This window comes from Mastigoproctus giganteus, chromosome 3 (assembly GCF_048544385.1).
Source record: "Mastigoproctus giganteus isolate SK-2022 chromosome 3, ASM4854438v1, whole genome shotgun sequence".
Lineage (NCBI taxonomy): Eukaryota > Metazoa > Arthropoda > Arachnida > Uropygi > Thelyphonidae > Mastigoproctus > Mastigoproctus giganteus.
In genome coordinates this window covers 94,014,562-94,158,740 of record NC_143577.1, presented here as the reverse complement: position 1 = coordinate 94,158,740, position 144,179 = coordinate 94,014,562, and the positions used below count along the sequence as shown (strand labels likewise).

Genomic DNA, 144,179 nt, shown 5'->3' with positions numbered 1-144,179 from the left:
CGCTATTGGAGCATATCGCACATCTCCTGTCCAGAGCTTATACGTCGAAGCAAACGAACCGCCGTTATTGCTTCGACGTAAGCAGTTGTCTCTAAACTACGCTCTAAAACTGAAATCCCTGCCAGACCACCCTACGTGGCTAACCGTTTTTGCGCCACGATGGGAAAATTTGAACAACACCCGTAAGACTGCCAATCGTCCTTTTGGTATTCGTGTCCAAGAGCTACTCAAAGAACTTAATATAAAGGTAGACAAGGTTGCCCAAACACCAAAGCAACCCCTTCCACCCTGGCATGCTCGTGTCCCGGCATGTGACTTGTCCCTTAGAAATTGGGGAAAGTCGGACACTCCATCGTCTGTCTACCTGCAGCTTTTTTCAGCACACCGAGCTGAAAATTCTGACTTCGCGCCAGTCTACACAGACGGCTCGAAGGCGGAATCATATGTGGGATCTGCTGCTGTCTTTAGAGACAGCACTACATCGGAGCAGATTCCCTCTGAATGCAGCATATTTACTGCAGAGCTGCACGCTATAAAGTTAGCCTTGGATCACATTAGTGAATGCCAATACCATCGGTTCATTTTATATTCCGATTCTCTCAGCGTGTTACAGGCTTTAATAACCGTGAGATATAATCCTCATCCAGTTCTGTCTAGCATTCAGCAGAAGATTCGCGTTCTCCATGAACGTGAATATGATATCCGCTTCTGCTGGATTCCCAGCCACATTGGGATTAGGGGAAATGATTTGGCTGACGCCGCAGCCAAATCAGCAACTCCCAATAAGAACCACTGCCTGTTAGTCCCCTATACAGACTACAGGCAAATAATACACCAAAAGATACATTCCCAATGGCAGGATTCGTGGAATAGACAGACTGCGAATAAATTATATCGTATAAAGCCTGTAATTGAACCGTGGCAGTCTAGTCTGCGCAGGAATCGTAAGGAGGAAGTTGTTCTTTCCCGGACCCGCATAGGACACAGTAATTTAACTCATTCGTTTTTGCTGAGGGCTGATGACCCTCCTATGTGTGAGTCCTGTGGCACAATCTTAACAATCGGACACATTTTAGTTGACTGTACCAGTTTTAGAAATGCTCGTTTTACCGCTTTTAACCATCTGACTGAGCCGTATACACTCAATCAGATTTTATCCGACAATGACCATGTGTCTGCTATTTTTAATTTCCTAAAATCTTAAACCTTTTTAATCATATTTAAAAAAATCTTATTATTTTAAGATTTTCTATTGTTACTTGTTTACTGATATTTGTCTGTTACAGTTTATACTTGTTTTTATAACCTGACGTAGTGACCTAATTCAGTAGATCACTGAAACTTTTTTTACTTTTTATGACAAGGTTTTGGCGCATTATAGCCATAATTGCTGATGCGCCAATAAAACTCAACCAAACAAACAAACCTTAGCTGCTTTGAAATTAGCAAATGCTGGTGGCTGTTCTTTATAGGGGTTTTCTTTAAATTCGTGCCCCTTTTGGGCACAGTGCCCACAGGTGGATTCGCGCCGGTTACATGTGTGGGACGTATGCCCAAAGCGGAGACACCGGTAGCACTTCGGAACAGAGATAAACTCCCTGAACCTGTGGCTGCTCTAGCCCACAAAAATCCTATTTTGAGATGCTATTATTTGTTATGCTCTAGGTGATAACTCCACCACCCAATTGCCATTGGTTGGCGATTTTGCCCTGGTTTTATATTTGGGAATGACATCCTCTGTCCATAGTTCTGGTAGCATACTCAAGTTCTTAAGATATCTGTCTTTTTTAAGCTCTTCTGGGTTATACTCTGGTCAAAATCAAACAAGACGATCGATGGCCCTTTCCGTTTTAGGGCTTCTGCTTTTAACCCGTAGCTGTTTATATCTGGGTTCTTAAGGATTGTTATTGCCTCATCCTTGGTATCGGTTTCTATTATTATACCAGGATTCTTGGTCTTCTTTATGCTTCTTTTCTAATTGCTCCTTCATGTTTTTGATGAGCCTTAACAGCTTCACTCGTTTCGAGCTGGGCATCCTCCGTTGGCTTCACCAGTATTACGTGAGACTCCAGATTTTTCTTTGTTGCCTTGTTTGTAAGGCTTTACTTGGCTGGTCAATGAAGGGCTGCCCCGCGCGACTTCTCAACGCCTCCGCAAAGGAACGGGGGCGTTGTGGCATTTGATTTTCCCATTTCTCAGAAAGGACGTCAAGCTTTGCTTGCATTCTTTCATTTTCAATATGGAGGTGCAGCACCACTGACTCCATTTTGTTAAATAGGGCAATGACATCGGCACACGTGGCTGCAGTGATCCGATTTGACTTCTTAGCCATAAACTTCTCAAGGGAACCTCGTATAGTTAGAATTTTTTCGATGGGATTCCCCGACAAAGGGGGATCCTGACTTTTGGCATCCTCACATTCAAAATCACTAGAGGATTCATTGGCTTCTTTGAGGGCAGAGGAGTCAGTACGTGACCAATATCTCCTCCTTTCCTTGCATTTCATATTGGTCTTTGTGGGCAATTCTTTACTCACAGAATCCACGTTTTCAGTATGGCTCCGGAAAATTGGCTAAATCCGCACTGATTTCCTCAGGAGCCATTGTTAAATCCAAAGGCATAGAAGGTTCAGTTGTGTTATGTTCCTCTTCCGTCCTACTATTCTGTGACGGGTTAAGTTCTTCGTTTGGACATTGAGTGTCAGGCTGTCCTAGAGGATCCTTTATGTTCCTTGGGGAGACAATTTTTGTTTGAGTTCTTGGTCATGATGATGTCAGTTCTCAGTGTAAAACGCAATGTAATATGTCTTCAGCATAGGAATTCACAACAGTTCCACTGAGGTTTACGTTCTTTTCCTGCAATAATATTATCTACATGGTAAGTTTTACCAAGTAGAACAGCCGGATAAAAATACCTGGATGAAATCCCAGTTGCATGAAAGTTTTGAAATGAAATGGTTAGAAGTGGTATAATGGTATAGGGGCATTCGAAAAATATCCTAAAAATAAGTAATTTCTTTGTGGTCGTGTAGATACCTGTACTTACTTCAGCGAGCCAATATAAGGCTCGCTGAAGTAAGTATCGGGTAAGTACAAGTATCGGGCTGCTATAAGCTTCTAAAGTTAAGCCCAAATATAGCCCAAACTTGCAATTTTTTTCGATTTCATGTAATGTAATTCAAACCCAAATAGCTGTATCCACTTGAATAGCTACCCCAGTGAGGGGGTAGCTATTCAAGTGGAATACAGCTATTTGAATACTATTCAAGTGGTATACAGGCCGAATATTACCCATTTCGATCACAATAGCAAGGTTTATGATAATCAAACACTACGTGGAGGTGTATCCATCTTTCGCGTTTTCCGTCAAAATTTGGCGCCAATTTTACTTAAGGGAAGAAGGAGCAATGGCCTCAATGTTATTTTCCTATAGAGTTATAAGCACAAGCATGAAAACAGTAGAGCGGGGCAGCCATATTGAAACCATTATACACAATTTGACAATAGTCAGAATAAAGATTTCTTTACAACAGCGCAACCCCCTCACTATTCTAAACAATAGTGAGGCCTCCAGACTTGAGTACTGCGTACAGGTCTGGAGGCCTCATTTTAGGAAGGATGTAGATTTACTTGAGCGAGTACAGAGAAGGGCAACAAGATTGGTGAGGGGAATGAAGGGATCCTCTTATCAAGAGAGGCTTAAGTTCTGCAAATTGCAGTGGCTGGAGACTAGGCACCTGCGCGGTGATCTGATTGAGGTGTATAAGGCCTTGAATGGGTTCAGCACGCTGAATTCTGATGGGATCCTTCCACATGTTCAGATTACGAACCTAAGGGGGCATAAATTCAAATTAAGAAAGGACAGATGTAGAATAGATGTGTGGAAATTTGCGTTTAGCCAGCGGGTGGTCAATTTCTGGAAAAAACTTCCATCTGTCGTTGTGGAAGTTGATAGGTTGAATAAATTTAAGGAGGAACTGGACAGGCATTTGGAGGGAATGGTGTGATTTTTTTTTTTTTTTTTTTTGGCTGATGCTGCATAAGCTCATACATTTGCTTTCTTGCATCACATGCCACTACTACTACAATATTACTACCAAAACACTCACCAATTATTCATAATTCCGTGGAAATATTTTTCAATGAAGAGGATGGCCGAAAGACAACTAAAAATAGCACACATTCGGGAACACATAACCAAAGGCAGAGTATAAAGCAATCGAACGCCACCTATCATAAACTATCAACAGCTGCATGCTGCTGATAAGGCAAAATTTTCGGATCATTGCTTTCTATATACAGATGGATCCAAAACTGAATCCCATGTGGGAACGCCAGTTTACTTTTCTGACATCACATTGGCCAAAAAAGTCCCAAAATACTGCAGAACTGCAAGCCATTATGTTAGCATTAAAGCAAATCGACCGTTCAAGTTCCCAAAACAGCATAATTTTCACTGATTTCCTTAGTTCCATGATGGCAATATAAGATACCAGTTTTCTAACAAACATCCAGTACAGTAGCGAATTCATACAGAGTATCAAAATTCCTTGAACAACATCGTAACATTAGGTTTTCCTGGATTCCATGTCATGTTGGAATACATGGTAATGAGCAAGCAGACAGAGCTGCTAAAGAAGCCAGCGACAACATTTCTATATCAGAATATATCCCTTTCTCAGGCTACAAACAAGCTATTCATCACAGTGGGATACAGCAATGGCAAGTACTAACCAATAACAAATTGCATCAGATTAAAAGTTTACTCCAACCATGGAAATCCAGTATACAGCAAAATAGACATGATGAAGTGATACTTGCAAAGTTAAGAATATGACCCAGGCATTTCAGCCATTCTCATCTTTTAGGAGAGGATCTCCCTCTATGTCCTATTTGTCACACACAACAAACAATAGAACATGTACCGATTTCTTGTCCAGCTTTTGCAGATGAGCACCGAAACTCCTTCAAAGAGCTAAACAACTATCACTCCCTCACTCTCAAAACCATGCTGGAAAATAGAAAAAATATAGCAGATGTTTTCAGTTTCTCAAGAAAATAAATTAAACACAATCAAATATGAAACTAAATATTATCTCTGAAGCAAGCTATAGTCACTTCGTGACTCTTGGAAACTATTCGCAGCAAAATAGGAATATGAACAAAACTGTTGTATAAAACCCTCCAGGCGCATTTTAGCGCATTTTAGCATTTTAGCTCTTGCGCCAAGAATTCTTAAATCAATCAAATCAACTAAATTTGAGTTAGATTGTGCAAGTGCCAAGGCAACTCGCATCTTGAGGTCTGAAATAAGATTTCACCTAAAAGGTGTGTGTCGGGGGAGGTTATAATATTTTTCTACTGGATTAATCAATTATAATTATAATCCGCACATTTCCAGATATATAAATTCATGTTCTTCCCTCCCCGTCTTTATCCCACCCTTTTTTTTAGGATAACATAATTTAAAATCACATTGAGAACTTAAATATACGTATATAACTTATTAATTTAAATTTAATAAACAAGTAGCATTAATTATTATATATTAAGAAGAGATTAATATTTAGTATTTTGTTTAATTTTAGTAATAAACATTTTCGTTTATGTCGACGTCGTTATTTGAAACCACTTTCCTTCTAGATATGCATATACTGTACATCATTTTTGATACAACTGTATACCTAGAAGAGACAGTGTTCTCTTCTGGACTGACCGGATCTTTCAAAGAACACTTTCTGGATGTGTTACTGTTTTTGAATGCGACGAACACACAGAAACAACTGCCATAGGGGAGGGGATAAAAAAAAGGTATCACCCTTCGATGTATTTTGTCGTATGGAATATAAATTATTTGATAATTTCATTCAGTTCATTTTATTAACAACTTAAAATAAAAATACATATAAATAATTAATTTAAATTTACTAAACAAGTAGCTTTAATTATTACATATTAATTCAATATTCTGCTTCAAATGTTAACTTTTCGAGCCCTAACAAATATTTCGAATCATTTCATTCATTTAAACCCTTGGATGTCAGTAAGTTCAATTGATAAGGTTGCCAACCGACTTTGTCTCATCGTGAAACAGAGGCAGGTTTTGATTCAATTTGAAATCGTTTTCATTATTTTTGAAAAAACACCCTTCAGCCTTGCAACGTTACATGATTTGCCAATGATTCCGTCAAATTGTTTGAGAACATTAGCTGAGAGATTTTCGGTGAAAATAACTCCCTTCGAAATGATTTCGTTATTATTTTAATTCTTCGTACAAATTGATGAAGGAGATGATTTCTGATCACCATCAGTATCCAAAATTTCTAAATTCATATTAGAATTGATTGTTATACTTTACAATCAAATCAGGCATGTCTTTCAATGACTATTGCATTGTCTAATGGTTGGAAACGTGGATCGTAAAACTTTCGTTCTAACTTCGTCGCGATGTTCATTATCAGACATTCTTTTTCGCCGAGAATTCTTGTTAGCTCAAATTCAGGTTCAATTTCCAGTCTAATTACGAACTTTTTTGCATCATCTGGTACGTATTTACGAGTATATTTATCGTCAGTTTTGGAATCTTTAGGGCATTCGATTGGAGGGAAACAGCTTGTGGCATATAGGATTTGACCTCTTAGAGCGTTTTGTGATGTTTATTTGTCTTGAAATATCGTACCAAACAATTAGACAGTATATAAATTTGCTTTAATATGTTATTTCAACTGTTAAAAATTGGGACTCTAATTTCCTATAGAGAATTCCTTTCTCACTTGTTCCTTATTGATTGAGAGTGATTTCTCTTGCGCCTTTGATTTTTTTTTGGCAATCCCCCAAATTTCGATACCCTGTGACAGGGAGCCATGTTGGTACATCCCTTAAGCTGACCGAGCTTATTAAGTGATTACCATCCAACGCCTGGAAATTCGTTTATTTAATGTATTTCTTCTTTTCCACACGAACTGGAGAAGGCGAAATACATGAAACAAACGAAATCAGATTCAACTGCGAAAAACGTGTTTTTTTTTTTAAAGGCTTATTAATTTTATTTTATACAGACAGGTGAAATAAAAGCGCGAAAAAAATCATGTAAAACTGATTTTTACACTTGCAATTAAAACAGAAACAAAATACGGTAATCGGAAGATGATGTAGAAAAACATTATGAAAAAATACTTCTGAAACTTTCCGCCAGATGGTACGACACGCGGGTTTGGTTTTAACTGCTACTTGGTTTTTTATACTTGACACGAAATTATTGCAGAATGCGCGTTGCAGAATACTAGCAGGTAATCCCACCTACAGCACGATGCTTGCATATTAAATTTGGTAGTGTCTACACAATATGAGTTCTTCAGGCATAGTTGTGAGGGTTCTCCGCGCCAAGACGAAACACACTTTCAGATTAAATGTTCCTTGGTGGTCATTTGGCAATGATCGAAGGATAACTGAGAAGCGATGCGCACATCCAGATTTGTTCATTGTGAGTATTCTTTCAGAAAATGGTGCTTTTCCAACGCTTTTGATGCCTCTGTTAAGTCTGTCACTCGTAAGTGTGTAGCTGCGTGTACTCAAGGATGCTGGTTTCGAGGAGGCGAGGAGGCAAAAACAATTGAATTACCCATGTAGGAAATCTTGCATCTCCGTTTCGGATCTGATAACTCAAGTCCAATGAAAAAGTCCATTATAAATTCCTCTAATCTATGGGTACACCGAGAACAGGCCGCCTGCTTTCCGGGAAACACCAGTTTAAATGATTCCAGTACCGGTAAGTTAATAAGGGTGCACACAGTAATAACAGCGTGTCAGAACTGTCCATCGCTGGTCATGATGATCTGCCTACTCACTGGAATGAATTTCAGTTTAAGCTTACTGGTTGTCAGCTGCTGAATTAGTGAATATTGTGTTTTTGTTGTGCGCTGATTAGAGGAATGACTAGGCAATATGGACGTTGCACAGAAACGAAATGTTCTCGCGCAAGTCTTTTCTTTTTGCTGTTTACGTCAGTGTTTTTATTAATCAATGTTCGGCCTTTATTAAAATATAAATAAAAGGCACAAACATCGATTGGCAACCCTGCTTATATGTGTACGTACTACTCACTTTACACTACAGACTGTACAAGCCAAATGAAAATAAACCAGTAGGACTGCGCCTCAGACACTGGGCTCGAGTATGGGAGATACATCATATCTTATCTTATCTTCCTTCTCGGATTAGGCGATCCACCTGCTCTGATCTTGAAGAGGTCTGTCCATCTTTTCTTCGGTCTTCCTCTGTCTCTTTTTCCTTTTGCTCTATACATTTCCAGCACATATCTGCAGTAGATATATACCCAGAACCTCCTTGGATGCCTACTGCGTCTTTGTCCATCACATCTTACAAACAGGAATAAAAAAGAGATCTTTCCAATACAATACAGAAGCTCCACGCACTGCACAGTTTTGAAAATAGAAACAGTCATCAGATTTACACGGATGGATCGAAATCGAATAACACAGTAGGTGCCGCAGCAGTTTTACCGGAATATACTATATCTGTCTCCTTTCTTCATGTTTGCAGTATTTTCACAGAGAATTATATGCTATTAAACTAGCACTGGATGATGTTATTGAGTACCAACACTTCTACCTGATCTAATCTATACTGACTCCTTTAGTGCAGTAGCAGCTGTACAGAATAGCAAATATTCCTCAAATTCCTTGATTCAGCATCTTAAAAAACAACTCAGAGTTTTGCAGGAAGCAAGAAAACAAGTGTCTGTCTGTTGGATTCCCAGGAAATAATCAGGCAGACCAAGCCGCAAAAAATCCAGATCTTAATATACAAGATAATTTTCAGTTTGTACCATTTAAAAATTATAGGGATGTATTTCGTACCAAATATACAGTACTTCCATTTGGAAACAACTTTGGAGCGACCAACCGTGCAATAAACTCCTCAGAATAAAAATTTAAAAAAAAAAGCTCTATGTTCATAGCGTTCTAGCTCACGTACAAATAGACAGGAAGAAGTTATATTGACAAGACTGGGCATTGGGCATACCTTCCTCACTCACAAACATTTACTTCTAAGAGAAGATCCCCCGTTTTGCTCTGTGTACCAGATACATCCTATTCAGCCATTCGAACCACTTCCTTCCAATCATTAGCAAACTTGCAAGCTCCCTAACCCTCTTTCATATACTTGGTGACAAAGCAAACCTAAGTGAGTTCTTTATACGTATATATTAAACATCTTGGAATAATAAATAAATCATTAAAATGAACGTAGTGACTCTGACAGACACATATTGGCCATATTTGCCCTTGTGTCGTGAAATTTGCATAACAACAACAACATAGAGACTGACATGCGTGACGGCTTCGAGTGACACAAGTTCAGAAACGCTGGCCAACCTTCATTCTGTGTCCATAATCAGGAAGTAGATTAACGCAGCTTCCCCGGGGTCGGCTGTATGCGCTAATCCTGCTTTCTATGTGTACGTACTCTATGACAAGACAGGAATCCAGCTTGCTAAGTGGGACCAACTTCGTGTGGTTATTCTAATGGTCGCATCCTGTTGTAGAACAGCTCCTATGCTGCTATCACGATTTCTTCAATAATGGCTTATGCAGTTTTCTTTCGATTACAATCAATGCGTCATTAAATACTAAATGACCAGCCAGCTTAATCATATTTTCAAACTCATCAGTTGAGCCAGCGTTTTTTAACAAGTGAAGAGAAAAGGCTAATTGTCTAAGATGTCGCGTGTCGTTATAATCATCGTCCTCCCCACCGGCTGAAAAAGGTCGGCGTTAGAATCCTATCAACGATGCTAGGAACTTTTATAGGCCTTTTATAATGCGTGGCTGAATTAGTTAGATGATTTTAGGAGAAGATCCCATATCCTTGCTCTCGTGGGTAGCACATTTGGTAGAATCGTCATCAGTGCTGTACCTAGACTTTTGTTGGCCCGGGCGAAATATCCATCTGAAGCCCCCTCACAAAAATTTAAGGTACAATTCGTAAAATTGAAAAATAAAGGAAACTCAAAAATTATTCAAATCATAATTACAGGCATACCTCGATTAACGAATAGGATGCGTTCCACGAAATTACTTCGTTAAGCGAAACTTCGTTTTCAGAGGTAAAAATACTATGGCCAGAATAGGGATACGTTCCTACGTAAAGAAAATGAAAAGCTTTTTTTCGAACAAAGAAAAGTTTTATTAAATAAACAGTCAACTTACATACAAAGTGAAATCACATTTTAAAATATGAGGTTAAAGTTGATTGTTTATGCTTTTTTTCTCTTTCATTTAACAATTGCCTATACGGAGTTATTGCATTTAACACTGATCGCTTAACTATAACACTTCTTCCTAAATCGGGATCATTTTCACTAAAAAAATTTAAAACGTTTTCAATGTCATTTAAGCACCTTTTTAAATCTTTGGTTGTTAACACTTTTTCGGCAGGAACTTCTTTAACTTCGCCTTCATTATCTTTGTCTTCGTTGCTAACAAGGTTTTCTAAATCTTCCACTGAAAAACCATCATCTTCTGCATTCAATAAATTTCTAACATCCTCTTCATCGACATTTTCGAAACCTATTGATTGAGCCATCTGGATAACTTCATTTCTAATTTCTTGGATGTTATTTTCTTCTTCTAGTACAACTTCTGGCCATATTTTGCGCCAAACTCCATTTAAGCATTTCTTAGTGACTTCTTTCCAAGAACTATCAATGTTTTCAATTGCGTTTTTAATGGTGTAGTTTTTCCAAAAAGTTTTAACTGTCATTTCCACTTTATCCTCTAGTTCAGTTAAATTGCTTAAAGTTCGACGCAGATAATAAGCTTTAAATGATGCTATTACTCCCTGATCCAATGGTTGAATCAGGGAAGTTGTGTTTGCTGGAAGAAACACAACTTTGACAGGAATGCATGTGTCCAACGTGTTAAGATCAGTAGGATGTCCCGGAGCATTGTCTAACAACAAAAGAGCTTTTTCTTCAAAGTTGTTTTTTTTGACAATACCGTTTTACTCCAGGACAAAAGTGGTTAACAAACCAATCAGTAAATAACTCCTTGGTAACCCACGCTTTTCTATTTGCTTTCCATATTACAGGTAAATTCATTTTTATGTTACCTTTTAACGCCCTCGGATTTTCTGAATGGTAAACTAATAACAATTTTAATTTATAATCACCAGAGGCATTTGATCCAAAGAGTAACGTTAAACGGTCTTTGGCTGCTTTAAATCCAGCAGCTGATTTTTCTTCAATAGAAATGAAGCTTTTTGTTGGTAGCCGTTTCCATGCTGCAAATAAGTTTTTCTGGAAACTTATTTGCAGCTTCAACATCTGCACTTGCAGCTTCTCCTGTTAATTTTACACTATGAATCCTGGCCCGTTTTTTAAATTTCTCGAACCAACCACGAGAAGCCCCAAAGGTTTCCGTAATTTCTTCAGTTTGTTTAGATTTCAGGTGATTAAACAAAAATAATGCTTTTTCTTGAATCACCATTTGACTTAAAGGCATATGACGTTGTGACATATCATCTATCCACAAACTTAACATTTTCTCCATTTTTTCTAAAATTGGATTCCTTAAGCGAGTTAATTTTGCCGCTGTAACATCTGTACAATTCTGAGCAGACTGTTTTATTTTTTCTGATTGACTTAGTATGGTTGTTAAAGTTGATTGCGCTAATCCTAAAGAATGTGCCACATCGGATTTTCTTTCGCCGCTTTTAACACGTCGTACGATATTTAGTTTAGTTTCCAAAGAAATTGCTTTTCTTTTCTTTGATTCTGACATTTTAATTAACTAAAACAAAAATATTTCTATTAAAATTTACAAAATCTACGTTATGTAATGCTATAAAGAACCTACGTCGATTATTGCAATGCGCCACACTGAAACAACGTCAATCATGTAAACAACAACTAAATTACGCGATTGACACGCAAAACTGTTATAACAGACATGCCCGCAGCTCGGGAGCACTCGGGAATACGTAACGAGTCGCCGTCAGTCACCAATCGGATGATTGTCGGGCGTTGGCCTTAAATTGGAATATTTTTTTATGTTAAATGGGGCTTGAAATTGCGGACTTCGTTATATCGAGGCTTCGTTATCAGAGGTAACGTTAACCGAGGTATGCCTGTATTTATTTAACACTCACCACTTTAAACTTTAAAGCCTATTCGATTTCTTGACGTAACTCTTTGGCATCGATGTTGTTGTTCCTGTGTTCGCCATTAAAATTCCTTCAAGGTGTTGACATTTCGTTTCTGTTGCACTTTCAAATAAATTCATGAAGTGTTCTGATTTTAGAATAAGATGAAAAGCCGAGAATAATTCATTCATCTGATCAAATCTTTCTTGTAAACTAACAATAACTACATCGATCATTATATTAAAAAAATTCTGATTTAAACCTTTTGGTTGGATCAACAGAGCATTTATCTTATGAAATTACACAGGTAAACTCGCTCTTTTTCTGGAAACTCGTATTTCTGGTACCATTGAGGTAATTGGTAAATCCAACTCAGTTGCAATGTCTATAAGTTTATCCACACATTATTTAAATCCTGATGTTCTAAATTCATTTAGTTGACTAAGAGCACCTTCTATTAGTATAATTTCAGTGTTCATATCAATTTTACTATTTTGCATGGCTTTATTTATAATATTCAATATTTCATACGAAACTACTATAATTTATTTATTTATTTATTTTTAACACATAATATACACAACAGGCATTCGCCCAGTTAAAGTGTATAACAGAGCAAAGGTTGTACAAAACATAAAAATAAATGGTAGACTAATATACTTTGTACAATGAAAGTTAATTCAAACGGGAAAAGTCCAATTCACAAAAATAAAAAAGATATTCATGACGTCAAATCCAGCGCTATGTAAACTCGCAGAAAGCAGTTTGCTGCAGGAGACATCATCACACACACGAATTAATGAGGACATTTTTAGCCCAGAACTCATCCGTCAATCGGTCAACCTACTCCAATAAATTTAAAAGAAGTAATTTCTGTTAACAAACCTTGTATTTGCAGATTTTTCTTATTTTCCTTTGGCCTGTTCCTTGATTTCATTTAATGCAGTTGTAATTTTTACGTGCCTTTTTAAAATATCCACCTATTTGGCAAATTGCGTATAATCTTTGTAATGTTCCAAAAATAATTAATTCTGCTGCTGTTGAAGAACATGCTGCATCTGATAACTAAATTTAAGTCCCCACAGGTTCATATTTAAATCACATCAAAATTTGTCCGACGGTTTAGGCTCTAGAAATAGTTATTTCAGCGTAAAATCCCACACAGCGCTTTATAAATGCAATTTTATCTGAATCAACCGCGATCGCTCCAACCTTTATTTTAGGTCCTAGCTACCGAAATCCCAGGAAAGTAAGTGGCAGGACCTGCCAGAATATAATTAGTCTCTTGGTACGCCCGGTCGGCGTCTCCGTCTCTAGGTATGGTAACGCGAGGTCCCACTAGGGGCCCGGCGGCAAAAAGACCGGATGAACAATGGGCACAACAAACTACATATCACATGACCCCCCCTCGACGTGGGGGCACCTGTATGCGGTGAGGGGACCTCCTAGTGACGCTGCTGGTTTTTCAGATTAGCATCACTGGGATCTAGCGCCCATACCTTGCTTCCAGGTATGGAACGGACCCGGCGTGTGCAGCCGTGCGCTGCGACCCTGTGGAATTCGAAAAAGGGGATTCTGGTGGTTGAGGGGCCCAGCCCTAATACACCACTTTGGCCCCTGCTTCGACAAGACGGGTGGTCCCGGACCGGCCCAACTGGGATCAATCGGCGGGTGGTTCTTACTGCTAGGGTTAACTGCGTTCCAATAAGTCTCCCTCCCTTTGATCCTGGGACGGGATCAAGGCTCAATGGAAACGTGGATATGGTGCTCCTAACCGAACTTGGCGTCCCATTCGTGTACGCAGTACATGCTAGTTCACGAGTGGGCGTCCCCTCGTAGGGCTCCGTGGTGGGTGAGGTACTTAGGGCATCGGAAATTTTTATTTTACTCCTATGAGTATTATAAATTCAAATTCTTCTGGGGCCCTAACAAGGCCCCTACCTAATCGAGATGATAACTCAGAAAACACCTCTGTAAAAAGAGCCAGAACTGAGGATACACCACCATCAGTGACACCGCTCTTCTTCAATCTCTATTCCACTGGAGAACAGTCATTTGGAAATATGTCACTCTTCTTAATCCAGAAAGGATTAGAAGGGTTGGCAGGGTCACCCAAATCTGTAAAAAGACCGCATTCTGGCGACCTTTTCTGGCGCCAAAATTCATAAACTCTAAATCCATAGGGGGGAATACCTATCACCGTAACCCCCCACAAAACTCTGAATTCCTCACGAGGTGTTATATCAGAGTGGGACATTCTTCATGTCTCCGAAGAAGAAATCTGCTCTGAATTGAAAGACCAAGGAGTGAGAGCTGCACAAAAATACGGCCACTCACAAACATCTTGTAGTGGTAACCCTGCCTGTGCTCGATGTGGTTTTAAAGACCACGAGAGAGCAAGGAATGTTCAGCTTCAAAACTGATCTGTGTCAATTGTCAAGTAAAACACCCCGACTACTCTAGAGCATGCCAGCGGTGGAAGGATGAAAAAGAAATTCAAACACTGAAAACAGTGCTGAATATCTCCTACCCAGAGGCCAGAAAACGTATCCAATGAATAAACAGTGGGAAACCTTCATATGCCCAGAAGGTTTCTGCTAAGTGCACTTTCGGTACACAAACTGAGATGACTATACCACCAAGAGACTCATTCACTCCGATTGCACGCTATTTATTGAGTTCACAAAAGCCCACCAAGAAAACACAATCAGCTGCCACTCCTATATCCGTACCTCCTAGTGCTCTACCACTACCATAACCAAGTGGTAAAGAAAGGCTAAAAAGTTCAGCTTCCATTCTTTCCCAAAAAAGATAAATTCAAGATTGACAAAAGTAAGCCCTCAGCACCTCGGAAGCCGCCTGATGGACCCACTAAGCCAAAATAATGGCTAAATTCTTACAATGGAATTGTCGTGGATTCCGGCGAAATACTGATGACATCAAGGCCCTCCTGCAAAAGCACGAGCCAGTTTGCTTTTGCTTGCAGAAGACTTATCTAAAGGCAAATGGTGATCCCACCATGCATTACATCACAATTTTTCGTAAGGATAGAATTGCGGATGGTCCTGCTCATGGAGGAGTGGTTATCCATGTAGGCAACCAGACCCCAGTTCAGGCCTTGCCACTTACAACCAGCATAGAGGCTGTTGCAATTCGCCTTACAGAGGGATTTTTATTAACCGTCTGTTCAATTTATTTGCCACCTGGGACTGAAATCTCCCAGGAAGACCTTGATGATCTTGTAACGCAGTTGCCTCCCACCTTCTTATTTCTATGAGATTTTAATGGACTTAACCCCCTGTGGGGGTAGGGCTAGCAATAATGCAAGGGAACGGGTCATAGAGCATATGCTAAATGACAATGATCTCTCCCTTCTAAATGTGGGAACCAACACATTCTTCCACATGCCTACTCATACGTTTTCTGCCATTGATCTTTCTATCTGCTCCCCCTCTCTACTCCCTTCACTGACTTGGGAAGTGGAGGAGAACCCATATGGAAGTGATCTCTTCCCTGTGATAACCTGCTTATTCCGTGTCTTCCCTTTAGATTACCACGGTGGAAGACTGGTCAGGCTGACTGGAATGCCTTCCAACATCAGGCAAATTTTTACTTTAATGCAATCAGTCAGGAGCCTATCAATGATGCAGTCACGTACATCACAGAAAATATCGTCCATGCAGCTGCCAATATCATACCGAAAACATCTGCCCGGTTTCCACCTTTTCCCAAGCCATGGTGGAATTCACAATGTACAACAGCAAAAAAGGCTCAAAACGAAGCATGGGGGATATTCTGCCGATATCCTACCACAACCAACCTTATAGCCTTCAAACGTGCGCGAGCCAAAGCACGCTACATTCGCCGCCAGAGTCAAAATGAATCCTGGATCCATTTTACATCATCTATTAACCAATCTACCAACACTAAGGTAATCTGGGATAAAATCCGAAAAATGAAGGGAAAATATACATTCCACACCTCATCGATCCTAGACTATAAGGGGTGCACCATTGCAGAGCCCACTACAATAGCCAGTGCTCTTGGGGAAACATTTTCATACATCTCTGGGATATCATCCTATTCCCCAGAGTTTCTGGTCCTGAAACATAAAAGAGGCACTAAATTTCACACAGGATGGTCTTTTTCTCTACAATGTGCCTTTCACTCTGCAGGAACTAAAAAGAGCTCTCTATCATTCCAAAGCAAGTGCTGTTGTACCAGATGGCATCCATTATAAAATGCTTAAACATCTCTCACCAACATCTATGGATCGCCTGCTTATTCTGTATAACAGAATCTATATAAAAGAACAATTTGTGTATTCCTGGCGCATATCATTTGTGCTTGCCTTTGCGAAGTCAGGAAAGGATCCTCAACTCCCTACTAATTACCGTCATATTGCTCTGACGAGCTGTCTGTGCAAAATCCTGGACAGAATGGTTAATTTTCGGTTAATGTGGTATTTAGAATCGAATGATCTTCTCACCAGCATCCAGTGCGGCTTCCGAAAAAACAGATCAACACTTGATCACTTAATTAGACTGGAAGCATCCATCCGGGATGCTTTCCTAAAACGAACATTTGGTGTCTGTGTTCTTTGACATGGAGAAAGCGTATGACACAACTTGGAGATTTGGCATCTTAAAAGATTTGCATAGCCTTAGTCTTAAATGGCATCTCCCCATTTTTATTAAAAACTTTTAGCCAATCGATCTTTCCAAATTCGTGTGGGATCCTCACTCTCTCGTCCCTTCTGCCAAGAGGAGCGAGTACCACAAGGATCAGTATTAAGTGTCACGCTTTTCGCCATCAAAGTAAATTCTATCACAGAACAACTTCCTCCAACTGTAAACAGCGCCCTGTATGTTGATGTCTTTAGAATATTTTGTCAGTCATGCAACATGAGGGTTTTTGAAAGACAACTGCAACAAACCATCAACCACCTTAATTCCTGGGCACTTCCAAATGGCTTCAGGTTCTCGCCGGAGAAGACTGTTTGCGTAAACGTTTGTCGTAAGCGTAATCTTCATCCTGAACCTGAATTAAGGCTCGGACAAAATGCTATTCTAGTAATGTCAGACACAAAATTCTTGAGACTTCTGTTTGATAAAAAGTTGACGTTTTTAGAATATATTCGTCAACTTCGTACAAAATGCACGAGAGGACTAAATATTCTTCGCTATCCCTCCTCTACGCGTTGGGGAGCAGACAGGTGTACCCTACTACGTATTTATCGTGCACTTGTACGATCCAAATTAGACTACTGGGCTCAGGTATACTCCTCAGCCAAGAGACAGTGTACTTCGATGGCTGGACCCTGTCCACCATCAGGCTATCCGTATCGCTACTGGAGCATTTCGAACATCTCCTATCCAGATCTTATACATCGAAGCAAACGAACCCCGTTATCCATTCGACATAAGCAGTTGTCTTTAAAATATGCATTAAAGTTGAAATCCCTGCCAGACCATCCTACATGAACATCCGTTTTTGAGCCACGTTGGGAAAACTTGTTCAATACACGTCAAACTGCCAACCGACCTTTTGGTATTCGTGTCCAAGAGCTACTCAGAGAGTTTAACATCGTGGTAGACAAGGTTGCACAAACACCAAAAGAAACTCTTCCATCCTGGCATGCTCATACCCCATCATGCGACTTTTCCCTTAAGAAATGGGTAAAGCCTGAGACTCCATCATCTGTTTACCAGCATCTCTATTCTGTACACCGAGCTGAGCACTCCGACTTCCTGCCAGTTTACACAGACGGCTCGAAGTCTGAATCGTGCGTAGGATCTGCTGTTGTCTTTCCGGACACTATAATATCTCAGCAGATTCTTCCTGAATCCAGCATATACACTGCAGAGCTGCATGCTATAGAGTTAGTCTTGGATCACATTCGAACTTGTCAATGCCAAAGGTCAATAATATATTCTGATTCTTTGAGTGTATTACAGGCTTCATTATCTTTGAGACACAACTCTCATCCAGTTTTCTGTCGGGTTCAGCAGAAGATACATTCTCTTCACGAATACAAGTTTAATATCCGCTTCTGCTGGATTCCTAGCCACATTGGGATAAGGGAAAATGATTTGGTTGACACTGCAGCCAAATCAGCAGCTCCCAATAATAATCGTTGCTTGTGAGTCCCCTATACAGACTACAAGCAAATTATACGCAACAAGATATATTCCCAATAGCAAGCACTATGGCATAGATTGAGAAAAAATAAATTATACCAGATAAAGCCTGTAATAGAAACATGGCAGTCCAGTCTGGGCAGGAATCGGAGCGAGGAAGTTGTTCTTGCTCGACTCCGCAGAGGACACAGTCATCTGACACATTCGTTTCTGCAGAGGGCAGATGACCCTCCTACGTGCGAGTCTTGCGACACCATTTTATCAATAAAGCATATTTTAACAGATTGCGTTAATTTTACCCATGTTCACAATATATATTTTACCGCTTTTACTCATCCGACTGGGCCTTATACACTCATTCAGATTTTATCAGACAACGACCACGTGTCAGCAGTTTAAGTGTTTACAAGCTATTAATATATACACACATATCTAAATTGGATAATTTACTTTCAAACTTATACTGCCTTATATATACAAATATATATAACAATTTGATGAGGTAACCTATTAAAGGTTACCAGAATTTATCTTTGTTGATATTTTAATCTTTTCTTGGTGCAGTATAACCGCAGTCGTTTTTGCGCCAATAAAATCGAAATCAAACTCAAACCACATGACCCATACATTATTTTTTAAACCTCTGGCATAGACAAGGTACTGTCACTCGATATATAGAACATAGGCAGAGATGACAGAAATGCACTGAGTATTCTGACCCTCAACATACTGCTACCTAAATTTGAGTTATGTACGATACAGGGAATATAAAAAAGCTCTTCTATTTTCTAGTACAGTTCTTGCTTGCTTGTTCCAAAAAATTTCGAATATTTCATTCAAATAATTTTTCATTGCTTCCTCTCAGTGCCAAATTTTGTGCAGCTAAAAATTTAATTATCTCAATTACTTGTTCCAAAAATGGTTTTTCACTTTTTTTTATTATTATTTTTTATTTCCATATTGTTTATCCATGTTATTTCCATAATACAAATTTGTATTTTATTATTTTTTCTTTTTTCTTTCCATAATGTTTTTTCATGTTATTTCCATAATATGGATAAACGGAACCCAGTAGCTTTCAAGAGAATATATGCATGACAAAATAATTTGCAGAAAAAGCAGGATCACTAGTCATTACGACTCCAACCATCATAGTGGTTGATGCCATTTTAATTCATTTCTGCAGAAATTAATTTTGCCTATTATTGTAATTAAGAGAAGAAGTTCACAATTTTATATTTTACATTGTATAAAAATATAATATAAATACTGGAAAGCAATAAAAAAAACACTGGCTCGATTTGGTAAAATCTATAACCATCATTGTCTATATTTTTTACTAGTGTGGCAATGTGAATTAAGATTTATTAGAAAATAGTAAACATGTAATCTGTTTTTATTTAATTAAACAATTGTTTTATGTGTGGAACCGTGCTGGCACTTTAAATTCTTTTATTTCTAAATGGTGGAGAAATGTGTGGAAATAATTAGGCTAAAGAAGATTTTACTTAAATCAGTATTTTCCATGCAACTAAAAAATAATGATAATAAATTATTTCGTTTTCAAATGGGTACTCATTATTAATAACATAAGTAGCAGTGATTCTTTATCCAGTTTTAGAATCCGTTTATACTCTGGGGAATTTTTGCAAGCCTGCAAATTTCTTTTCCTGGTAAGTAATAGCATTTTCATAACCACATTTAGCCGGAGACTAGATGTGGCTATGGAATTTAAGCCGATAAGTAGCCAATAAGTAACAGGATTTCCATAGGAACACATAGCCTGAGGCGAGGTGGTGACTAACCATTACAAGGTTAACTCACAAAGGGCAAACACTGGGTTCCAGATTAATATTAAACTGGTTTTTAATCATGGAACGAGATTAAATCTACTGATTTGCTATATATTTGAACTAGAATTTCAAATTTGTTTTTTGTGCTTGAAGTGAACTTGAGTATACCGGTGTCCAGTCGTTTTGCCGATTTATTGACAGTAATAAGCATTAAATTATCAGTGCGGAATAACATCTTCAGAAATGTTTGGTTCGTTTGAAAGTGTTCTGGGAAAATACACAGAGGACGTGGTGAACTGTTTGCAGAAAGAACATGGATTCAAAATACTTGAAGGCCTGGGAGAAGGAGCAAATGCCGTAGTGGTTAGAGTTCTGGACAAAAACGCCAACGAACGAGCTCTTAAAATTGCCAAAAGTTACAGCAGTGGAGAACTGACCTACTGGAGAAACCTGGTACACAAAAACTTGATTCCTCTTTTAGGTATGGTGGATATCTTGAGCTTCCACAATCTGATGGGATTTGTGATGCCTTGCATTAGGAATGACATTAGTAACCATATGCAAACACCGGAATTTCAACTGAATAAAAACCGTTTCCAGCTCATCAAGAAATGGACTGTAGAAATGGGAAGGGGGCTTGCTTATTTACATGAACGTGAACTGTGCCACTTGGATCTGAACACAACTAACGTGTTTCTTACCGATGACCTCACGGCCCAACTTGCTGATTTTACATACCTGAACAAAGTGGAAAATATCAGAAAAGCTGAACAAGTGGGCCTGGCTTGGATTTACAGGCCGAGTGAAGTTTTTAACCTTAAAGCCACTTGTTTTGATGTGAAAGCGGTGGACATGTATGCTTACGGAATGATTGTGCTCGAGATGGTAACAGATCACGCTGTCATCCGTGCTGGGGTGCGCCTACGTGCTAGGAGGAACTTTCTTATCAGAGAAATGACAAAAGTAGCAAGACTTTCGCAAATCTTGAGAAGCAATCACCCTACATTTTCCGTTTCGAAAGAATACATCGTTTCTTGCTCTGATTTTATTCGAAATCTGTTGGCTGAGGAACCGGGAAAACGCCTTAAGATTCAAGATGCGCAGAGACACGTGTTCGTAATTGAAAAAAGGAAGGCTCGCCAACCAGCAGTGATTAAAAATTTGCAAACCGAGGAGAAAGTGTTGTCTGAGTGTTTCTCAGAAGCCATGGAAGGTTAGTTTCAACTTTCGGAATGAATCAAGATATTCTTAAGGTAATATTTACTGATAGTTTCCTTTTAGATATAAACTTCTTTATTTGTGGTATTTTAACTATTATAATAATATAACGGTATTATGGCAGAAAAATTGTAATTAGTACAAATGCAAACACATTAATGTGGTCCTCTTGAGATGTCTTAGCACTGAATTCTGTCTTTTATGATAAGCAGAAGTAGACAAACTTTGGAACTCAAGTCACCGCGACCTAATTAATAAATTCTTATTAATTTATTTATAAGAATTTAATTAATATATATATTAATTAATATATATATATATATATATATAGCTTTATCAACATCTTCGTATATAAACAACTTAATTCGCTTTTTGTCTGCTCCTCCTTCAATTGCATTTAAAATTGATTCTCGATTTTTTAAAAAAATCGAGAATCAATTTTTTTTCTAGATTTTTAATATATTTTTTTATATTTTTATAAAATGTAAAATGAAATATTAGAGATTAAGTTGATAAATTCATTCGGTTTGATTATTTGAATCACTAACGACTTAACTTGTTTCATATAATTTTATGGGGGAGAAAATTTCTGCACCAACAGCTTCCCATTAATATATTTCTAAACTATTTCTATAAATATATTTCCATTAATATATTTAATTTATTTACTCTGTGTATGAAATTGTTTTAGTGTATTATAATTTAACAGGAAAAAGGTTGTGTCATAACAACTCTTATCCTGTGGCACACTAAATTTGCTCAAAAAAGGTATTTTGAATCATAAACCCTGACTACGCGGAGGGGGCTGGGTAGTCCCGTCTCTCTCTATACAAAAATTATTATTATGTATGTACTGAATAAGGGGGTTAAATTCAGTTGTGATAACCTTATATAAGAGAAAAAAACTGTAATGATTTTTATATATATTTAAACATACGTAAAGTTTATATACAATATATGTACAAATTGGTTCTATCATGTTAAGTACACGGCGCTGTGTACCAATGACAGACCTGCTTTTGAGATAAAGATTAAACCCTAGTAACAAATATTAAAGTTTAATAATAGTGCGAGAAATCTGAAATATTGACAATATTCTTAATACAACCGAATTAACCCCAGGAGCCCACATCTAGTACAAATTTGTAAGTATGGGCTTGGCACATCCAGGATCCTGAGCTGGATATCACCATTCTTCTGTTTCTTGGTGATTCCCTTCTACTTTCAACATAACCCTCAGGCTTCCTTGCACTATATGGCTAGTAATAATAATAATACAAAGATGTACTTTCAAAAACATTCTATGGCAGAATATTTAAAATATTATTTTATATTAATCTAAATAAAAAGATTAATCTAATCCTGAGTTTGGTGAATCTGTTGATTAAATCGAGTTATTTGCGTGTTTTATGTAAGGCTGCTTTTAAACGTTTGGACAAACGCCATTGAACATTGTGATGATACATAACTCTATCACATGGGTGTACTGCTATGCTTGTTTTTCCTTTGTTTCTGGCTACTGGATGGATACTGGGAAGCAGCCTTCCTGGTAGCTACCAGGAAGACTGCTTCCCAGTATCCATCCACTCCACGGGGATACGAGCACAACTATATATACCAAAATTTTATTTATTTATATACACCAAAAGTTGATAAGTTAAAGATAACCATGTATTCTTTATATCATTAAAATGCAAGAAGAAAATTCGATGCACAGGTTGAAGTATATTAAGAGCAAAGGGTTTTGCTTAGAACGTGTAACAGATTAGTGACGTTTCTGCTTCTGCTGTTTTGCGAACATCATGAAGTGGTGTATGCAAATTAGATTGTTGCACAAAATATTACGTAGTTTGTCCTACTGCTTTTTTTTTTTTTTTTATAAAACGCCTGATGAAAATGTAAGGCTGCAATGAACGGATTGTGCTGTGGTACATAACTTCATTACGTGTATGGCGAGTAGAAGAGCATTAACGTTAGCAGAATATGCTGACATTCACTGTGTGTATGGTGTACGAGAAGTAAATGCTATAGCTGCAGGCCTACAATCACAGAATCAATTCGGCTTTAGAAGAGGCTGCTCCACTCTGGATGCCCTGGAAAACATTACCAGAGCTGCTGAAACAACAAACCATAAATATTTACTTGTAATCGCAATAGATTTTGTTGGGTTTGACACCCTATGGTGGCCCAGCGTCCTCGGCAGACTCCGCAAATCCAACATCCCAGCCAAAACTTATTTTGGCAACAGAATGGTTGCTGTAGAAACTCCATATCTTCCTAATTCCAGACAGATCTTCAGAGGCTGCCCACAGGGCTCAGTCTTGGATCCGCTTTTCTGGAACATGGTTCTCGACGGTTTCCTAAACCTAGACCTAGGTCGTGTGGCAACTCAGGCATACGCGGACGACCTGACCCTGGTACTGCGAGGGACAGCAGAGCCATAGAAGTGGACTGATGAAAACAATCTCCGCATATCCTCAACCAAGACCAACTCAATACTGTTAAAAAGTACCCCGGACATCAGGAGACCACCCCAAATCCTCATCCAAGGCACTACAATCAAACTCACAAAGGAACTAAAACACCTCGGGGTTGTCCTAGATAATAACCCCTCATTCACCCCTCATCTGACTTACATACAGAAAAAGATCAGAAGATACTCTGCTCTGTTCATGAGGGTCTCCCGCAAGGATTAGGGCCTGCGGAGGAGAGCCCTCAAGCTATTCTATAAAACGGTATTCCTGCCTGCCATAACGTATACCGCTGGCGTGTGGTACCGGAAGGCTACCCCGGCCGCCAACAGAAGAAAACTGGAAACCACGCAGTGGTACATATTACTTACATTAACAAGAGCTTGCAATACTGTAAGCACGCATGTTCTCCAGGCCCTGACAGGGACTTTTCCCCTAGACCTGGAAATAGTCTTCCGCGGCCTAACATATCAACTCTCCAAGGGACGGGAGGCTAACCACCTGAACTTCACTGTAGATCCTGAAACTGACCACAAAGTGGAACGCAAACGTCTCCTCGCACATCTCAACCCGAGCTGGCAAAACCGCTGGCAGACATCAACCAAAGGTGAAATCACTGAAAAATTTATTCCTGATGGCGCCATAAGAGGAAAACTCCATGGATTCGGATTCAGTGACACTCTCCTATGCCACTGCGGTCTACGCGAGACATGGGGGCACTTGATGTACGATTGCCCACTGTACGAGGATCTCCGCTTCCGATTTATAACCACAACCCAAAAAATGCTACGAGACCAGGAATATCTGATACTAACTGAAAAGGATACCTATAGTGCCTTCACTCAATATGCGCAAGAAGTCGGACTCTCCCGCATCCACCACCACAACAGCAACAACCATGAAATGAATCTTATGACAGCAAAAAAATAAATAAATAATAAAAATAAACCCATGATAAGAGGATCACACGAACCGGATCTGACCCACCAGATATGGACCTCCTCCGGACGGGTCACAGCCTCACGAGTGACTTTCTACTCAGCTGAATTCCAACCAGCCCAATCAGACGGCAGAGCTTTCTGCATATGCCAGCCATAATGGCAATCGGTGCCGGCGCTCTTGCTGGACCCATCTTTCTTTCCCCCTCCCTCGGCGGTAGGGGAGGAGGCAGGAGACTGCCCCTCCTGCCTCCTCCCCTACTCGCCGACCCTGATTTTCTCCTGTGCCCCACTGACTTTTAATGGGGTCGTCTTGTCTATTGACCCCATTTCTTCTGTCTTTCTCCCCCCAGTCTTCAGTCTCCTCTCCCTCTCTATCTGCTCGTCAGCGTATATCCCACAAGTCAAAATTTAATAGTTCCAAATTAAGTTCGCTCATATTTCGGTCTTTCAATCTAGGGATCAACCCGGCAAACGTTTTTTTTTTTTTTTTTTTTTTTTAGGTCCTAGCCACTGAAATCTCAGGAAACTAGGTGGGCAGGACCTGCCAGAGTAAACTACAACTACTGGGTGCCTGGTAGCGTAGTTTTCCAACAAGGCGACACCATAATTGGCCGTTTGTTAACGTCCACCGAAATTTAAGGGGAATGTGGTACAGTAAAAGGACATCGCGACTCTGGTTGGTGAACACGAGCAGTATACAAGCCATATGCAGAGTTCAGGCAGTGGCAGCAAGAAACACTTGCGCGTGAGCTTTTTTTTTTGTTTATGGATACTTAATCGTATCAACAGTAGCCCTGGCTTTCTTGTCAATATCCTGTGGACCGACGAGGAAACCTTTACACGAGATGGGATATTTAACATGGTCTGTGGAAAATCCTCACACAATTCGTCGATCCCGTTCCCAAGTGGAGTTTGCGTCAATATGGGAGAGAGAGAAAATCTTTATTGTAGACTATAGATACAATAATGTGCCCGCCACAGCTAGGAGGCCAGGGGCTTGACAAAGATATAGGGTAATATAAAAATATCTACAGTATAACAAAAAAATAACATAACATTAAATTAACTTAAAAACGTAGCATTAACCATTCAATAGATATGAGTATATTCAAAAGATATGAGTATCATTTTGGGTGACAAATAAGAACATTATTAAATGATAGTTACCCAGTATCACTGGATTGATCGCGGTAGTATAATATGTACATGGCAACTCATTGAAAGGAGGTGCACAATATGAAATACAGATAAAATGAAGCCCTTTTTACACTACTATCGTAGTTGTTTCGTTTAAGAGTTATTTATGGTGTATTTACACCGATAATATATAGATATTTTATTGTCTTGAACATATGATGCTTTGCTGCATTTAGTTTGACTTAAAAAGTACAAGTAACATAATGATAACTTTTCATAAATTTACTATTATTCGCTTGAAGCCGAAATGACATCATAATTTGTGTAACACTGTAACTCAAAACCTGTTGCTCCTACTTTAAGCTGCCTTTTCTTGCATTTCAATGAAAAACAAAATACAAATACTAATAACAAAAAAAAATCTAAATAATCTTTTCTTTAATAAACTTATTTATTTATTTTAGAACCAAATGCGGATGATCCACTCATTTTATGGTCAAAATTGCTTCGAAGAGTCCAGAGACTGTTCTGCAGATGGAGAGAAAACCGAAGCGCAGTTTAGAAGAAAAAAATATAGGGGGTAATTGTAGTAATTCTGTTTTATTCGGAATGTAAAAAATAACCGAATGTACTTTTTTTTTGCAATAAATTTCTTTTCCACTCATAAGGTGTCTCTGCTATAGTTTTTGGATGACTACATATTATTGAATAGGCTTAGTTTCTTATTTAATCCATACTAAAGTTAAGTTAAATTGTACAAGTGTTTGGCCCCTGCTTCGACAAAACGGGTGGTCCAGGACCGACCCGACTGGGATCAATCGGCGGATGGTTCTTACTGCTAGCCCCTCGACGTTGACACCTGTACCTTGGTTTCAGGATTACATCTTTGGAATCCGGCGTGTGCAGCCGTGCGCCGCGACCCGTGGAATTCGGAAAGGGGGGATCCTGGTGGTTGAGGGACCCAGCCTTAAAACACCACTTTGGCCCCTGCTTCGACAAGACGGGTGGTCCCGGACCGACCCGACTAGGATCAATCGGCGGGTGGTTCTTACTGCTAGGGTCAACCGCGTTCCAATAAGTCTCCCTCCCTTTGGTCCTGGGACGGGATCAAGGCTTATTGGAAACATGGGTACGCATACATGCACACAGAAGGAATCTACCTGTGGCCACTGCTCGGGAAAAGGGCACGAATTTAAAAACTGCCCGAATAAAGCTAGCGAACCAAACTGCGCCAACTGCAGAAGCTTAAAATTAGATCATGCACACTCAATCAGAGATCCAAACTGCCCAACATACATCCACACAAAGAGTTTATACCAGGCCAGGATCGATTATGGGGACACTCTCTAAACGATCATACAACACCGGGATCCTAAAGATACAGCAACTAAACGCACAGCGAGCCCGAGCAGTGGTAGAGCAGATCCGAAAGAAAGCAGACGAGGAAAACACTGATATTGTAATAGTCCAGGAGCCATACACACATCAGAAGCGGGTGAGGGGATACCCTATATCGTACAAAATCGTGCACTGTACAGAAGATACGCCTTGGGCGGCAATTATAGTAAGGAATCCAGACATAACTGTCACTAAAATCCAACAGCTCTGCACACCCTGGGCAGCCTGTGCCCAGCTGATCACATCTGTTGGAACCATTTATATAATCGCTCTATATTGTAGACCCGGCGTAGAAATTGACTTTGCTACAGCATATCTAGAAAACGTCCAGTCAATCCTAGCTGGAAACAAGATAATTATTGGTGCGGACGTAAATTGCCGGTCCCCACAGTGGCATAGCTATACCCCTGATCGACGAGCAACAGCAAATGGACAGAAGTTAGAAGACTTTCTATCAAATTCCATCTTTACTGTTATGAATCAACCTCATTGCCTTCCCACATTCTCAAACACACTGTGGGAATCGACCATAGATGTTACCCTGGTGACAAGGAATATTGAAAATTATATCTCCGACTGGACAGTGCAAAGTGATTGGACGACTTCAGACCACAGGACAATCACATACTCCATAAACAAAAACTTGGAAAGGATACCTATTTTAAGACAGATGCAGAACAGATTCAACATCCACAAAGCTGACTGGGACAAATTCAAAAGGACACTAAGTAGCCAAGAACAGGCCTACATGGAAGCCCATAGAAATATACAATCAGAGATGGAAAATCCGGAAATCCTTCAAAGAGTCATGACTAAAATGATCACCACGGCGGCGGAAGCAAGCATGAAAAGGAGAACTCCGATCTCAAGGCCAATGCCTTGGTGGACCCCTGAGCTGCAAAGGCTAAGGAAAATGGTACAGGGAAAACGAAGAGAATTTCAAAGGGCAAGAAGAAGCTGGCCACAGGAAGAAGTCACGGAAATGAGAAACAGGTACCGCCAGCTTAGAAATCACTACACGGAGCAAATCAAAAAGAGCAAAAGGGAAAGCTGGCAGAGATTCGTCCAAACAACAGGAAACACCGATCCCTGGGGAGTGGTGTTCAAAATCATAACTAGCAAGCTCCCCAGAGGAGAAGTTATGGTGGCAACAAAAACCCCACAGGGCTCACTGACTACAACGTGGAGAAACTCAGTTGCAAATATTCTTGCAGCAATATTCGTGGAACCGCCAACAGAACTGACACTGGAGCAGGAGGAGATATGTCACGCAAATGAAAGTTACATAAACACCCACAAAGAACCGCCGTTTACTCTTGAGGAGCTCCAAGAAGCGTCGGGCAGAACAAAAAACAAAAAATGCCCAGGTTTAGATCTAATTGAACCAGAGATGATTAAAAAGACTGCTGAATGTGTCCCACAACTCCTACTACGACTGTACAATAGTTGCCTGGAGCAAGGTCACTTTCCAACACAATGGAAAAAAGCCATCTTAAAATTAATACCAAAAAGCCCTACAAAACTGCCGGAACTGCCAACATCCTATAGACCAATTGCCTTGCTATCGACGGTGAGCAAAATCCTGGAAAGACTACTACACAAGAGAATTGAACAGCACTATATGGAAGCAAAGCTTAGCAACTCAAAACAATATGGGTTCAAATCTGGAACCTCTACTATTGATGCGATCCGAGATCTCCTTAACAGAGCTGCACAATGTACCAGCAAGTACTTCCTGGTGATCGCGGTGGACTTCGCTGGGGCGTTCGACACCCTTTGGTGGCCGAGCGTCCTGGCGAGGCTTCGTGCTGCAGCCCTTCCAAAAAATCTATTTGACTGTGTAAAGTCGTATCTCACTGACAGGGAAGTGCAGATCCTTGCGCCCTATTCCAGCCTATCACGTGCAGTTCGCAGGGGCTGCCCCCAGGGTTCTGTTCTGGGGCCACTCCTGTGGAACTTGGTCCTCGATGACTTTCTCTGCAAGGACCTGGGGGAGGTTGAGGCGCAGGCCTTTGCCGATGATTTACTTTTAATCACAGCAGCTGATTCAAGAGCCAACCTTGAAAAACAAGCAAATGGAGCGCTGCAAATCCTACAGGATTGGGTTAAACTAAATAACCTAAAACTAGCACCGGAAAAAACCAACTCGGTCCTCTTGAAAGGAAAACTAAACTTAAACAGGCCACCACAAATCAAAGTAGAAGGAATAACAGTTAAATTATCAAACGAGATAAAATACTTAGGAATTATCATTGACAGCAATCTCTCATTTAAACCGCACTTAAACTACCTCAGGAAGAAGATACGCATATACACAGCACTTATATCAAGAATCACACGTAAGGACTGGGGGCTAAATAAAAAGATCCTCTCCCTATATTACAAAACCCTCTTCATCCCGGTAATTATGTACGGATCGCCAGTATGGATGACAAAAACCAGCACAGTAACAAACAGGAAAATTCTTGAAACAATTCAGAGGAACATACTACTTACAATCACTAGAGCGAGTAGCACAGTTAGTACGGCGGCGCTCCAGGTCATTGCAGGTGCACTACCCCTTGACCTGGAAGTTGCTCGCGCGGGACTAGTGTATTATCACAAAAAAGCGATTCCAATTACAACCTGTGGCATAACCCTTGACACGACTAGTGGCTGGAAGAGGGAACAAAAAAGGATAGATGAATTCCTAACAGAAACCTGGCAAAGAAGGTGGAATGAAACCACCAAAGGAGCAATAACCCATAAATTTCTTCCACTGGTGACAAAAATGCACCCGAAAGCCCCACTGTGGTTTTTCCCGGGCCTTAACGCTACGTATCTACTAACGGGTCATGGTCCGTTTAAGGAAAAGCTAAACATGCTAGGCATAACAGAAGATAGAAATTGTACTTGCGGAGAACCCGAATCATGGACTCATATCATGCATGAATGTGAAAATTATGACGACATAAGAGCGAGCCTCATTAGAAACATCCAGTACAATCCAATTAACCAAGAATCCCGACTCCTGAATTCACAAGAGGAGTTTGTAGCTTTTACCAACTTTGCAACTCAACTATTTACAAGAAGGAAAACAATTATTGCAATACAAACTGTCCAACAGGAAGACAACAACACTCAATAGAAAAGCCTAAACTTAGAAGGAATGGATGAACCAGAACAACGGAGAAATTCAAACAAACCAGAAACAAAGAAGAAAATCCAACAGTTCAAAAAATGCACCATTAGTGCCAATCAAAGCTGCTCACAGGAAAAGGAGAAAACAACTATCTTGAGGAAAACTACCACAGACAAGACAAATTCTGTCACACTGATGAAATTCCTGAAAGAGACCAACACTGAAGCGTCCCAGAGCTAGAGTAGAGCGCCATCTGGCTCTCAGATCCAGCACCTGCAGGATTCTCTTTAAACCCCATTTCCTCGCAAGGGAAGAACCCTCTTCTCCCCTTGCCACCCTTCTTTCCCTCTGGTGGAGCATGGGCATGCTCCACTGAAAAACGGGGGGTCATCTTCTCTATCGACCCCTTTGCTTCCTATTTCCACCCCCAGTCTTCTGCCTCCCCACCCAAAACTGTCATCTTACATAGCGATCAGCCCAACATCAAAATTTAAGACACACCAAAATTTATGCCCGACCTTTTAGGCCTTACAGACTTTCAGTGTAAACCCCAAACGATGTTTAAAAGAACCTTAACTTACTAAACTATGCTCGCGACTTCTCCAATGTATTTTATTTTTATATACATATATATATATTTTTTTTTTTTTTTTTTTTTTTTTTAGGTCCTTGCCACTGAAATCTCAGGAAAGTAAGTGGCAGGACCCGCCAGAGTAAAATAGCTTCATTGGGTACACCCGGCCAGCCTCCTCGTGGCAGGGTGTGGAAACGTCAGGTCCCACTAGGGGCCTGGCGGCTAATAGGCCGGATGAACAAAGGGCACAACACGCCACATAGCTCATGAACCATATATATTTAAAAAAAAAAAAAAAATCTCAGGCTTGCCCGAAACATAGAAAATACGCGGAGATGGGAGAAACCCCAGGAGCCGTTAGACCCCCAACACACCTTACACCTTACACCTTACATGGGTATGGTGCCTCTAAGCTAACTTGGCGTTCCATTCGTGTACAGAGTACCTGCTGGTTCATGAGTGGGCGTCCCCCCTCGTAGGGCTCCGTGGTGGGTGAGGTACTTAGGGCATCGGAAATTTTTATTTTACTCCTATGAGTATTATAAATTCAAATTCTTCCGCGGCCCCAACAAGGACCCTACCTAATCGTGATGATGACGCGGAAAACACCTCTGCAAAAAGAGCCAGGACTGAGGATACACCACCACCATCAGTGACACCGCTTTTCCTAATTTTCCATTCCACCGGAGAGCAGTCAATTGGAAAGATGTCACCCTTCTTTATCAAGAAAGTATTAGAAGGGTTGACAGGGTCACCTAAATCTGTAAAAGGACTGCGTTCTGGCGACCTTTTGGTCGAAGCTTCTATCACAAAACAAGCGGCAAAAACCATAAACTCTACATCCATAGGGATACCTATCACCGTAACCTCCCACAAAACTCTGAATTCTTCACGAGGTGTTATATCAGAGTGGGACCTTCTTCATGTCTCCGGAGAAGAAATCTGCTCTGAATTGAAAGACCAAGGAGTGACAGCTGTCAAGTGAATATCGATACGAAAGGATGAGAATCTCGTCCTTATTAGAATTCTTATCCTCACATTCAAATACACCACTCACAAACGTCTTGTCGTGGTAACCCTGCCTGTGCTCGATGTGGTGTTAAAGACCACGAGAGCAAGGAATGTTCAGCTTCAAAACCGATCTGTGTCAATTGCCAAGGAGAGCATCCCGACTACCCTAGAGCATTCCATGGTGGAAGGATGAATAAAAAAAATCCAAAAACTGGAAACAGAGCTGAATATCTCCTACCACAGGTCAGAAAACTTATCCAACCAATAAATAGCGGGAAACCTTCATATGCCCAGAAGGTTTCTGCTAAGTGCACTATCGGTACACAAACTGATATGACTATACCACCAAGAGAGTCGATCACTCCGATTGCACGCTATTTATTGAGTTCACAAAAGCCCCCCCCCCCCCCAAAAAAAAAAACAACAAAATCAGCTGCCACTCCTATATCCGTATTTATTTGCCACCTGGGACTGACACCTCCCAGAAAGACCTTGATGACCTTGTAACGCAGTTGTCTCACCCTTTCTTACTTCTCGGGGATTTTAATGGACATAACACCCTGTGGGGTAGTGCTAGCATCAATAGAAGGGGACGAGTCATAGAGCATATGCTAAATGACAATGACCTCTCCCTTCTGAATGTGGGAACCAACACATTCTTCCACATGCCTACCCGTACGTTTTCAGCCATTGATCTTTCTATCTACTTCCCCTCTCTATTCCCTTCACTGACTTGGGAAGTCGAGGAGAACCCATATGGAATTGATCACTTCCCTGTGATAACCTGCTTATACAGTGGGAGACAGTGTCTTCCCTTCAGGTTACCACGGTGGAAGACTGGGATGCCTTCCAACAACAGGCAAATTTTGACCTTAATGCAGTCAGTCAGGAGCCTATCAATGATGCAGTCACGTACATCACAGAAAGTATCATCCATGCAGCTGCCAATACCATACCGAATTCACAATGCACAACAGCAAAAAAGGCTCAAAACAAAGCTTGGGGGTTATTCCGCCGATATCCTACCGCTGGTAATCTAATAGCATTTAAACGTGCGCGAGCCAAAGCACGCTACATTCGCCGTCAGAGTCAAAAGGATTCAGTTTAAAAGGCTTAAGGCAAAAGCACGGCAAATAAGAAGACAAGCCAAAAAAGAATCATGGATACAGTTTGCCTCTTCTATCACAAAAGACACTAGCAGTAAAATTATTTGGAAAAAAATTCAACAACTAAATTGAAAATTTTTACCGGTTTCTGCTCCAATTATTAGCAAGAACGGACAAGAAATATCTTCACCACAAGAAATAGCCAACGAGCTTGCAGAGACTTTCTCCACAACTTCTGCCACTACAGCTTATGATACTTCCTTTCTACAAACTAAAGCCATAGCAGAAAAATATAAGATAAATTTCCAAACTACCCAGTCTCTAGCCTACAATCAACCTTTTCGTCTTTTTGAACTCCAAACAGCACTAAACAGATCACCAAATAGCGCTGCCAGAGCTGATGGAATCTATTATGTAATGGTGAAACATCTAAACAATATAGCTCTGAAATTGCTAATAACATTCTTTAATCGGATCTTCCTTGAAGGTACCTATCCCTCCACCTGGCATCACTCCGTTATTCTAGCCTTTCCCAAACCAGGAAAGGATCAATCACTCACACAAAACTATCGACCAATTTCCCTCACCAGTTGTCTAGGTAAAACTCTAGAAAAGATGATACACAGGCGACTTACCTGGGTTCTTGAAACTCAAAACTTGCTAAACAACAATCAGTTTGGATTCCGACAAAACAGATCCACTTTAGACCTCACGGTGAAAGCAGAGACTAACATCCGTAATGCTTATGTGAAAAATGAACACCTTGTAATGGTAAGTTTGGACATTGAAAAGGCTTTTGACACAACCTGGAGGTATGGCATATTGCGAGAACTTCATTCCCTAGGATTGCGGGGACATTTACTGAAATTTATTCAAAACTTCCTCCAAAACAGAACTTTTCAGGTTCGTTATCAAACAGTACTTTCTCGTATTTATACCCAAGAAGAAGGTGTCCCACAAGGGTCAATATTTAGTGCTACTCTTTTTTCACTTAGGCTGAACACTATAACCCACAACATTCCCAATACTGTCGAATTATACATGTACGCTGATGATCTCACTCTATCTTGCAGTTCAAAAAATATTCATACTATTGAAAGACAGCTGCAACTCTCCATAAATAAGCTAGAAATATGGACAGAGCAGAATGGATATCGTATGTCAGAACAAAAAACTGTTGCAACTCACTTCTGCAAAAAACGCAAGCTGCATCCGGAACCGGAACTACGGCTAAAGAACCACTTGATACCACTCACCAGTAATCTTCGTTTCCTAGGTTTAATGTTGGACACCAAACTTAACTTTGTTTCTCACATAACATATCTCCGAACTGTATGCTTAAAGAAACTAAATATTCTTCGGTCCATTTCTGCCATGAAATGGGGTGCTAATAGATACTCTCTCCTACATCTGTATCGTGCTCTTATCAGGTCCCGATTAGATTATGGAGCTGTTGTCTATGACTCTGCTAGGAATAGTGCACTAACCAGACTGAACACCATCCAACACAGTACCCTTCGTACTTCGCTTGGAGTCTTTAGAACATCCCCTGTCCAGAGTCTGTATGTAGAGGCGTATGAACCTCCACTTCACCTTAGAAGGAAAATGCTGCTCCTTAATTATGCAGCCAAAATTCAAAGCCTTCCAGCCCATCCTGTTCGACCATTGCTTCTCAACCCTGATTGGATCACGATCAACAACAGCAAAGTTACAGAAAATAGACCCACTGGTATTCGATTAAAAGAATTCATACATGCTTGGGACATAAACTTTGACAATATGCTTCAAGAGAATGATGTACCTGATCCACCCTGGTCTGTAACTCTCCCTCACTGTGATAACTATTTTCAGCAATGGGGAAAAAAATCCCTGCCATATGAAAGTATTAAACAGCTACATAAAGGCCATGCCCTCAACAATGCTCAACGCTGTATAATATATGCAGACGGTTCGAAAACAGACTCTTCTGTTGGTGCTGCATCTGTCTTTTCCTCTTTTACGCTTTCAATATCATTTCCAGTTGAGTGTAGCAGTTACACTGCAGAATTATATGCAATAAAATTAGCCCTAGAAAATATAAGCACTTCCCACAATACTAGCAGTATAATATACACAGATTCCATGAGTGCAGTATCCGCTTTGGACAAAAAACTTTCAATATCGCATCCCATCATAAAACAAATTTTTTCCTGCTTAAACCACCTACGAAGTAAGAATCATGCAGTGCTATTTTGCTGGATCCCTGGGCACTCTGGTATCACAGGTAACGAGAGAGCAGATCAGGCAACCAATCAATGCAATACCATCACATTACCAAGTACCATACGTAGATTATTTGAAGCACATTAAAAAAATCAATACAATCCAGTGGTCTGAAATCTGAAGGTCACAAACGAACAACAAATTGCTTGAAATCAAAGAGAAACCAGCACTATGGAAATCTAGCTTAAGAAAAAACAGACAAGAAGAGGTTGTGCTAGCAAGATTACGCATAGGGCATACACATCCAACCCATATATATATACTCAAGCAGGAGGTCCCACCTCAATGCACTCATTGTGCTTTACCACTTACCGTCAAGCATATACTCTTAGATTGTAAGCAGTATTCCTATTTCCGAAAAAATAGTTTCCCTTCACTGTCACAACTGAAAGAGCCTCTATCACATGCCCATATTATTGGAAACAATGCGGATTTAAAAGAACTATTTACCTTTCTTAAGCAGATACAAATATATGATTTTCTATTATTACAAACTGGAACCAAATTTTATATAAAAACATGTCATAAGAACAGGCACATTTTGGCCCTAGTTGCCCTTGTGCCCAAAAATACCAATACTAAAGAGTCAAAAGGAATCAGGGTTTTACATAATCTATTAACACTAAGGTAGTCTAGGATAAAATCCGAAAAATGAATGGAAAATATACATCCCAACCCTTATCGATCCTAGACTATAATGGATGCACTATTGCAGAGTCCACTGCAATAGCCAATGCTCTTGGGGAAACATTTTCAAACATCTCTGGGATATCATCCTATTCCCCAGAGTTTCTGGTCCTGAAACATAAAAGAGAAAAAGAGGCACTAAATTTCACACAGAAAGGCCTTTTTCTCTACAACGTGCCTTTCACTTTGCAGGAACTAAAAAGAGCTCTCTATCATTCCAAAGCAAGTGCTGTTGGACCAGATGTCATCCATTATTAAATGCTTAAACATCTCTCACCAAAATCTATGGATCGCCTGCTTGTTCTGTATAACAGAATCTATATAAAAGAGCAATTTACGGATTCCTTTCGCATGGCATTTGTTCTTGCCTTTGCGAAGTCAGGAAAGGATCCTAAACTCCTTACTAATTACCGTCCTATAGCTCTGACGAGTTGTCTGTGCAAAATCCTGGACAGAATGGTTAATTTTCGGTTAATGTGTTATTTAGAACCGAATGATCTTCTCTCCAGCATCCAGTGCGGCTTCCGAAAAAATAGATCAACTCTTGATCACTTAATTAGACTGGAAGCATCCATTCGAGATGCTTTCCAAAAACGCGAACATTTGGTGTCTGTGTTCTTTGACATGGAGAAAGCGTATGACACAACTTGGAGATTTGGCATCTTAAAAGATTTGCATAGCCTTAGTCTTAAAGGGCATCTCCCCATTTTTATTAAAAACTTTTAGCCAATCGATCTTTCCAAATTCGTGTGGGATCCTCACTCTCTCGTCCCTTCTGCCAAGAGGAGCGAGTACCACAAGGATCAGTATTAAGTGTCACGCTTTTCGCCATCAAAGTAAATTCTATCACAGAACAACTTCCTCCAACTGTAAACAGCGCCCTGTATGTTGATGTCTTTAGAATATTTTGTCAGTCATGCAACATGAGGGTTTTTGAAAGACAACTGCAAAAAACCATCAACCACCTTAATTCCTGGGCACTTCCAAATGGCTTCAGGTTCTCGCCGGAGAAGACTGTTTGCGTAAACGTTTGTCGTAAGCGTAATCTTCATCCTGAACCTGAATTAAGGCTCGGACAAAATGCTATTCTAATAGTGTCAGACACAAATTTCTTGAGACTTGTATTTGATAAAAAGTTGACCTTTTTAGAACATATTCGTCAACTTCGTACAAAGTGCACGAGGGGACTAAATATTCTTCGCTCTCTCTTCTCTACGCATTGGGGAGCAGACAGGTGCACCCTACTACGTATTTATCGTGCTCTCGTACGATCCAAATTAGACTAAAGGGCCCAGGTATACTCCTCAGCTAGAGACAGTGTACTTCGATGGCTGGACCCTGTCCACCATCAAGCTATCCGTATCGTTTACTTGAGCATTTCGAACATCTCCTGTCCAGAGTTTATACGTCGAAGCAAACGAACCACCGTTATCCCTTCGACGTAAGCAGTTCTCTTTAAACTATGCATTAAAGTTGAAATCCCTACGTGAACATCCAGTTTTGAGCCATGTTGGGAAAACTTCTACAATAACCGTCAGACTGCCAACCGACCATTTGGTATTCGTGTCCAAGAGCTACTCAGAGAGTTTAACGTCGTGGTCGACAAGGTTGCACAAACAACAAAAGAAACTCTTCCACCTTGGCATGCTCATACCCCATAATGCGACTTTTCCCTTAATAAATGGGTAAAGCCTGAGACTCCATCATCTGTTTACCAGCATCTCTATTCTGCACACCGAGCTGAGCACTCCGACTGCCTGCTAGTTTACACAGACGGCTCGAAGTCTGAATCGTGCGTAGGATCTGCTGTTGTCTTCCTAGACACTATAATATCTCAGCAGATTCTTCCTGAATCCAGCATATACACTGCAGAGCTGCATGCTATAGAGTTAGCCTTGGATCACATTCGAACTTGACAATGCCAAAGGTCAATAATATTTTCTGATTCTTTGAGTGTATTATTATCTTTGAGACACAACTCTCATCCAGTTCTCTGTCGGCCCCGAGTGCCAAGCGATAGTGTCCAAGCGATTTTCCAAAGCGATATATAGTGCTCTTTCCCAGTGATTTTGTTATATTTTCTTTCCAGTGCTTTTCTCATACTCATTTCTCTGTAAGTGGTTCTGTACTTAACAGATCCTAAGTAAGAACCCAGAAAGGAAAATTACCTTTCTTTTCCTAGTATATTTATTATTTTTTTGCACTAACAAACTAACCTCTCCAACCGCTTGGCCACTAGGTGGCACCGCTCCTGCCTCCACGTGGCGGGGCCGGAAATCTGGGAGGAAAAGCGCTCACTCCCAGGGCTAAAAGGAGCAACAATGGACTGTGATACATGTCCACCACTAGAGCCGACAGGCTCTCAACATACTGAGACTCGAAGAATGGAAGACGATCCCAATCTGGCAAAAAGAATGAAAAAAGACTGTAACAAATCAGAACCACCAGCTTTTCTGATTGTACATTCTTTATCGACTCAGCCGCTAAGCAGACTCTCTCTCTCTCCCTTTGTCATCCAGAGATGTCTGGAGAATGCAGCAGGTACACCGAAAATGGTGAAAAGGCTCCAATCAGGAGATCTTTTAATTGAGACCACTCAAGCAAGGCACTCAGAATTTTTATTAAAAATGACATCTATAAGCGGAATCCCAATCAAAGTCTCACCACATAACACCCTGAACTCCTCAAAAGGAGTAATAAGTGAGTGGGATTTGTTGAACGTAACAGAAGAGGAGATAGTCATGGAATTACTAGAACAGAAAGTAACTCAAGCAAGAAGAATTATGATAAAGAAGGATGACAAACTTGTTCCCACACGTAATATTATACTGACCTTTAGTACACCGAATTTGCCGACCTCAGTTAAAGCAGGCTACCTAAACTGTCTTATACGCCCATACATTCCAAACCCTCTAAGATGTTTCAAGTGCCGAAAGTTTGGTCACTCCCAGACAACATGCAGAGGCGAAACTACTTGTCCTAACTGCGGTTCAAAAAACCATTCACAAACAGAGTGTACTGCAAAGGCTCCGGAATGTCCAAATTTCAAGAATGACCATCCAGCATACTCAAATTCATGCGAACTCTGGAAAATTGAAAAAAGAATACAAAAGTACAAGATAGAGAATAAGGTCACTTATCAAGAAGCAAGAAAGAAAATAAAGTCAACTATCCCAAAAACCACGTACGCTTCTGTTACACTAAAGTGCCAAGCTGTTTCAACCCAAACTGAGGTATCAATTCCGCCCAATACATCCATTGCAGAATGGGCACGATCTGTGCTATCAACATCTCAACCTACCACCAAACCCGTTCTAGTTGATGAAGTAAGTAATACCCCTATCACAGTTCCGCCTAAAATAAAATCATGTGATAAAATTACAAATAAATCACGAAAGCAACAAGCCACTGAATTACAAAAGACAAACTCAAATAGAATGGACTCCGAAAATATAGCTACACACGATGAAACAGTCCTTGATCTTCATGCAGAAGATGATATGGAGACTGGATTTTCATCAGGTCAAACTGATGACGTAGAAGAGAGTACAGATCCCGGACGTCCCAATTTTCCTAAAAAAGATAAAATGAAATATGAACGTCAAAAGCAAACCACTCACAAGAAACAGACAGACTCGCCTTCCCTCCTCAAACCCCGATAATGCAGAACATTGTTCAATGGAATTGTAGAGGTTTACGCAGCAATACCGATGACATCTATGATTTAATCTCCCGATATGGTCCTATAGCCGTTTGTATTCAAGAGACTAATCTAACTCCACAAGTAACTCCATCAATCAGAAATTTTACATTTTATAGAAAAGATAGAAACTCCTCATTATCTGCACGTGGAGGCGTCGCTATTCTAGTTGACTGTAAAATTCCTTCTAGAAACGTTCCGCTTCAAACCAACTTAGAAGCCATTGCTGTACGTGTATCAGTTGGGCAAATTCTAACTCTAGTATCTCTGTACCTTCCACCTAACAAGATGTGCACATTTAAAGAACTAGAAGACCTCATAAGACAAATACCACCACCTTTTTTTATCCTTGGTGATTTCAATGCTCATCATCCATTGTGGGGATCAGACCACATGGACAATAGAGGACACTTGATCGAGATGATACTAGACCAACTGAATCTAACATTACTGAACACTGGTGAAAATACCTTCCCTCTGGATCTATGTCAGCAATTGATTTAACTCTCTGTTCCCCCATATTATATCCCAATATAGAATGGACAGTATTAAACGACCCACATAATAGTGATCACTTTCCAATCATATGCAGAATCCAAACGCTTCAAACATCATACCCTGGTAATCGCTCAAAATGGAAATTCTCCAGAGCAGATTGGGAAAGGTTTTCAACCCGTGTTTCTTTTGATAGCCAATTGATCAGACTACAACCCATTGATGATGTCACAGAACATATTACCAGGCAAATACTGACCGTTGCCTCCGAAGCAATACCTCAAGCCTCCACATGTAAACACAACAACCTTAAACACTGGTGGAATGAAGCTTGTACCAATGCCAAAAAGGAAAAAAATAAAGCTTGGAACCTGTTCCGGAAGTTCCCAACTACCAACAACCTAATTCAATATAAAAGGCTAAAGTCAAAAGCTAGACAAATTAGAAGAAAAGCCAAAAAGGAATCATGGATACAGTTTGCCTCCACTATTACAAAGGATACTAGCAGTCGTCTCATCTGGAAAAAGATTCGGCAATTAAATGGGAAATATCCATATCTTCCTTCTCCCATCTTAATCAAAAATGGACAGGAAACTTCTTCTGAAGAAGAAATAGCTAACGCCCTTGCAGAGAATTTCTACCAAACATCTGCCACGTCAGCATATGACAACTCCTTCCTTACAATCAAAGCTTCGGCTGAAAGGTACAAAATAAAATTCCATACTACCCAATATATTGCCTATAATCAACCGTTTAACCTATTTGAACTGCAAACAGCATTAAATAGATCACCCAACAGTGCAGCTGGACCTGATAGTATATACTATGTAATGCTGAAACATATAAACAGTACGGCATTGAATTTACTACTAATTTTCTATAATCGGATTTTTCTTGAAGGTACATATCCATCTTCCTGGCATCATTCCATCATTTTAGCCTTTCCTAAACCAGGAAAAGATCACACACTTCCAGAAAATTACCGACCTATTTCTCTAACCAGCTGCCTAAGTAAGATCCTAGAAAGAATGATACACAGACGGCTTACCTGGGTTCTTGAAACTAAAGCACTGATGAACAACAATCAGTTTGGTTTCCGACAGGACAGATGCACTTTGGATCTAATGGTGAAAGCCGAGACTAACATCCGCAATGCTTACGTCAAAAATGAACATCTTGTAATGGTAAGTCTCGATATAGAAAAGGCTTTCGACACTACCTGGAGGTATGGCATATTGAGAGAACTTCATTCCATAGGACTGCGAGGGCACTTACCAGAATTCATTAGAAATTTTCTTCAACACAGAACCTTTCAGGTCCGCTATCAATCTGTACTTTCTCGGTCCTACACTCAGGAGGAGGGTGTCCCGCAGGGATCAGTACTAAGCTCTACCCTTTTTTCACTTAGACTGAACACCATAACACACAACATCCCAAATACTGTAGAACTATATATGTATGCTGATGATCTAACTATATCTTGCCGTTCACAAAATATTCATACCATTGAAAGACAGCTGCAACTATCCATAAATAAGTTGGAGGCATGGGCAATGCAGAATGGATATCGTTTATCAGATCAAAAAACAATTGCAGTTCACTTTTGCAAAAAACGTAAGCTACACCCAGAACCAGAACTCAGATTAAAAAACCGTTTGATCCCTCTCATCAGTAATCTTCGTTTCCTCGGCTTAATATTGGACACCAAACTGAACTTTGTTTCACATATCACGTACCTCCGAACTGTTTGCCCAAAGAAACTCAATATACTCAGATCCATTTCTGCTATGACATGGGGAGCTGATAGATACACTCTATTACATTTGTATCGTGCTATTATCAGATCTCGTTTAGACTACGGTGCTATTGTATATGATTCAGCTAGAAAAAGTGCATTAATCAGACTTAATACCATCCAACACAGTGCCCTTCGCACTGCTCTTGGCGCTTTTAGAACATCCCCTGTTCAGAGTCTGTATGTAGAGGCACACGAACCTCCACTTCACCTTCGAAGGAAAATGTTGCTCCTAAATTATGCAGCTAAAATTCAAAGCCTTCCGGACCATCCCGTTCAACCGTTACTTTCCAATCCTGAGTGGACAGCTTTTTATAACAGTAAACCGACTGAAAATAGACCAACTGGCATTAGATTAAAAGATTTGCTTCACACCTGGAATATTGATTTTGATAACCTACTTCAAGAGAACGATATTTCTGACCCACCCTGGTCTGTAAATCTCGCTCACTGTGATACCCACTTTCAGCAGTGGGGAAAGAACTCCCTGACAGATGAAAATATCAAACAACTACATAAAGAACATGCCCTCAACAATATACAAAGCTACCAAATATATATGGATGGCTCAAAAACAGATTCTGCCGTTGGTGCCGCAGCTGTCTTTCCGTCCTTTACAGTCTCCATATCACTTCCAGTTGAATGCAGCAGTTATACTGCTGAGTTATATGCAATCAAACTAGCCTTACAGAATATTAACACTCTCCACAATGCTAGCAGTATAATATACACTGATTCATTGAGTGCAGTGTCTGCTTTGGGCAATCAATTTTCAATTATCACAACCAATCAAAGAACAAATCATTTGCTGTTTAAACCATCTACGAAGTAGGAATCATTCAGTGAAATTCTGCTGGATTCCAGGTCATGCTGGTATCTTAGGCAATGAGAGAGCAGATCAGGCAGCCAAAAAACCAAACAGTACAACACCAGCAAATTACCAAGTACCATATAGAGATTATTTGAAGCATATTAAAAAAGTCTGTTTATTTCAGTGGACAGAAATATGGAAGGCTCAAAGTAATAACAAGTTGCTCCAAATCAAAGAAGAACCAGCCTTATGGATTTCTAGCTTCAGAAAAAATAGACAGGAAGAAGTTGTACTAGCAAGACTAAGAATTGGACATACGCACCTAACCCATATGTTTCTACTCATGGGGGATAACCCACCTCGATGCACACATTGTACACTACCGCTTTCAGTCAAGCATATACTTTTAGATTGTCCTCACTTTTCCCATTTCAGAAGTATTTTCCACTCTCAATCACAACTGCAAGAACCGCTATCCCTAAACCACATGATTGGCAATAGCGCTAACTAGCTACACTCTATACCTTTCTGAAGCAAATACATATATATGAATTCCTCTGATGCCAAAATAGAACACGTTATATTACTTTAGGATAATAATATAGGACCTGGCACATTTTGGCCTTAGCTGCCCTTGTGCCCTTAAACATCAATACCAATACCAAGTTCTCTGTCCGGTTCAGCAGAAGATACATTCTCTTCACAAATACAAGTTTGATATCCGCTTCTGCTGGATTCCTAGCCACATTGGGATAAGGGGAAATGATTTGGCTGACACTGCAGCCAAATCAGGAGCCCCCAATAATAATCGTTGCCTGTCAGTTCCCTATACAGACTACAGGCAAATGATGCGCAACAAGATATATTTCCAATGGCAAGAACTATGGCATAGAGAGAGAAGAAATACATTATACCAGATAAAGCCTGTAATAGAAACATGGCAGTCCAGTCTGCGCAGGAATCGGAGCGAAGAAGTTGTTCTTGCTCGACTCCGCCTAAGACACAGTCATCTGACATTATTTTCTGCTGAGGGCAGATGATCCTCCTACGTGCGAGTCTTGCGACACCATTTTATCAATAAAGCATATTTTAACAGATCGCGTTAATTTTACCCATGTTCACAATATATATTTTACCGCTTTTACTCATCCGACTGGGCCTTATACACTCAGTCAGATTTTATCAGACAACGACAACATGTCAGCAGTTTAAGTTTTTACAAGCTATTAATATATACACACACATATATAAATTGGATAATTTCCTTTTAAACTTATACTGTGTATATATATATACACAGTATAAGTTTTTTCCTTGTTTTTCCTTATTTTTCCTGTTTTTCCACATCCTTGTTTTCATATTCCACGTATATATATATATATATATATATATATATATATATATATATATATATAACAATTTGATGAGGTAACCTTTTTAAAGGTTACCTCGTCCAATTATTATTTATAAATTGTTATTTATAACCTTTTAAAAGATTACCAGAATTTATCTATGTTGATATTTTAATCTTTTCTTGGTGCTTATATAACCGCAGTCGTTTTTGCGCCAATAAAATCAAAATCAAACTCAAATCACATGACCCATACATTAATTTTTAAACTTCTGGCATAGACAAGGTACTGTCACTCGATACATAGAACATACCCAAAGATGGGAGAAATGCACGGAGCATTCTGACCCTCAACATACTGCTACCTAAATTTAAGTTATGTACGATGCACGGAACATAAAAAAAAGCTCTTCTATTTTCTAGTACAGTTCTTGCTTGCTTGTCCCAAAAAAATTCCAATATTTGATTCAAATAATTTTTTATTGCTTCCTGTCAGTGCCAAATTTTGTGCAGCTAAAAATTTAATTATCTCAATTACTCGTTCCAAAAATATTTTTCACTTTTTTTTTTATTTTTATTCTTTTTTATTTCCATAATATGGATAAACGGAACCCAGTAGCTTTCAAGAGAATATATGCATGACAAAATAATTTGCAGAAAAAGCAGGATCACTAGTCATTACGACTCCAACCATCATAATGGTTGATGCCGTTTTAATTAATTTCTGCAGAAATTAATTTTGCCTATTATTGTAACTAAGAGAAGAAGTTCCCAATTTTATATTTTACATTGTATAAAAATATAATATAAATACTGGAAAGCAATAAAAAACAACAGTGGCTCGATTTGGGAAAATCTATAACCATCATTGTCTATATTTTTTCCTAGTTTGGAAATGCGAATTAAGATTTATTAGAAAATAGTAAACATGTAATCTGTTTTTAATTTAATTAAATTATGTGTGGAACCGCGGTCGCACTTTAAATTCTTTTTTTTCTAAATGGTGGATAAATGTTTGGAAATAATTAGGCTAAAGAAGATTTTACTTAAATCAGTATTTTCCATGCAACTAAAAAATAATGATAATAAATTATTTCGTTTACAAATGGGTACTCATTATTAATAACATAAGTAGCAGTGATTCTTTATACAGTTTTAGAATGCGTTTATACTCTGGGGGAATTTTTGCAAGCCTGCAAATTTCTGTTCCTGGTAAGTAACAGCATTTTCATAACCACATTTAGCCGGAGGCTAGATGTGGCTATGGAATTTAAACCCATAAGTAGCCAATAAGTAACAGGATTTCCATAGGAACACATAGCCTGAGGCGAGGTGGTGACTTACCATTAAAGGTCAACTCACAAAGGGCAAACACTGGGTTCCAGATTAATATTAAACTGGATTTTAATCATGGAACGAGATTAAATCTCGATTAGATTTGCTATATATTTGAACTAGAATTTCAAATTTGTTTTTTGTGCTTGAAGTGAACTTGACTACCGGTGTCCAGTCGTTTTGCCGATTTATTGACAGTGTATTTTAGTAATAAGCATTAAATTATCAGTGCGTAATAACATCTTGAGAAATGTTTGGTGCGTTTGAAAGTGTTCTGGGAAAATACACAGAGGACGTGGTGAACTGTTTGCAGAAAGAACATGGATTCAAAATACTTGAAGGCCTGGGAGAAGGAGCAAATGCCGTAGTGTTTAGAGTTCTGGACAAAAACGCCAACGAACGAGCTCTTAAAATTGCCAAAAGTTACAGCAGTGGAGAACTGACCTACTGGAGAAACCTGGTACACAAAAACTTGATTCCTCTTTTAGGTATGGTGGATATCTTCAGCTTCCACAATCTGAAGGGATTTGTAATGCCTTGCATTAAGAATGACATTAGTAACTATATGCAAACACCGGCATTTCAACTGAATAAAAACCGTTTCCAGCTCATCAAGAAATGGACTGTAGAAATGGGAAGGGGGCTTGCTTATTTACATGAGCGTGAACTGTGCCACTTGGATCTAAACACAACTAACGTGTTTCTTACCGATGACCTCACGGCCCAACTTGCTGACTTTACATACCTGAACAAAGTGGAAAATATCAGAAAAGCCGAACAAGTGGGCCTGGCTTGGATTTACAGGCCGAGTGAAGTTTTTAACCTTAAAGCCACTTGTTTTGATGTGAAAGCGGTGGACATGTATGCTTACGGAATGATTGTGCTCGAGATGGTAACAGATCATGCTGTCATCCGTGCTGGGGTGCGCGTGCCTGCTAGGAGGAACTTTCTTATCAGAGAAATGACAGAAGTAGCAAGACTTTCGCAAACCTTGAGAAGCAATCACCCTACATTTTCCGTTTCGAAAGAATACATCGTTTCTTGCTCTGATTTTATTCGAAATTTGTTGGCTGAGGAACCGGGAAAACGCCTTAAGATTCAAGATGCGCAGAGCCACGTGTTCGTGATTGAAAAAACCAAGACTCGCCAACCAGCCGTGATTAAAAATTTACAAACCGAGGAGAAAGGGTTGTCTGAGTGTTTCTCAGAAGCCATGGAAGGTTAGTTTCAACTTTTGGAATGAATCAAGATATTCTTACGGTAATATTTACTGATAGTTTCCTTTTAGATATAAACTTGTTTTTTCGTCGTATTTTAACTATTATAATAACTATTATGACAGAAAAATTGTAATTAGTACAAATGCAAACACATTAATGTGGTCCTCTTGATATATCTTAGCACTGAATTCTGTCTTTTATGATATGCAGAAGTAGACAAACTTTGGAACTCAAGTCATCGCGACCTTATTAATTTATTTATAAGAATTTAATTAATATATATATATTAATTGTGTGTATATATACATACATACATACACTTTCAAACTTTTATATAATTATATAATTATGATTGCTTAAAAACCAGTCATATTTGAGATGTTCATAAATTATTGTTCAATCCATAAACTGAATTATCTGACCATCGAAGTACTTTGCACAAATGAAGTAACGCCATACTGGGACTTCTTGAAAAGAAAGTATGTGCTATGGTTTTTTATGCTATTTTATTTTATATTTTTATAAAATATTAGAGCTTAAGTTGATAAATTCATTCGGTTTGATTATTTGAATCACTAACAACTTAACTTGTTTAAAAGAATTTTATGGGGAGAAATTTCTTCGCTAACAGCTTCCCATTAATATATTTCTAAACTATTTCTATAAATATATTTATTTATTTACTTTGTGTGTGAAATTGTTTTAGTGTTATTATAATTTAACAGGAAAAAAGGTTGTGTCATGACAACTCTTATCCTGTGGCACACTAAATTTTCTCAAAAAAGGTATTTTGAATCATAAACACTGACTACGCGGAGGAGGCTGGGTACATATGTACAAATTGGTTCTATCACGTTAAGTACACGGCGTTGTGTACCAATGACAGATCTGCTTTTGAGATAAAGATTAAAACCTTGTAACAAATATTGTTAAAGTTTAATAATAGTGCGAGAAATCTAAATAAAAAGATTATTAATCGAATCGTGAGTTTGGTGAATCTGTTGATTAAATCGATTTATTTGCGTGATTTATTTTAATTGATTTATTTAAAAGGCTGCTTTTAAACGTTTTGGACAAACGCCATTGAACATTGTGATGATACATAACGCTATCACATGGGTGTACTGCTATGCTTGTTTTTCCTTTGTTTCTGGCTACTGGATGGATACGAGCACAACTATATATACCAAAACTTTATTTATTTATATCTATTTATATACACCAAAAGTTGATATATATGTATAAAGATAACGATGTATTCGTTATATCATTAAAATGCAAGAAGAAAATTCGATGCACAGTTTGAAGTATATTAAGCGCAAAGGGTTTTGCGTTAGAACGTGTAACAGATTAGTGACGTTTCTGCTTCTGCTGCTTTGCGAACATCATGAAGTGGTGTATGCAAATTAGATTGTTGCACAAAATATTACGTAGTTTGTCGTACTGCTTTTTTTTTTTTTTTATAAAACGGCTTAAGTTTTTTATAAAACGGAAAATGTAAGGCTCCAATGAACGGATTGTGCTGTGGTACATGACTTTATTACGTGTATGGCGAGTAGAAGAGCATTAACGTTAGCAGAATATGCTGACATTCACTCTGTGTATGCTAGAATGCAGTCACCGAATACTAGCGTACTTTTCCAACAAGGCGACACCGTAATTGGCATGCATTTGTTAACGTCCACCGAAATTTAAGGGAATGTGGTACAGTAAAAGGACATCACGACCTTGGTTGGCGCACTCTGCTTGAACACGGGCAGTATACAAGCCATATGCAGAGTTCAGGCAGTGAAAGCAAGAAACACTTGCGCGTGAGCCTTTTTGTTTATGGATGATCGTATCAACAGTAGCCCTGGATTTCTTGTCAATATCCTGTGGACCGACGAGGAAACATTTACACGAGATGAGATATTCAACATGGTCTGTGGAAAATCCTCACACAATTCGGCGATCCCGTTTCTAAGTGGAGTTTAGCGTCAATATGTGAGCCGGCAATCTAGGATATAAGTTTATCCCTGACCGCCTAAACGCTGATCATTACAAGAAGTTTTTGTAGAGTATATTGCAAAACACTTCTGGAAGTGTATATGGTTTCAGCACAATGGAGCGCCTCCTCAATTTGGATGACAAATAAGAAAATTATTAAATGATAGTTACCCAGAATCACTGGATTGATCGCGGTAGTATAATATGTACATGGCAACTCGTTGCGAAGGAGGTACACAATATGCGATACAGATGAAATGAAGCCCTTTTTACACTACTATCGTAGTTGTTTCGTTTAAGAGTTATTTATGGTACATTTACACCGATAATATACAGATATTTTATACTCTTGAACATATGATGCCTTGCTGCATTTAGTTTGACTTAAAAAGTACAAGTAACATAATGATAACTTTTCATAAATTTACTATTATTCGCTTGAAGCCGAAATGACATCATAATTTGTGTAACGCTGTAACTCGAAACCTGTTGCTCCTACTTTAAGCTGCCTTTTCTTGCATTTCAATGAAAAACAAAATACAAATACTAATAACAAAAAAAGATCTAAATAATATTCTCTTTAATAAACTTATTTATTTATTTATTTTAGAACCAAATGCGGATGATCCACTCACTTATGGTCAAAATTGCTTCGAAGAGTCAAGAGACTGTTCTGCAGATGGAGAGAAAACCGAAGCGCAGTTTAGAAGAAAAAAAATATAGGGGGTAATTGTAGTAATTCTGTTTCATTCGGAATGTAAAAAATAACCGAATGTACTTTTTTTTGCAATAAATTTCTTTTCCACTCATAAGGTGTCTCTGCTATAGTTTTTGGATGACTACATATTATTGAATAGGCTTAGTTTCTTATTTAATCCATACTAAAGTTAAGTTAAATTGTATAAGTGTTTGCCCCTGCTTCGACAAGACGGGTGGTCCCTGACTGGGATCAATCGGCGGATGGTTATTACTGCTAGGATCCTTTGATCCTGGACGGGATCAAGGCTTATTGGAAACGTGGGTATGATGCTTCTGAGCGAACTTGACATCCCATTCGTGTATGCAGTATATGCTAGTTTAGGATTGGGCGTCCCCTCGTAGGGCTCCGTGGTGGGTGAGGTACTTAGGGCATCGGAAATTTTTATCTTACTCCTATGAGTAATTTAAATCCTTCTTCTGGGGCCCCTACCTAATCGATCATCAGATGATAATGACACGAATTCTGTTAAAAGAGCCAGAACTGAGGATGTAACACTACTTTTCCTCATTCTCCATTCCACCGGAGAGCAGTCAGTCGGGAAGATGTCACCCTTCTTCATCCAGGAAGGGTTGGTAGGATCACCAAAATCCGTAATACAGCTGGGTTCTGGCGATCTTTTAGTTGAAGCTGCAAGCGGAAAGAATTTTGAAAGTGACATCCATAGGGGGAATACCGATCAATGTAACACCCCACAAAACTCTGAACTCTCTTCGCGATGTGTCATTTCAGAGCGGGATCTTCTTCATGTCTCTGAGGAAGAGATCTGCTCTAAACTAAAAGACCAAGGAGTCACTGCTGTCAAGCGAATATCAATGCGAAAGGATGGGAATCTCGTCCCTACCCGAGTTCTCATTCAATACCCCACGGCCTCCAAGTTTCATCAAGGCAGGCTATCTAAACTGCCCAGTAAGGAATTACATCCCAAACTCACTGAGATGTTTTAGATGTCAAAAATATGGCCACTCACAAACAGCCTTATCGTGGTAATCCTGCCTGTGCTCGATGTGGTGCTAAAGACCACGAGAGCAAGGAATGTTCAGTTTCCAAACCAAACTGTGGAAATTGCCAAGGAGAGCATGCCGGAAGTGGAAGGACGAAAAATAAATTCAAAAAATAAAAACAGAACTGAACATATCCTATCAGGAAGCCAGAAAAAACGCATTCAACTAATAAATAGCGGGAAACCTTTATACGTCCAGAAGATTTCTGCGAAGTGCACCATCGGTACACAAACTGAGATGATTGTATCACCAAGAGAGTCATTTACTCCGATTGCACGCTATTTATTGCGTTCACAAAAGCCCACCCAAAAAACACAGTCAGCTGCCACTCCTAATGCTCTACCAAAACCAAGTGGTAAAGAAAAGGGACAAATATCGGAAGAGCCACCTGCAATACAAGAAACAATGGATGTCGGGGAAAAGGAGGTATGGGACGACCTATCCTGGAACTCTTTGCAACGGAAGAAGATATGGACATAGGTCAACGTCCTTTCTTCCCAAAGAAAAATAAAGCTAGGACTGAGAAAACTCAGCCCTTCGAAAGCCACCGGATGGACCCAACAAACGTTAGTAATGGGTGCATTAAAATTTCTACAATGGCACTTAGGATTTCATCGGAATAGTGATGACATCAAGGCTCTTCTGCTTAACAACATGTAGCCCAAATCACTTCTACTTTGAAATGAGCTCTAGACGATAGATCTGATATCGATGCAGTGTTCACGTTCCTAAAAGCGATAAAATTCTATGACACAATTTGATTCTAAATCCTATATAATGTATATATCTGACAATATGACATTTGTTACTTTCTACCACTGTTTGGGCATTATGGCCTTTAGTTGCTGTTGCGCTGTGACAAGCTCCAACAACAACATAGTCCGGCGAAACAGGCAAATCAATCCAGAATACACTTAATTTAAAACATAATACTAATGATGAGCATAATCTATTATATGCACATTTTATTATTATTAGCCATATGATAATGCAAGGAAGCCTGAGACTTTTGCTGCACCAGCCAAAAAAAAAAAAAAATTCTAATTTACCCTGAGAGAGAAGTAGAAGGGAATCACCAAGGAAGAGAAGAATGATGATACCCAGCTCAGGACCCTGGGTGTGCAAAGCCCATACTCACCAGATGTGAGCCCCCTGGGGTAGCATTAGTCGATTATGAAATATATAACAATCTGCAATTAAACATATATTACATAATTTGTATATAATCGATTATCTCTATTTTTTCCATCTGTACATACAGTAATACACACGGGTAGACTCGTAATAGTACAGTGAAAGTGTGTTTAGGGTCCAACGGCACCAGGGGTTTCCCCCATCTCCGCGTAGTTTACATTGTGGGTGAACCAGTTGACTGGAAAAGCCAGAGATTTAAAAGTGTGTGGTGTCGTGTACCGTTGTTCATCTGGTCATTTAGCCGCTGGACCCCTATTGAGGCCCAACGTTGCCCCACTTTCGCCCCGTGGAGGCAGACCAGGAACTCACTTGACTTAAGTTACTCTGGCAGGTCCTGCCGCTTAATTTCCTGAGATTTTGGCAGCTAGGACCTTAAAAAAAAAAAAAAAAAATTGAAGATATATAAGTGTGTATATATATATATACACATGCAGTTGTAATTTATTTTTGAATGTTTGCATACAGCGCATAGCGTCCATGCATTCAAACGGCAAGAGCAGGGCAATGGATATGATAGGCCGAGACTGGGCGAAAATTATTTTTGATTTGATTAATTTAGGATGTAGGGCGTTTACATCGTGTATAGATAGAGTGGGGGAGGAGAGGCAGAAGGCTGGGGGGTAAAGGTAGAAGTATGGGGGCGACAGAGTAGATGTCCCCAGGTGGTCAGTGAGGCATGTCCATGCCTCACCAGAAGGAAAAGGAGGGTCGGCGGAGAGAGGGGGGGGACAGGGTGTCTCCCCTCTTCCCGCCTGGGTTTGGGTTTAAAGTAATCGAGTCAGGTGCTCGATTTTGTTCGCCAAAATGGCTTGGTGGCAGTGAACTGCACGATCCAGGTCGGTGTGTTCCTTTGAAAAGTCCAGGGTTGTAGTCATTCTAATGGTTGTAAGCCGTGTCCTTTATTCTTGGTAGAATCCGTTTCCTTGTAGGGTCCACGATGCGGCAGTCATGACACTTTGTCGTTTTCAGTTCTCAGCTTGAATTAGTTTTATTGCTGTTGGTCACGGTTTGGTTGTTGTACAATGAGGGTACGTCTCCTCTTGTAGAGGTCTTCTGCGAATTTGGAGAATGCAATGTATTGCTCTTTACTGTCGAGTAGGTGCTTTTCTCTGTCTCTGGGCAAGAAAGTGATCCTGGAGATGAGCTGGCAGCGAAGGTCATCGTAGAGCCGGCAATCGTACATGAGATGCTGCCAGCTCTCAGACTCTCCACAGCAGCAGGCAGGGTCCTCTGTGATGCCCAGGGCTGTGAGTTTTGCCTTGAATGCTCCGTGTCCGGTAAGTAGAAAGGTTGTATAGAGGCCCGGTGAGAACCACAGCGGGGCCTTCGGATGCAATTTCTCCACGTTGGGGAGAAATTTCCTAGTGATCTCTCCCTTGGAAGAGTTGTCCCATCTAGATTGCCATATTTGCGTGAGGTGAGCAGTGAGCCTTTTCTTTTCGGTCGCTCGGTTAGCAGTGGGATCTGCATTGAAGCCCTGAAGGTGCAGGCGTTCCCCTTAGAAATTTCATAGAGGATACCGATTCTGGCCACTTCCAGGTCGAGTGGAAGGGTTCCAGCCAGCACCTGCAGCGCATGTGTGCTTACTGTGCTGCAGGCCCGTGTGATAGCTAATAGCATGGCTCTGTGAATGGAGTCGAGTAACCTGTGGTTTACTGCCATGGTGACTTTAGAGTACCATGCTCCCGATGCATAGGTTGCTATCGGTATAAAGGCTGCTTTGTATATGAGCTTGAGGGTTTTGCTGTTTAGCCCCCAGTCCCTTTTTGCGACCCTGGTGATGAGGGCCGTGTAGCCCCTAATTTTCTTCCTGGTGTAGTTGAGATGTGTTTTAAAGGAAAGAGTGGCGTCAAGTATTACACCCAGGTACTTGAGCTCTTTTGATAGTCTCAGTGTGGTGGTACCAATCTTGATCTGAGGGGGTCTCCTCGGATCAAGGAAGCCCCTTAGGAGGATAGAATTAGTTTTTTCTTTGGAGATCCTGAGATTGTGCTTTTCGGTCCATTTCAGAAGAATTTGTAGGGCATGGTTTGCCTTTGTTCAAGTTGTAGTCTGCTGTTTCCGGCGACCATAAGGATGAGGTCATCTGCGAAGGCTTGCGAGGATGCTTCACCAATGTCCGTATTAAGGAGTTCATCCATTGTGATGTTCCACAGTATTGGTCCCAGTACAGAGCCCTGTGGGCAGCCTCTGTGTATTTGTCTTGTAAGCGTTCTATATGGGGTGTTTATCGTGATACGTCTGTCAGACAGGTAGCTTTTTACATTGTATATATACCATTTTGTACAAAATGGTAGCAAAGTACATAAACGATATTATGTAAGTCTGTTTAAGCCAATGTTTCAAGACCGCTGTACATGACAGCTTTTGAAATTGTGAGTTGTGTGGCTAGTTTTGAACCCTTTTTGCAAAATTCTCGTTCGCATTAGTAGCACGTCCTACCAATTTTGATCTTTGTCTCTAGTGAATAGTTCCGTCTGCAAGGATTATCGAAGTAGGCTCAATGTAATGTGTTTTATACGAAGCGAGTGTTTTCGCTTTTTAAATTTATTGGATTGCAGAAAGATACAGGAAAAAATAGACCAGAAGGAATGAGCAATTATTTAAGCGGCGAGATCAACACAATTGGCAAAAATTCGGAGCACGACACTCAGAAGATGTTTCATCCTATTTTCTTTTATTGACGGATACGAACTACAATCAAATCACTGAGTACCAATCAAGAGAGCTTTGACGTCAAAGTACTTTTGATTGGCACTTTCGTTGTGTAAATTATCTTGCCGCCTTCGTTGATCATTCAAGATGCGTTCACAAATGAATCAAGTGTCTATTGTTTTTACCACGTCCGTCCACCGGTATGTAACAGCTCTGATCCCGGTGGACGGATTTTCATGAAATTTTCTATTTGGACGTTTTAGAAAGACGTTTTTTGAACGATTAAACATTTCGTTAATATCAAACCGACATCAATTGGACATTTATTAATGTAGTGTTTGTGTACCCTTGGGAACCTAGAGAACAGGTTTTTAGTGGCCCAATATAAATTATATATATGCACAAAAAATGAAAAAATAATTGAAGGGAAATTGAATAATAAAAGTAAAGAAAGACAAGCATCCAACTGCATATTCTGTGGAACATAGTCTGATTACGAATGCAAATTAAATCAATAGGTTAAGAGACCAGGTAAGCCCTGCGAGATGTGAATATGAATAAACCAGTGCATATAGTGGTCCAGTAGAAATAAAGAATAATTGAGGCGGGGGAGGGGGAGCTGAATTAATAATAAGGGTTTTGAAGAGGGAATAAGTAATTGTTTCAAAATATATTAAATAAAAAGCCAGTACGGCAAACTTACGTGTAAATTATGAATAAATTTAGACTGGCGTTCCTTGATATTGTCGAATATCATTCAATGGTACTGAAAAGCAATGGCATCAATATGAACTGTCCCGAATGTCAAGCTTTATAGTGATTAAGCGATTCTCCGAGTGGTTTCTCAAAGATAGTTTGTTTAGTTGTAAAAGTTTTCTTACGTTCCCATTAATTAATAGTAAACTTAATCTTACTAATTGAAGCTTCAGATAGGAAAACTACCTTTATTTTCCCCTTCAAACTAACATACTGACTTTTACACCGTTTGGGCACTCCAGTGGCACTGCTCCTGCCTCTCCGTGGCGGGGAGGCCGGTAACCTGGGAGAAGAAACCAACTCTCCCAGGGCTGAAAGGAGCAAAGATGGATAACATGTTTCCACCTTCAGAGCCATTGAGCTCAAGACTAGATACAAATGACAACGGAAATTACTTTTCTCAACCCAAGAGATTGAAAATAACCCCTCGAGAGGAGATATCCGCATTCTGCACTCTCTATCAGACCAGCCTCTGAGTAAGTTATCACCATTTCTTGTTCAGAAATGCATTGAGTCTCTGCAGGTTCACCGAAAACAGTAAGGCGACTCCAGTGTGTGAATATTCTGGTAGAGACCACGAAATCCCAACATTCTGCAGAGTTATTAAAGCTGACTACTTTTGGCCGAAAACCAATAAAAATTACTCCCCACGTCACCCTGAACTACTCGAAGTTATCGCAGAATGGGATTTATTAACTGTATCAGAGGAGGAAATTGTCAAATTACTACGCGAGCAAAGGGTCATCCAGACAAGGAGAATCATGACTCTAAAAGGTGGTAATCTTCCGACAAGGAGCATAATTCTTACCTTTAGCTCTCCTATCGACATCGGTCAAAGCAGGTTATCACCACTGCCGTGCTCGACTTTACAAACAGCCGACGTCGATGTTTTCAAGCCCGTTGATAAAAATGATGAATAGTTGAGAACCCAGCCAGGAATTTTGGGGAACAGTGGACTTAGAAATAAACCCAAATTAGCTGGATCCATGAGAGAAAACAGTATGCTTTCTGTTGTTAATGTACATCTTACGTATCTTACTTTTAAAATATGGTGGGTTAATACTTTCGATTTTTACGTGTGCCTTCATATAAAATTCGAAAACTGATTCAATTAAGTCGGTATTTCATATCCCTTCCAATTCCTTTACAGCAAGACGTGATGGAATACTATTTTCTCCGTATGCCTTTGTATAAATGTCGGGGACTGTGATTCCCTTACATAAGAAATAGTATGATGAAAAAAAAAAAATGATTTCGAACTTTTAGGTATCTATACAATGCTTGGAATCTACATTTCGCTGGAAGCAACTCCACTGCATTATCTGTAAACTGTACAATTTTCTTAATGGCTCCCCCTCCATACACCAACCAAACATGAAGAGTGTAATTTATCTCTTTGGTTATGACCCCCCCCCCAAAAAAAAAAAAAAACTACATAACTTAGTCCACTTTTGTTATCCAATTATCACGATTTGTGTTTTTCAAATAAGTCAATCCACAACTCGGTAAAATTTACTGCATAAAATATCGCAATAAATAAAATAAAATAACGATAAACTTTTAATGTGTCGAATGATGAGCGCGGATAAGCTATTGGAGCGAAAATTTAAAAATGCAAAATCGAATTTAAACTAAAACGATCCGCACTGTCAAAGTGGGTGGTGGTTTGTGAGTTTCGGACAGAACGGAAAGAAGAACATTGACCAGACACTTGTTTTAAGAAAGAGGGCGGCGAGGTGGCGAGAGAACAGAGACCGCGAAGGACAGCGTGGGAACTTTAATGATAGAGCCTGCCCGATCTTGTGAAGAGGCGGAAAGAAAAGCGTATCGTTTGAAGGGCGGAATGAAAACGGGCAGATGTGAAGGGTGGAAGAAAGAGATAAGAAAACGTGGTCAGCAGTATGTGTGTGTGTGTGTGTTGAGCAGAGACATGCAAGTTTGGGGGTTGAATTACGAACTGAGAATTACTTTAGAGCACTTAGTTTCTTGGCCTCCCTTTCTTCACCATACTTTCGTATACCATTCCTTCTTAGCTGGGTTTAATGAAAGGAAATTTAGAACTTAATGGTCCGGAGCTTCATTAAATTCTCCAGGAGAGAGAGAGAGACACACAGAGATAAGTTGAAGTGCTCCTATCCAGAACCACATATTTGAATTAAACCGACCGCCCTCTAATTTAACACCGGCTTGAAACAGTGGTGTCTTTAGAGTGGTGTGTTTAATTCTTTTATTAAATTTCCACATTCGTTCAGGTGAACAGTTTCAAAATATCGTTATCAAAATACAAAAATGAAAGCAAAAGTTTTAGAAATAAACTGACGATTAAATCGAATCAGTATTGGATAAGGATGTACTTATATATTACGTTAACGTACGAGTATGTCTAAATTTTTTACTCAAATCAGAAATACGTCTCAGGTTTGAAGAAAGAGGCTCAAAAATCTCTAAAATATTGACATTATCTTTATAGGGTACTTGCTTACCGCCTGTTCTTGATTACGCAGTTTCCTTCGGAGGTATCCACTTCGTCGTGACTCACTATAAATGCTTAATTATGCTTTAGAGCTCATGGAATCAAAGAAAAAAAAGTAAAGATTCATTAGGTCCAGAAACCGCTGCAGGTTTCTGAAGCTAAAGCAACATGAATCCTGAATGCGGTCTCTAAATTATGTTTTAAAATCGGTTAATGTTGAAGGGAGAATAACCACCGTTTATCGGTCGGATATTCCATGACCTTCGTCTGAAAGAAGCTAACTTGGCATGGAATGAAAACGCTAGAAAAAATTCTTTGACTTATGGATGGTTTAAGGATCCGAACTTTTTCCCATTCCATTTAGTAAGATGAGTCGTTCCAGGCGTGAGTTGCAGAGAAAATTAGAATCGATAATGTTATTATGAACCCTACATATCACTTTTATTACCAACACTTCTGCACTTAGTGGAGAGAAATTGTATAGGCGGTTGAGGGTCATTCTCTTACTGCCGTCTTCTCTTTCATTCTGCATATATTTCACTTACATAATTTTTAGACAGTTTATTTATGAGATGAGGTGGAATTGTATCACGAATGCGTTGCGGAATAGTCAGCTAATGATCTTGACCCGCTTATAAATTCTCTCACTACTGTAGTTTATAATGGTAGGTGAATCACTGTTAGCTTGATATTTTCTGTATTTTATACCTTTTCTGCAGTTGTATAGGCTAGGATGAGGACCCTTGACAACGTGAACTGGAGAATTTTTAAATTTTGACTTAGGAGTTTCCCCTTTATTTGTAGTATTCAGAAACAGAGAGAGACAATGAAATTGCAGAGTAACATCAGAAAGTTTCAAACTGGAATTATATGAAATTTTTTAATGGGTTCATATGGGACACAGACTTCTTCAATTAGGTTCTCAATCAGCATATCACATGCATATCATGTTTGCATATTGCATTCATAAAGCGTTTTTCACGGGCTGAAAAATTGGATTTTATGAAGGGGGGTTAGTAAATAACTCAAAGGGAAAGATTGTGCTCGCGCTGCACGAGATAGGCTGATTGCGTCCCCAGTTGTAGATGTTTCTAAAAATTCTTCCAGTCTCCCACGGGATTTGAACTCAAACCCCTCTAAATGAGTGATAAAGCATGGGGATTATGCATGCTTCACGCTTCCTTCCGAAGCATGCATACCCCTCATATATAACAACAACTTGCTAAACTCATAGTTGGAGGGTCCCTTTCTAGATCTTGCAAAGACATATAATTATTATTAGTTTAGCAAGTAATTGTGAAAGATATGGTGTAATGTAGCCTTAAACAACTAAAAAAAAAATGAAATAAACATTAAATATTTTTTTTCACGTAGAGTTTTCTCCCTTCATTTTATTTTTAGGTTTGTATGTCCCTCGTAATTTCATTTACTGTATGTATTAAAGCACTGTTTATTTATGTGTCTGTACGTTTTGTAACAAAGTATGGAAATAATATGCTTGTAAATAAACCTGAAGCATTTTTTCGTTATTTGTGGTATTTTGTTGTACAAAGCGAAAGAAAACAGCCACAGAGTCCATCAAGCGAGTCACCTCTCACAGTTCATTCTATAATCACCTTTTCAAGCTATGCCAGTTAATTACTGTTGTTCTTTATTTGTTTTTCTTTTATTCGTTTCAAATGTAATTTCACATCTAATTTTATATATTATGGTATTGTTCTTATTGTATATAGTATTAGCTTTTATTCAATTTATTTTAAAATAATGCCCGCAGAGAAGTGCCTTCCTCCACAATAATAATTATAACCTGCGAGATTATTCGAAGATCATATTTCATTCTTTTCAGTTACTGATGTGTCGGAACTTCAACTCCTCAACCTAATTATAAACGATACGAATTTGAACCCACGTCCAATTTGAAATTAAGCAACCACATTCTGAATATGAAATGAAAATGCTTTCAAACACTTGAAAATTCAGAGTTAGAGTACTTTATCCCCCGCTTGCTCCTTTCGTTTCTTAATAACCTCTTTGGAAACACTCTTCCTGTCATATGCCAAACCAAACCAAGCCATGAGGTTAATAAAAGCTGTTGCTATATTGAGTTTCATTCCAAATTCACTAGCAGAATAATCGTAAGGGAACGTGTGATGATAGTTATGGAACCCTTCACCGTGCAATATCATTATTGAAATTAAACTCTCTCTCGGATAGATGCGACTGTCGTAAGGTCTGTTACCCCACTTATGAGCTGCACTGTTCACCAGCCAGGAACCGTGGGACATCATTAAACAGCGTAGAACTGCAGCAACGAAGAAAGCATTGGAGTATGTTTCATTCCAGCACCACACAGGAATCAACGTAGGTATCAAAAAGGCACAGATTATGGCTAATGGAACGTAGTACCTAATAAAATATAAAGAATAATTAACAAAAAATAAGGTAACAAAATATTTTATGTAATGCTATTAACTTGCAAAATTCAAGCACTAAAAAACATCATGAACATCACCCACCCAGTCGTGAAAGGAATAGTCAGATCTTTACATACCTTATCAGAACTTGGGAAAAACATACACTTCTGCTAGGTCCCAGGACATATGGCAATTCCTGGAAATGAACTAGCGGATAATGCTGCCAAATTAGCTCACCTACCACCCGAGAACAAGTGGAAAGTGCCTCATGAAGACTATCGACCAATAATCCAGGAAAAATGCATGCGCCAATGGCAGTTATCATGGGAAATCAACCTAACAATAAGCTTCGAAGTATCAAACCAAACCTTGAGCGATGGCCTTCCAGCTTCAGTTCAATCCTACATCAGGAGGTAATATTGGTTCGTCTGCGAATAGGTCACACAAATATCACTCATGGCTATCTTTTAAGAGGAGAGATTTCCCCCCCCCCTCAGTGTCATCACTGCAATACAATGCTTTCACATTGCTTTCACATCACTGTAATACAATGCTTTCACATTCTTGTTGAATTCACAAAATATACAAGAGAACGCCAGAACCTTTGCACTCCAGCCACAACAGAAGAATGGAACATCTATAGAGGAAGATCCTCTTTTAGAAATCCATGCCGAAGAGGAAGACATGGACACTGGTCGGCCAGTCTTCCAAAAAAAAGACAAACACAAATTGGAACGCCATAAACCAGTCACTTTCAAAAAGCAGTCAGAATCAGCTCCATCAACTAAACACAAATAATGCCTTGTATTTTACAATGGAACTGCAGAGGCTTTCGTTGCAATACAGTCGATATCCAAGATCTAATAAATAGATTTTCTCCAGTTGCCCTTTGTCTTCAGGAAACTTACTTAACTTTGCAAATTTCTCCTTCGATAAAGAACTATTGCCTTTATCGAAGGGATCGTAACACAGCAAATGCTGCCCATGGTGGTGTAGCAATCCTGATAAATTCAAAGACCCCATCTAAACATATTCCACTTCAAACTGAAATAGAAGCCGTTGCTGTGCGTATAACGCTCCATATTGAAATAACATTAGTATCAATCTACTTACAGCCAAACCGTACCTATTGTTTAAAAGATCTTGAAGATCTCCTTATACAGATACCTCCACCTCTCTGTATGTTAGGGGACTTCAACGGGCACCACCCCTTATGGGGCGATCCTAAATTAGATAGACGAGGTCAACTCGTTGAGAGCCTAATAGAGGCAGTAAACCTCACTATACTCAATACTGGCACACACACTCACGTTCAGCTCCCAAATGGACATACCTCAGCCATAGATCTCTCCATTTGTTCTCCATTACTGGTCCCGACCATAGAGTGGTATGTTTTAAATGATCCAATGGGTAGCGATCACTTCCCAATCGTATGTAACCTATTAATAGCACAGGCCCCTCCAGCTCAACCCTTCAGAAAATGGAAATTTGTCCGAGCAAACTGGGCAAAATTCCGGTCATCAATATCTCTTGATGAGCAAAAAATCCGTCTCAAGCCTATCGATGATGTGACAGAATACATCACGTCACATCTCCTAAATGTAGCTAAAGACACAATACCACTGTCAAATCCCTCGGTTCGTAAGCATTATAATTATTGGTGGAATGAGCAATGCACAAAAGCCAAAAAAGCAAAAAATAAAGCCTGGAATTTGTTTCGGAAATATCCAACAACACCCAATCTAATTAATTATAAGAAGTTAAAGGCAAAAGCACGCTTCATACAAAGGCAAGCCAAGAAAGAATCCTGGATCCGTTTTGCATCAAGCATTAACAAAAACACTGACACAAAAATAATATGGAAAAAAATTAGACAACTTTCTGGTAAGTTTCCTACCGTACCTTCACCAATTCTGTCCTATAATGGGCAAGATCTATCTAGTCCTTTAGATATCGCAAATGCTTTGGGCAACACATTTGCTGAAATCTCAGCGGAAGCAGCTTACACTCCACTTTTCCAGAGAATTAAAAACACTGCAGAACAGCACTCTATTAACTTCCAAACTGCTCTTCTTCTGCCGTATAACAAACCTCTACAATATTCCGAACTCTTACATGCTATCGGAACAGCTCACAATGGTGCTGCCGGACCAGACGGAATCTATTACGCCATGCTACAACATCTTGATGACAGAGCATTGCATCTCCTTCTGCTCTTTTACAATCGTATTTTTCTAGAAAATGTCTATCCAACTTCTTGGCATCATTCTACTGTTTTGGCATTCTTAAAACCTGGAAAAGATCCAACCAATCCCCATAGCTATAGACCAATATCCCTCTCAAGCTGCCTCAGCAAAATTCTAGAAAAAATTGTCCACTGTAGACTCGTCTGGATCATTGAGTCAGAACAGTTAATGAGCAATAGTCAGTATGGCTTTCGTCAAAACAGGTCATGCTTGGACCTTATGGTGAAAGCTGAATTTGCCATTCGTAATGCCTTTATTAAGCATGAACATCTAGTAATGGTTTCCATAGATATAGAGAAGGCTTTTGATACCACCTGGCGGCATGGCATACTAAGAGATCTTTACTCTCTTGGTCTGCGGGGCAACCTTCCTATATTTATAAAGCATTTTCTACACACTAGATCGTTTCAAGTACGATACCAACATGCCCTCTCTGCAACTTTCATTCAGGAAGAAGGTGTTCCACAGGGATCAGTACTGAGTGCCACTCTTTTTGCTCTAAGAACAGATTCTATCACTAAACAACTTCCAAATACTGTAGAAACTTACCTTTATGCAGATGACCTTTCCATCTCCTGTCATTCCCAAAATATGAGAACTATTGAACGACAGCTTCAGATATCATTAAATAAAATACAGCAATGGGCCAGTCTTAACGGCTATAGGCTTTCGCAGCAGAAAACAGTTGCTATCCATTTTTGTAGACAACGCAAACTTCATCTGGATCCTGAACTTTACATCTCTAATATCTCCATCCCAGTCACTAGTAATATTAGATTTCTAGGTTTAATCATGGACAACAAGCTAAATTTCTTAGAGCACATTAAAAAAGTACGTACTGCCTGCTTAAAAAAGATAAACCTACTAAGAGCTTTATCTGCACAAACGTGGGGTGCAGATCGTACCTCCCTTCTTCGATTATACAGGGCATTAATCAGATCTCGCCTTGATTATGGAGCTCCCATTTATGACTCTGCCAGAAAGAGCGCATTACGCTGGCTTGATCCAGTACAACACAGTGCACTGAGGATTGCACTTGGCGCATTCAGAACATCGCCAGCACATAGCCTTTACATTGATGCTCACGAGCCGCCACTATCTTTACGTAGGAAATTGCTTTTGCTGAAGTATTCTGTCAAGATACAAAGTTGTGCCTCACATCCCATTCAGCCATATCTTTTCAATCCGCCATTTGAAAATCTGTACAGAAATAAACCTAGCATAGTAAAACCAGCTGGTCATCGCCTCCTTGAACTATTGCAGGTTTGGAATGTATCCATCCATTCCGTAAAACAAGTCGCCACTTGTACTCAACCACCATGGGTTCCACCTCCTATACCGACCTGTGACACTTACCTCTGTCAGTGGGGAAAGAATATCTTGCAATCATCAAATATCAGACAAGTTCATGCTGTTCACACTCAAAAATATATTGATTTTTTACCAATATACACAGATGGCTCTAAATCCAATTCAAAAGTTGGAGCAGCTGCAGTGTTTCCGAATACAATTGTATCAGCAGCCCTTCCTCCTGAATTCAGTATCTTTTCAGCTGAATTATTCGCAATTAAACTAGCTTTAAAAAATCTCTCTCCTGACCGCTTTTTAAAATCAGTAATTTACACTGATTCCCTCAGCTCAATCAAGGCTTTGTGTAATTCCTCAGACAAGTTTCACCCTGTTATAAATGAAATTAGAAAATTATTGCTAAAGATTATAGAACGCCACCAACTGGTCACCTTCTGCTGGATACCAGCACATTCTGATATTTTAGGCAATGAACTGGCTGATAAAGCTGCAAAAAACCCAACCAGCTTAGATTTAACCAATATCCCTGTTCCAGCCTCAGACTACGCACTAATGATTCATGCTGCATGCCTATCAGAATGGACAGCACTATGGCATTCCCAAACGAATAATAAACTCTTACAGATTAAACAAGTTCCGAAAATCTGGCTCTCCAGTGTCCGGACATCAAGGCGGGAAGAAGTAATTCTTTCAAGAGCTAGAATAGGTCATACTTACCTGACCCATCTTCATTTACTCACAGGAGATGATCCACCACAGTGTCCACATTGTTCTCTAAATTTGACAGTGAAACACATTCTCATTGAATGTCCATACTATAAACAAAACAGAAATACCACCCTGCTATCTTTGGTTAACCCTCGAAAACCAATAACTCTAGAGAATATCATTGGTGACAATGCAAATATTCCGGAATTTTTTAACTTTCTGAAACAAATTGGAGTTTTCAGTCATTTCTGATTTCTGCCTTTTCTGATGTGACAAGAATTTCTCATATATTAATACAATAAAGGAATAGGCGCATTATAGCCAAAGCAGCTTATGCGCCATAAAACCCCCACAACAACAACAACAACAACAGAAGATCCTCCTACACTTTCTTCATCTTTAAATAATGAAACAAATGTCTCAAGCATTTATAACTTTCTCAAGATGATTAAAGTATATCACCTCCTTTAGTTAGTTTAAAAATTACTTTCTGGTACCTCTTTTTCCCATTATCTCTATTTGAGAAGAAATGGCATGCATACTTACCATATGTGTGGCGCACTAGGGCCATAGTTGCCGATGCGCCTAATAAATCCCCAAACAAACAATAACTTGCAAATAGATAATTTGTAAGAGGATAACATTAGCTTCCATATATAGGACGAGTCAGAATTATATACACGCACTTTAATAATCCATATTTTGTGAATATGATAATAAATTTAAATATATTTTTTATTATTTAACAGTAGAATTAACGTGTTTGGCTTTTATTTAAAAAAAAAAAAAACACCTCAGATAAGATGTTTCTCCTTCGGCACGCATGCATAAACGGCATTTATTTGTAATATGCCTGTGCATAACGATGCACAAATCACTTGAAAATCTACGTGTTTCCACATGTATCGCCATCCACAGATCCTCCACTGTGTTTAGTTTTGAGAGTACACCTTACCTTTCAGGTGTCTCCATGCTAAAAAGTTTAAGGGATATTTTTGCATGGATCACTGTACGTTGCTACACTTATACAGATCGCCAAGATCTCGAATTGATTATGCTTCCCCATTATATGATGCGGGCCATCAAAGGGCACTGAGATGGCTTGATACCATCCATTATGGTGCTTTTCGTATATCTCTAGGTGTCTTCAGTACATTATCGATCCAATGCCTATTTGTAGAAGCTAATGAACATCCAGTTCATCTTCCCAGAAATGTACTTATTAAAATATGCCACCAAAATTAAGTGTTAATAATCATCTGATAGGTTAAATATTCTACAATTTTAAATATGAAAAACTGTATAGAAATAAGTGAACAAAAAGCAAACCAGCAGGTATACGTCTCCCAAACCTGTTATATTGCTGGCAGCTTAATATTGACTAGACAGGTTACAACCTGATTCTTATAGATTCATTCTGGTTCAATAGTACGTTGATATATGATCAACGCTTCTGAGTTTAGGGAAAAATAAACTTCCAAAACGAACCCTTAAGCAGCTGCATTCTACTAATGTAGCTGAATATTCACTCAGCACAGAGGCCCCGGGTGCAAAGCGATTGACTGAGCGATTTCTCTTTGTGCTTTCACTGCGACTTTTTCATTGGTGAATTCTGCGTTCTCTTTTACGTTCCTCTCGTTGAGAAATCCTTTTATTTAGTAGCTCTTTTATCAAAAGTACTGGTAGAGAGCAAGGAAGGAAAGTAACCTTTCTTTATTTTTCATATTTAATAGACTAACTCCTACTAATTTCGCTTGGTCACTCCAGGCACTGCTCCTGCCTCCCCGTGGCGGGGCCGGTAACCTTGGCAGAAAAGTTCATCTGCCAGGGGCTAAAAGGAGCCAAAATGGAACAAAATATGTTTCCTTCTTTACAACCGACAAGCAGTCGGCTAGACACAGAACAGGAACATGACTCTTCACATGCAAAGAGGTTAAAAACCATTTCCTCTGTGACCGAGTTTCCTGCATTTTTAATAATGCATTCATTATCAGAACAGCCTCTTAGTAAGCTATCCCCCTTTCTTATCCAAAAACACTTGGAAAGTATTGCAGGGTCTCCCAAGATGGTTAAGAGATTGCAATCGGGGGACTTACTAGTAGAAACTGTCAACTGCAGGCATTCTGAAAAACTCCTGAAAGTGACAAACTTTGCAAAAATTCCAGTAAAGGTAACTGCCCATGCAACCCTAAATACATCTAAGGGTGTTATATCTAGTTGGGACCTTTTGAATGTGACAGAAGAAGAAATTAAAGAAGAGCTAAATGAACAAAATGTAATTGCTGTCAAAAGAATCATGACTAAAAGGGACAATATACTCACACCCACCAGAAGTATCATTCTCACCTTTAACAGTCCAAATCTACCCTCAACAGTAAAAGCAGGATATCTACTCTGTCGCATTCGTCCTTATATTCCTAATCCGCTGAGATGCTACAAATGCCAAAAGTATGGCCATTCTCAGACGGCATGCAGAGGGAACCCAGCTTGTCCCAACTGTGGATCTTCTGATCACAGTCAAAACGACTGTTCGGCAAAAGAAATGACTTGTCTTAATTGCAAGGGTAACCATCCTGCTTACTCTAAAACATGTGAGAAGTGGAAAATGGAGAAAAAAATTGTAAAATATAAAGTCGAAAACAAAGTTACTTACCAGGAAGCAAGAAAATTAATTGCACCCAGTATATCTAACCGTAGCTATGCCAGTGTTGCAAAAAAATATCAAACAATAGCCACGCAAACTGATGTTACTGTTCCATCCAACATATCAATCTCCGACTGGGCACGAGCTGTTCTTTCTCAGCAACAGTCCAATATCCAGAAACACTCAGATCAAGCAAGTAATACGCCTCTTACGATTCCAGCAAAATCTCCTCATTTGCCAATGATTGCTACCACACCAAATAATCCCAGTTCAACTTCAAAACAGAGTATTCAGGAAACATCAATGGATCAAGAGTACCCATCTAAACAGGAAGATCCGATTCTTGAAATATTTGCAGAAGAAGAAGAAGAAGATATGGACACAGGTCGCCCCACCTTTCCAAAAAGAAATAAACCAAAGCCAGAACGCCACAAGACAGCCACGTCAGGTACAGCCTCTTCTAAACTCAAATAATGCCTTATATTTTACAGTGGAATTGTAGAGGCTTTAGATGCAACATTGATGACATTCAGTACTTAATTAGACGCTACTCTCCAGTGGGTTTCTGTCTGCAGGAAACCTATTTAACTGCTAAAATCTCTGTTTCTATAAAAAACTACTCAGTCTACCGAAGAGATCGGAATACATCTGACTCTGCTCGTGGTGGTGTAGCTATTTTGATTAACTCAAAGATCCCTGCTAGTCAAATCATTCTTCAAACCAAAATTGAAGCCGTTGCTGTGCGTCTGATTGCTGAGATTGCATTTACGCTAGTCTCAGTCTATCTCCCACCAAACAATACCTACTCTTTCAAAGATATTGAAGAACTTTTAGTACAGCTACCCTCACCAGTCTGCTTGCTAGGGGATTTTAATGGCCACCACCCTTTATGGGGATCCTCTAAATTAGATAGACAGGGCCGACTGATTGAAACTCTACTAGATAAACAAAACCTTACCATTCTTAATACTGGTACACACACCCATATACAGTTACCTACTGGACAGACCTCTGCAATTGACCTCTCGATTTGTTCTCCGATACTGTTTCCAGTCATTCAGTGGTCCGCTATGGATGATTCACTGGGAAGTGACCATTTTCCAATTGTCTGTAACCTGCTCACTACACAACTCCCATTAGACCAACCCTGCAGAAAATGGAAATTTTCTAAAGCCAAATGGGCCAAATTTCAATCAGCAATCATTCTGGACAAAGAAACTATTCAGCTACAACCTATAGATAAAGTAACCGATTATATCACATCCAGTCTTTTAGTTGCAGCAAAATACTCAATTCCATTATCAAACCCCCCAACCCGACGGCACTTCAACTACTGGTGGGCCCCGGGTGCCAAGCGTTATTGTGATCAAGCGATTCTCTGAGCTATTTACAAAGCGTTTTCTCACTGCGACAGTTCTTGTTAATTTGGAAAGTTTTTCTTACGTTTAAAGTTATTTATTGTTAACTTACTCTTACGAACTGTAAGTAAGTTACAGAAAGGAAAACCACCTTTCTTTTTTCTTTCCTTAAAACTAACAAACTAACTTACACCGCTTGGTCACTCTAGCGGCACTGCTCCTGCCTCCCCGTGGCGGGGCCGGTAATCTTGGCAGAAAAGGCTCTCTGCCAAGGGCTAAAAGGAGCAAACATGGATCACGAAGTCCGTAATCCATCTGTTGAGCCTCATGCCTCAACTTATTCAAGGACAGATCAAACTGACTTTGACAGTTCCCATCCCAAGAGACAAAGAACAGAAGGATCCAAAAAGGAAACACCACTGTTTCTTATTATACATTCTCAAACAAGTCAACAAGTAGGTGCACTTTCTCCATTTCTTATCCAGAAATGTCTCGAGAATGCTGCTGGACCGCCTAAAATGGTGAAAAGACTCTGCTCTGGAGATCTACTCATAGAGACAATGAATAGCAGGCACTCTGAAGCCCTGCAAAGAATTTCAAAATTCGCGAATATTCCTGTCACAGTTACTCCACATTCCACCTTAAATTCATCCAAAGGGGTGCTGTCTGAATGGGACTTAATAAATGTTACCGAAGAGGAATTAGTCCAAGAGCTACAAGATCAAAAAGTTGTACAGGCAAAGCGAATTAAAATCAAGAAAGACGGTGAATTAGTTCCCACTCGCAGTGTTATACTGACCTTTTCTACGCCAATTCTTCCAGCTACAGTTAAGGCTGGATATCTGAACTGCCATATTCGACCTTATATCCCCAACCCTCTCAGGTGCTTCAAGTGCCAAAAATTTGGCCATGCTCAAACAGTGTGTAGAGGGGTTTCAGTGTGCCCCAACTGTGGATCTAAGGAACACACACAAACAGACTGCCAGCAGAAACATCAGTATGTCCAAACTGTAAAGGTAACCATCCAGCTTACTCGAAAATCTGTGAAACCTGGAAAACTGGAAAGAAGATTCAAAAGTACAAAATAGAAAACAAAGTGACTTACCAAGAAGCAAGGAAACAAGTTTTACTCTCAGTACCGAAACTCACATATGCAGCCGCAACACAAAAACACAAATCGGAAGGAAGTCAAACTGAAGTGTCCATACCACCAGCTACATCCATTTCCGATTGGGCACGAGCTGTCCTAGCGAGTCCGCTGGAGTCCCCTAAAGAACATGTAAAAGACCAAGCAAATAATACCCCAGTCACCGTACCACCAACTATTACTCCATCACCCTCAGATAATGAGAGTAGGAGAAATATTAAACCTCAAAAGATTCTAACCGCAGATATGGAAATCGATGACAAAACTAATAACGATGAAACATTTTTAGAACTACATGCTGAAGAAGACATGGATACTGCACGACCCACTTTCCCGAGAAAAGATAAAATAAAATTGGAACGCCATAAACAGATTGGATCTAAAAAACAGTCAGAAACACCTACTTCAAAAACTAAATAATGGACCAGTTGATTCAATGGAATTGTAGAGGCCTCCGTACCAACATAGATGATATTCACGACATGATAAATCAGCATCATCCAGTAGGCATCTGTCTACAAGAAACGAATCTTTCTCCGCAAGTAACACTGTCAATTAAAAACTATACAATATTCAGGCATGACAGGATCTCTCCACATGGTGGTGTAGCTATACTGATTGATAGTAAAATCCCTTCCAGACGTATACCCCTACAAACCACTTTAGAAGTTGTTGCAGTACGCCTTGCTCTTGGTAAAACGCTTACACTTGTATCAATATATATCTCACCAAATCAGAACTGCTCGATAACTGAACTAAATGACCTTATCCTACAACTACCCTCTCCGTTCTGCTTGTTGGGCGATTTTAATGCGCATCACCAGTTATGGGGATCCTTACAGACAGACAATCGGGGACGCACGATAGAGGCTTTTCTTGTAAAGAATAATCTCACTCTGCTTAACACAGGCTCCCACACCTATGTCCATTTTCCAACAGGCTCAACCTCTGCTATAGACCTGTCGATATGCTCACCCACATTATTTCCTGACATCGATTGGAGAGTCTCAGAGAACCCATTAAATAGTGATCATTTTCCTATAATCTGTAAGCTCTGCACAAGGACAAACTTACCAGTAAGCAGTCAATCTAAATGGAAATTCTCAAAAGCTGACTGGAATAAATATGCATCTAGTATTACACTAGAGGATGATATTATCCAACATCACTCCATTGATAACGCCGTTAAACATATCACAGAACAAATCTTGACAGCTGCTGCTACTACCATTCCTCGAACTTCAAATAAAGGATCCAAACACAAAAACTATTGGTGGAATTCAGCATGTAACACTGCTAAGAGAGAGAAGAACAAGGCGTGGAATCAGTTTCGAAAGAATCCAACCGCTGCTAATCTCATTACATACAAGAAACTAAAAGCCCATGCCCGCTACACCCGGCGAAAAGCTAAAAAGGAATCTTGGATTCGTTTTGCTTCATCTGTCACTAAAGACACAAGTGCAGGACTTATCTGGCGAAAAATAAGATGCCTCACTGGTAAGTTTCCATCTATTCCTTCCCCAATCATTGTCCATAAAGGACAGGAGATCACCCTTCCAGAGGATATTGCAAACATCCTCGCGGAATCTTTTGCTCGCCATTCTGCCTCAACCGCATATGATCAAACTTTCCTAAAAGCCAAAACAGTAACTGAAAAATATAAAATAAATTTCGGAACGAAGTCAGCCCTCTCTTACAATAAACCACTAACCATGTATGAATTAGAAGAATCCTTAAAAAATTCAGCCAATAGTGCACCTGGTCCAGACGGCATATATTACCTAATGTTAAAGAATCTAAATGAGGGCACACGCTACTCCATCCTAAAACTTTTCAATCGAATATTTGTTGCAAATTACTTTCCTATTTCCTGGAGACATTCTGTTGTTCTACCCATTCCAAAACCAGGAAAAGACCAATCAGACCCGCATAATTATAGACCAATCTCACTTACTAGCTGTCTGGGTAAAACTCTGGAAAAAATGGTACACAGTCGCCTCACCTGGTATCTTGATACTCAAACTACTATGAACAACGATCAGTTTGGATTTCGTAAAAACAGGTCTACCCTAGATCTTATGATTAAGGCTGAGGCAAATGTGCGAAATGCATTCATAAAGAATGAACATCTGGTCATGGTGAGCTTAGATATAGAGAAAGCTTTTGAAACCACGTGGCGTCATGGCATCCTTCGTGACTTACATGCCCTAGGACTAAGAGGGCATTTACCATCATTAATTCAGAGCTTTCTCGAATATCGAACCTTTCAGGTTCGTTTTCAAAGTTCACTCTCGAAAATCTGCATACAAGAGGAAGGAGTCCCACAAGGGTCAGTCCTCAGTGCCACACTCTTCGCAGTTAGAATACACACTCTAACAACAGCAATCCCGAATTCAGTAGAAACCTATCTTTATGCTGACGATCTCACTATATCCAGTCACTCACAAAATATGTTCTCCATTGAAAGGAAACTCCAACTGTCAATAAACAAAACGCAATCATGGATGTTACAAAATGGCTACCGACTATCTCCTCAGAAAACTTTTGCTATACACTTCTTCAAGAAACGAAAACTGCACCCTGATCCTGAATTGCGCCTTGGAAATCATGCTATTCCAGTCAGTGACAATATTAAATTCCTAGGTTTAATATTGGACAAGAAATTAAACTTCCTGAAACACATACAGCATGTACGAACTATTTGTTTGAAAAAAATGAATATCCTTAGAGTTCTTTCTGCAATATCCTGGGGAGCTGACCGATACTCCCTTCTCCACTTATATAAAACCATAATCCGACCCAGATTAGACTATGGTGCACCTGTATATGACTCAGCTAGAAAGTCAGCATTACAGTCCCTAAATACCGTTCTACATAATGCACTTAGAATAGCTCTAGGTGCCTTCCGAACATCTCCAGTGCATAGTCTATATATTGACGCACATGAACCTCCATTATCCTTAAGGAGACAGATGCTGCTGCTTACGTACGCTGCAAAACTTCGGAGTATGCCCTCACATCCTATCTGTCCTTACCTCTTTAACCCGTCTTTCATAAATTTCTACAGGAATAAACCAAATGAAAATAAACCTGCCGGAATCAGATTGAACTATGTTGCTCAGTATTGGAGTGTCCCACTCGACAATATCCACCAAGATACCGGAGAAATAGAGCCTCCATGGTCCACTTTTAAAACTTTATGTGATGACTATTTTAGAAAATGGGGAAAACAGGCGCTGAACAATGAAAATGTACAGCAGCTACATTTAGCTCATGCATCAGCAAACAAACATTGTCTGCAAATATATACTGATGGATCCAAATCTGATACAGATGTGGGCGCTGCTGTAGTTCTTCCCACTTGTACAATCTCTCAAAAACTTTTCCCAAGTTGCAGTATTTACACCGCCGAACTTCATGCAATAAAAATGGCTATCGAACACATCAAAAACAGGTCTAATGAAGAGATAATAATCTATACCGATTCCTTAAGTGCAGTAACCTCTTTACAACATAAATGTCCAAACTCTCACCCTATCCTGAAAGAAATCAGAGCAGAGTTAATTAATCTAACAGAGCATAACACAGACGTAAGATTCTGCTGGATTCCCGGGCATGCTGGAATCCAGGGAAATGAAAAAGCAGATCAAGCAGCAAAAATTCCAATCAACCCAATGTCTTCACTTGCCTCGTTTCCTTATATGGACTGTAAACTCATCATAAAACAGTTATGTATTGACCAATGGACATCAGTATGGCAGCAACAGACCCATAACAAACTTTTTCAAATAAAGCAAAAGCCACAATACTGGAAATCTAGTTCGCGATTAAACAGACGAGAAGAGGTTGTTCTTGCAAGGACACGCATTGGCCATTCCCATCTGACCCACCTCCATTTGTTAACAGGGGATCAACCTCCTCACTGTCAACATTGTTCTGCCCTACTTACAGTGAAACACATTCTCCTCGAGTGTCCCTACAATCATGCTGCTCGACAAACAAATTTTAAATCTGTTTTAACTCAAAACAATTCATTACAGATGAATCATATTCTCAGTGATGACGCAAATTTATCCGATTTTTTTAATTTTTTAAAACAAATTCATTTATATGAACTTATCTTACATATGACTGAAAAAAAAAAAAAAAAAAAAAAAAAAAAAATATATATATATATATATATATCATTTGCAGAATTACTATGACAGGCACAATTTGGCCTTAGTTGCCCTTGTGCCAATAAACTCCCATTAAACCAACCAACCAACTACTGGTGGAACGAAGAGTGCACGAAAGCAAAGAAGGAAAAAAATAAAGCATTCAACTTATTCCGTCGATTTCCGACAACAGCTAATTTAATTAGCTACAAGAAGCTAAGGGCAAAACCAGTCGTTCATATGCGTCTCACACTCGAAGCTTTATTTCAACAGCAGTACAAACAGATGTATCAATACCCCCCAGCACATCTATGGCTAATTGGGTTAAAAATACACTATCTAATTCAGGAAAAGACACACATCAAACTAAAACCAGTGAATCGACCAACACTCCAATCAGCATCCCAACTGATAATCGGACAGTCTCGCATGATAAAGAAAAATTAAAAACTACCAAAGACAACAAGAAACCTGAATCATCCACCAATAGTATGGAAGTAGATGTACACTCAGATCTTGAGGAACCCATACTAGAACTTCATGCAAATGACACTATGGATACTGGGCGCCCCAGCTTCCCAAAAAAAGACCGGAAAAAGTGCTCAAACAAAAAACAGTCTGATGAATCATCCTCAACTAAACCTAAATGAACCACAGTATCTTACAATGGAATTGCAGAGGTTTTCGTTGCAACACTGACGATATTCAATACTTAATTAACCGATATTCTCCAGCTGCCTTCTGTCTACAGGAAACTTACCTGACCTCACAAATTTCTCCTTCGATAAAGAACTATTGCCTTTATCGAAGAGATCGAAATACCGCTAATGCTGCCCATGGTGGGGTAGCAATCCTAGTAAACTCGAAGATCCCAACTAGACATATCCCAATCCAAACTGAAATAGAAGCTGTTGCTGTTCGCATAACTCTCCATAGTGCAATAACACTTATCTCAATCTACCTACCACCAAACCGTTCTTACTCTTTAAGAGATCTTGAAGACCTGTTTATACAGATACCTCCACCTCTCTGTATATTAGGGGACTTTAACGGGCACCACCCATTATGGGGTTCTCCCAAATTGGATAGACGTGGCCGACTAATTGAAAGCTTTTTAGAGGCACTAAATTTCAGTATACTCAATACTGGTGCACCGACACACGTACAGCTCCCAGCAGGACACACATCAGCAATAGACCTCACAATTTGTTCACCAGTACTAGTCCCAACCATAGAGTGGAATGTAATAAATGATCCCATGGGCAGTGACCACTTTCCAATAGTATGCAACTTTCTGATAGCAAAGACTCCTTCAATTCAACCGTGCAGAAAGTGGAAATTTGTCCGAGCAGACTGGGCAAAATTTCAATCGTCAATCGACCTTGATGAGGAAAAAATCCGCCTCCAACATATTGATGATGCCACAGATTACATCACGTCGCATCTTCTAAATGTGGCTAAAAATACAATACCACTATCAAATCCCCCGGGCCGAAAGCATCATAATTACTGGTGGAATGACAAATGCACCACAGCAAAGAGAGCAAAAAATAAAGCTTGGAATTTGTTTCGGCGATGTCCGAGCACAGTCAATCTTATTAACTATAAGAAATTAAGGGCAAAAGCACGCTTCATACAAAAGCAAGCAAAGAAAGAATCCTGGATCCGTTTTGCCTCTAGTTTTCACAGAAATACTGATTCCAAAATAATATGGAAAAAAATTAGACAGCTGTCTGGTAAGTTTCCTACCATACCTTCTCCAATCCTCTCTTGGAATGGGAAAGATCTCTCTAATCCAGTAGATATAGCTAATGCTTTGGGAAATACTTTTGCCGAAATTTCAGCAGCAACAGCCTATCCTACCTCATTCCAAAGAATTAAAAACACTGAAGAAAAGCATGCTATTCATTTTCAAACTGCCCGTCTTCTCCCATATAACAAACCTCTGCAATATTCTGAACTTTTACATGTCATTAAAACTGCCCGCAATGGTGCTGCCGGGCCAGATGGGATTTATTATGTCATGCTACAACATCTTGATGACAAAGCTTTGCGCTGCCTCCTGGTCTTTTACAATCGCATATTTTTAGAAAATGTTTTTCCAGCTTCTTGGCATCACTGTACAGTTTTGGCATTCCTGAAACCTGGAAAAGATCCATCCAACCCGAATAGCTATAGACCCATATCTCTCTCAAGCTGCCTCAGCAAAATTCTTGAGAAAATTATCCACAGAAGACTCGTCTGGATCATAGAGTCGGAACAGCTAATGAGCCATAGTCAATATGGCTTTCGTCAAAACAGGTCATGCTTAGATCTTATGGTCAAGGCTGAATTTGCCATACGTAATGCTTTTGTCAAACGTGAACATCTAGTAATGGTTTCAATAGACATAGAGAAGGCTTTTGATACCACCTGGCGGTATGGTATACTTAGTGATCTTTACCTTCTCGGACTACGAGGCAACCTTCCTATATTTATTCAGAACTTCTTACATACTAGATCATTTCAAGTTCAATACCAACATGCCCTTTCCACAACTTTCATCCAGGAAGAAGGTGTTCCACAGGGATCAGTACTGAGTGCCACTCTTTTTGCTCTGAGAATAGATTCTATCACTAAGCAGCTTCCAAATACAGTTGAGACTTACCTTTATGCAGATGACCTTTCGATCTCCTGTCATTCTCAAAACATGAGGTCTATTGAAAGACAGCTTCAGATAGCACTTAATAAAATTCAACAATGGGCGAGCCTCAATGGTTATCGGCTCTCACAGCAGAAAACAGTTGCCATCCATTTCTGTAGACAACGCAAACTTCATCCAGATCCCGAACTTCAAATTTCCAACATCGTTGTCCCAGTCACCAGCAACATCAGATTTCTTGGATTAATCCTAGACAACAAGTTAAATTTCCTAGATCATATTAAAAATGTACGGACCTCATGTCTAAAGAAGTTAAACATACTCAGAGCTTTATCTGCCCAAACGTGGGGTGCAGATCGTACCTCGCTTCTTCGTTTATACCGGGCATTAATCAGATCCCGTCTCGATTATGGTGCTCCAATCTATGATTCTGCCAGAAAGAGCGCATTACGCTGGCTTGATCCAATTCAGCACAGTGCTTTGAGAATTGCAACTGGTGCATTCAGAACGTCGCCAGCACATAGTCTCTACATTGATGCTCATGAGCCCCCACTAACTTTACGCAGGAAAACACTGTTACTCAAATATGCTGTCAAGATACAAAGTTGTGCCTCTCATCCCGTTCAGTCATACCTTTTCAACCCCCCATTAGAAATCCTATACAGAAACAAACCTAGTATAGTAAAGCCAGCTGGTCTTCGCCTTCTTGAATTGGTGCAAGTTTGGAATATTTCCATCCATTCCGTAAAGCAAGTGGCAACTTATACTCAGCCACCATGGGCTCCTCCTCCTCTTCCAACCTGTGACACTTACCTCTGTCAATGGAGAAAGAATACTTTGCAAGCATCAAATGTCAACCAAATTCATGCAGTTCACACTCAAAGATATACTGATTTCTCCCCAATTTATACAGATGGCTCTAAATCTAATTCAAATGTTGGAGCAGCTGCAGTGTTTCCGAATACAACTGTATCAGTTTCCCTTCCATCAGAATTTAGTATATTTTCTGCTGAATTATATGCAATTAAACTAGCTTTAGAAAATCTCTATTCTGACAGTTCCTTAAAATCAGTTATTTACACTGATTCACTCAGCTCAATCATGTCATTATGTAATTCCTCAGATAAAGTTCACCCTGTTCTTGATGAAATCAGAAGCTTATTACTGCAAATTAAAGAACGCAACCAACTGGCCACTTTTTGCTGGATTCCAGCCCATTCCGGTATTTTAGGCAATGAACTGGCTGATAAAGCTGCAAAAAACCCAACTACATTTGATTTAACCAATATCCCTGTTCCAGCATCAGATTATGTACTAACCGTTCATGCTGCTTGCCTATCACAGTGGACAGCACTCTGGCACTCTCAGACTAATAATAAACTCTTTCAGTTTAAACATGATCCAAAAATTTGGCGCTCCAGTATCCGTACATCGAGACAAGAAGAAGTAGTCCTTTCAAGGGCAAGAATAGGACATACCCATCTGACCCACCTTCATTTACTCACAGGAGATGACCCACCACAATGTACACATTGTTCTAATAATTTGTCTGTAAAACATATTCTTATTGACTGCCCCTATTATAAACAAGCCAGAACTTCATCCTTGATACCATTGGTTAACCTTCATAAACCAGTAACTCTTGAAAATCTCATTGGTGATAAGGCAAACATTTCTGAATTTTTTGACTTTCTCCGGCAAACTGGGCTTTTCAATTATTTCTGATTTCAGATTTTCTTTTGATCTAGGGAAAACTTATGTTTTAATATAATAAGTGAATAGGCACATTATAGCCTTAGCAGCTTATGTGCCATTAAGCCTCCAGAACAACAACAACAACTAAGGGCAAAAGTGCGGTTCATTCACAGGCAAGCCAAGAAAGATTCTTGGACTCGGTTTGCTTGTACTATCAACAGAAATACCGACTCCAGATTAATTTGGAAGAAAATTAGACAGCTTTCTGGGAAGTTTCCAATCATCCCTTCCCCAATTCTTTCATACAATGGACAAGAACTCTCTGGTCCTCTAGATATAGCGAATGCCTTGGGTAAAACCTTTGCCGAAGTCTCTGCTGTATCAAATTACACTCCGAAATTCCAAAAAATTAAGACCTCCACCGAACAGAGGCCCATTAACTTTACAACCTCACTATCACTTCCATATAATCAGCCCCTTGAATATTGTGAACTTTTACAAGCCATAAAAACAACGAGAAACAGTGCAGCTGGGCCAGATGGCATATATTATGTCATGCTGCAGCATCTCGATGAGCAAAACTTACAAATGCTGCTAGTTTTCTTTAACCGGATCTTCCGGGAAAATATTTATCCAACATCTTGGCACCATGCTACAGTTTTGCCCTTTTTGAAACCTGGAAAAGATCCTTCCAGTCCTAATAGTTACAGGCCAATCTCTCTGTTAAGTTGCCTTGGTAAAATTCTTGAAAAAATGATCCACAGTCGACTCAGCTGGATCATTGAAACTGAACAACTATTGAGTAATTGTCAACATGGCTTTCGCAAAAATAGGTCCTCTCTAGATCTGATGATCAAGGCCGAATCTGAAATTCGCAATGCCTTTGTGAAAAATGAACACCTTGTCATGGTCTCCATTGATATAGAAAAGGCATTCGATACTACCTGGCGATATGGCATTCTCAGTGACCTACATAATCTTGGTCTACGAGGCAACCTGCCTATATTCATTAGGAATTTCCTCCAGATCCGTTCTTTCCAGGTTCGATACCAAAACTCCCTTTCTTCTACATTCTTGCAGGAAGAAGGAGTACCACAGGGGTCGGTTTTGAGCGCAACCCTATTTGCCATTAGAATTGATTCCATTTCCAAAGAACTTCCAAATACTGTAGAAGCCTATCTTTATGCTGACGATCTCTCCATTTCTTGCCACTCTCAGAACATGAGATCTATTGAACGCCAATTGCAAATATCCCTCAATAAAATTCAAAAATGGGCTGAGTTCAATGGATATCGGCTTTCCCATCAGAAAACAGTTGCTATCCACTTTTGTAACCAACTCAAATTACATACAGACCCTGAACTCCAGATATCAAATTCCAGCATCCCGATTACCAACAATATTAGATTCTTGGGATTAATATTAGACAGCAAGTTAAATTTCCTTGAGCACATTAGAGTAATACGTACTACCTGTCTGAAAAAGCTGAACATGCTTAGAGCTCTATCTGCCCAGTCTTGGGGAGCAGATCGTACAACCTTGCTGCTCTTATATAGAGCACTGATTAGATCTCGGTTAGATTACGGTGCCCCAGTTTATGATTCTGCTCGAAAGAGTGTATTACGCTGGCTGGATCCTGTACAACACAATGCACTGAATATTGCTCTTGGTGCTTATAGGACATCACCAACCTATAGTCTATATATTGAAGCCCATGAGCCCCCTCTTTACCTCCGCAGAAAAATGTTACTACTTAAATATGCAGTCAGAATACGAAACTGTTCTTCGCACCCCATCCAACCATATCTCTTTAATCCATCATTTCACATTCTCTATAGAAATAAACCAAATAAAATACGCCCAGCAGGCCTACGGCTCCTTGAAATAGCACAAAATTGGAATGTTCCTCTCCAGAGTAGGCAGCACAGAAAGAATTATTCTTGCCCACCATGGACCCCATTTCCTCAACCAGCCTGTGATAATTATTTTCTCCAATGGGGAAAGAATCATCTACCAACTCTGAATGTGCAACAACTCCATGCTAGCCATATTCAAAACTGTTTTGACTTCTTACCGATATATACTGATGGTTCCAAATCTCATTCAACTGTTGGAGCAGCAGCAGTGTTTCCCTCTGCTATCATATCAGCCTCTCTTCCACCTGAGTACAGCAGCTTTTCAGCGGAATTATATGCAATTCAATTAGCTCTAGAAAATTTGAGTCTTCACCCATCTGCAAAATATTTAATTTACACCGACTCTCTGAGCTCAATTAGAGCAATGCAGAATTTCTCTTATAAGGATCACTCTATACTAAATCAAATCAAGTATTTGCTGTTGAAAATCGAAGATCGCCAGCAACGAGTAAACTTTTGCTGGATTCCAGCACATTCAGGCATCAAAGGGAACGAGTTGGCTGATATTTCGGCTAAAAATCCATCAACAGCAGATTTAACCTCTGCCTTTATTCCAGTTTCTGATTATAATATTATAATTCAAACAGCATATCATGCAAAATGGACAGAGCTATGGCATAAACAAACAAATAACAAACTGTTCCAGTTAAAACAGGACCCAAAATTTTGGCACTCATGCATTCAGACAGTTCGGCGAGAAGAAGTGGTACTCGCGCGGATTAGAATAGGACATACTCATCTGACTCACCTCCATCTACTCACAGGCGATGATCCTCCTCTTTGTTCACAGTGCTCTGAGCAGCTAACCGTCAAACATATTTTGATTGACTGTCCACATTATCAACAACATCGAACTTCAATATTTCATTCTCTGGCTAATTTCCGTGAACGGATAACATTAAATGATATCATTGGTGAAAATGCCAATATTAATGAACTTTTCTTTTATTTGAAACAAATAGGAATGTATAAGCGACTCTGATTAGTTTCTGGCATGAAATGAGATTGAACCGTCTTCACATTAATTATTTATTTTATCTTTTCAACATACCTATGAATAGGCGCAATATAGCCACAGCAGCTTGTGCGCCATTAAACACCCATACCACACACACACACACACTCAGCACAGAAATATAAACAGACGACTCCGAAACTGAGTTCAAAGTTGGCGCAGCAGTATTTATTATTATTATTTTTTCCATACCACATCAGCTTCCAGTAGAATGAAGGGTGTGTACTGCTGAGCTGTATGTTATACAAGTTGTCATATGTCAAATGTCTGAGTTATCGTTTATCTCAGTTTCTCGGTTATCTGTATATACAGTATATAGTACACTATACATAATCTGACTGTTAAACTATAAAAAAGACAGAAATACAACCCTGCTATCATTGGTTAACCTTCGGAAACCAAATAACTCTAGAGAATGTCATTAGTGACAATGCGCCGACTGGGCTAGCCAGGTGGGTAAAGTTCCTGCCTGGCAACCCAAAGGTCGCGGGTTCGAATCCCGCCTCGGGCTTGGATCAAAGTACTGAAAAAACCATGGGAGGTGTGTTATGGCCATAGAAGCCGATGCGCCAACAACTACCGAAAAAAAAAAAAAAAAAAAAAAACTTGGTGACAATGCAAATATTTCGGAATTTTTCAACTTTCTGAAGCAAATTCGAGTTTTTAGTCATTTTTGATTTCAGTCTTTTCTGACGTTACAAGAATTTCTCATATATTATTACAATAAATAAATAGGTGCATTACAGCCAAAGCACCTTATGCACCATCAAACCTCCACAACAACAATATACATAGAGTGATTTGAGATTGATTTGAGAGGCGCGATCTGGGGCCTGAAGTTTTCTAACACTCTTCAGGCACTAGCATGGAAATCCAGCCATGGAAATTGCCTCCGGTACATATTGAGAGACATTTTCAGCAATGAGGAAAGAATAACTTTCCCGATATCATTAGACAAATACATATGGCTTACTGCACCGAGTTTAGCAGCTTCATTCAACTATACACAGATGGATTCAAAACTGGTAATAAAGTTGGCACAGCTGTAGTACTACCAAATGCCACCATCTCCAGACAGCTCCCACCAGAATGCAGTACTTATACAGAGTTATATGAGAGTTATGTGGTATTCTACTAACCCTAGAGAATATAAAAGAAGCCTCGTACGCTAAAACCATCATATATACGGACTCGTTAAGTGCTGTTAATGCTCTATAGTGTAAATCCTTCCCTAGTCATCCTCTGATACAGAAAATTTTGGGCACAGTTATTAGCACTTCATGGACATGGACAGCTCATAATATTTTGTTGGATTCCTGGACACGTTGGAATCCTAGGAAACGAGCAGGCAGATTTAGCTGCTAAAATTACTACAAATATGATGCCTTCTAATTTCAGGACTCCTTATAGTGATCATAAATCCTTTATTAAACAGATATATAAAGAAGTGTGGACACGCATGTGGAGAGATCAGACAAATAATAAACTTTTTGAAATCAAGAGAGAACCTAAACAGTGGCAATCCAGCCTGAGACGAAACAGAAAGGAAGAAACTATTCTAGCCAGATTACGCATTGGTCATACTTTCCTCACTCATAGCTATCTACTAACAAACAGTGACCCTCCACAATGCAGTAATTGTTTATGCCCACTAACAGTAAAGTATATCATCATAGAATGCTAGCAATATCAAAAAGAACTGAAAACAGATTTTTCCTCTAATTTTCATAATTGCAATCATTTAACCCTACAGTGTGTCCTAGGAGATCGAGAGAACATGGCTGACATTTTTCTTTTTCTAAAATTTATAAATAAATATCACTTTATCTGAACGATATCACCTGTAAGAAAAATGAAGAAAATATCAGAGAGTAACTAGTGCATTATAGCCTACGTTCCTGATGCACCAATAAATCTAACAAACAACACATAGACTCAACAAATGACCTAGTCCCATGTCATGATTATAGACATAACATATGGAGAATATCTATGGAACAATGGGCACTTCTGTGGAAAATGCAAACAAATAACAACCTATTACCAATAAAACCTAAACCACAATTATGGGCTTCTAGACTTCGTAAAAATAGAAAAAAAGAAGAAGTAATCTTAGCCAGAATTCGTATAGGTCACACTCACCTCACACATCTCTATCTGCTTACAGGAAACGATCCTCCGCTGTGTGCATACTGCTCGCAACCACTTATAGTACAACATATACTCCCTGAAGTTCAACCCCTTGTTCAACAATGCCCGACGAACGTCTTTTAGTTTCAATTCAGATCTACAATAACCTCTCTCTCGCTGAATATCATAATAGGTAAAGAAACAAATCTCTCGGAATTATTTTTCTACTTAAAACAAATAAAAATGTATGACCGTTTCTGACTGCTGATCAAGCAGTTTTTTATATAGAAAATCAATTGATTTGAGAGGCGCAATATGGCCTAAGTAGCCCTTGTGCCAGAAAACACCACAACAACAACGGTCGCTGTAGTTAAAGTGTACCAGGACTGGTGTCAAAATGGTCAAACAACGACTCGATGGCAAAACCGCAAAGGTGAGCGAAAGGTTGATGTTAGAGGTGAGCACTGGGTCCAACGACTTGTACAGGCGAACAGGCGCAGCACTGTTGAAGAGTTGATTACCCAATACAACATCGGTCAACCCGGAACAATATCTGGCGTGACCATGCGTCGCACGCTCGCACGTATGCGCTATACCAGCAGACGACCCCTACGGCATCCTCTCCTGACCAAGGTTCATCAGCGTAAAAGACTAGCCTGGTGCAAAGAGCATGCAAGTTGGACGTTAGAAGACTGGAAGAAGGTGTGCTGGTGGGATGAGTCACATTATTTACTCCACACCGTGAATGGTCATGTACGGATTTGGTGTCAACAACATAAGGCTCTTGATCCATCATGAATTGTATCAAAAGTGCAAGCTGGTGGAGGCGGTCGTATGATGAAAGTGAAAGTGTATTGATGTCTAACGGCACCAGGGGTTCCCCCCCATCTCCGCGTTGCTTTCATTGTGGGTGTACCAGTTCACTGGGAAATGCCAGAGATTTAAAAGTGTGTGGGCTTTGTATCTGTGTGATGTCGTGTACCGTTGTTCATCTGGTCGTTTAGCCGCTGGACCCCTGCTGAGGCCCAACGTTGCCCCACTTTCGCCTCTTGGAGGCAGACCAGGAACCCAGTAGGCTCATTTACTCTGGCAGGTCCTGCCGCGTAGTTTCCTGAGATTTCGGCGGCTAGGACTTATAAAAAAAAAAATTTTGACTAATCGATTGCGCGATAGTGGTGTCGCTTGAATTTGAAAACGCCAAAATATGGGCGAAAGGTGATTTGACATGCTTAAATTTAGGTGTGTGGGGGTTTTCGCTAGCGTACAGATGGAGAGGGGAGGGAGAGTGAAGAATGAAGAAAGGGGGAAAGGCAGAAGTATGGGGCCAATAGAGAAGGTGTCCCCAGGTTTCAGTGGGGCAGGCCCATGCACCACTAGAGAGGAAAAGTGGGGGTGGCGAGGAGGGGAGGAGACGAGGGGAAAAACCCCGTCCCCTCACTTTCCCCCAGGGAAATGTAATTCAAAGATGAAGGGGGCTAGGGTGTCCTCTTCAGGTTGCCATATGGCATTTGGCAATTAAGCTGCACTTTGTTTTGTCGTTTCTAGTTGCATCATTTATGGGGCTAGCCCCGTCCTTGTATTTTCTTATTCCTGCTTTAGGTGTTTTGTTTTCTTTGGAGAGATTGGTTCCTTATTTGTCTCAGCTGGCTGACAGTGACGAATCACTGTCAGCCAGGCGCTGCGTCCGCCATCGTTGTTTGGCTGGGTCGGGTTATTTCAATTTGTCTTTGAGTGCTCAGGAGGATTGATCATTGTAGTTGAGAGTCATACTCAGTGTCCCTTGGGATGTCTTTTCCTTGCGTGGTTTTGCTTACGACATTCTCTTTAGTGGATCTTCTCGTCAGTTCCTGATCGCATTTCGAGTTCTTCTTCTTGTGAAGAGGTCCCAGGCAAATCTGGACAGGATTTGGTATTCGTCCCTTGAATCCAATAGGTGTCTCTAATAGATGTTCTTGCCGTTGGGGTAGAATCTTAGTCTCGTTATGAAGATACCCCGCAGGTCCTCGTATATGGGGCACTGGTATATCAGATGCTCCCAGCTTTCTCTTTCTCCACAAGGACAGTTTGGATCTTGGAGTATACCCAGAGTGGCGAGTTTGTCATTAAAGGGCCCGTGGCCAGTCAGCATGAAGGTTGTGTAGAGGCCCGGGTGGAGCCACGCAGGTGACTTCGGGTAGGTTGTTTCTATAAGGAGGATGAATTTCCTCGTTACCTCGCCCTTGTGCGAGGTGGACCATCTGGTCTGCCACGTTTGTTTCAGGTGTGCCTGCAATCGTGCTTTCTCTTGTTTTTCTCCGTTTTCCGGTTCTATTGTATGCTCCAAGAAGGTAATGGTAAACCCTTTTATTATGTAATATGTAAGGCCCCATCTAATGATTTCCAGGTCCAGCGGCAAGACTCCCGCCAGAACTTGGAGCGCCTCTGTGTTGACTGTATTACAAGCTCGCGTTATTTTCAACAATATTGACTATTGTATTGAGTTCAGGATCCTTTTGTTGGCTACAGTCGTCATTTTGTGGTAGAACGTGGCAGCTGCATATGTGATTATGGGGATAAAAGTGGCTTTGTAATAAAGAGCCAGTGTTCTTTTGTTTAGTCCCCAGTCTCGTCGCGTCTGGTGTGGGGAATGTTTGACTGGCAGGAACTGCCAGTCAAACATGCCCCACACCATACGACCGCACGTATGTGCTATACCAGCAGACGACCCCCTACGGCATCCTTTGCTGACCAAGGTTCATCAGCGTAAAAGTCTAGTCTTAGTCTGGTGCAAAGAGCATGCAAGTTGGACGATAGAAGAAGGTGTGCTGGTCGGATGAGTCACGTTATTTACTCCGTACAGGGACTTGTGTACGGATTTAGCGTCAACAACATAAGGTCCATCTCTTGATCCATCATACATGGTATCAAAGGTGCAGGCGGTTGTATGGTGTGGGGCATGTTTGACTGGCAGGAACTTGTACCCCTGGTGCATGTGGAACAACGTAAGTAGTATCGGGATTGGGTACTACCGATTTCGCGGGGACGAGTCCCCAAGAGGATGCGGGTTCCTACAACATGAGCCGATTTTGGGGGGACGGAGGCGGGAAATAAACAAGGTTTGTTTTTCTTTCGATAGATGGCGTTAGTTATAATTTAAGAATTTAATCTTAAATTTATCTACTTTTTCGAGGCGTGAACCGAGGCTTTTATGCTTAGTGAGTGGTGATTTTAGCTCACGACTGTACGGGTTCCCCTATTAGATTTGGCTTAGATGTAGGTTTTGAATGTATTGGTTGTGACGTCATAGTGAAGTTTTGTGAATAATTTTGACGTTAAATAAGTGGCATTGCATTGTGGGTGTTAATCGGGAAGATCTATTTTGGGGGTAGTTATGCTGTGGGGGAGGGTCGTCCCCAGGAATTCTGGGAAGTCTTATTTTGTAGTAGTTATGCTGTGGGCCGCCGCCCCGCGTGTGCGTTGCAGACGCCGCACCGTGTGTGCGGGATGGAAAACCTTTTTTTTTACTGAAAGAAAAAACACCTTGATGTTTCCATCTGTTGTTCAGACCTGAAAATAAAATCTGTATTTTTAAAGTTTTTCCTTCCAAAGTGCCACCTGTTCTTGAAAAGCTGAAAATTAAAACTGTGTTTCCTTGAAGTCTTCTTATTATTATTATTATTATTATTATTATTATTACTAGCCACAAAGTGCAAGGAAGCCTGAGACTTATGCTGCACCAGCCAAAAAAAAATTTCCGAGTTACCCTGAGAGAGAGAGAGAGAGAGAGAGAGAGAGAGAGAGAGAGAGAGAGAGAGAGAGAAGTAGATGGGAATCACCAAGAGAGAGAAGAATGATGATATCCAGCTCAGGACCCTGGGTGTGCCAAGCCCATACTCACCAGATGTGAGCCCCTGGGAGTAAATTATTGCCCTCTTTACCAACAAAGAGCTTTTGCTTTCCTCTATAATACATACGGTACGTTTACACTAAAAGAAATGTTAGAAGATAGACAGAACACCACAGAAGATTTCCTTTTCTAAGACTTATTTGTTATTATAACTGGATTTAATATTGTCCAAGCAAAATAAAAATATCAATTCTAAGAAAGTTTTAGTAGACTTGCTTTTAATCATTCGAATTCCATTATTTAAATAATGGTAATTGATAAAACTAGGATTGATTGATCTGGTACTGTTAATTTTCTTTTGACATTGTAATGTTCTGATTCTTCATAGAATACTATTTAGGTTAGTTTTTATTAATATTATAGGTTAGTATGTAATTTCACAAATATGTTTGATTTATCTAAATCTCGAAGGAGAGCTTTTGTTAAAGAATGATTAAGGAACAGTTAACTAATTATAATTAATTTAAAATTTTCAAAATTTATGTATCATTTGCCATTTATTATTAAAAAAAAGTTTAGATGGTTTACCTTCTTTGGAAACGTACAAAAGGATCTGCCATTAAATCTGAGAAGTCCATATTTTTCCCCTTCTCTTTTACGTCAGGATGTTTTCGGACAAGTAGCCAACCCATGTGCGAGAAGAAAAATCCTCTTTTGGCATTGTAAGGGTCAGCATCGGTGTCAGAATATTTATGATGCACTCTGTGGTCTCTTGCCCATTCGAAGATGTGGCTCTATATAAGAAAAATTCATTTCATTCTATAAATATAATGGCATCATCATTTATATTAACAATATTATAAATAACTAAGAAGCACTAAGAAGTGAGCCCAGAAGAAGGAAAGTACCTTTTTCTTTAATTTAGTACTCCTACTAACTGTACTAACCTCTACGCTTGGTCACAAAGCGGTACAGCTCCTGCCTTCCCGTGGCGGGGCCGGTAACGTGGGGGGGGGGGGTATGGTAAACCCCTAGGGCCAAAAGGAGCTATCATGGATACCAATAGTTATCCACCTTTAGAGCCATTGAGCTCAAGACAAGAAATTTCTGACATTGACCCTAACTCTGTTCAACCAAAAAGGCTTCGAAGGCAAAGTGTCAAAATGATATACCGAATTTCCTGTTGGTACATTCTTTATCCACCCAACCTGCAGGCAAATTATCCCTATTCTTGATACAAAAGGGTTTAGAATCTATTGCAGGGTCACCAAAAATGGTGAAGCGACTACAATCCGGAGACCTCCTGATCGAAACAGCCACCTCAAAACATTCTGAGCGGCTGTTAAACACAACATCATTAGCGGGGGTTAAAGTATCAGTTAACTTAGTAGTCAAAAGGTAACAAGTGTGAAAAGAATCATGAGTAAAAAAGATGGAAATCTAACTTAAACTAGAACCATCATTTTAACATTCAGTACTCCAGATTTATCATCCTCAATCAAAGCTGGCTATTTGAATTGTCGTATTAGACCATATATTCCGAATCCCGTTCGTTGCTACAAATGCTGGAAATATGGTCATTTCCAGCAGGCACGTAGAGGTGACGCCGTCTGTCCCATCTGCGGATCTAAGGAGCATACTCAAGCTGATTGCTCAGCCACAACCCCTGCGTGTCCAAACTACAAGGGAAGTCACCCTGGCAAGCAGCTCCCTATAGTCACTAAACCAAAACTTCTTGTGGTCATTATTGACCATAAGTTTTCCTTCTATCCTCATCTGATTCACATAAGTACTAAAATTAAAAAATTCACAGAGTCAATTATTAGATTTCCAGAGGGAAGTGGAGTCTCTTTAGAAAGTCACTCTTTCACTACTATAATGCTGTTTTCCTGCCCATAGTCACTTATGCGACAGGAGCTTGGTTTCGCCGGGCCGCCAATTCCAAAATGAGGTTAAAACTGAATTACATCCAGCGGAGCATGCTCCTCTCTATTCTCAGAGTCTGTAGAAGAGTTTCCACCGCTGCTGTGCAAGTTATTGTGGGGTCCCTTCTGTTGTATCTATTCGTCGTCTATCGTGGCCTCTGCTTTCGACACAAAAAACAAATACCTTCAGAATCACTTGGTATCCAGCTAAATTTAAATGAAGATCCTAAAAATGAGAAATCCAGATGTTTTAACGAGCTAATTAGCATCTGGCAGACCAGATGGGACGCCACCCCACTTAGAGCGGCCACAAGAAAATTGCTACCTAAAGTGACCTTCTTACTCTCTAAATCACTTAAAACCTGATGCTCCTTAACTATGTCCAGTTACCAGAAAGGAAACTTCCTTTCTGGTAACTGGACATGGCTCTCTCAATGAAAAACTCACATGAACAGGCACAATATGGCCCATGAGGCCCTTGTGCCAAAAAAAACCTCAAATACAACAACAACAACAACAACATCAAAAACTCTATCAGTTTAGCTTACATCACATCGATCTCTGCGTGGCTGCAGGAATACAGAAGATTAGAGTCACCTGCTCTTTAAGTGTGCAATCTACGACAATCTTAGGTGAAGCTCCGAACTGACGTTCCAGATCTCTCTCTCCGGGGAAAGAGGAAACGCTTCTGCATAATAAGAATCATCTCTCAGCTCTTCAGAACTTTGCCTCCGAGGTGTTTGCTCGCAGAAAGAGAATCACCGCCGGAGTAGGGCACCAAAACAATCCACCAAACACACCTGTGTAAGCGGGACAATAGTTTGCTTCGCTGCTATCCTAGATGACAAAACGTACTTTCAGGGAACACTCATAAATTTCTGCGCAGTGCTGGGCTGCTCATGAATTCAGCATAATTGCATCAAAATTCGGTATATTTTCTTCTATGGTTCATGTACGCAAGAATTGTCATTGCATTCATCCTAAAGGTCATCAGTTTCACATCTGAATTATCCTGGATACAAGAGTACATTTCTCTTCTTTTTTTTTATTTTTGTCAACCAGCACCAATCTCTCTCTCTCTCTCTCTCTCTCTTTTTTTTTATTCTTTTTTTTTTTTCACCAGCACCAGTCTCTTCTTCTTCTTCTTATTATTATTAGTGATTTTTTTACCAGCACCAGCCTCTTTCCTTTTTCTTTTTATTTGTTTATTATTATTATTTTTAAAATTTTATTATTTATTATTATTTTTTTTTATCCCAACTATCACCATTGTGTCTTTTTTTTATTATATTTTCTTTCAACCAACACCACGGGTTCTTGTTTTTTTTCCTCTCTCTTTCTCCTTTCTTTTCCTCTGGAATGGGTCCCAGAGGATCCTGGTCCACCTTTTGACATCACTAGGTGGGTCAGAATCTCTTTTGAGACATTACGTGCTCTTCTGGAACTGGCCCACCTTCCCGTTGTGTGGATGAGTACCCAGAATCATCTGTCCAGGTGACTGATGCTTCTGAGTAGCCAAGCAGCCAGAACATAACAACAGAACACACACAAACCTACATCAACACATTTCTGGCCCATTTACAGTTGATTCTGCTCTTCACAGAGACACGAGGCGAAAGTTGAACAGACGTTTTAGGTGCCGCCCTATATATATATACACACATGTCCACATTAACATTAAGAAATGCATGGTAATGCATATGACTAGCTGCAGTCTCCAAAAAAAAAAAAAAAAAAAAAAAAAAACACCAGCTATCTGGTATAACATTCCAGGTAACAGAAACAAATAGGGGAAATTGTGCAGTCAGACAGAGTTCTCTTAGCAGTGCGGTGCAATTATGCCATAATTCCTGTATATCACTTATGCGATATACAGGAATTATGTATATCATCGACATAAGGCCAAATCGTGCTGCATACAGCAGCCTAACTTCAGGAAAGATGTGGGTCTGTTAGAGCTGGTGCAGAGAAGAGCAACGAGAATTAGTGGGTGCTTTTACCTGGAAGGGGATCAGTTGTACAAATTGCTCTGTGAGGAGATTTCATTGGGGGTGTTTAAGGGTTTGAATGGATTGAGTAAGCTAAAGGCTAATGGAATCGTTCGTCTTGCTCAGATTACACGCAAGTGCGGGCATAAATTCTAATTGAGAAAAGGTGGGTGCGGGATAGATATGCGAATATTTGCTTTCAGCCAGAGGGTAATTGATTGCTGGAGTAAAATAAGCTTGTTTTCTTGCACCATTTGCAGTACTAATACTAAATAATTTTGAAAGTCGAGATGTAAAATTTCATGAAAATTTATCCGCCTGCATGCACTCAAGTCCTGTGACTTGAGTGCATGCAGGCGGACGGGCAAAGAAATAATAATTGCCAGATTTGTTTTGGTCCAATTTTAATGATTTATGGGACAGCTCGAACGATCTACAGAGCTAAATGCAAAATTCGCCAATTGGTAGTCGAGTTATTACAAACGGACGTTCAGACAGACAGACAGACATGGTTACACTCCACGTTAACGGAGTGGTCATGTCCGAAACATAGTTACAGATATGACCACTCCGCTACGTTAGTGTATTGTTATTACCCAATATTAGTGGAGCGGTCAAACGCGAGGGTACAGGAATACATGCGTTTGATTTGACAGCCCATGTTTCAAGCCCATGACTGCTAAATACGGCAATATTCTTGTATTCTCTCCATATTCTGAATTTGTCTTGACCCTACTTGGCTGTCCTGTGGATAAACAGAAGATATATTTTCCTATATAGTTAAATTCGACACTGGAATAATATTTGTTAAAAAAAATCAGTTTATTTTGAAGTTAAATGAACATGAACACCGTGTATTTAAATTTGTCATCAGGACGACCTTTTTTTTTATAAGTTTTCGTTCTTTCGGATATATTTACAGTCAGTCCTCGTATAACACGTGTTTACATTACTTGAAACATGGGCTGTCAAATCAAACGCATGTATTCCTGTACCCTCGCGTTTGACCGCTCCACTAATATTGGGTAATAACAATTCGATCATACACGATTTATAAATAGGGGAACGATATTGTATATAACACGAACCGAATTCGCTTATGCACGATTGGCCTTTGTGTTTACAAGAAATGGCAGTCGAACGCAGAATCACCCCAACTGAACGCAACACGATAGGAATGAAGAGAAGATTCTGAAAATGTATTTATGTTTTTTATATCAGTGAAGGGGAAACACATTTCACCATAATAACGTAAAAACCCACACAATTTCAGCTATCAGTATAATCGCAAATGCAATTAGATCGAGTTTATAACAGATTCCACTAGCAAGAACGCAACTGGAAATTGTTTTTGTTGTTTTTTGGTAGTAACCCCCAGAAATGTGCTTTAGTAAAATGTGAGCTAGTGAGGTGTTCATAGTGTCTCTGCCTTTACGGTGTTGTTTATTCAGTTGCTACGTGCGTGCAGCTTTGTTTATGTGTATCAAGCGTGCCTCCCCATTTTGTAATTGTGTTTTATTCCCTAAAAATGAGTAAAATACTTAAAAGGAAGTAAAATACTGAAAAGGAAGCGTCCTGGTGAAGACACTACAGATTCAGAGAGAAAAAGAAAAGCAATATCGATAAACAGAGGCGGACTGGACCAAAAATTCTTACCCGGGAAAATTTGTAGTGGCCTCATACTAACGTTTGTGGCCAAAATCACACCGGCCTCCGGCCCACCGGGTTTTCCCGGTAAGGCTAGTCCGCCTCTGTCGATAGAGAAAAAATATGAAATTGTGAAACGCTTTGAGCGAAATGAAAGACCATTTGATATTGCACGTGCTACAGGCCTAAATGAAACAACGCCGAGAATTACAAAGAATGCAGAGAAAATAAAAACAACTTTGATAGCAGGAACAACTCAAAGTGTAATTAAAATCCATTAGATTTTAAGACACAAAGAATTGGAAGAAATGGAACGGCTGTCATCTGTTTGGATCGAAAACCAAGCAAAAAACAAGTTTGCTTAAGACAGAAGCAAAAGCATTAGCAATATTTTATTACGTAATAGTCGTAATAAAATACTTACGTATTTTATTATGACTATTGCGTAATAAAATACTTAAGTATTTTATTATGACTATTGCGTAATAAAATATTACTATAAAATAAAATAATATCGTAATAAAATACTTACGTATATTATTACGATAATTTATTGTGTTTGATAATGTTTTGGTTACAAGTGTGTTTTCAATCTTGGGTGGTCGGCACCTAACCCCATTTTCCCATAGGACCTGTTGTTTATATTGCCCGATTTTGCATTGCTATAGGGTTTCTAGGAACACAACTATCGTGCTTTACGAGGACTGACTGTACTTATAAATGCCGAATAAATGTAAAAATATTTAATTATCCCTTCTTTGAAATAATTATAAAGTATTTCTGTTTCCGTTATCATTTCAACTGCGATAAATATATCCGAATTTTCCAATCTTCTCTTCCTTTCACCAATATGCACCGTAACAACGATTAGCATTCGATATTTCCTTTAATATTATATAAAGAAGCTTTAACTTCGACTCCCACCCACCAAATATTTGCAGTCCGTGAATACGAGATTTCTATAATTTTGTAAAAGATTAAGGACATCATCCGTTAATCTGAGAGAGGAAAAAAAGATGTAAAATCTTAAACTATGATAATATTAATAAGAAAATTTTTAGAATTCTTCGTTCAATTACCTGAAATGCGACTGTATTCAAAAATACAAGAAACAAGCGCAAAGGCCATTTTGCTTTATAGGAGCGATGTGTCCACAACCTGTGTACACCAGCAGTTATTCCTAGGGCGGCTATATAATACACCAAAATAGCTAGAACATAAATAATATATGTATATATATATATACAAAATATAAAAGTACAATATAAGAATCAATATTAAAATTAACTATCAGATATAAAGGAGTCCTAAATTATATTTTAATGGACATGTTGATAATTATTCAGTTCACCTTTTGTAAATTAGAAGAAACTTTTAAACTGACATGAAACTAAAGCACCGTCAGGAGCGAGTGGATCCCTTGCAGAGATAAACAGTGGATTTCCTTAAAATGAATTGTGCAGTAGGAGTACTGTTATTTCGCGCGGAGTGCGAGCCCTTGCTACTTTTGTGTTCGAGGTGACCGCACCATTTTTCTTCGTCCAAGAGATGACAGTGAAAATATTTTCAATAGAATTATTTGAAAAATCTAATGCAAATTAGTGCACATTTTTGAGAGGTAGATACTTGGGGTAGGCACTCACAGTCAGTGAGCAGGGCTAGTTGCCACAATCAAGGAGCGCTTACACTTACCGTTCGCCTCAACGTGGGCATCTGTACGCGGTGAGGGAATCTCCTAATGATGCTGCTGGGCATCCATATTAGCATCACTGAGATCTAAAGCCCATACCTTGGTTCCAGGGTAACATCACTGGAAACTGGCGTATACAGCCGCGACGCGTGGAAACTAGGAAAATGGGGATGCTGGTGGGTGAGATGCCAAGTCCTGTCCACCGATTTGCCCTTTGCTTCGACAAGATGGGAGGTGCTGGATGGGACCGACAGGGCTCAATCGACAGATGATTCATATTGGAAATGTGGGTATGATGCTGTCTAAGAGAACTTGGCGTCCTATTCGCGTACGCAGTACCTGCTAGTCACGAGTAGGGGCCCCCCTCACTGTTTCCGTGGTGGGTGAGGTACTTAGGGGACCAGATTTTTTTTTTTTTTTTTTTTTTTACTCTAATGAATAATTTAATTTAAATTCATCTCCTTCTTCTTGGGCTCGACAAGGCAGCACCTAATCGATTATATGATGCAGACACCAACTGTGGATCCTCCGATCACAATCAAAATGATTGTTCAGCGAAAGAAATGACCTGTCCCAACTGCAAAAGTAACCGTCCTGCTTACTGTAACACATGTGAGAGGTGGAAAATGGAGAAAAAAATTGTAAAATATAAAGTTGAAAACAAAGTTATTTATCGGGAAGGAAGAAAATTAATTGCACCCAGTATACCTAACCGTACCTATGCCAGTATTGCAAAAAATATCAAACAATAGCCACGCAAACTGATGTTACCGTTCCATCTAACATATCAATCTCCGACTGGGCTCGAACTGTCCTCTCTCAGCAACAGTCCAATGTCCTGAAGCACTCAGACCAAGCAAGTAATACGCCTCTTACGATTCCAGTAAAATTTCCTCCTCCGCCAGTGATTGCTACTACTTCAAATAATCATAGTTCGACTTCAAAAAAGATTATTCAGGACATATCGATGGATGCAGAGTACTCATCCAAACAGGAAGATCCGATTCTGGAAATATTTGTAGAAGAAGTAATGGACATATATCGCCCTATGTTCCCCAATACTGTTTCCAGTCATTCAATGGTCCGCTATGGATGATCCCATTGGCAGTGACTATTTTCCAATTGTTTGTAACCAGCTCACTACACAACCACCATTAGACAAACCTTGCAAGAAATGGAAATTTTCTGAAGCTAATTGGGCCAAATTCCAGTCAGCAATCACTCTGGACAAAAACTGTTAAAATTTTACAACAGAATCTTTGAAGAGAATATTTACCCTGATACATGGCATCAGTCAATAGTGGTAGCCATAGCAAAATCGGGGAAAGATGCTTCCTCCCCCAACAGTTATCCTCCCATATCATTGACCAGCTGTTTAGGAAAGATACTAGAAAATATGGTTCACAGGAGACTTGTCTGGATTATTGAAGATGAAAATGCTACACCACCAATTTGCTTTCCGCTTTAACAGGTCTACAACTGATGTCCACATCAAAGCTGAAGCTCGCATTCGAAACGCTTTTGTCAAAAAGCAGCACAAGGTAATGATAACTTTTGATTTACCAAAGCATTCGACACAATATGGAAATATGGAATCCTCCAAGACTTATACAATTTGACAAGGAAGTAACCTGCCTTGATTCATTCAGAATTTTCTTCTTCTCAGGAGTGCCTGAGAAGGAATTAGTTCAAGAACTTAGCAATCAAAGGGTAATCAGTGCTAAAAGAATAATGACAAAAAAAGATGGAAATCTCATTCCAACTCGTTCCATCATTTTAACTTTTAGTACTCCTGATTTGCCATCCTCAGTAAAAGCTGGATATTTAAACTGCCGAATTCGCCCATACATCCCGAATCCTCTTCGCTGTTTTAAATGCCAGAAATATGGTTATTCCCAACAGGCATGCAGAGGTGACGCCATCTGTCCTATTTGTGGATCAAAATATCATACACAAGCAGATTGTCCAGCCGCAGTTCCCATTTGCCCCAACTGCAAAGGAAGTCACCCTGCCTTTTCTAAATCATGTGAAATGTGGAAGACTGGTAGGAAAATCCAAAAATACAAAGCAAAACATAAAGTCACATATCCTGAGGCACGAAGACAAATAATGTTGACCATGCCTAGTCCATCTTATGCCACTCGAACCCGAAGTTTTCATACAACTGCAATTCAAACAGATGTGTCAATACCGCCCAACGTCTTGCTAGCTAATTGGATTAAAGCAACCTTATCAACCACTGGAAAAGATAATTCTAAAACTAAAACCAGCAATGCCAACAACACCCCAATTAGTATCCCAACTGATACTGTGACAGTCTCAAATGACACAGAAAAATTGAAACCTAATAAAGACTGTAAGGAAACTGATCCACCAACCAACACTATGGAAATGGATATACACCCAAATTATGAAGAACCTATCCTAGAACTCCATGCCAATGACAATATGGATACCGGACGCCCCTTATTCTAAAAAAAAGACCTTTTCCGGTCTTTTTTTTTTTGAGAAAATGCCCTGCATGCAAAAAACAGTCAGATGAATCATCCTCAGCCAAACCAAAATAATACGTAACATTATACAGTGGAATTGTAGAGGACTAAGCAGCCATTATGATGACTTAAGGGATTTAATCTCTCAGTTTAATCCCATAGGTATATGCCTACAGGAGACATTTTTGTCACCCCAAGTTTCGCCGAAAGTCTCAAATTATATGATATACAGACGAGATAGAAGGCGGCTCCGGATGCCAAGCGTTCCGTGGCCAAGCGATTAAAGTGCGTTCATTAAAGCGATCTTTTCAAAGAGCTTTTGCTGTATAGAGTTTCTTTTTGTTGTGATTACTGCTTTTTTCATTTTATACTAGAGTAGCTCTTTGACACTACAGGAAGTAAGCAAAGGCCCAGAAAGGGAAGTCACCTTTCTGTTTCTTTTTTATATCTCTCACTAACACAATTAACAGTCGCTTGGTCACCTCGTGGCACTGCTCCTGCCTCCCCGTGGCAGGGCCGGAAACCTGGAAGGAAAAGTTATCCTTCCAGGGCTAAAAGGAGCAATCATGGAAAACGAAAATTTCCCTCCTCTAAACACTGCAAATCCTATGGATTTGAAACAAAATTGTGACAATCAAAACCGCAAAAGGATGAAAACTGATGTACCTCAAATGGAATACCCATCTTTCCTCATACTGCATTCTTTAACGAATCAGTCATTAGGTACACTATCTCCCTTCTATATACAAAAATGTTTAGAAAGTGTAGCCGGATCACCAAAAATGGTACGCAGACTGAAATCTGGTGACTTATTAGTTGAAACCACCAACCGCAAACATTGAGTCTCTCCTCAAACTAACATCATTTGGTGGAGTCCCCACTAAGGTATCTCCTCATGCCACCCTTAATACCTCTAAAGGAGTCATATCCGAATGGGACCTATTGAACGTCAAAGAGGAAGAGATTAACAGATATTTATTTAAAGTATACCCAGTATAAAATAAAAATAAAATAAAATATTTCCAGAAGCTTTCGGAACTCGTGTCCCTTCGTCAACTGACAAATTTGAATACATTACAAGCAAAGTGTGGCACGTTACTCATTCGTCATTGTTGTAGCACGGACGTGTGCTGTCTTGCGCCAGTGATCATCCATCAATAAAACGGTTGTCTCCAGGATTGGATGTATACGCATGCCTTTCTGGCGATTTAATGCCTTAGGGTTGTTCATTATGTTTAGTGACTCTAGCCATAGGCGGTGGCGAAAGTGTCGCGCGTGGTCCACTATCTCAAAGTCGCGCTTGGGGTCAAGATCGTGGTTGGTAGCCCAAAAATGTTCTGCAAGCGCGGACTGGTCAGTTTCGGCAAGCCGGATTGCTCTGTCGTGTTCCGTGAGGCGATCCTGGAGACGTCTCGATGTCTCACCTACGTAGCAACTGTTACAGGCCCTACAGGTGATACGGTACACTACATTGCTGCGTAAGACAGGTGTGACAGGGGTCTTCACACTGGAGACAAGTGAACGTAGGTTCCTACCTGGTAATTGTACACATTTTATGTTGTAACTTCTCAGGATCTTCGAGATACGTCCTGACACTCCTGGATAGTACGGAATGTAGGCGGATGATATGCCGACTTGCTTCGGAGGTCTTGGGTTGGAAGTAAGTTCTTGTGCCTGTAACAAGCATCTGTTTAGTACATGGGATGGATAACCGCATCTGGTTAGGTCCGCCTTCACACGGGAGATCTCGTTACGTCTAATTGTGTCGGTGCTGGAATGGCTCCAGGCCCTGGAGAACAGGGTGCGGGCAGTGCTATTGAGATGGCTTGGAGCGTGGCCGGACCCGTAGTTGGTGAATTGACCGCACCACATGGGTTTGCGGTATACTGAGGTCTCTAGATGTGGGCCTACGCGATGCACTAGCACGTCCAGAAACGGGAGCGAACCGTCCACCTCTGATTCTACGGTAAACTTGATGAAATTGGATAGAGAGTTGAGGTATTCTAGTAGTACGGTTTCAGAACCACGTGGTATTATGGTAAAAATATCGTCGACATATCTACACCACGTTGTAATAGGTGTAGGTGGGTTCTGGTGTATCTGCTTCTCCAGATCTTCCATGGCGATGTTAGCTACTACGGAACTGACAGGGGCACCCATAGCAGTGCCATGTACTTGTTTGTAGAGTGAGTCTTCAAAGGTGAAGATGCTGCTAGAGAGGCATAGGTTGAGGGCGGTACAGATGTCATCAGTGGATAGTGACGTCCTGGATTGGAGGCTTAAGTCGCTCTCAAGGAGCCTTCTGGCGCAGTGCACGGCTTGTTGGACGGGAATCGAGGTGAATAAAGAAACCACGTCAAATGATGCCATGACAGAGTGGCCCCGAGTGCCAAGCGAGTGATCATAGCGATATTTCCAAAGTGATTTGAAAGCGTCTTTTCTCTAAGCGACAGATTGTAGAGATTGTTAAAACCCTCTTTATTTATAAAATTATTTAATTTTGGCTTTTTCTAAATAAAGAACTTAGCTTCTATCAAGGAAGGAAAGACACCTTTCTTTTATATTTATATATATATAACCACTTCTCTAACACACTAACCACTAATCTCTTATCGCTTGGTCACTGGTGGCACCGCTCCTGCCTCCACGTGGCGGGGCTGGTAATCTGAGTATTAATCTAATACTCAGGGCGAAAAGGAGCAAATATGGATCCATTAATATCACCAACTGTAGAGCCTACGTGCTCGCATGAACTTGAGTCATCTCAAGCAAAAAGAATCAAAAAAGATGATTCTTCACATGACCTACCTGCTTTTCTAATTGTACACTCGTTATCAACGAAACCTCTTAGTAGCTTATCGCCATTTCTTGTGCAGAAAAGCATAGAGGCTGTAGCAGGTACTCCCAAAATTGTCAAACGCCTTCGCTCAGGAGATCTTCTTATAGAGACTTCCCATCCCAGTCATTCTAGACAACTCCTGAAGCAAACGACCTTCGGAGGCCTTCCCATCTCGGTAACCCCTCACAGAACTTTAAACACCTCAAAGGGAGTCATCTCGGAATGGGACCTCCTTAATGTTTCTGAGGAAGAAATTGCCGAAGAACTTAAAGCACAACGTGTTGTCGGAGTTAAGAGAATTATGACCAAACAAGATGGTGTCCTTACACCCACAAGAAATGTTATCCTTACCTTCAGCAGTCCGAATCTACCAGAATCAGTAAAAGCTGGCTACCTTTCCTGTAAAATCCGACCATATATACCAAATCCACTTAGATGCTTTAAATGCCAGAAGTATGGTCATTCTCAAACAGCATGCCAAGGTAAGACAATCTGTCCCCTGTGTGGCTCATCCGACCATTCCCAAACTGAATGTACAGCAGCAACGCCAAAGTGTCCCAATTGCCAGGGTACTCACCCCGCATATTCTAGAACTTGCGAATTATGGAAAACGGGAAAGAAAATAATGAAGTACAAGGTAGAGAAAAATGTATCTTACCAAGAGGCACGTAAACAGATATTAAACGTGATGCCTGCCAAAACATATTCCAATGCAGTCAAAAACACTAAAGAATTTTCTACTCAGACGTATATTCCTATTCCTCCTAAATTATCTCTTATTCAATGGGCTAGATCCATCCTTGCGGATGGTGAGACACTAACAGCAACAAAGACAAAGAGTCTATCAAATACTACTAATACAAAGCCATCCAAACCACAACAAGACGTTCCAAACTCAGACACATTATCAAAGGAGAAAGATGTTCATCGTACACAAAATAAACCAACTGAACGAACCATGGAAACCGATGAGAAATTAGACAATGATGATGCTGTTCTCATGCTTCATGCTGATGACGAGATGGATATTACTCGCCCAGTCTTTTCAAAACGAGATAAATATAAACAGGATCGAGGGAAAAACAAACGATCAGACCAATCCACCTAACCTAAACCCAAGTAATGCAGAAAATTATTCAATGGAATTGTAGAGGACTAAGAAGCAATCTTGACGAATTAAAATACCTAATGCACCAGCATGATCCTGCATGTATTTGTCTACAGGAAACTTATTTATCATCAAATTATACCCCACACTTCTCACGGTATACACTATATAGACGTGACAGATGTTCTGATTCTCCAGCAAGAGGAGGAGTAGCAATATTAGTTCGTAGTAACGTACCATCGAAACCCGTTCAGCTTTCCACTAATCTAGAAGCAATAGCCGTTCGTATTGTTCTTGGAATTAATCTCACTCTTGTCTCCATTTATATTCCACCAAACGTTTCTTGTTCCATTGCGGAACTTGACAACTTAATTAATCAACTGCCCCAACCTGTATGCTTTCTCGGTGATCTAAATGCTCATCATCCTTTGTGGGGTTCCCCGAACATGGATCGTAGAGGGAGGATGATCGAAACTCTACTTGATAACCATCACTTAACACTACTGAATACCGGTGTGCATACTTATATCCACTTGCCTACAGTTTCCAGCTCCGCTCTGGATCTGTCCATATGTTCCTCGTCTATTTATCCTAGCTTTGATTGGACAGTATTGACTGACCTTCACAATAGTGATCACTTTCCTATAATTTGCAAAATACAGACAGATACAAACTATACATCTAACCAAAGAATTACATGGAATTTTCACCGAGCTAACTGGGAGAAGTTTTCGAAAACAGTGCAATTTGATAACCATCTGATTCTTACTGCACCTATTAATAATGCCACTAGACATATAGTAGAACAACTACTTGGAGCTGCTACCAGCGCAATACCGAAAGTTAACCTTACAAAACAAAGGTATAATAATTGGTGGACAAGGGACTGCTATCTTGCCAAAAGGAAACAAAACAAAGCTTGGAACACTTTTCGCCGAAATGCTACAATGGAAAACCTTATAAACTATAAACGGCTGAAAGCTGAAGCACGCCGAATTCGTCGAAAAGCTAAACAGGATGCGTGGATTCGATTCAGTTCTACCATCTGCAGAAACACTGACCCCAGAATAATTTGGAGAAAGATCCGTATCCTCAGTGGAAAGTGCCAACAAACCAAAGCCCCAATCTTGACCTGGAAAGGAATAGATATTTCTTCTCCAACTGATATTGCAGAGGCTTTAGCGCAAACATTTGCAGTCACTTCATCATCTCAATCTTATGAAGACTCATTTAGACGCAAAAAAATGTCCATGGAAAAATATAAAATTAACTTCGTTACAAAACAACCTCATTCTTATAACCTTCCGTTCACTATGAATGAACTCAACGAAGCTCTCCAGAATTCTAGAAATAGTTCTGCTGGACCAGATGGCATTTTCTATATAATGCTTTGCCACCTCAACTCAAGCTCAAAATCTATACTACTGAAATTTTACAATAGAATCTTTGGCCCCGGGTGCCAAGCGTTTCCGTGGCCAAGCGATTCTCGTGCGATAGAAAAGCGTTTTTTGTAAGCGACTAGGTTCTATTTTGTTTTCTCCCTTGATTATTAAACTTTTTCTTTAAGTAGCCCTTTTTCTTAAAAGCACTAAGAAGAGAGCCCAGAAGAAGGAAAGAACCTTTTTCTTTAATTAAATTAGTCTTACTAATTGTACTAACCTATACGCTTGGCCACAAGCGGCACTGCTCCTGCCTCCCCGTGGCGGGGCCGGTAATCTGGGTGGTAAAAATATACCCCCAGGGCCAAAAGGAGCTAACATGGATACGAGTAATTATCCACCTTTAGAGCCATCAAGCTCAAGGTCAGAAATTCCTGACAATGACCGTGACACTAACCAGCCCAAAAGGTTTAGAAGGGAACCTGAATGCCATGAAGAATTACCAAATTTCTTGGTGATTCATTCCTTATCCTCCCAACCTGTAGGCAAATTGTCACCATTTTTGATTCAGAAATATTTGGAATCAATTACTGGATCACCAAAAATGGTGAAAAGACTACAATCCGGAGATCTCCTCATTGAAACTGCCACCGCTAAACATTCTGAGCGGCTCTTAAACACAACATCATTTTGTGGGCTCACAGTATCAGTAACTCCACACAGAACCTTAAATTCATCAAAGGGTGTAATCAGTGAGTGGGACCTAATTACAGTCTCCGAAGAAGAGCTACTTCAAGAACTAAGTAGTCAAAAAGTTACAAATGTGAAACGGATTATGACTAAAAAAGATGGAAATCTCACTCCAACGAGATCCATCATTTTAACATTCAGCACGCCAGACTTACCATCCTCAATTAAAGCTGGCTATTTGAATTGTCGTATAAGACCATTTATCCCAAATCCCGTTCGCTGCTTCAAATGCCAGAAATACGGGCATTCACAGCAGGCATGTAGAGGTGAGGCCATATGTCCCATCTGTGGTTCTAAAGATCACACTCAAGCGGATTGCTCTGTCAAAACCCCTGTTTGTCCAAATTGCAAAGAAAGCCACCCAGCTTTTTCCAAAACATGTGAGCTATGGATTACAGGAAAGAAAATTCAAAAGTACAAAATAGAAAATAAAGTCACGTTTCCTGAGGCACGTAGACAAATTATGTCGACCCTGCCTAGTAGTCGTTCCTATGCAGCTCGCACTCGGAACTTCGTTTCTACCGCAGCTCAAACAGATGTATCAGTTCCACCTAACACCTCTCTAGCGAGCTGGCTCAAATCTACGCTTTCAACCTCAAAGAAAGATAATCCTCCAAAAAGAACTAGCGAAGCCACAAACACTCCAATCAGCATTCCTACTCATACCCCATTAGTCCCAATTGGAAAAGAACAATTAAAATCTGAATCAGTCTCTAAAAAAACGGAATCTCCCTCCAAAAGCATGGATGTAGATGAGCTGCTAGACAATGAGGAACCTATTCTAGAACTCCATGCAGAGGACACCATGGATACTGGACGCCCCACATTCTCAAAAAAGGACCGGAAAAAATGTCCCACGTACAGAAAACAGTCAGATGAATCACCCTCAGGTAAACCTAAATAATGAACAATATCATACAATGGAATTGCAGAGGACTAAGCACTCATTCTGATGACGTAAGAGATTTAATAGCTCAATTTAATCCCATAGGCGTATGCTTACAGGAAACATTCTTGTCACCTCAAGTTTTGCCAAAATTTTCAGGTTATACCATTTACAGACGAGATAGGAACTCGGTATCACCTGCACGTGGAGGAGTTGCTATTCTTGTTAACGCTAGCATACCATCTAAGCCGATTCAATTGAGAACTACCCTAGAAGCTGTGGCAGCTCGCCTTGCAGCTGGTACGTCATTTACCATTGTTTCTATTTATATTCCGCCATCTGCACCACTTCTGCTTTCAGAACTTAACAACCTAATTGCACAACTGCCAACTCCAATTTGTCTTTTTGGTGACTTTAATGGACACCATCCAATGTGGGGATCGGCCACAATGGATATAAGAGGCAAATTGATGGAGGAATTCATGCATAATAATGATCTTAATTTATTAAATTCTGGATCTCCTACCTACATCCACTTAGCAACCGGATCTGCTTCCGCAATAGACTTGTCAATTTGTTCACCATCCATATTTCCAATCATGACATGGTCGGTATTAACCGATCCCTTCAACAGTGATCACTTTCCAATTATTTGCTCTCTACAAACAGGGGTAACTTCAAATCCTGACCAACGATCCACTTGGCAGTTTAAAAAGGCAAACTGGGGTGGCTATTCTGCCCAGATACGTTTAGACAGATTTTATGTTCAAAGGCAACATATTGATGATGTCAACACTTACATAACCAATCAGATTCTGACTGCAGCTAAGGCCTCCATTCCAAAATCCACACCATATCGAAAACACAGAAATAACTGGTGGAATACAGATTGTTTAATTGCCAAACAGGATAAAAACCGCGCCTGGAATCATTTCCGCAAGTATCCCACCACTACTAACCTAATTGCTTTTAAAAGACTAAAAGCAAAAGCTAGACAAGTTAGGCGGAAAGCGAAACGGGATTCATGGATTGCTTTTGCCTCCACCATTACCAAAGACACGGACACACAAGTCATCTGGAAAAGAATACAAGCACTAAATGGCAAATTTGCTCGGCCGCCCTCTCCGATACTTCATTGGAAAGGGAAAGACATTTCTACTCCCGAAGAAGTGGCAAATGCATTAGCAGAATCATTTGCAAAAATATCAGCTTCTGCCACCTATGCCTCCACCTTCCAGATAATCAAAGCAGGTGCAGAACGGTATAAAATTAACTTCTCCACGCGCCGTTCATTCCCGTACAACCAACCGTTTACGTTAACAGAACTTCAAGAATCATTAAACAGATCTTCCAATAGTGCTGCAGGTCCGGATGGAGTTCATTACATTATGTTAAAGCATTTACTTGAAGAAGACTTGAGAACCCTATTAATTTTTTACAATCGGATCTACTCTGAAAATGCCTATCCATCTTCATGGCGCCATTCGTTCATTATCGCCTTACCAAAACCAGGGAAAAATCCTTCCTGTGTTGAAAACTACAGGCCAATATCTCTTACAAGCTGCATGGGAAAAATTTTCGAAAGAATGGTTCATACTAGGCTCACTTACATCCTAGAGTCAGAGAATCTCCTTCCAGATCACCAATATGGCTTTCGAAAAAATAGATCAACCCTAGATGTGCTCATTAAAGCCGAGTCTCATATCCGGAATGCCTTTGTCATGAAACAACATCTAGTCATGGTAAATTTAGATCTTGAAAAGGCATTTGACACTACATGGCGGCATGGTATTATTATGGACCTTTACCATCTGGGGCTTAGGGGTCATTTGCCAGAAATAATTCAGAATTTCCTGCAATTGCGCTCTTTTCAAGTCCGATACAAAAACGTCCTCTCTACATCTCACATTCAGGAAGAGGGAGTCCCGCAGGGATCAATACTCAGTCCAACACTGTTTTCAATCCGAGTTAGCAGCATGACCCGAGATATCCCAAAAACTGTTCAAACTTATATGTATGCAGATGATCTTGCCATTTCCTGTCAATCCCAAAGTATGAATACCATTGAACGGCAGCTACAACTTGCCATAACCAAAATAGAATCCTGGACTTCACGGAACGGCTACAGACTATCAGAAAATAAATGCACTGTCACTCACTTTTGCAAGAAGCGAGCTCTCCATCCTGAACCTGAATTACAAATAAACAATACTCAAATCCCTCTAGTTAATACCGTTAAATTTCTTGGATTAATATTAGACCGCAAACTAAATTTCCAAGCTCACATCACTTATTTGAGAACTTCTTGCTTAAAGCATTTGAATATACTTCGTTCGGTCTCATCTATGTCATGGGGAGCTGATCGGTGTACTTTGCTGCATCTTTATAGAAGCTTAATCCGTTCACGGTTAGATTATGGTTGTCCAGTGTATGACTCTGCCAGGAGCACTACTTTAAAACGGCTAAATATGATCCATCATAGTGCTCTGAGGACTGCGCTGGGAGCTTTCAGGACTTCTCCGATCCAAAGTCTATATATTGAAGCTCATGATCCCCCATTACACCTGCGTAGAAAAACACTACTGCTTCACTACGCTGCTAAGATCCAGAGTCTACCATCGCACCCAAGTTGGGAATATCTCTGTAATACTCGTTGGGAAGCCTTCTTTGAGAGCAAGCCAAAAGAAAATAGACCCGCCTCCCTCAGGATCAAAGAGCTTGTTCAGACTTGGAACGTCGATTTAAATGAAATCTTCCAAGACACAACTACACCTGTTGCTCCTTGGACATATGTGTCTGTCTCTCACGATACATACTTCCTCCAGTGGGGGAAAAATATACCTTCCTGCAACATCAGACAGTTACATTCAGCTCATGCTACGGACAACCATGCCTGTAAAATTTATACCGATGGTTCAAAAACTGAGAGTATGGTAGGTGCTGCGGCAGTTTTTCCTTTATGTACAATTTCAGCCACACTACCGCTTGCTTGCAGTGTCTTCACAGCTGAATTATATGCCATTAAGTTGGCGCTTAGTAAGGTAATTGAGCTTTCCATCTCATCTGCCATAATTTACACAGATTCTCTTAGTGCTGTCTCTGCCATAAGTAAGAATTCCTCCATTCCTCACCCTATATTGAAACAGATTCATTCCCAGCTATTTGCTTGCAGTGTGTCCAATCGGTCAATTAGTTTTTGCTGGATCCCTGGCCATTCAGGCATTCCGGGAAATGAAAGTGCCGACTTTGCCGCTAAACATCCTCAACCCGCTCTCTCACAACATCCTCAGGTTCCTTTCTCTGATTTTAAGTCTGTCGTACGCAAAGCCTGCTACAATAAATGGTCACAGGCCTGGAAAAGTGACCCTAACAATAAACTTTACCAGATAAAAGAAGATCCAAAGCTGTGGCTGTCTGGCTTCCGAAGAAACAGACGAGAGGAAGTGGTACTGGCAAGACTCAGAATTGGTCACACTCACCATACTCATCTCTTTCTATTATTGGGTGAAAACCCACCCCAGTGCCCATCCTGTAAGACGCAACTTACAGTCCGTCATTTCCTGGTTGATTGTCCCTTACATTCAACCATCCGGTCAAACAATTTTCAGTCTCTCTCTAAATTGAATATATCACCTGATTTATCTCGCATCTTAGGAAATGAAGCAAATATTGAAGAACTTTTATTATATCTGAAACATATTGGTTTGTACGGAAGCATATAATGTAATTTCTCTAACAATATGCTTTTTGCCAATTAACGCTGAAGAGACACAATTTGGCCTTAGTAGCCCTTGTGTCGTTAAACCGAACAACAACAACAACAATAGAATCTTTGAGGAGAATGTTTACCCTGATACCTGGCATCATTCAGTTGTGGTAGCCATAGCAAAAGCCGGGAAAGATGCTTCCTCTCCCAATAATTATCGTCCTATATCTTTGACCAGCTGTTTAGGAAAGATAATAGAAAAGATGGTTCACAAGAGACTTGTCTGGATTGTTGAAGATCAAGATGCTATATCATGCAATCAATTTGGTTTCCGCCGTAACAGGAGTACAACTGATGTGCACATCAAGGTTGAAGCTCACATTCGAAATGCTTTTCTTAAAAAACAGCACATGGTAATGATAACTTTCGATATTACCAAAGCATTCGATACAACCTGGAGATATGGAATCCTCCAAGACTTATACAAACTTGGACTGAGAGGTAACCTGCCTAGATTCATACAGAATTTTCTTCACCTCAGGACCTTTCAAGTAAGATTCCAGAATGAGCTATCCAAAATTCACACACAAGAAGAAGGAGTACCTCAGGGATCTATTTTAAGTGCCACACTCTTTGCTTTACGTACCAGTAGCATTACAAGAGACATCCCAGCCACAGTAGAAGTTTATATGTATGCAGACGATCTTGCTATTTCCTGTCAATCATCCAACATGGCTACCATTGAAAGACAATTACAGATAGCAATAAACAAAATTGAAACTTGGACAGAAAGCAACGGCTATCAATTAACCGAGGGGAAAACAGCAGCAATACACTTCTGTAAATTACGATCGCTTCATCCGGAACCTGTATTAAAACTGAAAGGCAGAGAAATACCGATGACAGACTGCATAAGATTATTGGGTCTGAATTTAGACACCAAATTAAATTTTCGTAAACATGTGACCTATCTACGAACTACGTGCCTCCAGAAACTAAACATCCTTCGTGCAGTATCCTCAACATCTTGGGGTGGTGCTGACAGACAGTCATTACTGAATTTGTATCGTGCTCTAATCCGGTCACGATTAGACTATGGAGCTATAGTATATGCATCAGCAAAAAAAAGCATCTTACTCTCTGTGAACACCATTCAACACAGTGCCCTTCGATCAGCATTAGGCGCCTACAGAACCTCGCCAGTTCAAAGCTTGCATATAGAAGCACATGACCCTCCACTTTATCTTAGAAGACAACGCCTACTCTGCCAATACGCTGCCAAAATAAGAAGCTTTCCAACTCACCCTTGTTGGATATACCTCAACCAACCTTTATGGCCAACACTTTATGAATCTAAGCCTAATGAACCCAGACCTGCTGGGATTCGTCTTCAAGAAATAATAAAAAAGTGGAAACTCGATCTCAATAAAATTGCGGAAAATGAAAATATGCCCTTACCCCCATGGAATAGACATCATATAAACATTGATCTTTATTTCGCTCAGTGGCCAAAAAATACCATTCCACCATGTAATATCCGACAGTTGTATGCCAACTATACTTCGCAACACACTGGGAAACTCATAATCTATACGGATGGATCTAAGAGCCAATCACATGTAGGTGCAGCAGCAGTGCTCCCATCGCATGTAATTTCAAAATCCCTTCCAGTTGAGTGCAGCATTCTAACTGCAGAGCTGTATGCTATACAGCTTGCATTAAGTGAAATATGTCAACACTCGTCCCTTTCTGTCTTAATATATTCAGATTCACTCAGTGCTATTTCAGCCATACAGGGTAAACAACATTCTCGTCATCCTCTCCTACAAGAAATTGACTTTCTAATCAACCTCTGTCAAAAGAAACAATCCGAAATAACTCTTTGCTGGATCCCAGGACACTGCGGAATAGAAGGCAATGAAAAAGCAGACATTGCAGCTAAGTCAGCATCCGAACTGCCAAATAAAACAATGATAGTGCCACACACCGATTTTAGTCCAATCATTATTAGAGAAAGTGAAAATGAATGGTCTCAAATATGGAAAAATGAAATCAACAATAAACTGCAGGAAATAAAACCTAATCCAGAAATATGGAAGTCCAGCATCAGAGAGAGTCGCAGAGAAGAAGTAATACTTGCCAGACTGAGAATTGGCCATACTCATCTTACTCATTTTCATCTATTGGCAAACAAAAATCCCCCACTCTGTGTCCAATGCCAAGTTCAGCTTTCCGTAAAACACATTCTTTTGGTATGCCCTCGATTCAGAAATTCCCGATTGCTTTGTTTTCAGAGTTCATGCAATAACCAGAATCCAGTTACCCTTCAACAGATCTTAGACAATTCTGCGAATATAGAGGAATTGCTTAATTTTATCCGGCAAATCAGATTTGACAAACAAATCTAATAAAAAAAAAAAAAAAAAAAAAAAGTTTGATTTACAACAAAACTTGGAAAAGACACATCTTGGCCATTGATGCCCTTGTGTCATTAAACCCTTAATCAACAACAACAACAACATGACAGAGTTATCAGGGATTGAAATGTCCTTAATGGTGTTAATGAATTCACTGCTGTTTTTAACGGTGTGAGATGTATTACCTATAAGAGGCGAGAGGAGGCTCGCAATGTGTTTGGACAGTTCATACGTTGGGGCACTGCAGCAAGACACTATAGGTCTGAGAGGAATACCCGGTTTATGGATCTTTGGTAATCCGTAGAATTGTGGTAGTTGGCAGCCAGTAGCACGCAGAAGATGGTGAGTCGCGGTCGGGATCTTCTTATCTTTAAGCCATGCGTGGACAAGTTTATTAACATTTGCTTCCAGACGTTTCAAGACTTTAACGGGAGGATCAGGTAGAGGTTCATATACGTAAGGATCGAGTAATAGGGCCAAGGCTTTCTCTCGGTAGGCTGATCGGTCCAGCACAACAGTCCGGCGCCCTTTATCCGCAGGAAGTACAACGATGGAGTTGTCTTTTCTTATAGATGACAGGGCGGCACGTTGGCGGTGGTTGAGGTTTGAGCACGTTTTTCGAGTGTTGCGGAGGACTGCGGCAGTCTTGAATCGGATCTCGTTGGCAGTTTCTTCGGGAAGGTTGGTAATACTGGCTTCTATGCCCATAGCGAGCTGTGTGATGGGAGGTTTCGATGGTATAACGGCGAATTTCATACCGTTTGATAAAACACTCAGCTGCTCGTTGGACAGTTGTTTGTTACTTAGATTCAAGACGAAAGAAGTCGTGTCGTCTGAACGAGTGTTCGTCTTTAAGGAGTTAGTTTCTATGCTCAAGTTTATGAACTTGCGCTGTTGGCGTAAACGGTAGGTATCCGAGGTCTGACTAGCCCGATGGCAGATGGTATGTATAAGGTTTGTAAATACAATAGGCGAGACCTTACCTTGTCATCTATAAGAAAAGACAACTCCATCGTTGTACTTCCTGCGGATAAAGGGCGCCGGACTGTTGTGCTGGACCGATCAGCCTACCGAGAGAAAGCCTTGGCCCTATTACTCGATCCTTACGTATATGAACCTCTACCTGATCCTCCCGTTAAAGTCTTGAAACGTCTGGAAGCAAATGTTAATAAACTTGTCCACGCATGGCTTAAAGATAAGAAGATCCCGACCGCGACTCACCATCTTCTGCGTGCTACTGGCTGCCAACTACCACAATTCTACGGATTACCAAAGATCCATAAACCGGGTATTCCTCTCAGACCTATAGTGTCTTGCTGCAGTGCCCCAACGTATGAACTGTCCAAACACATCGCGAGCCTCCTCTCGCCTCTTATAGGTAATACATCTCACACCGTTAAAAACAGCAGTGAATTCATTAACACCATTAAGGACATTTCAATCCTTGATAACTCTGTCATGGCATCATTTGACGTGGTTTCTTTATTCACCTCGATTCCCGTCCAACAAGCCGTGCACTGCGCCAGAAGGCTCCTTGAGAGCGACTTAAGCCTCCAATCCAGGACGTCACTATCCACTGATGACATCTGTACCGCCCTCAACCTATGCCTCTCTAGCAGCATCTTCACCTTTGAAGACTCACTCTACAAACAAGTACATGGCACTGCTATGGGTGCCCCTGTCAGTTCCGTAGTAGCTAACATCGCCATGGAAGATCTGGAGAAGCAGATACACCAGAACCCACCTACACCTATTACAACGTGGTGTAGATATGTCGACGATATTTTTACCATAATACCACGTGGTTCTGAAACCGTACTACTAGAATACCTCAACTCTCTATCCAATTTCATCAAGTTTACCGTAGAATCAGAGGTGGACGGTTCGCTCCCGTTTCTGGACGTGCTAGTGCATCGCGTAGGCCCACATCTAGAGACCTCAGTATACCGCAAACCCATGTGGTGCGGTCAATTCACCAACTACGGGTCCGGCCACGCTCCAAGCCATCTCAATAGCACTGCCCGCACCCTGTTCTCCAGGGCCTGGAGCCATTCCAGCACCGACACAATTAGACGTAACGAGATCTCCCGTGTGAAGGCGGACCTAACCAGATGCGGTTATCCATCCCATGTACTAAACAGATGCTTGTTACAGGCACAAGAACTTACTTCCAACCCAAGACCTCCGAAGCAAGTCGGCATATCATCCGCCTACATTCCGTACTATCCAGGAGTGTCAGGACGTATCTCGAAGATCCTGAGAAGTTACAACATAAAATGTGTACAATTACCAGGTAGGAACCTACGTTCACTTGTCTCCAGTGTGAAGACCCCTGTCACACCTGTCTTACGCAGCAATGTAGTGTACCGTATCACCTGTAGGGCCTGTAACAGTTGCTACGTAGGTGAGACATCGAGACGTCTCCAGGATCGCCTCACGGAACACGACAGAGCAATCCGGCTTGCCGAAACTGACCAGTCCGCGCTTGCAGAACATTTTTGGGCTACCAACCACGATCTTGACCCCAAGCGCGACTTTGAGATAGTGGACCACGCGCGACACTTTCGCCACCGCCTATGGCTAGAGTCACTAAACATAATGAACAACCCTAAGGCATTAAATCGCCAGAAAGGCATGCGTATACATCCAATCCTGGAGACAACCGTTTTATTGATGGATGATCACTGGCGCAAGGCAGCACATGTCCGTGCTACAACAATGACGAATGAGTAACGTGCCACACTTTGCTTGTAATGTATTCAAATTTGTCAGTTGACGAAGGGACACGAGTTCCGAAAGCTACTGGAAATATTTTATTTTATTTTTATTTTATACTGGGTATACTTTAAATAAATATCTGTTAAACTATGGACCCCAGTACTCCAGGCCCATTTGTCACTATGAGGAAGAGATTGTTCAAGAACTCCAGGACCAGAAAGTTATTCAAGCGAGACGAATAATGTTAAAGAAGGATGGAGAATTTGTACCCACTCGCAGCATTATTCTTACTTTTTCTACACCGAACCTACCTTCATCAGTAAAAGCTGGATACCTAAACTGCCGCATCCGTCCTTACATCCCCAATCCTATTCGATGCTACAAGTGTCAGAAGTTTGGGCATTCCCAAACTGTCTGCCGAGGAAATTCAATATGTTCAAACTGCGGATCAAAGGAGCATATTCATACCGCTTGCAATGCCGAATAATCACTATGCTCAAACTGGAAAGGCAATCATTCAGCATTCTCTAAATCCTGTGAGCAATGGAAGCTGGAGAAAACAATCCAGAAATACAAAGTAGTTAACAAAGTCACGAACCTCGAAGCGAGAAAACACCTTCTACAAAGCATACCTAAACGTTCATATGCTGAAGCATCCAAAAGATACCAAACAGTTCCAACTCAGACGGATACAACTGTTCCACCAAAAGTGTCAATTTCTGACTGGGCTCGATCACTCTTATCATCTGCACCACAATCCACAAAACAAGCTGTCGATAGGACTAATAATACATTAATCTCAATACCACCTACTACTCAAGCTCCAGCTATTTCAGGTCAAATGGAAAACTCAGATTATGCCAGAAAGAAATCATCTGATACCATACATATGGATATTGCAGAGAATAATACCTATGATGAACCCATTCTAGATTTATATGCTGAAGACGACATGGACACACGTCCATTCTTCCCAAAAAAGGAAAAAATAAAATTTGACCGTCAAAAAAAGAGCATGTCTAAAAAACATACGGATTCGACTGCTAACTCTAAACCTACACAATGAATAACATAATCCAGTGGAATTGCAGAGGGTTTCGTAGCAACATAGATGACATATACGAGTTAATCGATCGTTATCATCCTGTGGGTATATGCTTACAAGAGACAAATTTAACACCTCAAGTAACTGTATCAATTAAATATTATGCTCTTTTTCGTCAAGACAGGTCCATTACAAAAATGCTCATGGAGGAGCAGCCGTACTTATAGACTCAGCAGTTCCTTGTAAGCAAATTGTTCTCGAAACTTCCCTAGAAGCCGTCGCAGCTCGTATAGTGGTTGGCACTGCTTTAACGATCGTCTCAAGCTATCTTCCACCCAATAAACCGTGTTCAATTCAGTAACTGGAAAACCTTATTTTGCAAGTACCGTCTCCCATCTTCCTGTTAGGAGACTTTAACAGTCATAGTCCATTATGGGGATCTCCCGTCACTTGGTCTTGGCGCATTATAGCCTTAGTAGCTAATGCGCCAATAAAACCAAAACAAACAAACAAACAATCTCCCGTCTCAGATAGACGTGGAGAGCTCATTGAAATGTTACTAGGCAACAGAATTTAACACTGAACTGAACACTGGCTTATCCACTTACATTCATTTTCCTACTGGTTCAACCTCGGCAATAGATCTTTCGCTATGCTCTCCTATCCTCTTCCCAAGTGTCGAGTGAACAATACATGACAATCCTCTGAACAGCAATCACCATCCTGTCACATGCCGAATTCAAACCACCCATTCTAAAACAACTGAAACCAAAACGAAATGGAAATTTTCCAAAGCAGAATGGGCAAAATATCAAAATTATGTCTCTTTTAATGATCACATCATTGAGTCTTCTCCCGTCGATACCGTCACAGAGCATATAACAGCACAGATACTTAGAGCTGCAACAATCGCCATTCCGCAGTCTCAACTAGGAAACCGCAAGCATATCAATCATTGGTGGAACAAAGACTGTTACACGGTTAAAAGAGAAAAAAATGCAGCATGGAACCAATTCCGCAAATACCCAACCACTGTCAACCTTATTAATTATAAAAGACTTAGAGCCAAAGCACGATACATCCACCGAAAAGCCAAAAAAGACCCTTGGATAAAATTCGCTTCAACAATTAACAAAGATACCGACTCCAGAATAATTTGGAAAAAAATAAGGCAGTTGAATGGCAAATATCTTAAATCACCTTCAGCTATTCTTAACTGGAATGGGAAGGAGATGTCTGATCATACAGAGATTGCAAACACCTTAGGAACTGCGTTCTCTGAGTTGTCCGCCTCAATAGCTTATCAGCCATCATTCCAAAAAATTAAAGCCGAAGCTGAGAAATTCAAACTAAATTTCAAAACCAACTATTCTTTGCCCTATAATCAACCACTCACACTATATGAACTGAAAGAATCCATAAATACCTCTAGAAACAGTGCCCCTGGCCCTGACGGTATTTACTATATAATGCTGAAACATCTACATGAGAAATCTCTGTCCTCACTCCTAAAATTCTACAATAGGGTCTATTCTGAACACACATTTCCCTGTTCCTGGCAACATTCTTATGTAATAGCTATCCCTAAACCAGAAAAGATCACTCGGCTCCATACAACTATAGACCGATATGTCTAACCAGCTGCTTGAGTAAAACTTTGGAAAAAATGGTGCACCACCGATTAACATGGTACCTTGAGAAAAGAAACATAATCAGCAGCAATCAGTTCGGCTTTCGGAAGAACAGATTATCTTTAGATCTTATGGTAAAGGCGAAATCAAACATAAGAGATGCATTTATTAGAAATCAACATCTGGTCATGGTTTGTCTTGATATAAAAAAAGCTTTCGATACCCCATGGCGTTATGGAATCCTAAAGGATCTCCATTCTATTGATATGAGAGGCCATTCACCATCTTTTATTCAAAACTTCCTTCGCCACAGGTCTTTCCAAGTCCGATACCATCAGGTTCTGTCACAAACATACATACAAGAAGAAGGAATCCCACAAGGCTCTGTACTCAATGCCTCTTTATTTGCAATACGAATCAACAATATCACAAACAGAATTCCAAACACTGTCGACTCATATCTCTACGCTGATGATCTTACCTTATCCTGTCATTCCCAGAATATGAATTATATCGAGAGGCACTTACAAATAACAATAAATAATATTGAACTGTGGATGACCCAAAATGGATACAGGCTATCATAGCAAAAGTCTACAGCTATCCACTTCTGCAACAAGCGCAAAATCCATCCAGATCCTGAGCTACTCTTGGACAGTCATCCTATTCCAATCATGAACAACATTCGTCTCCTAGGGCTAATTTTCGATAAGAAGCTAAATTTCCAAGACCACATCAAAAACCTACGAACTACTTGCATTAAGAAAATGAACGTACTCCGGGTAATCTCCAGTACATCATGGGGTGCAGACCGTTACACTTTGCTCCGTCTATACAGATCCCTAATTAGATCTCGGCTGGATTATGGAGCACCTGTTTATGACTGCTAGAGAGAGAGAGAGAGAGTACCTTGGCTCGTCTTGCTCCCATCCAACACACTTAGGATTGCTCTAGGTGCATCCAGTTCAAAGTCTGTATGTTGAGGCCCACGAACCTCCACTGGATATCAGAAGAAAGATGTTATTAATGACTTACTCTGTTAAAATTAAAAGTCACCCCACACATCCTATTTGGCCACTACTACATGATCCTCAGTACATAATCCACTATGCAAACGAACCAAGAACAATTCAGCCTACTGGTATCAGATTCCAAAATCTAACAGAATGCTGGAATATTCAACTTCATAATGTTCTCAGAGACTTAAGAGATCCAGATTCTCCGTGGATTACCTTCACGCCTTCTTGTGATAATTACTTTGAGCAGTGGGGAAAAGGTGCTATATCAGATATCAACATCCAACAGCTACATCTTGTCCATGCACAGAATTATTCCCTCTTTTCTAAGATCTACACTGATGGTTCTAAGTCTGGAAATAAAGTGGGTGCAGCTGCTGTCTTCCTTAATAGAACTATTTCATTTACACTTCCTGCAGAATGCAGCAGTTATACTGCTGAACTTTATGCCATTAAGCTTGCCTTGGAACATATTTCACTCCTGTCAATCAATAAAAGCATCATATGTACGGATTCCAAAAGTGCTGTCTCAGCTCTCAAAAACACGACACCTCACAATCCTTTGCTAAAAATCTTAAGACATGCGCTGATACGTCTTCACGAACATCAGCAAACTGTTGTCTTCTCTTGGATTCCAGGGCACAGGGGCATTAAAGGAAATGAATGCGCAGATAATGCTGCAAAACATCCCTCCAGCATAACCTCAACAAATGACCTTGTCCCGTATACTGATTGTAGATGCAATATCCAGAGAAAATATATGGAGCAGTGGGCACTTATGTGGAGAAATCAAACACAGAACAAGCTGTTTCAGCTGAAACCTGAACCACAATTATGGAATTCCAGTCTGAGTAAAAATAAAAAAGAAGAAGTAATTCTAGCCAGAAACCGAATAGGCCATACTCACCTTACTCATCTTTTTTTTTGCTCACAGGAAACGATCCTCCGCAGTGTACGCACTGCTTGCAACCACTGACAGTAAAGCATATATTCATTGAATGTAACTTGTTTAACAATGTCCGACAGTGTATTTTCAGCTCTTTGTCATTACAAGAACCGTTGTCACTCAGCCGCATCATAGGTAATAATGCAAACCTCTCGGAATTCTTTTTGTACCTAAAACGAATTCAAATTTATAATTAATTTTAACTGCTCCCAGAGCAGTCATCACATACAGCTTCACTACCTTTGGTAGGCGCAATATGGCCATAGTAGCCCTTGCGCCAGAAACTCCCATAACAACAACAACAACAACAACAACAACAACAACAACAACAACAACAACAACGAGATAGGAGCACAGTCTCCTGCTCGTGGAATTGGGTGTTATGGAGCCTCAGTTTGGTGTACAAAGGCTATCCTGGAAAAGAACAAGCGTAAACTTGACTCAATACAAAGATTCATGATGTTATCTATCTGCAGGGCATGTCGCACTGTCAGCACCCCTGCCCTACAGGTTATTACTGGATGCTTGCCACTCTATCTTGAGGTGATAAAAAGGGGACTTTACCATCGATTAAAGAAGGGATTCCGACACAGTTGTTAAATCTTCAACTGCAGCTTACCAATGACCTGAAACAAGAAAGAAAACGTATCTTCACACACCTTCAAGGAATTTGGCAGCATTCATGGGAAACCACGCCCAAAGGAGAAATTACCAGAAGATTCCTCCCATCCATTGACATGACTTTCCCGAAGTCTCCTTCCTGGTTTTCACCTGGTCTGCAAGTTACATTCCTGATCACAGGACATGGGCCCTTTCAACAAAAATTGACAGCAATGGGAATTGAAAGCAATCCATTCTGCCACTGTGGCGAAGAGGAGTCATGGGGGCATGTCATGTATGAGTGCCCTGCTTACGATGATTGTAGGCTCAAATTTTTTACTGAAGTCCAGGAGAACCCTCGTAACCATGAAACATACCTACTTCAGAATGAAACAACATACAAAGCCTTAACGAGTTACGCACAAGCTGTCTTTACCATCAGACGGGCAAAGTTTGCTGAACTTAGAGCTGCTCAGAACAACGACGTTCAAGTGCAATCACAAACTGGGGTCGGATAGCATTTTCCCAACTGATAAAAGAGTAAGACTGAAGATTAAAATACTATGCTGGCATCATCATGGTTGGCACTCCTTGAAAAACTGACTCCCAGAGAGTGCTTGGCCTTTGGCACTCGCACAGTGGCGCCTGTCCCTGTGACTTTTGATCCCTCTACCTATCCCCTATTTCTCCTTACTCGGGTGGACTGCCTTCTCTATCTGTCCACTTTAGCTTGTTCCTCACATTCAGATCCCTCTTCCTCTTGTTCCCCAGGCCTTCTCTTCTCTTCTTCTCTCTTTTTTTTTTTTTTTTTTTTTAACTTGGTCTTCGTCCAGGACGCTCAGGCGACCCTGGCGGAGACCAGCCAGAGAATAATGGGCAGCCTGGCTACCTCCTAGCGGTGTGTGCGGGCAACGTGAGGTCCCACCAGGGGCCCTGCGGCCAAATGCCAGGACACCCAACAGAACCTAACGCAATATGTCATATACAACAGACAACATTTTTCTGGCATTTACAGTAGTTCTGTATTTCTTCACAGCGTACATATGGCGCAGATGTGAGAAATCACAGGTGGCGCCTGACCCTAACACTATGCACACTATGCACACTATGCTCGTGGAGGAGTAGTCATTCTTGTAAATTCTAGCATACCATCCAGACCGATCCAATTAAGAAACACCCTAGAAGCTGTGGCAGGTCGGATTGCAGTTGGTATTCAGTTACCATTGTTTCGATTTACATTCCACCATCTCTACCACTTGCCCTTTTAGAACTTGATAACCTCATTATACAACTCCCAACTCCAATTTGTCTTTTCGGTGACTTTAATGGACACCATCCATTGTGGGGATCAGCTACAATGGAGAGAAGAGGAAAGTTGATTAAGGAATTTATAAATAATAATGATCAGAATTTATTAAACTCTGAATCTCCTACTACATGATCTACTTCTCATATTGACTTGTTAATTTGCTCACGTTCCATTTTTCCAATCAAGACGTGGTCTGTATTAACTGATTTTTTTAACAGTGATCACTTTCCGATCATTTGCTCCTTACAAACAGGAGTAACACCAAATCCTGATCAGCGATCCACTTGGAAGTTTAAAAAGGCGAAATGGGATGCCTATTCTGCTCAAATACTTCTAGACAGGGTTTACGTTAAAAAGAACCCATTGATGATGTAAATACTTACATCACCAATCAGATTCTAACTGCCGCTAATACCTACATTCCAAAATCCAAGACATATCGCAATCACCGAAATTGCTGGTGGAATGCAGATTGCTTCACTGCCAAACAGGAAAAAACCGAGCTTGGAATAATTTCCGTAAGCATCCCACCACTAATAACCTCATTGCTTATAAAAGGCTTAAAGCAAAAGCAAGGCAAATTAGACGGAAAGATAAACGAGACTCGTGGATCGCTTTTGCCTCAACAATCACAAAAGACACCGACACATGAATCATTTAGAAAAGAATACAGGCATTAAATGGGAAATTCGCTCGTATGCCCTCTCCAATACTTCATTGGAAAGGAAAGACCTATCTACAGCTGAAGAAGTTGCTAATGCACTTGAAGAATCATTTGCTACAATCTTTGCTTCTGCCTCCTATGCGTCCACATTTCAGAACATCAAAGCTCATGCAGAACGACATAAAATCAACTTTTTCACTCACCGCTCTTTCCCGTAAAACCAACCCTTTACATTCACAGAACTTCAAGAATCGTTAAACAGATCTTCAAATAGTGCTGCAGGCCCAGATGGAGTTCATTACGTTATGCTGAAGCATTTACTTGAAGAAGATTTGAGTACCATGTTAATCTTTTATAATTGGATATTCTCCGAAAATGCCTATCCTTCTTCCTGGCGTCATCCTTTCATTATTGCCTTACCAAAACCAGGAAAAGATCGTTCCTGTGTTGAAAATTATAGGCCAATATCTCTTACGAGTTGCATGGGTAAAATTTTCGAAAGGATGGTTCACACTAGGCTTTCTTACATCCTGGAGTCACAAATCTCCTTCCAGATCATCAGTATGGCTTTAGGAAGAATAGATCAACGCTGGACGTGCTTATCAAATCCCATTTTATCATCCATAGATGCCTAGAAAATGCTTCAGGTTCACCAAAAATGGTCAAACGTCTCCAATCAGGAGATTTACTGATAGAGACATCTCACTCAAGACATTCTGAGTTACTATTACAACTAACTTCTTTAAGTGGAATACCGATTCAGGTCACCCCACAACACACTGAATTCTTCCAAGGGGGTGATATTCGAATGGGATCTTTTAAACGTTTCTGAGGAAGAAATAGTCCAGGAGCTAAGAGAACAAAATGTGTCTCATGCAAAACGAAACATGATCAGAAAAGACGGCACCTTAACTCCTACGCGAAATATAATCTTAACCTTGAGTACGCCAAATCTCCCAGGTTCTGTCAAAGCAGGTTACTTGAACTGCCGCGTTAGGCCATATATTTCAAATCCGCTCAGATGTTATAAATGCCAAAAGTTCGGCCATTCTCAGACAGCATGCCGTGGAGACGCTATATGTCCGAACTGCGGCTGAAAAATTCACACGCAAGCAGAATGCAAGCCTTCAACACCAGTGCCCTAATTGTAGTGGTAAGCATCCAGCTTACTCCAAAGATTGTGAACTATGGAAGATAGGAAAAAAAATACAAAAATATAAAATTGAAAATAAAATCTCTTATCAAGAAGCGAAAAAACAGGTCAACTTAAGTATACCAAAACGCACTTATGCTTCCACCATTCACAGACACGAATCAGTGGCATGTCAGACAGAAGTATCCATCTCTCCAAAAATATCAATATCAGACTGGGCTCGATCAGTAGTCTCGGGCCAGCATCCATCTAAACCAAATTCAGCAGACCAAAGCAATAATACGCCACTCACAGTTCCAACCCAGAGACCTCCGCATTTTCAGGTAGCAGAAAATTTGCAAAGGTCGTATCCTGTTGAGACGAAAGAATCATGCCTAACAAACATGGATACAGATGATACTTTCGGTCAAGAAGAACTTCTTGAAATACACGCAGAAGATGATATGGACGAAAGCAATGAATCGGAACGTCCCACTTTTTCCTGAAAAGAAAAACCAAAATCAGATCGTCATAAACAATCAACTTATAAAAAGCAGTTAAATACATCTTCCACGAACAAAAGCAAATAATGGAACACATCATTCAGTGGAATTGTAGAGGTTTTCGCAGCAATATCGATGATATCAATGAACTAATTAATTGCTTCCATCCTGTTGCCATGTGTCTACAAGAAACTAACTTGACGCCCCAAGTTTCCCCTACAGTCAAAAATTACACTATCTACAGACAGAATAGATCTGACACTAACGGTGCTCATGGAGGAGTAGCCATCCTGTTGGACTTAAGCGTCCCCTCCAGATGCATTCCATTGCAAACCTCTTTAGAAGCTGTTGCCGCACGCATAGTAATTGGAATCACTGTTACATTAGTTTCAATTTATCTTCCACCTAATAGTCCACATTCTATTCAGAAAATCGAAGATCTTGTGTTGCAACTACCACCGCCCTTCTGTATACTAGGTGACTTTAATGCTCACCACCCACTATGCGATTCCCCTAGCTTAGACAAGCGTGGTAAGCTTATTGAAATAGTGATTGACAGACAGAATTTAACATTGTTGAATACTAGCTCTCCTACCTATGTCCATTTTCCTACCGGATCAACCTCCACAATAGACCTTTCCATTTTCTCCCCAGTGCTTTATCCAACTATCGATTGGGTAACTCTTAACGATCCTCACAACAGCGATCATTTCCCAATAATATGCAAAGTTCAAACTTCCTGTTCATCACCAAGAGATAATCCAGTAAAATGGAAATTTCCAAAGGCTGACTGGATAAAATACAGCAGGCTTGTCTCGTTCGACAACCATATCATACAGTGCTCTTCTATCAACCATGTTACTGAACATATAAAAAACCAAATTCTAACAGCTGCAACCGCTGCCATTCCAAAATACCAAGTCGGGAAAAGGCGAAAATTAAATTATTGGTGGAACGAAGAGTGCAACAATGCAAAAAAAGAGAAAAACAAAGCATGGAATCAATTCCACAAACATCCAACCACTTCCAATCTTATTAATTATAAGCGACTTAGAGCAAGAGACCGTTATATCAAACAGAAAGCAAGAAAAGAATCTTGGATTAAATTCGCTTCCTCAGTTAATAAAAATACAGAATCAGACTGATCTGGAATAATATAAAATTGTTAAATGGCAAAATTCCTCCAACGTCTGCTGCACTAATTAACTGGAATGGACAGGAACTCTCAACCCCTGCAGAAATTGCAAATGCACTAAGATCTGTATTTTCTCAGTTGTCCTCCTCAACTGTTTATGACAAGCCATTTCAAAAAATTGAAGGTGTAACCGAAAAATCCAAACTGAATTTCACTGACAGATGTACACTAACATATAATCAACCATTCACCATGGTTGAACTGCAGCATGCTCTTACCAACACAAGAAACAGTGCCACTGGCCCTGATGGGATATTTTATATAATGCTCAAAAATTTGGATCCGAAGTCACACTCATTACTGCTGATCTTCTTCAATCGACTCTTCACTGAACATATATTCCCAAGCTCCTGGCATCATTCCTACGTACTGGCTATCCCAAAACCTGGTAAAGACTATTCTGTTCCTCATAACTACAGACCAATTTCACTTACCAGCTGTCTGAGCAAAACCCTCGAAAAAATGATTCATCGCCGTCTGACTTGGTATCTTGAGTTCCAAAATTTAATCAATAACAATCAATTTGGATTCAGAAAAAATCGATCATCATTGGACCTTATGATTAAAGCTGAAGCAAACATCAGGAATGCATTCATCAAAATGGAGCATCTCGTTGGTCTGTCTGAATATTGAGAAAGCCTTTGACACGAAATGGCGTTTCGGCATATTAAAGGATCTACATTCTCTTGACCTGAAAGGAAATTTGCCATATTTCATCAAAAATTTCTTACATCAAAGATCCTTTCAAGTTCGTTATCGGGGAACTCCGTCTAAAAACTTTGTCCAGGAAGAAGGAATCCCTTAAGGGTCTGTTCTCAGCGCCACTCTACTTGCAATTAGAATTAATCATTTAACTGAACTCATTCCAAAAACAGTGGGCTCATATCTTTATGCCGATGATCTCACAATCTCCTGCCATTCTCAAAACATGAACTACATTGAGAGACAATTGCAGATATCAATAAATCGGATCCAGACTTGGATGACACAAAACGGTTACAGACTGTCCAGCCAGAAATCGACTGCTATACACTTCTGTACTATACGTAAAATGCATCCTGATCCTAAACTCCAATTAGATAACCATCCTATTCCAATAGCATATAGTATTCGTCTGCTTGGCTTAATTTTTTACAGCAAGTTAAACTATCAAAAACACATTGAACATCTCCGGACAGTTTGTCAAAAAAAAAAAAAAAAAAGAACATACTCAGAGCCTTATTAGCAACAACCTGCGGAGTAGACCGTTACACCTTGCTTCACTTATACAAATCCATAATCAGATCTCGATTGGACTATGGCGCCTGTCTTCGACTCTGCTAGGGAAAGTGCTTTATCTCGCCTCAACCCTATTCAACATTCAGCTCTTAGAATAGCCCTAGGTGCGTTCAGAACATCTCCAGTGCAGTCTGTATGTAGAAGCCTATGAAGCTCCTCTAACCATTAGAAGAAAGATGTTATTACTGAACTACGCAACCAAGATCCAAAGCCAGTCGACCCATCCTAATTGGTCAATATTTAATGATCCGCAACTCACGACCTTTTACAGAAACAAACCACAAGCAATTAGGCCTGCAGATATTAGGTTCATGGAACTAGAAGAAAAGTGGAATATAAAACTCAATGAAGTCCACCACGTCTATAGATCACGTTCCTCCATGGTCTGTCATCATGCCGTCTTGTGACAATTATTTCCACAATGGGGAAAACACTCCTTAGCGGATAATAACATCCAACAGCTGCACATTGCACATATACAATGTTAACCTGACTTCTATAAAATATATACTGATGGATCGAAGTCCGAGAGTGGAACAGGTGCAGCAGCTGTATTCCACGACGCTACCATTTCAGTGTTATTTCTGACAGAATGCAGTAGTTACACCACTGAATTATATGCCATAAAGCTTGCTCTGGAAAACATTTTCCATCTCTCAATCGAAAAGAGCGTAATCTACACAGACTCGCAAAGTGCCCTATCAGCAATGCAAAAGATTTTGCCATCTACTCATCCATTACTACAGCTTATCAGATCAGAGTTGATTCGCCTCAGAGATCATCGGCAAAACGTTGTCTTCTGCTGGATCCCAGACCATACTGGAATACCAGGAAACGAAATTGCAGATGTTGCTGCCAAGCATCCATCCAGCACAGCCCCAATAAATTTTCTGGTCCCGTTCAGTGATTTCAAAATGCATATACGAAATATATGTAAGGAACGATGGATACTTCAGTGGCAAACGCATATACATAGCAAACTCCTTGAAATTAAACCTGTACCGCAATTATGGGTCCCCAATTTCCGCACAAACAGACAAGAAGAGATAGTCCTGGCGAGAATCCGAATAGGCCACACTCACTTGACCCATCTATTCCTGTTATCAGGTAATGACCCTCCACAGTGTTCACATTGCCACAGGCCATTCACAATAAAACACGTACTCATGGAATGCACCTTGTATGACAACTCTCGTCTAATTTCATTCACTTCTCTCTCAACCTTACAGGAATTGTCACTTAGCCATAACATAGGTGAAAATTCAAACCTTGCAGAATTTTTCGTCTTTCTGAAACGAATAGGTTTATATAACCGTTTCTAACTGCTTCCATAGAAGCCAAAAAACTAGTATTAAATATTATGATAGGTACAATATGGCCTTAGTAGCCTTTGCACCAGAAAAATCCAAACACAACAACAACAACTTACCCTTCAACAGATCTTAGATAATACTGCGAATCTAGATGAACTGTTTAATTTTATTCGGCAAATCAGATTTAATAAACAAATCTAAAATAATGATCGATTTACATTAAAAACTTGGAAAGACACACCTTGGCCGTTGATGCCCTTATGTCTTAAAACGCATAAATAACAATCTCATGAATACAGCCAGTTGTGATCCAGTGAAAGTTGAATTATCCACTTACTACTTTTAACTAATTGCAACTTAAATTTGCCTACATCTTAAATTTTTGATAATTGTCAAAATGTGCACTGTATTTAACTGCAAAAATTTGCCCGTTTACCATAAGGGATCCAGTTGTATATTCTATATATTCATGGTTCGCGATTATCAACATTCATCAGATTTCGAACTTTTGTCGCATTAGCTACTCAAAAAAGTACCTGTAGGGCTTTGGTTGCGTACTCACCGAAAACCAGCGTCTTGAACTTCGCTGATGTGAATGCCAGATAAACTCCATATGCGGCTGATAGATGATAAAGAATGAAGAAAATCACTTTTCCCCACAAGATTTTTAGCGAGGATGAAGACGACGGTGTCTCCTCACCAGAATTCTCTGTTCCAGTTGAAGAAAAAGAAGTCATCTCTAACTAGAAGGATCAAAATTTTAACCACCCGCTCAAAAATATTTTTTATCTGCCAAGTTATCTTCAGCTACATATTATGTGCGAGTAAAAGACCGATGTTTTATACCTTTCGCTACTTTTGAGGTTTATTCTTTGAATTACTATTGGCAGACGTTTAATTAAGCATTAACACATTAAACAAGTTACTGCTACAAAAGTACATGTATACTCACCGATAGCTACCAAGGACGTTTTACAGTAATTTCTCTTTAAACAGATTTATTCTCAGAAAAACAATTCCTTGTATTAACCATTTCGTATTGTTTATATCAGGATTTAGTGATTTCCTTCTAAGGGTATCAAGTATATAATTTCATAAAATAAATGATGATGTAATTATGGCATTATAAAGGATATCGGATTTTACGTACAATATACAAGGAAATAACAATTTACAGATAATATACATGGAGCAATATGGCCTTAGTCACTGATGGTCCTAAAACCCTTCTATAACAACAATATTATACAAAGGAATAAGTAATAAGGAAAGTTAATCAAGGAAAAAACTTTAGGTTCATTATGGACCAATTTCATGTGAATGATATCATCCTGGTATTTAAGAAATTTCAGTTAATGTGTAATTACATTGCTCGACAAAATTAACAGAATAAAATATAATAAAAAAGGCCTACGTGCTCCGGATTCATAATGCGAAAAAATTTATTTGTTGCACAGAGCATTAAACTACAATACATAAAATTAGCTTTCGGCTGGGTGGCAATAAAATTAGCATTCGGCTGGGTGGCACCCAGCCGAAAGCTAATTTTATGTATTGTAGTTTAATGCTCTGTGCAACAAATAAATTTTTTCGCAGAATAAAATATTTTTCATGAATCGTTTTGTTCATTTTATTATGAACAGTTTCGTCGAAGGCCAATATTTGATATAATAGACATCCTGGCATGCAAATTCCTAGCATACGATAGAAATTGATCTACCACCTTACGTACCCGCACATTATGCATGCAAATTATTTATTCGTGCAGGATTCCTGCTGATTACCATGAGAGGTAGCGTGGAATTAGTTTCTTTTTATTTTTTTGACAAGCACGAAAACTTTTATTTTTACAAGCACGAAAACTTTTATTTTTACAAGCACGAAAACTTTTATAGAGGAAAAAAGGTTAGAATTTGTTCTAAAAAGAGTTCGGTTAGAGAAATAGTGGCAAGTTTGATGTCAGTAGTACCTGTTCAGCAGTTAGAAGGATTCGTCCCTTGTGCTGTGTAAGGACATAGAAACTAGAGAAAAATTATTAGGTGGTTTTTGTTTAAAGAATAAAGCTGTTAATCCAAAATGAGTTAGCAATTTTAGAAAACATGTGATAACTGAGAAATTTCCTTTGGAAATACCAGATAACATCTTAATTATAAAAACATGGTAAAATAAAAGGGTAGACAGATTAACCTTTGAAGAGCGTCCAGAATTATGGTTTGGCAAGCTTGGAATAGTAGTAGAAATGAAACACTGGTACCAAATATGATGGTTATAGCAGAGTACAAATTGATCATTATTTGCAAAGGGGTTGATAAAATGTGCACTCAAAATGCAGGAAAGGATCGTTTAAGATCGATAATTTTGTTTTATCAAAATTTTTTAATTGCCGTTTGCCTGGACACGTTTTAGAAAAATGCGAGGCTAATTGTGGCAAATGTAAAGCCAGTGACCATAAAATTAATGAGTGTCCCCTAAGACCTTTTGCAGGTGCAATTAGGGATAAAAGAGAAACATATTTTAGTTATGAATAATGAGAGAGAAGTAGAATTAGATATCAGGGATTTTCTGCAGCTGGAAACACATTCCAGTGAACAGTTAGTGGAAACGATAGACTTACAGCAGGAGGAAGGGGAACCAATGGATGCGTGTAGAGACTTGAATAATACTTTAAAACGAGCGGTGCAAGAGGAGACAGAACAGGAAATTTTAATTACGGAGAAAAGAACAAACAAGAAAATATTAGAGAATCTGTACGGGATACCATTGCAGAAAATGGGATGGAGAGCTCACCTTTAGTATCATGGGAGTTGAAGGAAGTAATAACGAGACTGCTGCTTACGACTTAGGTCACATTAGTGAAAAGGAAGACAAGGCAAATTATCATGATCAGCAGAGTAAGGTTAAATAATCTGTATAGATATACACTGAGTGATCACTGATTTATGACCACCATTATGAAAACTGAATGCGACCCGTTGACCACGTGAGGTACGAGAGTGCGCAGTTACTCGACCTACGTAGCATAGATAAGGTGTCAGTGGTTCAGTAGATAGGAAAATTCCGAGCGTGATGGGTAAAAGGAAGGATTTATCGGACTTTGATAAGGGACAGATTGTGGTTGCTCGACGAGCTGGTGCATAAATTTCCCAAACGGCTGAACTGGTGGGGTGTTCGAGAGGTGCCGTAGTTAAAGTGTACCAGGACTGGCATCAAAATGGTCAAACAACGACCCGACGGAAAAGTTGCAAAGGTCAGCGAAAGGTTGACGTTAGAGGTGAGCGCCGGGTCCGACGACTCGTACAGGAGAACAGGCGCAGCACTGTTGAAAAGTTGACTACCATATACAATATGGGCCAACCCGAAACAATATCTGGCGTGACCGTGCGTCGCACGCCCGCACGTATGGGCTATACCAGCAGACGACCCCTACGGCATCCTCTCCAAATCAAGGTTCGTAAAAGACTCGCCTGGTGCAAAGAGTATACAAGTTGGACGTTAGAAGACTGGAAGAAACTGTGCTAGTCGGATGAGTTACGTGATTTACTCGACACCGTGGATGGTCGTGTACGGATTTAGCGTCAACAACATGAGGTTCTTGATCCATCATGCATGGTATCAAAAGTGCAGTACGCTATGCATATGAAATTAGATCTATGCCTGAACACCCAAACTGGCAAATACTTTTCACATCAGGGCATAGCAGATTATACCAAAACAGCCCTACTGCAAATCGTCCTTTGGGTATGAGAATAAAACACCTCTTAGAAGAACTAAATTTAACCTTAGAGAATGTGGCTCGTACCCTCCCATTCTATCTTGCTCCTTGGAACATCAGGCCACCTTCATGTGGCTTACACATTCATGAAAGGAATAAATCTACTTTACATAGAAAAAATTTCTTGCAATTATACCATGCAACAGTGGACCAGTTTCCCAACTTTGTCGTAGTACATAATGATGGATCAAAGAACGATGCCCACGTTGGAATCGCCGCAGTTTTCCCAAACATCACATTAGCATATTAGTTGTCATGTGAGTTCAGTATATTCTCAGCTGAACTAAATAGCAATTCAGGTTGCGCTGAATTACATTGAGCCCGCCAATATTAAAAACAGCATGATTTTCTCAGATTCTTTAAGCGCACCTCAAGCACTGAAAAACACCATGAACACCACTCGCCCACTTGTAAAAGAAATAATCACCTCTTTGCATACATTATCAGAACTTGGGAGAAACATACACTTCTGCTGGGTCCCAGGTGTTACAACTGTCAGCGATACGGACAATCGCAGGCGACATGTCGGAGTGATCCCATCTGTCCTTTCTGTGGATCGAAAGAACACAATCAAGCAAATTGCACATTCTTTACACCACTCTGTCCAAACTGCCACGGAAACCACCCTGCTTTTTCGAAGACATGCGAAATGTGGATATTGGGAAAACAAATAAAGAAATACAAAAGAAAAAATAAAGTGTCTTATCCGGAAGCAAGAAAACAAATACTTGCAACCAAACCTTCACGTTCCTATGCTTCAGCAGCCTATTAATTTTACTATAAAATTGATTCTGCTGTTTGGAAGAAAGTTATGATTAGCAAAAAGACAGCAAACTATAGCCACTCAAACGGAAGTGGTAATACCTCAAAATCAAATGACAGACTGGAGTAAAGTAATATTAATGACAAAAATAACTTCACAAGAAACGTCCAGTGCTAAAGAGCAGGATATTTCAGTGCCTGGAAAGCAGAAATCAGAATTAACATCTTCAAAAACAAAGCAAAGAGCATCTAGTAAACCGTGTAAACAGAAACAAACAAACATAGACAAAATGGATACTGATGAACAGGCAGAGAACGTACTAGAACTTCACCCTGAAGAAGATATTGATACACCTCATCCTAGCTTTCCGAAGAAAGACTCAAATATGATAAACGAAAAAAACTCAAAAGCGCAGATAGATTCGACAAATAGTTTCGAGATCTAAATAATGCAGCTTGTTATTATAGAATGGAACTGTCGTGGTTTACGCGGAAAATTGGATGAAATAAAAGATATTATACAGCAGTATAAACCGATCTGCATTTGCCACCAGAAGACTCATCTAACACCCCAATTTCAAAACTATGCACCTTTCCGGAGGGACAGAAATGATAATAGAACTGCCAAAGGAGGAGTGGCGATTTTGGTGAATACGAATATACCAGCTAAGCAGATAACATTAAAAACCAACTTAGGAGCAGTAGCAGTGAGAATAGCCATCGGAATTTCTATCACAATTTTATCCCTTTATCTTCCACCAAATCTTCCTCTCTTCAGATCAGAGGCCGCAGGTGCCAAGCGATTTATTACTGACTAAGCGATTCCCAGCGATTTATAGAGCGTTCTGAAAAATATATTGGTTTCTTTAATTTTCATCGTTAAGTTCCTTTTATTTTTGTGAAACATTTCTTTAACTTACAATCAGTAAGTGCAGACCCAGAAAGGACACTCACTTTTCTTATTTTTTCTCGTATTCTCACTTTTACTAATCTAACTAACACAGTAGCGGCTTGGTCACTAAATGGCACTGCTCTTTTCAGTGGCGGGGCTGGAACCCTGGGAGAGAAAAGTAACACTTCCAGGGCCAAAATAGCAAACATGAGTAATAAAATAACTACTAATACTACAGCGCTTCAAGAGAAAGCCCTACCAAGTAATGGTACAGAAAACACAAAGACAAAGACACAGAAGACAGATATGGACCCACCAAAAATAGCGACATACATTGTCATACTTGCGACAGGAGATCAGACATTAGGACATATGTCTCCGTTCGTAATTCAGAAAACATTAGAAGGTCTAGTAGTATCTACCAAGACAGTTCGACCCCTAAGATCCGGGGACATACTAGTGAAACAGAAAGTTCCAAACACTTCCAGAAGTTGCTAGCAACAACAATTTTTGGAAGAATACCAGTAGTTGTAATACCACACAACACATTGAATTCTTCAAGAGGAGTGATCTTCTTCACATTGAAGAAGTCCCAGACGAGTGGGACTTCTTCAATGTGTCAGAGGAAGAGCTTACAGAAGAATTGAGAACTCAAGGAGTAACAGGAGTGAAGAGAATTAATATCCGAAGGGATGGAAGTATAATTCCAACAAAAATTTTTATCGTAACCTTTAATACTCCGAAATCTCCAACAACAGTCAAAGCAGGATATCTGAACTGCCATGTGAAACAGTACATACCAAATCCATTGCAATGTTACAAATGTCAGAAATTTGTATATTTGCAAATGGCAAGCAGAAACTCAGCAACCTGAGCAAAATGTGATTCTAAAGAACACGAGACTACAGTTTGCTCACCTCTTGAAATGTTTGTACATTTCAAGAGGTGAGCAAACTGTAGAGGTGAGCAAACATTTCAAGAGGTGAGCAAACAGTGAATACCCCAATTTCTTGAAATGTACAAACATTTCAAGAGGTTCCTCTTTACAGTTTGTACATCTTGAAATGTACAAACTGTAAAGGGAACACCAAGCCTACTTAAAAACATGCGAAAAATGGAAACAAGAGAAACTAATTCGGAAATACAAAACAAAACACAAAACAACGTACCAATAAGCAAGGAGAATAATACAGCCATGGCCTACAAACAAGCCAACATAAGCAGTGATCCAATATAAATCAGTAGAATTTTAAACCGAAATTTCCATGCTGTCAAAAGAATCACTTACTGGATTGAAGGCACAAAAACAGGAGAAAACAGTGAATACCCCAATTTCTATGCGCACAGACAGATATCCACAAATCAACACCATAACAAAAACCAACCTGAACCTGCAAACACCAAAGCAACCGAACAGATGGACATAGAAAAAAACAAACACATCTGAAGAACCAGTACTAGAAAATTTCACAGAAGAAGATATGGACATAGACCGGCCACACTACCCTAAAAAGATAAGACAAAATATAAGAAAGCTCCATTTTGGAAGCAACCGGAAAGCCCTAGGAAAACAAAATAATGGATCAGTTCATCCAGTGGAACTGCAGAGGAATACGAGCCAATTACGACGATGTCCAGTATCTAATAACACATCATAAGCCAATATGCTTTTGTCTTCAAGAGATATACCTTAGAAAACAAGACACCCTTTCAGTAAAAAATTACACAAGGTATAGGAAAGACAGAATAAGAGAAGGGTCAACACATGGAGGAGGAGTCATCTAGGTCCATAACCACATCCCAACCGAACACATTCATTTAAACAGCAATATAGGAGTGATAGCTGTAAGAAAAACACTAAGATTTAGGGTAATCATCTGTTCAGTGTACCTTCCACCAAGACCAGATATACCATTAATTGGTCTATTTGAAGAAATTGACCAACTAATCTCCCAACTCCCATCACCTTTCTGTATAAAGGGAGACCTGAATGGGCATAGTCATCTGTGGGGAAACACTGACATCAACAGACGAGGACGAATAATAGACCATCATAATCTTTATCTACTCAATAATGTTAAACAAAGGTACTTTCACTTTCCTAGTCGTACAACCTCAGCAATAGATCTAACTATATGAGCACCTTCCCTTCTGCCAGAATTAAGGTGGCAAGTAATAAAAAACCCATAGAGCAGTGACCACCACCCAGTAATCACCAAACTGGCCAGAAACCTTCCCTGCCATCCGATCAGACTACCCGTGAAAAATAGTAAAAGGTAACTGGGAAAAATTTAGAGAATCGTCAATATTTAATCCACAAATCATCCAAGAAACATCTGTCGATGAAGCTCTGAACCACGTCACAGATACCTTAAAACAAGCAGCCGAACAAACAATGCCCACAACTTGAACTCGTTTTCCATTGCACCCAAAATCCTGGTGGAACGAAGATTGCATGAAAACAAGAAGACAACAAAACAAAGCTTGGAATAAGTTTCAGAGATATCCTACAACGGATAATCTGATAAAATATAAACAAGCACGAGCACTAGCTAGGTATACCTGGAAAGAAGCCAGAAAAACACCTTGGATCCAGTTTACTTCCTCAATAAATATAACAACAAACACACAAATAATATGGAATAAAATAGGAAAAATGAATGGGAAATATAAAAACTAACCACCACTAGTATTACACTGGATTGGAGAAAGCATTACCGAACCATCTCAGATAGCTAATATATTAGGAGAAACTTTGCTAAAGTATCGTCAAAACAATAATACACTACAGAATTTTTTACCTATAAGGAGAAAACGAAAAAAAAAACGGAATTAATTTTTATACCAAAAGGATTGAACCCTATAACCAATCAACCAACACATCCAAATTGGTCCATTATTCACGATCCACTATGGACGAGTAATTATGATTGCAAGCCAAACGAAAATAAATCAGTAGGAGTGCGTCTCAGACACTTAGCTCGAGTTTGGGAAATACATTTTCAGTGCATTTATGCAGTAGACATAAAGGCAGAACCTCCTTGGATGCTGACTTTGCCTTTGTCCATATCATATCTTCCAAACAGGAAGAAAAAAGAGATCTCGCCAGTCGTTATACAGAAGCTCCAAGCACTGCACAGCCTTGAAAATAGAAACAGTCATCAGATTTACACGGATGGATCAAAATCGAACAACTCAGTAGGTGTCGCATTAGAATATACTATATCTGTCTCCTTGTCTCATGGTTTGCAGTATTTTCACAGCAGAATTATGTACTATTAAACTAGCGCTGGATGATACACTGGTGTGAAAAACTTCAGGACCAACACTGTTTCTAAAGGTTGCAACCACAAAATCAAACGAAACAGACTGTGGCGATATGCATAACTGTGGCCGTTCAGTAGAAAGCTGGTGCACATGCAAAAATTTGAATCGTGATGAGAGGGCTCACATAAACAGATAAAAGCAGCAGTTCAGCAGTTATGTGCAAATTACCGAATGGTGAGCACGATTGTTACAGTCGTTCCATTGGTTTCATACAGTGCTACAGACAACGAAATGGCCAGTAGACAACATCTGGATGACTTTAACCGGGGTCGAATAATTGGGAAGCTCGAGGAAGGTCGAAGTGCGAGGAGTGTGGCTGCAGAGTTCGGTATCGCCCATAACATCGTCTCACGTGCGTGGTCGGCCTTCAGAACGACAAGAACAGCTGTTCGAAGGACCAGTGGTGGTCGTCCACGTAAAACAACACCCGATGATGACCGCTATATACTCCTACAGGCCAAGAGGGACCGACACCAGACAGCGGGATCCATTGTAAACCAGCTGCATAGGAGCACAGGACGCAGGATATCGCAGTTTACTGTGGCCCAGGCGACTTCACAAAGGCGGACTGTTTGCCCGACGGCCAGTACGCCGTGTCCCTTTAACACCTGCCCATCTGAGACACCGTTTACAGTGGTGCATCAAACACAAGGACTGGACAGCAGAGCAATGGAGTAAGGTACTCTTCACTGATGAGAGTAGATTCAGTCCCAGCAGCGATTCTGGACGTCAGCTAATCTGGTGAGAGATTAGCATACGGTATCACCCGCAAACATCATTGAAAGGGATCGATATGGCGGTCGCGGTGTTCTCGTCTGGGGAGGTGTTATCTTGAATGGACGGACGTACACAACTCCAAATACTGGAAGGCGGTAAACCGGTGCACGCTACTGTACCGAGGTAATGCTTTCTCATGTACATCTGTTCCGAGGTGCCATTGGCCCCGAGTTCGTGTTTACCCCTCGACGTGGGCACCTGTACGTGGTTAGGGGACCTCCCAGTGACGCTGCTGGACTTCCAGACTAGCATCACTGGGATCCAACGCCCACAGCCCAGGTTCCAGGCTTACATCAATGGAATCCGGAGTGTTTGCCGTGCGCTGCGACCCGTGGAAATTCGGAAAGGGGGATCCTGGTGGTTGAGGGGCCCAGCTTCAATACACCACTTTGGCCCCCTGCTTCGACAAGACGGGTGGTCCTGGAAGGCCGGCTAGGATCAATCGGCTAGTAGGCTCGCCTGCGAGAGTCAACCATGTCAATGCCACGCCCCTACCCTCATGGTCCGAGGGACAGGATTCAGGCTGGCGGCGGTGCGGGTATAGTGTCTGGGTAGCCCTGGCGTTCCACTCCCGAGTGCATTTATTGCATGCCGGGTAGTGGGCGTCCCTTTGGGCTCCGTGGTGGGTGGGGAGCCCGGGCACTGAACCATATAAAAACTCTATGAATCCTGATAAACTAATTTCTTCAGGGGCCCCAACCCGGTCCCTACCTGAAACCATTGACAAAGATGCAGATAGCATTATTGCTAAAAAGAGGCAGCGAACCGAATTACCATCAGGGCCAGTCTCAAGGTTCTTAATTATTCATTCTACCAATGAAACACCGATTGGTAAAATGTCGCCCTTTTTTATTCAAAAAGGGTTAGATGGGTTAGCAGGTTCACCCAAAGCAGTTAAGAGGCTTCGTTCTGGAGACCTTTTAACTGAAACTAAAAATGACAGCAAATCTGAACATCTACTCCGAGTAACATCAATCGGAGGAATACCAATAACAGTGACACCACACAGAACACTCAATTCATCGAGAGGTGTCATTTCGGAGTGGGACCTTCTCGACGTAACCGAGGAGGAAATCTGCTCCGAATTAAAACCACAGGGAGTCATTGCCGTCAAGAGAATTACTGCGCGAAGGGATGGAAAAATTGTTAAAACCAGGAGCGTTATCCTGATTTTAACTCTCTTAAACTTCCTGATGAGATTAAAGCTGGATACATCAACTGTTCAGTGCGTCCATACGTTCCGAACCCTTTACGGTGTTTTAAATGCCAGAAGTATGGACATTCTCAAATGGCCTGCCGTGGAGTCCTTGCATGCGCTCGATGCGGTGCAAAGGACCACGAAACAACAGCATGTTCAGCCGTAAAACCCACCTGTATTAACTGTGAAGGCGAACACCCGGCCTACTCACGAGCATGCCAGAGGTGGAAAGAAGAAAAAGAAATTCAACGGCTGAAGGCAGAGCTAAATATATCATACCAGGGGGCAAGGAAATCGGTGAAACCCCTGAATACCAACAAACCTATCTACGCCCAGAAGGTAGCAGGGAGATGTTCCGTCGGAACTCAGACGGACATGACCATTCCTCCAAAGGAGTCTTTCACTCCCATTGCGCGTTATCTCTTAAGTTCTCAAAAACCTGCACAGAAAAACCAATCAGCTGCCATTCCTATATCAGTGCCTCCTAGTGCTCCACCACTACCAAAACAAAGTGGTAAAGAAAAGCTAAAAAGTTCGGAAGAGCCACCCGTAACACCAGAAATAATGGATGTAGAGACTAAGGAGGTACCGGATGAATCAGTCTTGGAATTCTTTGGGGAGGAAGAAATGGACACACACGGGACAGCGTCTATTCTTCCCCAAAAAAGATAAATCCAAGACTGACAAAAGTAAGCCTTCAGCATCTCGAAAGCCGCCTGACGGACCCACCAAGCCAAAATAATGGCTAAATTCCTACAATGGAATTGTCGTGGATTCCGGCGAAATACTGATGACATCAAGGCCCTCCTGCAAAAGCACGAGCCAGTTTGCTTTTGCTTACAGGAGACTTATCTAAAGGCAAATGATGATCCCACAATGCATAACATCACAATTTTTCGTAAGGATAGAATTGCGGATGGTCCTGCTCATGGGGGAGTGGCTATCCTTGTGGGTAACCAGACCCCAGTACAGCCCTTGCTAATTACAACTAGCATAGAAGCTGTTGCAATTCGCCTTACGGTGGGATTTTTATTAACGGTCTGCTCTATCTATTTGCCACCTGGGACTGACATCTCCCAGGAAGACCTTGATGATCTTCTAACACAGTTGTCTCCCCCTTTCTTACTTCTCGGGGATTTTAATGGACATAACAGCCTGTGGGGGTAGTGCTAACATCAATGCAAGGGAACGGGTCATAGAGCATATGCTAAATGACAATGACCTTTCCCTTCTAAATACTGGAACAAACACCTTCTTCCACATGCCTACCCGTACTTTTTCTGCCATTGATCTCTCTATCTGCTCCCCCTCTCTTCTCCCTTCACTCACTTGGGAAGTGGAGGAGAATCCATACGGAAGTGATCACTTCCCTGTGATAACCTCGTTACACAGTGGGAGACCATGTCTTCCCTTTAGGTTACCACGGTGGAAGATTGATCAGGCTGACTGATTGGAAGGCAGATTGATCTGCCTTCCAATATCAGGCAAATTTGATCTTAGCACAGTCTGTCAAGATCCTATCAATGATGCAGTTACCTACATCACAGAAATTATTGTCCAAGCAGCTGCGAATGCTGTTCCAAAAACATCTGCCCGGTTTCCACCATTTCCCAAACCTTGGTGGAATTCACAATGCACAGCAGCAAAAAAGGCTCAAAACAAAGCGTGGGGGTATTCCGCCGATATCCAACCACGAACAACCTTATAGCCTTTAAACGTGCACGAGCCAAAACACGATATATCCGCCGTCAGAGTCAAAAGGAATCGTGGATCCGTTTTACATCATCTATTAACCAGTCTATCAACTCTAAGGTAGTCTGGGATAAAATCCGGAAAATGAAGGAAAAATATACATCCCATCCTTCTTCAATCCTAGATTATAATGGATGCGCTATTGCAGATCCAACTGAAATAGCCAATTCTCTTGGGGAAACATTCTCTTACATCTCTGCAACATCTTCGTATTCCCCAGAGTTCCTGGTCCTGAAATATAAAATCGAAAAACAGGCACTTAACTTTAAATCTAAGAGCATTTATCCCTAGAACGGGGATTTCACTGTTCAGGAACTGAAAAGAGCCCTCGCGCTTTCCAAAGCAAGTGCTGTTGGACCAGATGGCATCCGTTATGAAATGATTAAACATCTTTCACCAAAATCTATGGATTGTCTGCTCCTTCTGTGTAACAGAATCTTTATTGAAGGGCAGTTTCCGGACTCCTGGCGAAAGGCAATCGTCCTTGCCTTTCCTAAGCCAGGAAAAGATCCAAAAGTCACCACCAATTATCGTCCTATTGCTCTGACTAGCTGTCTGTGCAAAATCCTGGAGAGAATGGTTAATTCTCGTTTAAAATGGTATCTCGAATCAAATGACCTTCTCTCCAACATCCAGTGCGGCTGCCGAAGGAACCGGTCCACTTTGGACCATCTTATTAGACTGGAAACATCCATCCGTGATGCTTTCCTAAAACGCGAACACTTGGTGTCAGTGTTCTTTGACATGGAGAAAACGTATGACACAAATTGGAGATTTGGCATCTTAAGAGATCTGCATAGCCTTGGCCTTAGGGGGCAACTCCCCATTTTTATTAAAAACTTTTTAGCCAATCGATCTTTCCAAGTTCGTGTGGGATCCTCACTCTCTCGTTCCTTCAGCCAAGAGGAGGGAGTACCACAAGGATCAGTATTAAGTGTCACGCTTTTTGCCATCAAAGTAAATTTCATCACAGAACAACTTCCTCCAACTGTAAACAGTGCCCTCTATGTTGATGACTTTAGCATATTTTGTCAGTCATGCAACATGAGGGTTATTGAAAGACAACTGCAGAAAGCTATTGATCGCCTCAACTCCTGAGCTCTTGCTAATGGCTTCAGGTTCTCGCCGGAGAAGACCGTTTGCGTACACTTTTGTCGTAAGCGTAATCTTCATCCTGAACCTGAATTAAAGCTCGGACAAAATGCAATTCCGGTAGCAGCGGATACAAAATTCTGGGGACTCGTATTCGATAAAAAGCTGACCTTTCTGGAACATATCCGTCAAATCCGCACAAAGTGCACAAGCGGGCTGAATATTCTGCGCTCTCTTTCCTCAACATCTTGGGGTGCGGATCGATGCATCCTACTACACATCTATCGTGCACTTGTACGATCCAGACTAGATTACGGGTCCCTGGTATACAATTCGGTCAGAGACAGTGTACTTCGATGGCTGGATCATGTCCATCATCAGGCTCTCCGTATCGCTATTGGAGCATTTCGAACATCTCCTGTCCAGAGCTTATACGTCGAAGCAAACGAACCACCGTTATCACTTCGACGTAAGCGGTTGTCTCTAAAGTACGCCTTAAAACTGAAATTCCTGCCAGACCATCCAACGTGGCCATTCGTTTTTGAGCCACAAATGGGAAAATCTGTACAACACCCGTAAGACTGCCAATCGTCCTTTTGGTATTCATCTCCAAGAGCTACTCAAAGAACTTAATATTAAGGTAGACAAGGTTGCCCAAACACCAAAGCAACCCCTTCCACCCTGGCATGCTCATGTTCCAACATGTGACTTCTCCCTTAGAAATTGGGGAAAGTCAGACACTCCATCGTCTGTCTACCTGCAGCTTTATTCAGCAAACCGAGCTGGACATTCTGACTTCGCGCCAGTTTACACAGACGGTTCGAAGTCGGAATCATATGTGGGATCTGCCGCGGTCTTTACAGACAGCACTACATCGGAGCAGATTCCTTCTGAATGTAGCATATTTACTGCAGAGCTGCACGCTATTGAGTTAGCCTTGGATCACATTAGTAAATGCCAATACCAACGGTTAATTTTATACTGTGATTCTCTAAGTGTTTTACAGGCCTTAATAACTGTAAGATATAATTCTCATCCAGTTCTGTCTAGCATTCAGCAGAAGATTCACTTCCTCCGGGAACGTGAATATGATATCCGCTTCTGCTGGATTCCTAGCCACGTTGGGATTAGTGGAAATGATTTGGCTGACACCGCAGCCAAATCAGCAGTTCCCAGTAATAATCGCTGCCTGTTAGTCCCCTATACAGACTACAGGCAAATAATACACGAGAAAATACACTCCCAATGGCAGGATTCGTGGAATAGACAGACTGCGAATAAATTATATCATATAAAGCCTGTAATTGAACCGTGGCAGTCTAGTCTGCGCAGGAATCGTAAGGAGGAAGTTGTTCTTGCCCGGACCCGCATAGGACATAGTCATTTGACTCATTCGTTTTTGCTGAGGGCTGATGACCCTCCTATGTGTGAGTCCTGTGGCACAGTTTTATCCATGAGACACATTTTAATTGATTGTCCAGATTTTACCAATATCCGTTTTACCTCTTTTAATCATCTGACTGAGGCGTATACACTCAGTCAGATTTTATCCGACAATGACAATGTGTCTGCTGTTTTTAGCTTTTTAAAATCAATAAATATTTTTGCTCGTATATAAAATTTACATTTTTCTTTTATATATTTGTTATACCTTTGGACATAGTGATCTAACTGATTAGGTCACTGAAAGTTTAAACTTTTTTATAAATGACATGGTCTTGGCGCATTATAGCCTTAGTAGCTAATGCGCCAATAAAATCTAAACCAACAAACCAACCAAGTTCGTGTTTATGGATGATAACGCCACATCTCATCGCACTGCAGCTGTTGATATGCTTTTGGAAAGTGAGGCCATTGTTCGTATGGATTGGCCTGCCCGTTCCATTGATCTAAATCCCATCGAACACATATGAGACGCTCTGGGGAGACGCCTAGCGGCACGTCCAAACCCACCAGAAAATGTTCACCAGCTGAAGATGGCGCTGACAGAAGAATGGACGATGTTACTGCAAGAACTTAGCAAGAACATTGTTATAAGTATGGATAGGCGGTGCAAAGTATGCATCGACATTAAGGGTGGCCATATCTCCTACTGAGGACCACCTCTTCCCTTTGTTCCAGTATGCCGATCGGGCTAGCCAGGTAGGTAAAGTGCATGCCTGGCAATCCAAAGGTCGCGGGTTCGATTCCCGCCTCGGCTTGGATCACAGTAAAATGCCAAACTTTGGGAAGTGCATTATAGCCATAGAAGCTGATGCGCCTACAACTAACAAAAAAAAAAAAAAAAAAATTGTTCCAGTATTACCGGGCACCAGCTTCTACCTGCTCTAATCTATACTGACTCCCTTCGTGCAACAGCAGCTCTACAGAATAACAAATGTTCTTCAAACCCATTGATTCAGCATCTTAAAAACAACTCAGAGTTTTATGAAATCCAGACCTTAATATACAAGATAACTTTCAGTTCGTATTATTCATAGATTATAGGGACGTATTTCTTACCAAATATACTTCCATTTGGAAACAACATTGGAAGGACCAACCGTGCAATGAACTCCGCAGAATAATAAAAAAAAATCTATGTTCATGGCGTTCCAGCTCACGTACAAATAGACGGGAAGAAGTTATATTGACAAGACTGCGCATTGGGCATACCTTCCTCACTCACAAACATTTACTTCTAAGAGAAGATTCCTCCCTCTCCCAGCTCTGCTCTGTCTGTCAGATACAACTTACAGTACGGCACATCCTGCCTGATTGTCCATCCTATTCAGCCATTCGTACCACCTCATTCCACCCCTTAGCAATCTTGCATGCTCCTCTAACTCTCTTTTATTTGGTGACAAAGCAAACTTAAGCGAGCTCTTTATATATAAAAATATTGAACATCTTGGAATAATAAATTCCCTTTGATATATCCATAACATAAATCATTAAAATGAATATAGTGACTCTGCAAACACATATTAGCCACAGTTGCCCTTGTGTCATAAAATCTGCACAACAACAACAACAACAACAACAACAACAACAACAACAACAACAACAACAACAACAACAACAACAACAACAGTAGCCATTGCATTTTACAACCCCATCAACAACAACAACTGTGTTACGAAGGCTCAATTCAGATGGAATCTACGCAAGGAAGCCATTAAACCCAAATCACTGCAGGGCTCGTCGAAATTGGTGCCACGAGCATGTGAATTGGAGCCCTGACAAATGGGGTGTAGTTCTCTTTTCTGTTTTCCGTTTTAGTCTACAAACCGATGCTAGACATTATTTCATCTGGCCCCTCAACGTGGGCACCTGTACGTGGTGAGGGGACCTCCCAGTGATGCTGCTGGGTTTCCAGATTAGCATCACTGGGATCTAACGCCCATACCTTGGTTCCAGGGTTACATCGTTGGAATCCGGCGTGTGCAGCCGTGCGCCGCGACCCGTGGAAGCGGAAAGGGGGATCCTGGTGGTTGAGGGGCCCAGCTTCAATACACCACTTTGGCCCCTGCTTCGACGAGACGGGTGGTCCCGGACCGGCTCGACTGGGATCAATCGGCGGGTGGTATTATACTGCTAGGGTCAACTGCGTTCCAATAAGTCTCCCTCCCTATGGTCCTGGGACGGGATAAAGACTTATTGGTAACGTGGGTATGGTGTTCTAAGCGAACTCGGCGTCCCATTCGTGTACGCAGTACCTGCTAGTTCACGGATGGGCGCCCCCTCGTAGGGCTCCGTGGTGGGTGAGGTACTTAGGCATCAGACATTTTTTCTTTACTCATATGAGTAATTTAAATTCTTCTTCTGGGGCCCCAACAAGGCCCCTACCTAACCGAGACGATAATACTGACACCAACAATGCCAAAAGAGCCAGAACTGAGGATAAAACACCATCTATAACACCGCTATTCCTCATTCTCCATTCTATCGGAGAGCAGTCAATTGGGAAGATGTCACCCTTCTTCATCCAGAAAGGATTAGAAGGGTTGGCTGGATCACCGAAAACCGTAAAACGGCTGCGTTCTGGCGATCTTTTAGTCGAAGCTTCAAGCACGAAGCAAGCAGAAAAAATCCTCAACGCGACATCCATAGGGGGAATACCGATTAGCGTAACACCCCACAAAACATTGAACTCTTCACGAGGTGTCATTTCAGAGTGGGATCTTCTTCACGTTTCTGAAGAAGAGATCTGCTCTGAATTAAAAGACCAAGGAGTGACGGCTGTCAAGAGAATATCAATGCGGAAGGATGGGAATCTCGTCCCTACCCGAGTTCTCATCATAACATTTAACACCCCACGGCCTCCAAGTTCCATTAAGGCAGGCTACTTAAACTGCCCAGTGCGGCTTTACATTCCGAACCCACTGAGGTGTTTTAGATGTCAGAAATACGGCCATTCACAAACAGCTTGTCGTGGTAATCCTGCCTGCGCTCGATGTGGTACGAAAGACCACGAGAGCAAGGAGTGTTCAGCTTCCAAACCAATTTGTATAAATTGCCAAGGAGAACACCCTGCCTATTCTAGAGCATGCCAGAAGTGGAAGGACGAGAAAGAAATTCAAAAAATAAAAACAGAACTGAACATATCCTATCAGGAGGCCAGAAAACGCATTCAACCAATAAATAGCGGGAAACCTTCATACGCCCAGAAGGTTTCTGCAAAGTGCACCATCGGTACACAAACGGAGATGACTATACCACCAAAAGAGTCATTTACTCCGATTGCACGCTATTTATTGCATTCACAAAAGCCCACCCAAAAAACACAGTCAGCTGCCACTCCTATTTCCGTACCTCCTAATGCTCCACCACTACCAAAACCAAGTGGTAAAGTAAAGGTGCAAACATCGGAAGGATCACCTGCAATACGAGAAACAATGGATGTCGAGGATAAGGAGGTATCGGATGACCCAGTTCTGGAAATCTTTGCAGAAGAAGATATGGACACAGGCCAAAGACCTGTGTTTCCAAAGAAAGATAAAGCCAGGACTGAGAAAATGAAGCCCTCAGCCCTTCGGAAACCACCTGATGGACCCAACAAATCCAAATAATGGGAAAGTTTAAATTTCTACAATGGAATTGTCGTGGATTCCGTCGAAATTGTGACGACATCAAGGCGCTCCTGAGTAAGCATGAGCCTACTTGCTTTTGCTTACAGGAGACGTATTTAAAGGCAAATGAGGACCCATACTTGCGTAACGTTTTCGTTATACGAAAAGACAGAGATGCGGATGGACCTGCCCACGGAGGCGTCGCAATCCTTGTGGGTAACCACATCCCATTTCAAGCTACACCACTTACCACCAACTTAGAGGCTGTAGCAGTTCAAGTTACTGTAGGGTTTCTTTTAACTGTTTGTTCCATCTATTTGCCACCTGGGAATGACATCCCCCAGGCAGACCTTGATGATCTCATTAGACAATTGCCGCCACCTTTTCTGTTACTAGGGGATTTTAATGGACACAATACTCTGTGGGGTAGTGTAGACATTAATGGAAGGGGTCGGACTATAGAGCACATGCTTGAAAACAATGACCTGGCCCTTCTAAATGTTGGACTTAACACCTTTTGCAACATGCCTACCCGTACATTTACCGCGATCGATCTCTCTATATGCTCGCCCTCTCTCCTTCCCATGTGTACATGGGAGGTTGAAGACAATATTTATGG

General features: G+C 40.3%; 3 protein-coding genes across 3 annotated transcripts; 2 read left to right on the top strand and 1 right to left on the bottom strand.

The window, feature by feature from the left end:
• Nucleotides 1-20,340: 20,340 nt before the first annotated feature.
• On the top strand, nucleotides 20,341-21,315 carry LOC150088160 (uncharacterized). Its single transcript, XM_090370050.1, has one exon. It carries the CDS (start codon nucleotides 20,341-20,343, stop codon nucleotides 21,313-21,315), a length of 975 nt encoding a protein of 324 aa, XP_090226176.1.
• A 24,445-nt stretch (nucleotides 21,316-45,760) lies between these two features.
• On the top strand, nucleotides 45,761-46,735 carry LOC150088159 (uncharacterized). Its single transcript, XM_090370049.1, has one exon. It carries the CDS (start codon nucleotides 45,761-45,763, stop codon nucleotides 46,733-46,735), a length of 975 nt encoding a protein of 324 aa, XP_090226175.1.
• Nucleotides 46,736-59,365: 12,630 nt separating this feature from the next.
• Nucleotides 59,366-125,717, bottom strand: LOC150088158 (acyl-CoA Delta-9 desaturase-like). The gene is made up of 4 exons (XM_090369356.1): nucleotides 125,500-125,717; nucleotides 93,400-93,530; nucleotides 87,349-87,554; nucleotides 59,366-59,961 (listed from the first exon to the last, which is right to left on the bottom strand). The coding sequence occupies exons 1-4, from the start codon at nucleotides 125,672-125,674 to the stop codon at nucleotides 59,538-59,540; spliced, it is 936 nt and encodes a 311-aa protein (XP_090225482.1). The 5' UTR covers nucleotides 125,675-125,717; the 3' UTR covers nucleotides 59,366-59,537.
• Nucleotides 125,718-144,179: the final 18,462 nt, after the last annotated feature.

Bases quoted from the DNA above. Each gene is read 5' to 3' on its own strand.
- LOC150088160 (XM_090370050.1), top strand. From the start codon at position 20,341: ATGTTTGGTTCGTTTGAAAGTGTTCTGGGAAAATACACAGAGGACGTG.
- LOC150088159 (XM_090370049.1), top strand. From the start codon at position 45,761: ATGTTTGGTGCGTTTGAAAGTGTTCTGGGAAAATACACAGAGGACGTG.
- LOC150088158 (XM_090369356.1), bottom strand. From the start codon at position 125,674: ATGACTTCTTTTTCTTCAACTGGAACAGAGAATTCTGGTGAGGAGACA. The intron at 93,531-125,499 runs GTGAGTACGCAA...TTTATGTTCTAG, and splicing joins GTTCAAGACGCTGGTTTTCG to CTATTTTGGTGTATTATATA. The intron at 59,962-87,348 runs GTAAACCATCTA...ATATTTTATTAG, and splicing joins TTTGTACGTTTCCAAAGAAG to GTACTACGTTCCATTAGCCA.